General features: G+C 42.6%; 3 protein-coding genes across 9 annotated transcripts; 1 reads left to right on the forward strand and 2 right to left on the reverse strand.

Annotated features, from left to right (window-relative positions):
- Positions 1-38,085: 38,085 nt before the first annotated feature.
- On the reverse strand, positions 38,086-73,915 carry LOC110526785 (protein FAM193B). Of its 4 annotated transcripts, XM_036970041.1 has the most exons (11): positions 73,603-73,915; positions 71,774-72,052; positions 64,466-64,652; positions 63,753-63,965; positions 61,113-61,644; positions 58,276-58,465; positions 50,232-50,468; positions 47,037-47,273; positions 39,574-40,510; positions 39,205-39,280; positions 38,086-39,001 (listed from the first exon to the last, which is right to left on the reverse strand). In XM_036970041.1, the coding sequence occupies exons 1-11, from the start codon at positions 73,747-73,749 to the stop codon at positions 38,929-38,931; spliced, it is 3,108 nt and encodes a 1,035-aa protein (XP_036825936.1). In that variant the 5' UTR covers positions 73,750-73,915; the 3' UTR covers positions 38,086-38,928. The 4 variants fall into 4 exon arrangements, with proteins under 4 accessions (XP_036825936.1, XP_036825938.1, XP_036825937.1 ...); XM_036970043.1 differs by lacking the exons at positions 71,774-72,052; positions 73,603-73,915 and adding an exon at positions 71,416-71,691; XM_036970042.1 differs by lacking the exons at positions 71,774-72,052; positions 73,603-73,915 and adding an exon at positions 70,410-70,775.
- Positions 73,916-78,071: 4,156 nt separating this feature from the next.
- Positions 78,072-117,677, forward strand: mxd3 (MAX dimerization protein 3). 2 transcript variants are annotated; one of them, XM_036970496.1, is made up of 7 exons: positions 78,145-78,263; positions 82,259-82,361; positions 102,632-102,737; positions 109,075-109,104; positions 115,535-115,649; positions 116,133-116,364; positions 117,281-117,677. In XM_036970496.1, the coding sequence occupies exons 2-7, from the start codon at positions 82,319-82,321 to the stop codon at positions 117,403-117,405; spliced, it is 651 nt and encodes a 216-aa protein (XP_036826391.1). In that variant the 5' UTR covers positions 78,145-78,263; positions 82,259-82,318; the 3' UTR covers positions 117,406-117,677. The 2 variants fall into 2 exon arrangements, with proteins under 2 accessions (XP_036826390.1, XP_036826391.1); XM_036970495.1 differs by lacking the exon at positions 82,259-82,361 and having other exon boundaries at positions 78,072-78,263.
- Positions 117,678-123,526: 5,849 nt separating this feature from the next.
- LOC110504445 (PRELI domain-containing protein 1, mitochondrial) lies at positions 123,527-134,863 on the reverse strand. 3 transcript variants are annotated; one of them, XM_036970497.1, is made up of 7 exons: positions 134,708-134,863; positions 134,049-134,193; positions 132,885-133,110; positions 132,329-132,442; positions 130,922-131,000; positions 128,676-128,790; positions 123,527-125,457 (listed from the first exon to the last, which is right to left on the reverse strand). In XM_036970497.1, the coding sequence occupies exons 2-7, from the start codon at positions 134,138-134,140 to the stop codon at positions 125,445-125,447; spliced, it is 639 nt and encodes a 212-aa protein (XP_036826392.1). In that variant the 5' UTR covers positions 134,141-134,193; positions 134,708-134,863; the 3' UTR covers positions 123,527-125,444. The 3 variants fall into 3 exon arrangements, with proteins under 3 accessions (XP_036826392.1, XP_036826393.1, XP_036826394.1); XM_036970498.1 differs by having other exon boundaries at positions 134,049-134,190; positions 134,708-134,858; XM_036970499.1 differs by having other exon boundaries at positions 123,527-128,790.
- Positions 134,864-144,179: the final 9,316 nt, after the last annotated feature.

Genomic DNA, 144,179 nt, shown 5'->3' on the forward strand with positions numbered 1-144,179 from the left:
CTGTGTTGTTTGGCCGGGTATGGTTCTAAATCAGGGACAGCTGTCTGTTGTTGTCTCTGATTGAGAACCATACTTAGGCAGCCTGTTTTCCCACTATGGGTTGTGGGTAGTTATTTTCTGTTTAGTGTTTTTGTTCAGTATTCATCTTTATTAAAGTTATTATGAATACGTACCACGCTGCTCTTTGGTCCTCTTCTCCTTCTCCCAACGACGATCCTTACACGGTCAAATCATTCCATTTCTACCCGTAAAAATCATTATAATTCTATCATTCCAATTCTACCTGTCAAATCATTCCAATTCTACATGTCAAATCAATCCAATTCTACATGTCAAATCATTCCAATTCTACATGTCAAATCATTCCAATTCTACATGTCAAATCAATCCAAATCTACCTGTCAAATCATTCCAATTCTACCTGTCAAATCATTCCAATTCTACATGTCAAATCAATCCAAATCTACCTGTCAAATCATTCCAATTCTACCTGTCAAATCATTCCAATTCTACATGTCATATCATTCCAATTCTACATGTCAAATCAATCCAAATCTACCTGTCAAATTATTCCAATTCTACATGGCAAATCATTCCAATTCTACCTGTCAAATCATTCCAATTCTACCTGTCAAATCATTCCAAATCTACCTGTCAAATCATTCCAATTCTACATGTCAAATCATTCCAATTCTACATGTCAAATCATTCCAAATCTACCTGTCAAATCATTCCAATTCTACCTGTGAAATCATTCCAATTCTACATGTCAAATCATTCCAATTCTACCTGTGAAATCATTCCAATTCTACCTGTGAAATCATTCCAATTCTACCTGTAAAATCATTCCAATTCTACATGTCAAATCATTCCAATTCTACATGTCAAATCATTCCAAATCTACCTGTCAAATCATTCCAATTCTACCTGTGAAATCATTCCAATTCTACATGTCAAATCATTCCAATTCTACCTGTGAAATCATTCCAATTCTACCTGTGAAATCATTCCAATTCTACCTGTCAAATCATTCCAATTCTACCTGTGAAATCATTCCAATTCTACCTGTCAAATCATTCCAATTCTACATGTCAAATCATTCCAATTCTACCTGTGAAATCATTCCAATTCTACCTGTGAAATCATTCCAATTCTACCTGTCAAATCATTCCATGTCAGGTGCGTGAATGAGGACCCAAAAGCGAATTAACAAAACAGAGTTTCTTTAATGACGAAACACACGTAGGCTCAGATGGACAGGCAGATTCCGACAGGACAGGACAAGGTTAGCTGAACAGGCAGATTCCGACAGGACAGGACAAGGTTGCAGCAAACACGACGATAGTCTGGTTCAGGCATGAGTAACACAAACGAGAATCCGACAAAGACAGAAGCAGAAACAGAGAGAGATATAGAGACCTAATCAGAGGGAAAAAGGGAACAGGTGGGAAAAGGGGTGAACGAGGTAGTTAAAGAAGACAAGGAACAGCTGGGGGAAAGAGGGGAAGAAAAGGTAACCTAATACGACCAGCAGAGGGAGACAGGGTGAAGAGAAAGAACAGGAACAGGACACAACATGACAATACATGACATTCCAATTCTACCTGTCAAATCATTCCAATTCTACCTGTCAAATCATTCCAATTCTACCTGTCAAATCATTCCAATTCTACCTGTGAAATCATTCCAATTCTACCTGTCAAATCATTCCAATTCTACCTGTCACATCATTCCAATTCTACCTGTCAAATCATTCCAATTCTACCTGTCAAATCATTCCAATTCTACCTGTCAAATCATTCCAATACTACCTGTCAAATCATTCCAATACTACCTGTCAAATCATTCCAATACCTCCTGTCAAATCATTCCAATACCCCCTGTCAAATCATTGCAATACCTCCTGTCAAATCATTCCAATTCTACCTGTCAAATCATTCCAATACTACCTGTCAAATCATTCCAATTCTACCTGTCAAATCATTCCAATTCTACCTGTCAAATCATTCCAATTCTACCTGTCAAATCATTCCAATTCTACCTGTCAAATCATTCCAATACTACCTGTCAAATCATTCCAATACTACCTGTCAAATTATTCCAATTCTACCTGTCAAATCATTCCAATTCTACCTGTCAAATTATTCCAATTCTACCTGTCAAATCATTCCAATTGTACCTGTCAAATCATTCCAATTCTACCTGTCAAATCATTCCAATACTACCTGTCAAATCATTCCAATACTACCTGTCAAATTATTCCAATTCTACCTGTCAAATCATTCCAATACCTCCTGTCAAATCATTCCAATACCTCCTGTCAAATCATTGCAATTCTACCTGTCAAATCATTCCAATTCTACCTGTCAAATCATTCTAATACTACTTGTCAAATCATTCCAATTCTATCTTTCAAATCATTCCAATTCTCCCTTCCAAATCATTCCAAATCTACCTGTCAAATCATTCCAATTCTACCTGTCAAATCATTCCAATTCTACCTGTCAAATCATTCCAATTCTACCTGTCAAATCATTCTAATACTACTTGTCAAATCATTCCAATTCTACCTTTCAAATCATTCCAATTCTCCCTTCCAAATCTACTTGTCAAATCATTCCAATTCTACATGTCAAATCATTCCAATTCTACATGTCAAATCATTCCAAATCTACCTGTCAAATCATTCCAATTCTACCTGTGAAATCATTCCAATTCTACCTGTGAAATCATTCCAAATCTACCTGTCAAATCATTCCAATTCTACATGTCAAATCATTCCAATTCTACCTGTGAAATCATTCCAATTCTACCTGTGAAATCATTCCAATTCTACCTGTCAAATCATTCCAATTCTACCTGTCAAATCATTCCAATTCTACCTGTCAAATCATTCCAATTCTACCTGTCAAATCATTCCAATTCTACCTGTCAAATCATTCCAATTCTACCTGTCAAATCATTCCAATTCTACCTGTGAAATCATTCCAATTCTACCTGTCAAATCATTCCAATTCTACCTGTCAAATCATTCCAATTCTACCTGTCAAATCATTCCAATTCTACCTGTCAAATCATTCCAATTCTACCTGTCAAATCATTCCAATTCTACCTGTCAAATCATTCCAATTCTACCTGTCAAATCATTCCAACTCTACCTGTCAAATCATTCCAATACTACCTGTCAAATCATTCCAATTCTACCTGTCAAATCATTCCAATTCTACCTGTCAAATCATTCCAATTCTACCTGTCAAATCATTCCAACTCTACCTGTCTAATCATTCCAATACTACCTGTCAAATCATTCCAATTCTACCTGTCAAATCATTCCAATTCTACCTGTTAAATCATTCCAATACTACCTGTCAAATCATTCCAATACTACCTGTCAAATCATTTCAATACCTCCTGTCAAATCATTCCAATACCTCCTGTCAAATCATTCCAATACCTCCTGTCAAATCATTCCAATTCTACCTGTCAAATCATTCCAATACTACCTGTCAAATCATTCCAATTCTACCTGTCAAATCAAATCTCTCTCCCTCTTCTCCTCTGCCCTCCCAATAATACCCCTTCTCAGGTTGTAATAAGGAGACCCCTCTTCCAGCCTCACCCCAGCACTGTACCCAGCCCCAGTTTGTTCAGGTCGACAGTATCCAAAGAGTGACACCTCTCTTCTTCCTTCTTCCTCTTCTTCCTCCTCATAGAGATGCAGGCGGTGCTGCATGCTGAGTGGGGCTGGCGGGTGCTTCATTCTGGGGAGGAGGTGGTCCTCTATAGTGGCATACAGATCACAATCAGAGTCAGCCATTGGCTCAGGCCCCAGAACCAGTTCAGTAACAGGAGTTATGATTGGAGGGCTGGTTAAGAGGTTGTTTCTCATTGGTAGAGGAGGGGCAGTGGGTCTGTCTGATAGGTCGATCAGGAAGCGGGTGTGGACTCTGTGTTTGTTAGGAGGATGAGGAGAAGACGAGGAGGTGTGAGGAGGGTGAGGAATGAAGGAAGTTGATGTGAGGAGGAGTTATGTGGAAGCTGAGGAGAGGAGGAAGAATGAGGCAGTAGAGGTGAGGAGAGGAGGAAGAATGAGGGAGTAGAGGTGAGGAGAGGAAGAGTTGCTAGGAGGCTGGGTAGAGGTCTTGATGTCTTCAATGTCCATCTCGCCGTGCAGAGTAAGAGCATCTTCCATGACCTTACAGATCTGAGGAGCGTGCTCAGACAGGACAGTGAATTAACCCTCTCCTGAGATACAGCGGCGAAGCCCCCCTGTCAATCACACACAACACAAGGTTACTCAGTCCCTCCAGGATGGACCAATCACACATAACACAAGGTTACTCAGTCTCTCCAGGATGGACCAATCACACACAACACAAGGTTACTCAGTCCCTCCAGGATGGACCAATCACACACAAGGTTACTCAGTCCCTCCAGGATGGACCAATCACACACAAGGTTACTCAGTCCCTCCAGGATGGACCAATCAATGCATTATTACAACATAAAACAGTCAAATCGTCGCGATATTATTGCAGAAAACTGACCCATCACCACACTACAAAAAGAGGACTCACAATTTCAACCAATCACCACACATTTACCGTATAATATCGTTCAGCCACAAGGCATCAAACTCTTTTCCTCGGCAGCACGTTTTTTTGTGACAAATTGGACAAAACCATATTGCATATTGCCATGCAAAAAAAATAATCAGAATTGCTGCCACAAAATTCTGGAGGGATTGGTTATTCCGTTCTGATGATCAACACAACTAGCTGAAATCTACTGAACATTACCACTGAATAATCAGACTAATCTGAATCCTGACCTTTCACCTCTAACCTTTTACCTTGACCTGTCCAAAGCGTTATAGGAGCTGGTAGAGCCCAGCAGTAGAGGGTCTGACCTCTGACCTTTCACCCTGACCTCTAACCCTTTACCTTGACCCGTCCAAAGCGTTGTAGGAGCTGGTAGAGCACAGCAGTAGAGGGTCTGACCTCTGACCTGTCAAAGCATAGTAGCAGCCAGTAGGGCCAGCATTAAACGGTTTGACCTCAAACATATAACCTGTGACCTTTTATTCATCTTTTAATTTTTACATAAAAAATGGTAATCCTTAGTTGAAAAAATGATGATATGTCCTCAATTTGAGAATACCAGTGTTGGGCTAAAACATAATGCTGAGATATATGAATGAGAGGCCCAGACACACACAGTATTAAATTAATGCTAAAACATAATGCTGAGATATATGAATGAGAGGCCCAGACACACAGAGTATTTCTGCTCCCTTCACAGTGGTTTATTCCTGCTAACATACAACATTTTGATTTCACAGTAGTCTTTGTCAAGTGTCAGAGAATTGTAAACATCCGGTTACACGATGAGGGGTAACAATGCTGATCTAGGATCAGATTTGCTTCATAAATCACATTATTACATGGGGAAGCTGATCCTAGATCAGTACTCCTATTCCAAGACACTATGTATACGAACCCTGAGCATTGTGAACATTAAGGTTACACTCTGAGTTTCTCTCTCTTATCTCAGTTAGTTTTATGACTGTGACAGGGTTGGAGATGTGGCTAGGGGGAGGAGAGATGAGGCTAGGGGGAGGAGAGATGTAGCTAGGGGGAGGAGAGATGAGGCTAGGGGGAGGAGAGATTAGGTTAAGGGGAGGAGAGATGAGGCTAGGGGGAGGAGAGATGAGGCTAGGGGGAGGGAGAGATGAGGCTAGGGAGAGGAGAGATGAGAATAGGGGGAGGAGAGATGAGGCTAGGGGGAGGAGAGATGAGGCTAGGGGAGGAGAGATGATGCTAGGGGGAGGGAGAGATGGGGTTTGAGATGTGGCTAGGGGGAGGGAGATGGGGTTTGAGATGTGTCTAGGGGGAGGGAGATGGGGTTTGAGATGTGGCTAGGGGGAGGAGAGATGAAGTTTGAGATGTGGCTAGGGGGAGGGAGATAGGGGTTGAGATGTGGCTAGAGGGAGGGAGATAGGGGTTGAGATGTGGCTAGGGGGAGGAGAGATGAGGTTTGAGATGTGGCTAGGGGGAGGGAGATGGGGTTTCAGGTGTGGCTATGGGGAGGGAGATGGGGTTTGAGATGTGGCTAGGGGGAGGGAGATGGGGTTTGAGATGTGGCTAGGGGGAGGGAGATGGTGTTTGAGATGTGGCTAGGGGAGGGAGATGGGGTTTGAGATGTGGCTAGGGGGAGGAGAGATGAGGTTCGAGATGTGGCTAGGGGGAGGGAGATAGGGGTTGAGATGTGGCTAGGGGGAGGGAGATAGGGGTTGAGATGTGGCTAGGGGGAGGAGAGATGAGGTTTGAGATGTGGCTAGGGGAGGGAGATGGGGTTTGAGGTGTGGCTAGGGGGAGGGAGATGGGGTTTGAGATGTGGCTAGGGGGAGGGAGATGGGGTTTGAGATGTGGCTAGAGGGAGGGAGATGGGGTTTGAGATGTGGCTAGGGGGAGGGAGATGAGGTTTGAGATGTGGCTAGGGGGAGGGAGATGGGGTTTGAGATGTGGCTAGGGGAAGGGAGATAGGGGTTGAGATGTGGATAGAGGGAGGGAGATGGGGTTTGAGATGTGGCAATTGGGAGGGAGATAGGGGTTGAGATGTGGCTAGAGGGATGGAGATGGGGTTTGAGATGTGGCTAGAGGGAGGGAGATGGGGTTTGAGATGTGGCTAGGGGGAGGGAGATGAGGTTTGAGATGTGGCTAGGGGGAGGGAGATGGGGTTTGAGATGTGGCTAGGGGGAGGGAGATGAGGTTTGAGATGTGGCTAGGGGGAGGGAGATATGGGTTGAGATGTGGCTAGGTGGAGGTAGATGGGGTTTGAGATGTGGCTAGGGGAGGGAGATGGGGTTGAGATGTGGCTAGGGGAGGGAGATGGGGTTTAAGATGTGGCTAGGGGGAGGGAGATGGGGTTTGAGATGTGGCTAGGGGGAGGGAGATGAGGTTTGAGATGTGGCTAGGGGGAGGGAGATATGGGTTGAGATGTGGCTAGGTGGAGGGAGATGGGGTTTGAGATGTGGCTAGGGGGAGGGGAAGAGGAGACAGGGTTTGAGAGGAGGCTCGGGGGAGGGGAAGAGGAGACAGGGTTTGAGATGTGGCTAGGGGGAGGGGAAGAGGAGACAGGGTTTGAGAGGAGGCTAGGGGGACGGGAAGAGGAGACAGGGTTTGAGATGTGGCTAGGGGGAGGGGAAGAGGAGACAGGGTTTGAGAGGAGGCTAAGGGGAGGGAAGGGGAGACAGGGGTTGTGTAAACAGCAGTAAGGAGAAGGAGAAGAGAGATGGTGACCAACTGTTGTTATCAGGACTACTCCTCATTGTTGCCAGTGGCTTTGATTGTATCCCAAATGGAACCCTATGGTCAAAATGAGTGCACTACATAGGGAATGAGGAATAGGGAATATCGTGCCTTATAGAACATACCCTATAGGGAATATTGTGCCTTATAGAATATACCCTATAGGGAATATCATGCCTTATAGAATATACCCAATAGGGAATATTGTGCCTTATAGAATATACACAATAGGGAATATCGTGCCTTATAGAATATACACAATAGGGAATATCATGCCTTATAGAATATACACCATATTGTGAATATCATGCCTTGTAGAATATACCCTATAGGGAATATCATGCCTTATAGAATATACCCTATAGGGAATATCATGCCTTATAGAATATACCCTATAGGGAATATCATGCCTTATAGAATATACCCTATAGGGAATATCATGTCTTATAGAATGTACCCTATAGGGAATATCATGCCTTATAGAATATACCCTATAGGGAATATCATGCCTTATAGAATATACCCTATAGGGAATATCATGCCTTATAGAATATACCCTATAGGGAATATCATGCCTTATAGAATATACCCTATAGGGAATATCATGCCTTATAGAATATACCCTATAGGGAATATCATGTCTTATAGAATGTACCCTATAGGGAATATCATGCTTTATAGAGATTATTATTCTTTACCTTCAGTCTCATTCCAAACGTTGCAAAATTCTTGCTTATCTGCACGAACCCTAGCATAACTTATGCGATATACAAATTGGCTTCATTATTTATTTACTAACTAACTAATCAAATCACAGAAACACATGAAAACACATACAAGTAGTTCATACAGTGGGTTGCTACATGATACAAAGACAAAGTCCCTAGTGGACTAAGTCGATATGACAGCTTGGTAGACAAAAGGAAGGCGGTGGAACTGAGAAAGAGCGGGAAAGACAAATGGATTCACTACACACAGTCTACAATTATATCCATTGAAATGCTAATCCTTTGCACATGAACGGCCGCTCATTTGGATAATAATTGCAGTGTATATATATATATATTTACGCCGGTATGCCGTCGTTGTCTTCTCTGTTGGAATCCTGGAATGTCCTGTAGGGTTCATCAGAGTCTCTGATGAACTTTCACAGTCTTTCTCGGTTAGAATAGATACTTCAGACTACCATTCAGAAATGTTCTCATAGAATAGCTGCTCCGGAGGTTGTCGGTATTCTCGTTGTAGATTTACGTCATTTTTATCTGCAGACTATTAATTGTGCGTCTAAGATTTGCCCTTACTCTGTAGTGATCGATCGTCTCAGGCTTTAAACATTTCCATCCGTGTAGCCAATGCTCCACGTGGAATAGTCTTGTCCTTTGGTCGAGTTGTAGTTTAAACCACTTCCCACACCAGCGATGTTCCAATTCTGCCTGTCAAATAATTCCAATTCTAACTGTCAAATCATTCCAATTCTGCCTGTCAAATAATTCCAATTCTAACTGTTAAATCATTCCAATTCTACCTGTCAAATCATTCCAATTCTAACTGTTAAATCATTCCAATTCTACATGTGAAATCATTCCAATTCTAACTGTCAAATAATTCCAAATCTAACTGTTAAATCATTCCAATTCTGCCCGTCAAATAATTCAAATTCTAACTGTTAAATCATTCCAATTGTGCCTGTCAAATAATTCCAATTCTAACTGTTAAATCATTCCAATTCTAACTGTCAAATAATTCAAATTCTAACTGTTAAATCATTCCAATTCTACCTGTCAAATCATTCCAATACTACCTGTCAAATCATTCCAAGGTGGAGGTAGATGGGGTTTGAGATGTGGCTAGGGGAGGGAGATGGGGTTGAGATGTGGCTAGGGGAGGGAGATGGGGTTTAAGATGTGGCTAGGGGGAGGGAGATGGGGTTTGAGATGTGGCTAGGGGGAGGGAGATGAGGTTTGAGATGTGGCTAGGGGGAGGGAGATATGGGTTGAGATGTGGCTAGGTGGAGGGAGATGGGGTTTGAGATGTGGCTAGGGGGAGGGGAAGAGGAGACAGGGTTTGAGAGGAGGCTCGGGGGAGGGGAAGAGGAGACAGGGTTTGAGATGTGGCTAGGGGGAGGGGAAGAGGAGACAGGGTTTGAGAGGAGGCTAGGGGGACGGGAAGAGGAGACAGGGTTTGAGATGTGGCTAGGGGGAGGGGAAGAGGAGACAGGGTTTGAGAGGAGGCTAAGGGGAGGGAAGGGGAGACAGGGGTTGTGTAAACAGCAGTAAGGAGAAGGAGAAGAGAGATGGTGACCAACTGTTGTTATCAGGACTACTCCTCATTGTTGCCAGTGGCTTTGATTGTATCCCAAATGGAACCCTATGGTCAAAATGAGTGCACTACATAGGGAATGAGGAATAGGGAATATCGTGCCTTATAGAACATACCCTATAGGGAATATTGTGCCTTATAGAATATACCCTATAGGGAATATCATGCCTTATAGAATATACCCAATAGGGAATATTGTGCCTTATAGAATATACACAATAGGGAATATCGTGCCTTATAGAATATACACAATAGGGAATATCATGCCTTATAGAATATACACCATATTGTGAATATCATGCCTTGTAGAATATACCCTATAGGGAATATCATGCCTTATAGAATATACCCTATAGGGAATATCATGCCTTATAGAATATACCCTATAGGGAATATCATGCCTTATAGAATATACCCTATAGGGAATATCATGCCTTATAGAATATACCCTATAGGGAATATCATGTCTTATAGAATGTACCCTATAGGGAATATCATGCTTTATAGAGATTATTATTCTTTACCTTCAGTCTCATTCCAAACGTTGCAAAATTCTTGCTTATCTGCACGAACCCTAGCATAACTTATGCGATATACAAATTGGCTTCATTATTTATTTACTAACTAACTAATCAAATCACAGAAACACATGAAAACACATACAAGTAGTTCATACAGTGGGTTGCTACATGATACAAAGACAAAGTCCCTAGTGGACTAAGTCGATATGACAGCTTGGTAGACAAAAGGAAGGCGGTGGAACTGAGAAAGAGCGGGAAAGACAAATGGATTCACTACACACAGTCTACAATTATATCCATTGAAATGCTAATCCTTTGCACATGAACGGCCGCTCATTTGGATAATAATTGCAGTGTATATATATATATATTTACGCCGGTATGCCGTCGTTGTCTTCTCTGTTGGAATCCTGGAATGTCCTGTAGGGTTCATCAGAGTCTCTGATGAACTTTCACAGTCTTTCTCGGTTAGAATAGATACTTCAGACTACCATTCAGAAATGTTCTCATAGAATAGCTGCTCCGGAGGTTGTCGGTATTCTCGTTGTAGATTTACGTCATTTTTATCTGCAGACTATTAATTGTGCGTCTAAGATTTGCCCTTACTCTGTAGTGATCGATCGTCTCAGGCTTTAAACATTTCCATCCGTGTAGCCAATGCTCCACGTGGAATAGTCTTGTCCTTTGGTCGAGTTGTAGTTTAAACCACTTCCCACACCAGCGATGTTCCAATTCTGCCTGTCAAATAATTCCAATTCTAACTGTCAAATCATTCCAATTCTGCCTGTCAAATAATTCCAATTCTAACTGTTAAATCATTCCAATTCTACCTGTCAAATCATTCCAATTCTAACTGTTAAATCATTCCAATTCTACATGTGAAATCATTCCAATTCTAACTGTCAAATAATTCCAAATCTAACTGTTAAATCATTCCAATTCTGCCCGTCAAATAATTCAAATTCTAACTGTTAAATCATTCCAATTGTGCCTGTCAAATAATTCCAATTCTAACTGTTAAATCATTCCAATTCTAACTGTCAAATAATTCAAATTCTAACTGTTAAATCATTCCAATTCTGCCTGTCAAATAATTCCAATTCTAACTGTTAAATCATTCCAATTCTGCCTGTCAAATAATTCCAATTCTAACTGTTAAATCATTCCAATTCTGCCTGTCAAATAATTCCAATTCTAACTGTTAAATCATTCCAATTCTGCCTGTCAAATAATTCCAATTCTAACTGTTAAATCATTCCAATTCTGCCTGTCAAATAATTCCAAATCTAACTGTTAAATCATTCCAATTCTGCCTGTCAAATAATTCCAAATCTAACTGTTAAATCATTCCAATTCTGCCTGTCAAATAATTCCAAATCTAACTGTTAAATCATTCCAATTCTGCCTGTCAAATAATTCCAATTCTAACTGTTAAATCATTCCAATTCTGCCTGTCAAACAATTCCAATTCTAACTGTTAAATCATTCCAATTCTGCCTGTCAAATAATTCCAATTCTAACTGTTAAATCATTCCAATTCTGCCTGTCAAATAATTCCAATTCTAACTGTTAAATCATTCCAATTCTGCCTGTCATATCATTCCAATTCTACTGGTAATGTCATTCCATTTCCAACGCCCTGGCCATAGAGAGGCTTTTTATTCTCTATTTTGGTTAGGCCAGGGTTTGACTACGTTGGGCGTTCTGTGTTCTTTTTTTCTGTTTCTTTGTTTTTGGCCGGGTATGGTTCTCAATCAGGGACAGCTGTCTGTTGTTGTCTCTGATTGAGAACCATACTTAGGCAGCCTGTTTTCCCACTATGGGTTGTGGGTAGTTATTTTCTGTTTAGTGTTTTTGTTCAGTATTCATCTTTATTAAAGTTATTATGAATACGTACCACGCTGCTCTTTGGTCCTCTTCTCCTTCTCCCAACGACGATCCTTACACGGTCAAATAATTCCATTTCTACCCGTAAAAATCATTATAATTCTATCATTCCAATTCTACCTGTCAAATCATTCCAATTCTACATGTCAAATCAATCCAATTCTACATGTCAAATCATTGCAATTCTACATGTCAAATCAATCCAAATCTACCTGTCAAATCATTCCAATTCTACCTGTCAAATCATTCCAATTCTACATGTCAAATCAATCCAAATCTACCTGTCAAATCATTCCAATTCTACCTGTCAAATCATTCCAATTCTACATGTCAAATCATTCCAATTCTACATGTCAAATCAATCCAAATCTACCTGTCAAATTATTCCAATTCTACATGGCAAATCATTCCAATTCTACCTGTCAAATCATTCCAATTCTACATGTCAAATCAATCCAAATCTACCTGTCAAATCATTCCAATTCTACATGTCAAATCATTCCAATTCTACATGTCAAATCATTCCAAATCTACCTGTCAAATCATTCCAATTCTACCTGTGAAATCATTCCAATTCTACATGTCAAATCATTCCAATTCTACATGTGAAATCATTCCAATTCTACCTGTGAAATCATTCCAATTCTACCTGTCAAATCATTCCAATTCTACCTGTCAAATCATTCCAAATCTACCTGTCAAATCATTCCAATTCTACCTGTGAAATCATTCCAATTCTACCTGTCAAATCATTCCAATTCTACATGTCAAATCATTCCAATTCTACCTGTGAAATCATTCCAATTCTACCTGTGAAATCATTCCAATTCTACCTGTCAAATCATTCCAATTCTACCTGTCAAATCATTCCAATTCTACCTGTCAAATCGTTCCAATTCTACCTGTCAAATCATTCCAATTCTACCTGTCAAATCATTCCAACTCTACTTGTCAAATCATTCCAATTCTACCTGTCAAATCATTCCAATTCTACCTGTCAAATCATTCCAATTCTACCTGTCAAATCATTCCAATTCTACTAGTCAAATCATTCCAATTCTACCTGAAAAATCATTCCAATTCTACCTGTCAAATCATTCCAACTCTACCTGTCAAATCATTCCAATACTACCTGTCAAATCATTCCAATTCTACCTGTCAAATCATTCCAATTCTACCTGTCAAATCATTCCAATTCTACCTGTCAAATCATTCCAACTCTACCTGTCAAATCATTCCAATACTACCTGTCAAATCATTCCAATTCTACCTATCAAATCATTCCAATACTACCTGTCAAATCATTCCAATACTACCTGTCAAATCATTCCAATTCTACCTGTCAAATCATTCCAATTCTACCTGTCAAATCATTCCAATTCTACCTGTCAAATCATTCCAATACTACCTGTCACATCATTCCAATACTACCTGTCAAATCATTCCAATTCTACCTGTCAAATCATTCCAATTCTACCTGTCAAATCATTCCAATACTACCTGTCAAATCATTCCAATACTACCTGTCAAATCATTCCAATACCTCCTGTCAAATCATTCCAATACCTCCTGTCAAATCATTCCAATACCTCCTGTCAAATCATTCCAATTCTACCTGTCAAATCATTCCAATACTACCTGTCAAATCATTCCAATTCTACCTGGCAAATCATTCCAATTCTACCTGTCAAATCATTCCAATTCTACCTGTCAAATCATTCCAATTCTACCTGTCAAATCATTCCAATACTACCTGTCAAATCATTCCAATAGTACCTGTCAAATTATTCCAATTCTACCTGTCAAATCATTCCAATTCTACCTGTCAAATCATTCCAATTTTACCTGTCAAATCATTCCAATTCTACCTGTCAAATCATTCCAATTCTACCTGTCAAATCATTCCAATACTACCTGTCAAATCATTCCAATTCTACCTGTCAAATCATTCTAATACTACCTGTCAAATCATTCCAATACCTCCTGTCAAATCATTCCAATACCTCCTGTCAAATCATTCCAATTCTACCTGTCAAATCATTCCAATTCTACATGTCAAATCATTCTAATACTACTTGTCAAATCATTCCAATTCTATCTTTCAAATCATTCCAATTCTCCCTTCCAAATCATTCCAAATCTACCTGTCAAATCATTCCAATTCTACCTGTCAAATCATTCCAATTCTACCTGTCAAATCATTCCAATTCTACCTGTCAAATCATTCTAATACTACTTGTCAAATCATTCCAATTCTATCTTTCAAATCATTCCAATTCTCCCTTCCAAATCTACTTGTCAAATCATTCCAATTCTACATGTCAAATCATTCCAATTCTACATGTCAAATCATTCCAAATCTACCTGTCAAATCATTCCAATTCTACCTGTGAAATCATTCCAATTCTACATGTCAAATCATTCCAATTCTACATGTGAAATCATTCCAATTCTACCTGTGAAATCATTCCAATTCTACCTGTCAAATCATTCCAATTCTACCTGTGAAATCATTCCAAATCTACCTGTCAAATCATTCCAATTCTACATGTCAAATCATTCCAATTCTACCTGTGAAATCATTCCAATTCTACCTGTGAAATCATTCCAATTCTACCTGTCAAATCATTCCAATACTACCTGTCAAATCATTCCAATACTACCTGTCAAATTATTCCAATTCTACCTGTCAAATCATTCCAATTCTACCTGTCAAATCATTCCAATTTTACCTGTCAAATCATTCCAATTCTACCTGTCAAATCATTCCAATTCTACCTGTCAAATCATTCCAATACTACCTGTCAAATCATTCCAATTCTACCTGTCAAATCATTCTAATACTACCTGTCAAATCATTCCAATACCTCCTGTCAAATCATTCCAATACCTCCTGTCAAATCATTCCAATTCTACCTGTCAAATCATTCCAATTCTACATGTCAAATCATTCTAATACTACTTGTCAAATCATTCCAATTCTATCTTTCAAATCATTCCAATTCTCCCTTCCAAATCATTCCAAATCTACCTGTCAAATCATTCCAATTCTACCTGTCAAATCATTCCAATTCTACCTGTCAAATCATTCTAATACTACTTGTCAAATCATTCCAATTCTATCTTTCAAATCATTCCAATTCTCCCTTCCAAATCTACTTGTCAAATCATTCCAATTCTACATGTCAAATCATTCCAATTCTACATGTCAAATCATTCCAAATCTACCTGTCAAATCATTCCAATTCTACCTGTGAAATCATTCCAATTCTACATGTCAAATCATTCCAATTCTACATGTGAAATCATTCCAATTCTACCTGTGAAATCATTCCAATTCTACCTGTCAAATCATTCCAATTCTACCTGTGAAATCATTCCAAATCTACCTGTCAAATCATTCCAATTCTACATGTCAAATCATTCCAATTCTACCTGTGAAATCATTCCAATTCTACCTGTGAAATCATTCCAATTCTACCTGTCAAATCATTCCAATTCTACCTGTCAAATCATTCCAATTCTACCTGTCAAATCATTCCAATTCTACCTGTCAAATCATTCCAATTCTACCTGTCAAATCATTCCAATTCTACCTGTCAAATCATTCCAATTCTACCTGTCAAATCATTCCAATTCTACCTGTGAAATCATTCCAATTCTACCTGTCAAATCATTCCAATTCTACCTGTCAAATCATTCCAATTCTACCTGTCAAATCATTCCAATTCTACCTGTCAAATCATTCCAATTCTACCTGTCAAATCATTCCAATTCTACCTGTCAAATCATTCCAATACCTCCTGTCAAATCATTCCAATACCTCCTGTCAAATCATTCCAATTCTACCTGTCAAATCATTCCAATACTACCTGTCAAATCATTCCAATTCTACCTGTCAAATCATTCCAATTCTACCTGTCAAATTATTCCAATTCTACCTGTCAAATCATTCCAATTCTACCTGTCAAATCATTCCAATACTACCTGTCAAATCATTCCAATACTACCTGTCAAATCATTCCAATACTACCTGTCAAATCATTCCAATTCTACCTGTCAAATCATTCCAATTTTACCTGTCAAATCATTCCAATTCTACCTGTCAAATCATTCCAATTCTACCTGTCAAATCATTCCAACTCTACCTGTCAAATCATTCCAATACTACCTGTCAAATCATTCCAATTCTACCTGTCAAATCATTCCAATTCTACCTGTCAAATCATTCCAATACTACCTGTCAAATTATTCCAATTCTACCTGTCAAATCATTCCAATTCTACCTGTCAAATCATTCCAATTTTACCTGTCAAATCATTCCAATTCTACCTGTCAAATCATTCCAATTCTACCTGTCAAATCATTCCAATACTACCTGTCAAATCATTCCAATTCTACCTGTCAAATCATTCTAATACTACCTGTCAAATCATTCCAATACCTCCTGTCAAATCATTCCAATACCTCCTGTCAAATCATTCCAATTCTACCTGTCAAATCATTCCAATTCTACATGTCAAATCATTCTAATACTACTTGTCAAATCATTCCAATTCTATCTTTCAAATCATTCCAATTCTCCCTTCCAAATCATTCCAAATCTACCTGTCAAATCATTCCAATTCTACCTGTCAAATCATTCCAATTCTACCTGTCAAATCATTCCAATTCTACCTGTCAAATCATTCTAATACTACTTGTCAAATCATTCCAATTCTATCTTTCAAATCATTCCAATTCTCCCTTCCAATTCTACATGTCAAATCATTCCAATTCTACCTGTGAAATCATTCCAATTCTACCTGTGAAATCATTCCAATTCTACCTGTCAAATCATTCCAATTCTACCTGTCAAATCATTCCAATTCTACCTGTCAAATCATTCTAATACTACTTGTCAAATCATTCCAATTCTATCTTTCAAATCATTCCAATTCTCCCTTCCAAATCTACTTGTCAAATCATTCCAATTCTACATGTCAAATCATTCCAATTCTACATGTCAAATCATTCCAAATCTACCTGTCAAATCATTCCAATTCTACCTGTGAAATCATTCCAATTCTACATGTCAAATCATTCCAATTCTACATGTGAAATCATTCCAATTCTACCTGTGAAATCATTCCAATTCTACCTGTCAAATCATTCCAATTCTACCTGTGAAATCATTCCAAATCTACCTGTCAAATCATTCCAATTCTACATGTCAAATCATTCCAATTCTACCTGTGAAATCATTCCAATTCTACCTGTGAAATCATTCCAATTCTACCTGTCAAATCATTCCAATTCTACCTGTCAAATCATTCCAATTCTACCTGTCAAATCATTCCAATTCTACCTGTCAAATCATTCCAATTCTACCTGTCAAATCATTCCAATTCTACCTGTCAAATCATTCCAATTCTACCTGTCAAATCATTCCAATTCTACCTGTCAAATCATTCCAATTCTACCTGTCAAATCATTCCAATTCTACCTGTCAAATCATTCCAATTCTACCTGTCAAATCATTCCAATTCTACCTGTCAAATCATTCCAATTCTACCTGTCAAATCATTCCAATTCTACCTGTCAAATCGTTCCAATTCTACCTGTCAAATCATTCCAATTCTACCTGTCAAATCATTCCAACTCTACCTGTCAAATCATTCCAATACTACCTGTCAAATCATTCCAATTCTACCTCTCAAATCATTCCAATTTTACCTGTCAAATCATTCCAATTATACCTGTCAAATCATTCCAACTCTACCTGTCAAATCATTCCAACTCTACCTGTCAAATCATTCCAATACTACCTGTCAAATCATTCCAATTCTACCTGTCAAATCATTCCAATACTACCTGTCAAATCATTCCAATATTACCTGTCAAATCATTCCAATACCTCCTGTCAAATCATTCCAATACCTCCTGTCAAATCATTCCAATACCTCCTGTCAAATCATTCCAATTCTACCTGTCAAATCATTCCAATACTACCTGTCAAATCATTCCAATTCTACCTGTCAAATCATTCCAATTCTACCTGTCAAATTATTCCAATTCTACCTGTCAAATCATTCCAATTCTACCTGTCAAATCATTCCAATACTACCTGTCAAATCATTCCAATACTACCTGTCAAATCATTCCAATTCTACCTGTCAAATCATTCCAATTTTACCTGTCAAATCATTCCAATTCTACCTGTCAAATCATTCCAACTCTACCTGTCAAATCATTCCAATACTACCTGTCAAATCATTCCAATTCTACCTGTCAAATCATTCCAATTCTACCTGTCAAATCATTCCAATACTACCTGTCAAATCATTCCAATACTACCTGTCAAATCATTCCAATAACTCCTGTCAAATCATTCCAATACCTCCTGTCAAATCATTCCAATACCTCCTGTCAAATCATTCCAATTCTACCTGTCAAATCATTCCAATACTACCTGTCAAATCATTCCAATTCTACCTGTCAAATCATTCCAATTCTACCTGTCAAATTATTCCAATTCTACCTGTCAAATCATTCCAATTCTACCTGTCAAATCATTCCAATACTACCTATCAAATCATTCCAATACTACCTGTCAAATCATTCCAATTCTACCTGTCAAATCATTCCAATTCTACCTGTCAAATCATTCCAATTCTACCTGTCAAATCATTCCAATTCTACCTGTCAAATCATTCCAATTCTACCTGTCAAATCATTCCAATTCTACCTGTCAAATCATTCCATTACTACCTGTCACATCATTCCAATACTACCTGTCAAATCATTCCAATTCTACCTGTCAAATCATTCCAATTCTACCTGTCAAATCATTCCAATACTACCTGTCAAATCATTCCAATACTACCTGTCAAATCATTCCAATACCTCCTGTCAAATCATTCCAATACCTCCTGTCAAATCATTCCAATACCTCCTGTAAAATCATTCCAATACCTCCTGTCAAATCATTCCAATTCTACCTGTCAAATCATTCCAATTCTACCTGTCAAATCATTCTAATACTACTTGTCAAATCATTCCAATTCTATCTTTCAAATCATTCCAATTCTCCCTTCCAAATCATTCCAAATCTACCTGTCAAATCATTCCAATTCTACCTGTGAAATCATTCCAATTCTACCTGTCAAATCATTCCAATTTTACATGTGAAATCATTCCAATTCTACCTGTGAAATCATTCCAATTCTACCTGTCAAATCATTCCAATTCTACCTGTCAAATCATTCCAATTCTACATGTCAAATCATTCCAATTCTACCTGTGAAATCATTCCAATTCTACCTGTGAAATCATTCCAATTCTACCTGTCAAATCATTCCAATTCTACCTGTCAAATCATTCCAATTCTACCTGTCAAATCATTCCAATTCTACCTGTCAAATCGTTCCAATTCTACCTGTCAAATCATTCCAATTCTACCTGTCAAATCATTCCAACTCTACCTGTCAAATCATTCCAACACTACCTGTCAAATCATTCCAATTCTACCTGTCAATCATTCCAATTCTACCTGTCAAATCATTCCAATTCTACCTGTCAAATCATTCCAACTCTACCTGTCAAATCATTCCAACACTACCTGTCAAATCATTCCAATTCTACCTGTCAAATCATTCCAATTCTACCTGTCAAATCATTCCAATACTACCTGTCAAATCATTGCAATACTACCTGTCAAATCATTCCAATACCTCCTGTCAAATCATTCCAATACCTCCTGTCAAATCATTCCAATACCTCCTGTCAAATCATTCCAATTCTACCTGTCAAATCATTCCAATTCTACCTGTCAAATCATTCCAATTCTACCTGTCAAATCATTCCAATTCTACCTGTCAAATCATTCCAATACTACCTGTCAAATCATTCCAATACTACATGTCAAATCATTCCAATTCTACATGTGAAATCATTCCAATTCTACCTGTGAAATCATTCCAATTCTACCTGTCAAATCATTCCAATTCTACCTGTGAAATCATTCCAAATCTACCTGTCAAATCATTCAAATTCTACATGTCAAATCATTCCAATTCTACCTGTGAAATCATTCCAATTCTACCTGTGAAATCATTCCAATTCTACCTGTCAAATCATTCCAATTCTACCTGTGAAGTCATTCCAATTCTACCTGTAAAATCATTCCAATTCTACCTGTCAAATCATTCCAATTCTACCTGTCAAATCATTCCAATTCTACCTGTCAAATCATTCCAATTCTACCTGTCAAATCATTCCAATTCTACTTGTCAAATCATTCCAATTCTACCTGTCAAATCATTCCAATTCTACCTGTCAAATCATTCCAAGTCTACCTGTCAAATCATTCCAATTCTACCTGTCAAATCATTCCAACTCTACCTGTCAAATCATTCCAACACTACCTGTCAAATCATTCCAATTCTACCTGTCAATCATTCCAATTCTACCTGTCAAATCATTCCAATTCTACCTGTCAAATCATTCCAACTCTACCTGTCAAATCATTCCAATACTACCTGTCAAATCATTCCAATTCTACCTGTCAAATCATTCCAATTCTACCTGTCAAATCATTCCAATACTACCTGTCAAATCATTGCAATACTACCTGTCAAATCATTCCAATACCTCCTGTCAAATCATTCCAATACCTCCTGTCAAATCATTCCAATACCTCCTGTCAAATCATTCCAATTCTACCTGTCAAATCATTCCAATTCTACCTGTCAAATCATTCCAATTCTACCTGTCAAATCATTCCAATTCTACCTGTCAAATCATTCCAATACTACCTGTCAAATCATTCCAATACTACCTGTCAAATCATTCCAATTCTACCTGTCAAATCATTCCAATTCTACCTGTCAAATCATTCCAATACTACCTGTCAAATCATTGCAATACTACCTGTCAAATCATTCCAATACCTCCTGTCAAATCATTCCAATACCTCCTGTCAAATCATTCCAATACCTCTTGTCAAATCATTCCAATTCTACCTGTCAAATCATTCCAATTCTACCTGTCAAATCATTCCAATTCTACCTGTCAAATCATTCCAATTCTACCTGTCAAATCATTCCAATACTACCTGTCAAATCATTCCAATACTACCTGTCAAATCATTCCAATTCTACCTGTCAAATCATTCCAATTCTACCTGTCAAATCATTCCAATACTACCCGTCAAATCATTCCAATACTACCTGTCAAATCATTCCAATTCTACCTGTCAAATCATTCCAATTCTACCTGTCAAATCATTCCAATACTACCTGTCAAATCATTCCAATACTACCTGTCAAATCATTCCAATTCTACCTGTCAAATCATTCCAATTCTACCTGTCAAATCATTCCAATACTACCTGTCAAATCATTGCAATACTACCTGTCAAATCATTCCAATACCTCCTGTCAAATCATTCCAATACCTCCTGTCAAATCATTCCAATACCTCCTGTCAAATCATTCCAATTCTACCTGTCAAATCATTCCAATTCTACCTGTCAAATCATTCCAATTCTACCTGTCAAATCATTCCAATTCTACCTGTCAAATCATTCCAATACTACCTGTCAAATCATTCCAATACTACCTGTCAAATCATTCCAATTCTACCTGTCAAATCATTCCAATTCTACCTGTCAAATCATTCCAATACTACCTGTCAAATCATTGCAATACTACCTGTCAAATCATTCCAATACCTCCTGTCAAATCATTCCAATACCTCCTGTCAAATGAATCCAATACTACCTGTCAAATCATTGCAATACTACCTGTCAAATCATTCCAATACCTCCTGTCAAATCATTCCAATACCTCCTGTCAAATCATTCCAATACCTCCTGTCAAATCATTCCAATTCTACCTGTCAAATCATTCCAATTCTACCTGTCAAATCATTCCAATTCTACCTGTCAAATCATTCCAATTCTACCTGTCAAATCATTCCAATACTACCTGTCAAATCATTCCAATACTACCTGTCAAATCATTCCAATTCTACCTGTCAAATCATTCCAATTCTACCTGTCAAATCATTTCAATACCTCCTGTCAAATCATTCCAATTCTACCTGTCAAATCATTCCAATTCTACCGGTCAAAACATTCCAATTCTTTCGGTCAAAACATTGCAATTCTTCCGGTCAAATGAATCCAATACTACCTGTCAAATCATTCCAAATCTACCTGTCAAATCATTCCAATTCTACCTGTGAAATCATTCCAATTCTACATGTCAAATCATTCCAATTCTACATGTCAAATCATTCCAATTCTACCTGTGAAATCATTCCAATTCTACCTGTCAAATCATTCCAATTCTACCTGTGAAATCATTCCAAATCTACCTGTCAATGCATTCCAATTCTACATGTCAAATCATTCCAATTCTACCTGTGAAATCATTCCAATTCTACCTGTGAAATCATTCCAATTCTACCTGTCAAATCATTCCAATTCTACCTGTCAAATCATTCCAATTCTACCTGTCAAATCATTCCAATTCTACCTGTCAAATCATTCCAATTCTACCTGTCAAATCATTCCAATTCTACCTGTCAAATCATTCCAATTCTACCTGTGAAATCATTCCAATTCTACCTGTCAAATCATTCCAATTCTACCTGTCAAATCATTCCAATTCTACCTGTCAAATCATTCCAATTCTACCTGTCAAATCATTCCAATTCTACCTGTCAAATCATTCCAATTCTACCTGTCAAATCATTCCAATTCTACCTGTCAAATCATTCCAATTCTACCTGTCAAATCATTCCAATTCTACCTGTCAAATCATTCCAACTCTACCTTTCAAATCATTCCAATACTACCTGTCAAATCATTCCAATTCTACCTGTCAAATCATTCCAATTTTACCTGTCAAATCATTCCAATTCTACCTGTCAAATCATTCCAATTCTACCTGTCAAATCATTCCAATACTACCTGTCAAATCATTCCAATACTACCTGTCAAATCATTCCAATTCTACCTGTCAAATCATTCCAATTTTACCTGTCAAATCATTCCAATTCTACCTGTCAAATCATTCCAACTCTACCTGTCAAATCATTCCAATACTACCTGTCAAATCATTCCAATACTACCTGTCAAATCATTCCAATACCTCCTGTCAAATCATTCCAATACCTCCTGTCAAATCATTCCAATACCTCCTGTCAAATCATTCCAATTCTACCTGTCAAATCATTCCAATACTACCTGTCAAATCATTCCAATTCTACCTGTCAAATCATTCCAATTCTACCTGTCAAATTATTCCAATTCTACCTGTCAAATCATTCCAATTCTACCTGTCAAATCATTCCAATACTACCTGTCAAATCATTCCAATACTACCTGTCAAATCATTCCAATTCTACCTGTCAAATCATTCCAACTCTACCTTTCAAATCATTCCAATACTACCTGTCAAATCATTCCAATTCTACCTGTCAAATCATTCCAATTTTACCTGTCAAATCATTCCAATTCTACCTGTCAAATCATTCCAATTCTACCTGTCAAATCATTCCAATACTACCTGTCAAATCATTCCAATACTACCTGTCAAATCATTCCAATTCTACCTGTCAAATCATTCCAATTTTACCTGTCAAATCATTCCAATTCTACCTGTCAAATCATTCCAACTCTACCTGTCAAATCATTCCAATACTACCTGTCAAATCATTCCAATACTACCTGTCAAATCATTCCAATACCTCCTGTCAAATCATTCCAATACCTCCTGTCAAATCATTCCAATACCTCCTGTCAAATCATTCCAATTCTACCTGTCAAATCATTCCAATACTACCTGTCAAATCATTCCAATTCTACCTGTCAAATCATTCCAATTCTACCTGTCAAATTATTCCAATTCTACCTGTCAAATCATTCCAATTCTACCTGTCAAATCATTCCAATACTACCTGTCAAATCATTCCAATACTACCTGTCAAATCATTCCAATTCTACCTGTCAAATCATTCCAATTCTACCTGTCAAATCATTCCAATTCTACCTGTCAAATCATTCCAATACTACCTGTCACATCATTCCAATGCTACCTGTCAAATCATTCCAATTCTACCTGTCAAATCATTCCAATTCTACCTGTCAAATCATTCCAATACTACCTGTCAAATCATTCCAATACTACCTGTCAAATCATTCCAATACCTCCTGTCAAATCATTCCAATACCTCCTGTCAAATCATTCCAATACCTCCTGTCAAATCATTCCAATACCTCCTGTCAAATCATTCCAATTCTACCTGTCAAATCATTCCAATTCTACCTGTCAAATCATTCTAATACTACTTGTCAAATCATTCCAATTCTATCTTTCAAATCATTCCAATTCTCCCTTCCAAATCATTCCAAATCTACCTGTCAAATCATTCCAATTCTACCTGTCAAATCATTCCAATTCTACCTGTCAAATCATTCCAATACTACCTGTCAAATCATTCTAATAGTACTTGTCAAATCATTCCAATTCTATCTTTCAAATCATTCCAATTCTCCCTTCCAAATCTACTTGTCAAATCATTCCAATTCTACCTGTCAAATCATTCCAATTCTATCTTTCAAATCATTCCAATTCTCCCTTCCAAATCATTCCAATTCTATCTTTCAAATCATTCCAATTCTACCTGTCAAATCATTCCAATTCTACATGTCAAATCATTCCAATTCTAACTGTCAAATCATTCCAATTCTACCTGTCAAATCAATTCCAATTCTACATGTCAAATCATTCCAATTCTACCTGTCAAATCATTCCAATTCTACCTGTCAAATCATTCCAATTCTACCTGTCAAATCATTCCAATTCTACCTGTCAAATCATTCCAATTCTACATGTCAAATCATTCCAATTCTACATGTCAAATCATTCCAATTCTACATGTCAAATCATTCCAATTCTACCTGTCAAATCATTCCAATTCTACATGTGAAATCATTCCAATTCTACCTGTGAAATCATTCCAATTCTACCTGTCAAATCATTCCAATTCTACCTGTGAAATCATTCCAATTCTACCTGTCAAATCATTCCAATTCTACCTGTCAAATCATTCCAATTCTACCTGTCAAATCATTCCAATTCTACCTGTGAAGTCATTCCAATTCTACCTGTGAAATCATTCCAATACTACCTGTCAAATCATTCCAATTCTACCTGTCAAATCATTCCAATTCTACCTGTCAAATCATTCCAATTCTACCTGTCAAATCATTCCAATTCTACCTGTCAAATCATTCCAATTCTACCTGTCAAATCATTCCAATTCTACCTGTCAAATCATTCCAAGTCTACCTGTCAAATCATTCCAATTCTACCTGTCAAATCATTCCAACTCTACCTGTCAAATCATTCCAACACTACCTGTCAAATCATTCCAACTCTACCTGTCAATCATTCCAATTCTACCTGTCAAATCATTCCAATTCTACCTGTCAAATCATTCCAACTCTACCTGTCAAATCATTCCAATACTACCTGTCAAATCATTCCAATTCTACCTGTCAAATCATTCCAATTCTACCTGTCAAATCATTCCAATACTACCTGTCAAATCATTGCAATACTACCTGTCAAATCATTCCAATACCTCCTGTCAAATCATTCCAATACCTCCTGTCAAATCATTCCAATACCTCCTGTCAAATCATTCCAATTCTACTTGTCAAATCATTCCAATTCTACCTGTCAAATCATTCCAATTATACCTGTCAAATCATTCCAATTCTACCTGTCAAATCATTCCAATACTACCTGTCAAATCATTCCAATACTACCTGTCAAATCATTCCAATTCTACATGTGAAATCATTCCAATTCTACCTGTGAAATCATTCCAATTCTACCTGTCAAATCATTCCAATTCTACCTGTGAAATCATTCCAAATCTACCTGTCAAATCATTCCAATTCTACATGTCAAATCATTCCAATTCTACCTGTGAAATCATTCCAATTCTACCTGTGAAATCATTCCAATTCTACCTGTCAAATCATTCCAATTCTACCTGTCAAATCATTCCAATTCTACCTGTGAAGTCATTCCAATTCTACCTGTGAAATCATTCCAATACTACCTGTCAAATCATTCCAATTCTACCTGTCAAATCATTCCAATTCTACCTGTCAAATCATTCCAATTCTACCTGTCAAATCATTCCAATTCTACCTGTCAAATCATTCCAATTCTACCTGTCAAATCATTCCAATACCTCCTGTCAAATCATTCCAATTCTACCTGTCAAATCATTCCAATTCTACCTGTCAAATCATTCCAATTCTACCTGTCAAATCATTCCAATACTACCTGTCAAATCATTCCAATACTACCTGTCAAATCATTCCAATTCTACCTGTCAAATCATTCCAATTCTACCTGTCAAATCATTCCAATACTACCTGTCAAATCATTGCAATACTACCTGTCAAATCATTCCAATACCTCCTGTCAAATCATTCCAATACCTCCTGTCAAATCATTCCAATACCTCCTGTCAAATCATTCCAATTCTACCTGTCAAATCATTCCAATTCTACCTGTCAAATCATTCCAATTCTACCTGTCAAATCATTCCAATACTACCTGTCAAATCATTCCAATACTACCTGTCAAATCATTCCAATTCTACCTGTCAAATAATTCAAATTCTACCTGTCAAATCATTCCAATACTACCTGTCAAATCATTCCAATACTACCTGTCAAATCATTCCAATTCTACCTGTCAAATCATTCCAATTCTACCTGTCAAATCATTCCAATACTACCTGTCAAATCATTCCAATACTACCTGTCAAATCATTCCAATTCTACCTGTCAAATCATTCCAATTCTACCTGTCAAATCATTCCAATACTACCTGTCAAATCATTGCAATACTACCTGTCAAATCATTCCAATACCTCCTGTCAAATCATTCCAATACCTCCTGTCAAATCATTCCAATACCTCCTGTCAAATCATTCCAATTCTACCTGTCAAATCATTCCAATTCTACCTGTCAAATCATTCCAATTCTACCTGTCAAATCATTCCAATTCTACCTGTCAAATCATTCCAATACTACCTGTCAAATCATTCCAATACTACCTGTCAAATCATTCCAATTCTACCTGTCAAATCATTCCAATTCTACCTGTCAAATCATTCCAATACTACCTGTCAAATCATTGCAATACTACCTGTCAAATCATTCCAATACCTCCTGTCAAATCATTCCAATACCTCCTGTCAAATCATTCCAATTCTACCTGTCAAATCATTCCAATTCTACCTGTCAAATCATTCCAATTCTACCTGTCAAATCATTCCAATTCTACCTGTCAAATCATTCCAATTCTACCTGTCAAATCATTCCAATACTACCTGTCAAATCATTCCAATACTACCTGTCAAATCATTCCAATTCTACCTGTCAAATCATTCCAATTCTACCTGTCAAATCATTCCAATTCTACCTGTCAAATCATTCCAATACTACCTGTCAAATCATTGCAATACTACCTGTCAAATCATTCCAATACCTCCTGTCAAATCATTCCAATACCTCCTGTCAAATCATTCCAATACCTCCTGTCAAATCATTCCAATTCTACTTGTCAAATCATTCCAATTCTACCTGTCAAATCATTCCAATTATACCTGTCAAATCATTCCAATTCTACCTGTCAAATCATTCCAATACTACCTGTCAAATCATTCCAATACTACCTGTCAAATCATTCCAATTCTACATGTGAAATCATTCCAATTCTACCTGTGAAATCATTCCAATTCTACCTGTCAAATCATTCCAATTCTACCTGTGAAATCATTCCAAATCTACCTGTCAAATCATTCCAATTCTACATGTCAAATCATTCCAATTCTACCTGTGAAATCATTCCAATTCTACCTGTGAAATCATTCCAATTCTACCTGTCAAATCATTCCAATTCTACCTGTCAAATCATTCCAATTCTACCTGTGAAGTCATTCCAATTCTACCTGTGAAATCATTCCAATACTACCTGTCAAATCATTCCAATTCTACCTGTCAAATCATTCCAATTCTACCTGTCAAATCATTCCAATTCTACCTGTCAAATCATTCCAATTCTACCTGTCAAATCATTCCAATTCTACCTGTCAAATCATTCCAATACCTCCTGTCAAATCATTCCAATTCTACCTGTCAAATCATTCCAATTCTACCTGTCAAATCATTCCAATTCTACCTGTCAAATCATTCCAATACTACCTGTCAAATCATTCCAATACTACCTGTCAAATCATTCCAATTCTACCTGTCAAATCATTCCAATTCTACCTGTCAAATCATTCCAATACTACCTGTCAAATCATTGCAATACTACCTGTCAAATCATTCCAATACCTCCTGTCAAATCATTCCAATACCTCCTGTCAAATCATTCCAATACCTCCTGTCAAATCATTCCAATTCTACCTGTCAAATCATTCCAATTCTACCTGTCAAATCATTCCAATTCTACCTGTCAAATCATTCCAATACTACCTGTCAAATCATTCCAATACTACCTGTCAAATCATTCCAATTCTACCTGTCAAATAATTCAAATTCTACCTGTCAAATCATTCCAATACTACCTGTCAAATCATTCCAATACTACCTGTCAAATCATTCCAATTCTACCTGTCAAATCATTCCAATTCTACCTGTCAAATCATTCCAATACTACCTGTCAAATCATTCCAATACTACCTGTCAAATCATTCCAATTCTACCTGTCAAATCATTCCAATTCTACCTGTCAAATCATTCCAATACTACCTGTCAAATCATTGCAATACTACCTGTCAAATCATTCCAATACCTCCTGTCAAATCATTCCAATACCTCCTGTCAAATCATTCCAATACCTCCTGTCAAATCATTCCAATTCTACCTGTCAAATCATTCCAATTCTACCTGTCAAATCATTCCAATTCTACCTGTCAAATCATTCCAATTCTACCTGTCAAATCATTCCAATACTACCTGTCAAATCATTCCAATACTACCTGTCAAATATTCCAATTCTACCTGTCAAATCATTCCAATTCTACCTGTCAAATCATTCCAATACTACCTGTCAAATCATTGCAATACTACCTGTCAAATCATTCCAATACCTCCTGTCAAATCATTCCAATACCTCCTGTCAAATCATTCCAATTCTACCTGTCAAATCATTCCAATTCTACCTGTCAAATCATTCCAATTCTACCTGTCAAATCATTCCAATTCTACCTGTCAAATCATTCCAATTCTACCTGTCAAATCATTCCAATACTACCTGTCAAATCATTCCAATACTACCTGTCAAATCATTCCAATTCTACCTGTCAAATCATTCCAATTCTACCTGTCAAATCATTCCAATACTACCTGTCAAATCATTCCAATACTACCTGTCAAATCATTCCAATACCTCCTGTCAAATCATTCCAATACCTCCTGTCAAATCATTCCAATACCTCCTGTCAAATCATTTCAATACCTCCTGTCAAATCATTCCAATTCTACCGGTCAAAACATTCCAATTCTTTCGGTCAAAACATTGCAATTCTTCCGGTCAAATGAATCCAATACTACCTGTCAAATCATTCCAATTCAAAAAGTCAAACATTCCATTTCCAACGGTCAAATCATTCCAATACTACCTGTCAAATCATTCCAATTCTACCTGTCAAATCATTCCAATTCTACCTGTCAAATCATTCCAATTCTACCTGTCAAATCATTCCAATTCTACCTGTCAAATCATTCCAATTCTATCTTTCAAATCATTCCAATTCTCCCTTCCAAATCATTCCAAATCTACCTGTCAAATCATTCCAATTCTACCTGTCAAATCACTCCAAATCTACCTGTCAAATCATTCCAAAACCTTGGATCATTGTTACTCTAACTTCCGCGACGCATATAAGGCCCTGCCCCGCCCTCCTTTCGGAAAAGGTGACCACGACTCCATTTTGTTGATCCCTGCCTACAGACAGAAACTAAAACAAGAGGCTCCCACGCTGAGGTCTGTCCAACGCTGGTCCGACCAAGCTGACTCCACACTCCAAGACTGTTTCCATCACGTGGACTGGGACATGTTTCGTATTGCGTCAGATAACAATATTGACGAATACGCTGATTCGGTGTGCGAGTTCATTAGAACGTGCGTTGAAGATGTTGTTCCCATAGCAACGATTAAAACATTCCCTAACCAGAAACCGTGGATTGATGGCAGCATTCGCGTGAAACTGAAAGCGCGAACCACTGCTTTTAATCAGGGCAAGGTGACTGGTAACATGACCGAATACAAACAGTGCAGCTATTCCCTCCGCAAGGCTATCAAACAAGCTAAGCGTCAGTACAGAGACAAAGTAGAATCTCAATTCAACGGCTCAGACACAAGAGGCATGTGGCAGGGTCTACAGTCAATCACGGACTACAGGAAGAAATCCAGCCCAGTCACGGACCAGGATGTCCTGCTCCCAGGCAGACTAAATAACTTTTTTGCCCGCTTTGAGGACAATACAGTGCCACTGACACGGCCTGCAACGAAAACATGCGGACTCTCCTTCACTGCAGCCGAGGTTAGTAAGACATTTAAACGTGTTAACCCTCGCAAGGCTGCAGGCCCAGATGGCATCCCCAGCCGCGCCCTCAGAGCATGCGCAGACCAGCTGGCCGGTGTGTTTACGGACATATTCAATCAATCCCTATACCAGTCTGCTGTTCCCACATGCTTCAAGAGGGCCACCATTGTTCCTGTTCCCAAGAAAGCTAAGGTAACTGAGCTAAACGACTACCGCCCCGTAGCACTCACTTCCGTCATCATGAAGTGCTTTGAGAGACTAGTCAAGGACCATATCACCTCCACCCTACCCGACACCCTAGACCCACTCCAATTTGCTTACCGCCCAAATAGGTCCACAGACGATGCAATCTCAACCACACTGCACACTGCCCTAACCCATCTGGACAAGAGGAATACCTATGTGAGAATGCTGTTCATCGACTACAGCTCGGCATTCAACACCATAGTACCCTCCAAGCTCGCCATCAAGCTCGAGACCCTGGGTCTCGACCGCGCCCTGTGCAACTGGGTACTGGACTTCCTGACGGGCCGCCCCCAGGTGGTGATGGTAGGCAACAACATCTCCACCCCGCTGATCCTTAACACTGGGGCCCCACAAGGGTGCGTTCTGAGCCCTCTCTTGTACTCCCTGTTCACCCACGACTGCGTGGCCACGCACGCCTCCAACTCAATCATCAAGTTTGCGGACGACACAACAGTGGTAGGCTTGATTACCAACAACGACGAGACGGCCTACAGGGAGGAGGTGAGGGCCCTCGGAGTGTGGTGTCAGGAAAATAACCTCACACTCAACGTCAACAAAACTAAGGAGATGATTGTGGACTTCAGGAAACAGCAGAGGGAACACCCCCCTATCCACATCGATGGAACAGTAGTGGAGAGGGTAGCAAGTTTTAAGTTCCTCGGCATACACATCACAGACAAACTGAATTGGTCCACTCACACAGACAGCATCGTGAAGAAGGCGCAGCAGCGCCTCTTCAACCTCAGGAGGCTGAAGAAATTCGGTTTGTCACCAAAAGCACTCACAAACTTCTACAGATGCACAATCGAGAGCATCCTGGCGGGCTGCATCACCGCCTGGTACGGCAACTGCTCCGCCCTCAACCGTAAGGCTCTCCAGAGGGTAGTGAGGTCTGCACAACGCATCACCGGGGGCAAACTACCTGCCCTCCAGGACACCTACACCACCCGATGTTACAGGAAGGCCATAAAGATCATCAAGGACATCAACCACCCGAGCCACTGCCTGTTCACCCCGCTATCATCCAGAAGGCGAGGTCAGTACAGGTGCATCAAAGCTGGGACCGAGAGACTGAAAAACAGCTTCTATCTCAAGGCCATCAGACTGTTAAACATATGTATGAAGTAGTTCAAAAATCCAAGATGTAAATATGAATAGGGAAGAAAAAAAAATGATTGGAACCATCAGGGTTTTGCATTAAAAATAAAACTGTGCCATGGTTCGTCGGACAAAGGCAATGAGGAAAATGAATGATAAACGCAGAAATTATGTAAGAAATACAAAGGCTTCATAATTCATAAAGGTTATGTTAACCAACTGCTAATATCTCATAGAACAAAACATGTGATCTCCCCAGCCCGTGTTTACCTCAGATCAGATCTTCTCAGCCTGTGTTTACCTCAGATCAGATCTTCTCAGCCTGTGTTTACCTCAGATCAGATCTCGTCAGCCTGTTTACCTCAGATCAGATCTCCTTAGATCAGATCCCCTCAGCCTGTGTTTACCTCAGATCAGATCTCCTTAGATCAGATCCCCTCAGCCTGTGTTTACCTCAGATCAGATCTTCTCAGCCTGTTTACCTCAGATCAGATCTTCTCAGCCTGTTTACCTCAGATCAGATCTCCTCAGCCTGTTTACCCCAGATCAGATCTCCTTAGATCAGATCCCCTCAGCCTGTGTTTACCTCAGATCAGATCCCCCTCAGCCTGTGTTACCTCAGATCAGATCCCCTCAGCCCGTGTCTACCTCAGATCAGATCCCCTCAGCCTGTGTTTACCTCAGATCAGATCCCCTCAGCCTGTGTTTACCTCAGATCAGATCTCCTCAGCCTGTGTTTACCTCAGATCAGATCCCCTCAGCCTGTGTTTACCTCAGATCAGATCCCCTCAGCCTGTGTTTACCTCAGATCAGATCCCCTCAGCCTGTGTTTACCTCAGATCAGATCCCCTCAGCCTGTGTTTACCTCAGATCAGATCCCCTCAGCCTGTGTTTACCTCAGATCAGATCCCCTCAGCCTGTGTTTACCTCAGATCAGATCCCCTCAGCCTGTGTTTACCTCAGATCAGATCTCCTCAGCCTGTGTTTACCTCAGATCAGATCCCCTCAGCCTGTGTTTACCTCAGATCAGATCCCCTCAGCCTGTGTTTACCTCAGATCAGATCCCCTCAGCCTGTGTTTACTTCAGACCTCCTTTTCTGCATTTCTTCCAAAACCCCATTCATTTTCCCCAATCACGATGCATCCTTAAAACCACTCAGAAATAAAACACGACACTTAATTTTGTCAAAACTGTAATGTTTTAATCTTTCTGAACGAAAGATTTTCACAGTATCAAAAGTGAATAATAATAAAACCAGAAACTGAAAGGCCAACTTGTCTTAGGCCGACATTAACGGTATAGTAGACATCTACATTCCACACATTTCAGATCATGTCTTCTAGTTGAATATAAACTGGGATACAAAATTTCAGAAACAGATTTTCTGGAAGGAAAAAATAAAATAAAACATAAAAAAAATCACAGAAACTTGAGACATGTTTTTTTGATGACTAACTTGGAATCATCGAAGCACCACTTCTATCAGAAACATCACTTAAACTATTGGTCGTTTTCTGATCAGAAAAGGGAACTCAGAAGATACTGAGTGACAGCAGAGGTTCTTATTGAGATGTATGACCCCAGAAGGGTAAGAGAGTATTGTGAATTTTTGTACCATGGTTGAAATCCTCACCAAACCTCAGTGAGACCAGGTTATCATTGTGGACTTGTTTAAAATGCCCTAAAATCACTTATGTACAAACATTTTTCAACTGAAAAAAAAAAAATAAGTTGTTAAAATGGACAAGTACAAGTCGTCCCTTCCTGTTTGTCTGTTTTCTTCCGTTGGATACCTAATGAATACAATCCTGTATGTGAAGGAGTTGAGAGATCAAGACAACAGTATGAGGCAGCCATGGTGTAGCATCCCAAATAGCACCCTATTCCCTATATAGTACACTACCCTATGGGCCCTGGTCACAAGTAGTGCACTACCCTATGGACCCTGGTCACAGGTAGTGCACTACCCTATGGGCCCTGGTCACAGGTAGTGCACTACCCTATGGACCCTGGTCACAGGTAGTGCACTACCCTATGGACCCTGGTCACAGGTAGTGCACTATATAGGGAATAGGGTGCCGTTTGAGAAGCAAGACTGTTGAGAACATGGCCACAGTATAGAACCATAATCACAGACCACCATAGGGGAAGATATCAGCTCTGATTAGCAGTTACTTCAACAACCAATGGGAGATATCAGCTCTGATTAGCAGTTCCATCAACAACCAATGGGAGATATCAGCTCTGATTAGCAGTTACATCAACAACCAATGGGAGATATCAGCTCTGATTAGCAGTTACATCAACCACCAATGGGAGATATCAGCTCTGATTAGCAGTTCCATCAACAACCAATGGGAGATATCAGCTCTGATTAGCAGTTACATCAACCACCAATGGGAGATATCAGCTCTGATTAGCAGTTACATCAACCACCAATGGGAGATATCAGCTCTGATTAGCAGTTACATCAACCACCAATGGGAGATATCAGCTCTGATTAGCAGTTCCATCAACAACCAATGGGAGATATCAGCTCTGATTAGCAGTTACATCAACAACCAATGGGAGATATCAGCTCTGAAGCATAAAGAGAAGTATGGAGCATGGCTCGATATCAGAACATGGGGAGGCTGACCACTGAAGATAACCATGACTTATATAGAATATACAGGGGAGAAATCAATCTGGTTTCATTTAACCACATCTTGTGAAGATGTGATTCCAAGTGTTAAACACAGTAACCAGATAAATCTTATGTTTATTTATTTATTTAAAAAAAAAGATCGAGTTTATATTAGTGTCGTTGATTACTTTCCAAACGTTCATTTTTGTTTAAAACACAACCATTTGTCACAATTTCATACAAAATAATAGCATTGTACAAGGGGGTAATGAATCTATCGTTCTGTGTCATCCACTGTCGTTGACTCCTACAGTTTGAGGAACATTGATAAACTACACCATAATGACTTACTCAATGAGGACTCTATGGTTGCACCCTATTCCCTATATAGTGCACTACCTTTCACTATAGCCCTACGGGGTCCTGGTCTAAAGGAGTGCACTACATAGCGAATAGGGCACAATCTTGAACTCAGACTTGATGTTGAAGCTACAAACCATTAAATTAATGAACAGCGTTGGTTCAGCCTGTGATGTCATAATGAGGGGTCACACGTTGGCACAATCAGAGCAGTACGATTTGGGGTCATGAGAGCACATTACCAGGATAGATAACCAACCCACACATGGTGTCCATGACAGTATAGATAACCAACCCACACATGGTGGAGGGGTGTCCATGACAGTATAGATAACCAACCCACACATGGTGTCCATGACAGTATAGATAACCAACCCACACATGGTGTCCATGACAGTATAGATAACCAACCCACACATGGTGTCCATGACAGTATAGATAACCAACCCACACATGGTGTCCATGACAGTATAGATAACCAACCCACACATGGTGGAGGGGTGTCCATGACAGTATAGATAACCAACCCACACATGGTGGGGGGGTGTCCATGACAGTATAGATAACCAACCCACACATGGTGTCCATGACAGTATAGATAACCAACCCACACATGGTGGAGGGGTGTCCATGACAGTATAGATAACCAACCCACACATGGTGGAGGGGTGTCCATGACAGTATAGATAACCAACCCACACATGGTGGAGGGGTGTCCATGACAGTATAGATAACTAACCCACACATGGTGGGGGGTGTCCATGACAGTATAGATAACCAACCCACACATGGTGGGGGGGGTGTCCATGACAGTATAGATAACCAACCCACACATGGTGTCCATGACAGTATAGATAACCAACCCACACATGGTGGAGGGGTGTCCATGACAGTATAGATAACCAACCCACACATGGTGGAGGGGTGTCCATGACAGTATAGATAACCAACCCACACATGGTGGAGGGGTGTCCATGACATTATAGATAACCAACCCACACATGGTGGGGGGTGTCCATGACAGTATAGATAACCAACCCACACATGGTGGGGGGGGTGTCCATGACAGTATAGATAACCAACCCACACATGGTGTCCATTACAGTATAGATAACCAACCCACACATGGTGGGGGGTGTCCATGACAGTATAGATAACCAACCCACACATGGTGGGGGGTGTCCATGACAGTATAGATAACCAACCCACACATGGTGGGGGGGGGGGGGTGTCCATGACAGTATAGATAACCAACCCACACATGGTGTCCATGACAGTATAGATAACCAACCCACACATGGTGTCCATTACAGTATAGATAACCAACCCACACATGGTGGGGGGTGTCCATGACAGTATAGATAACCAACCCACACATGGTGGGGGGTGTCCATGACAGTATAAATAACCAACCCACACATGGTGTCCATGACAGTATAGATAACCAACCCACACATGGTGGAGGGGGTGTCCATGACAGTATAGATAACCAACCCACACATGGTGTCCATGACAGTATAGATAACCAACCCACACATGGTGTCCATGACAGTATAGATAACCAACCCACACATGGTGTCCATGACAGTATAGATAACCAACCCACACATGGTGGGGGGGGTGTCCATGACAGTATAGATAACCAACCCACACATGGTGTCCATGACAGTATAGATAACCAACCCACACATGGTGGGGGGGTGTCCATGACAGTATAGATAACCAACCCACACATGGTGTCCATGACAGTATAGATAACCAACCCACACATGGTGGGGGGTGTCCATGACAGTATAGATAACCAACCCACACATGGTGGAGGGGTGTCCATGACAGTATAGATAACCAACCCACACATGGTGGAGGGGTGTCCATGACAGTATAGATAACCAACCCACACATGGTGGGGGGGTGTCCATGACAGTATAGATAACCAACCCACACATGGTGTCCATGACAGTATAGATAACCAACCCACACATGGTGGAGGGGTGTCCATGACAGTATAGATAACCAACCCACACATGGTGGGGGGGTGTCCATGACAGTATAGATAACCAACCCACACATGGTGTCCATGACAGTATAGATAACCAACCCACACATGGTGGAGGGGTGTCCATGACAGTATAGATAACCAACCCACACATGGTGGGGGGGCTGTCCATGACAGTATAGATAACCAACCCACACATGGTGTCCATGACAGTATAGATAACCAACCCACACATGGTGGAGGTGTGTCCATGACAGTATAGATAACCAACCCACACATGGTGGAGGGGTGTCCATGACAGTATAGATAACCAACCCACACATGGTGGGGGGGGGGGTGTCCATGACAGTATAGATAACCAACCCACACATGGTGGGGGGTGTCCATGACAGTATAGATAACCAACCCACACATGGTGTCCATGACAGTATAGATAACCAACCCACACATGGTGGGGGGTGTCCATGACAGTATAGATAACCAACCCACACATGGTGGAGGGGTGTCCATGACAGTATAGATAACCAACCCACACATGGTGGAGGGGTGTCCATGACAGTATAGATAACCAACCCACACATGGTGGGGGGGTGTCCATGACAGTATAGATAACCAACCCACACATGGTGTCCATGACAGTATAGATAACCAACCCACACATGGTGGAGGGGTGTCCATGACAGTATAGATAACCAACCCACACATGGTGGGGGGGTGTCCATGACAGTATAGATAACCAACCCACACATGGTGTCCATGACAGTATAGATAACCAACCCACACATGGTGGAGGGGTGTCCATGACAGTATAGATAACCAACCCACACATGGTGGGGGGGGCTGTCCATGACAGTATAGATAACCAACCCACACATGGTGTCCATGACAGTATAGATAACCAACCCACACATGGTGGAGGTGTGTCCATGACAGTATAGATAACCAACCCACACATGGTGGAGGGGTGTCCATGACAGTATAGATAACCAACCCACACATGGTGGAGGGGTGTCCATGACAGTATAGATAACCAACCCACACATGGTGGGGGGGGTGTCCATGACAGTATAGATAACCAACCCACACATGGTGGGGGGTGTCCATGACAGTATAAATAACCAACCCACACATGGTGTCCATGACAGTATAGATAACCAACCCACACATGGTGGGGGGTGTCCATGACAGTATAGATAACCAACCCACACATGGTGGGGGGTGTCCATGACAGTATAATGTGCGCTAACATGACATCCTCCAAACCATAAGACCTATTCTGATCTTAAAATCAACGTAAGATCAACAGTGAACTTAAAATCAACGTAAAATCCTTTAGAGACAATTGATTATCTAAAAGAGTGCCCATAAACAGAGCGCTGTGTGTTGAGGGAGAGATGGGGGAGATTACCCTAAACTAAAGACAGTCAAAGTTCATCGTGGGTCAGTACCTTTAGAGAACAGAAGCACCAAATAGAACCAACCAATAACAATCCAAGAAGGTTTCTACAATGTTAAAATGTCCCACAATTACAATAAAAACACATTTTTATTGTAAAACGGTAACTGTTTTCCATACTACATAGTGAAGTACACAGTAGATCAGATCTGATAGACGGAGAACCAACACCCCCGTCTTGTGTCTCAACCTGGATCTCTCATCTCCCTCGTTGTGAAACAGCAAAGAGGCGGGTCCTCAGTCAGGCCCGTGTGTGTGTGTGAATGATCCCTGGCTGTCAGCCAATAGCATCGCAGTCCTGACCAATGGAAAATGGTGTTGCACCAGGGTTCCTTGGCTTGGTGAGGAAGAAGAGGAAGAGTGGGAATGAGAGAAGGCCTCAGGCCGTCGGGGTTGTATGGACATAGTCACGTTGGGGGGGGGGGGGTTCTGCATTCTAGAACCCGTCAGTTACTGGGCTGCGTTGGAAGGAACCTATTTGAGGGTAAAGTTGGACCAGTTTACTGCAACCTTCTGGCGGGTCTGTTTAGCAGAGTCAAGGCAAAACCTACAGAGAGACGAGAGAAATATCACAACATGGTTTTATTACCAGGAGGCTGGTGGCGCACCCCCCCCCCCGGCCTCCCCCTCACCAAAAAAAGTCCAGTTTCCCCAGACAAAGACTAAGTCTAGAATCACTTTTAATGGAGAATGTCTGTTTGGTAAAGCGGCCCCTAAATGTTTCGGATCGTCACCGAGGCCGAGCGTTACCTTTTGAAGTATTCCACCTCACGATCAATCTCATCCATTTCTTTTGGGTCCACGTCTTTAGGGAGAAACACATCGTCTAGGGGAGAAGGAAACAGGACAGAAACATCACAACCAACGAACGGTCACGCTGTCAGATCGCTTTATCATTCACACTGACGTCTCCCTTCCTACATGTATTACACAAGAGACAGTCAACTAGAGGGTTGTCTAAACTAACGTACCTGACATGTCTCCTCTCCTACAACATGTATTACACAAGAGACAGTCAACTAGAGGGGTGTCTAAACTAACGTACCTGACATGTCTCCTCTCCTACAACATGTATTACACAAGAGACAGTCAACTAGAGGGTTGTCTAAACTAACGTACCGATGTTGCGGCTGGTTTTCTCTCCCTTGTTCTTGTTCTTCTTATTCTTCCCCTTGGGTTGCTGCTGCTGCTGGGCTTGGTTGTGATTGGCTGAGGTGACAGAGTGACCTTTGGCCTCTTGCTCCTCCCCCTTCCCTCTTTGGGTGCTGGGGGCACCGGTGCTACTCACTGTCCCGTTGGTGGCCTGCTGCCGGGTGGGTCTGGTCTCCTCCGCCCTCCTTGCCCCGGTTCTCTGGCTCTCAGCCGAGTGAGGTGGTGGTTTGGAACCAGAACCAGCCTTAGAACCCACAGCATCAGAACTGTTGGGACCAGTTTTCTGCAACTCCGCAGCTGCTTTGGATCCGGGTCTGGTCTGGTTCTGTTCTGGAGGCAGCTGGTCCTGACGTTGCTGCTTCTTGCCCTTCTTCAGCTTGCCAGCCCCAGCATTAACCCCAGGAGTAGGAGTAGTAATGTTCTTGGGCTCAGCTGGGGTCTCCTCTTTAGGCTTAGCTACCTTAATAGAGGCCTGGGTCTGGATCGACGCAGGGGCCTGGTGTTTATTCTCAGGCCTAGCAGAGAGGCACCTCTCTGGGGAGCGCACCCGGATCAGCTTGGAGAGGCTGGGGGTGGTGTGGAGCCTGTGAACATCCTTCCCCCCAGTACCAACCCCTGGTCCCCCTACCCCAGGTACAGTAGTACTAGCAGGGGTTGAGATGGGGCCGATGGGGGAGTTGTCCCGGGGATGGGCCTCCTCCCAGCCGCTGACCAGGTCCAGATGGCTCTTGAAGGTACCCAGGGAGAGAGGGGCCAGGTCGAGGTCTATCTGCTGCAGATCAGAGCAGGAGGAGCCGTTGAGGTGGGAGAGAAGATGGTTGCCCTCCAGAGTAGCAGCCTTCTTCGGGAAGTCATTCACATCCAGGTTGAGGTCGTACATGGAGAACGACGCACGGATAGAGTCCTGCAAGGTCGAAGGTCAACGTTGTTATTTTAGAAAAGAGAAGAAAAGCAGCAATAAGTTTAATGAACCAAAACTGCCAGTTTAATAAACCAACATTTAAACTGCCAGTTTAATAAACCAACGATTAAAACTGCTAAACTGCCAGTTTAATAAACCAACGATTAAAACTGCTAAACTGCCAGTTTAATGAACCAACGATTAAAACGGCTAAACTGCCAGTTTAATAAACCAACGATTAAAACTGCTAAACTGCCAGTTTAATGAACCAACGATTAAAACAGCTAAACTGCCAGTTTAAGAAAACAACATTTAAACTGCCAGTTTAATAAACCAACATTTAAACTGCCAGTTTAATAAACCAACATTTAAACTGCCAGTTTAATAAACCAACATTTAAACTGCTAAACTGCCAGTTTAATAAACCAACAATTAAACTGCCAGTTTAATAAATCAACATTTAAAACAGCTAAACTGCCAGTTTAATAAACCAACATTTAAACTGCCAGTTTAATAAACCAACAATTAAACTGCTAGTTTAATAAACCAACATTTAAACTGCCAGTTTAATAAACCAACATTTAAACTGCTAAACTGCCAGTTTAATGAACCAACGATTAAAACAGCTAAACTGCCAGTTTAATAAACCAACATTTAAACTGCCAGTTTAATAAACCAACATTTAAAACAGCTAAACTGCCAGTTTAATAAACCAACATTTAAACTGCCAGTTTAATGAACCAGCGATTAAAACAGCTAAACTGCCAGTTTAATAAACCAACATTTAAACTGGCAGTTTAATAAACCAACATTTAAAACAGCCAGTTTAATAAACCAACATTTAAACTGCCAGTTTAATAAACCAACAATTAAACTGCTAGTTTAATAAACCAACATTTAAACTGCCAGTTTAATAAACCAACAATTAAACTGCCAGTTTAATAAACCAACATTTAAACTGCTAAACTGCCAGTTTAATGAACCAACATTTTAAAACTGCCAGTTTAATAAACCAACATTTAAAACTGCTAAACTGCCAGTTTAATAAACCAACATTTAAACTGCCAGTTTAATAAACCAACATTTAAAACAGCTAAACTGCCAGTTTAATAAACCAACATTTAAACTGCCAGTTTAATAAACAAACATTTAAACTGCCAGTTTAATAAACCAACGATTAAACTGCTAGTTTAATAAACCAACATTTAAACTGCCAGTTTAATAAACCAACATTTAAAACAGATAAACTGCCAGTTTAATAAACCAACAATTAAACTGCCAGTTTAATAAACCAACATTTAAACTGCCAGTTTAATAAACCAACATTTAAACTGCCAGTTTAATAAACCAACATTTAAAACAGCTAAACTGCCAGTTTAATAAACCAACATTTAAACTGCCAGTTTAATAAACCAACATTTAAACTGCCAGTTTAATGAACCAACATTTAAAACTGCTAAACTGCCAGTTTAAGAAACCAACATTTAAACTGCCAGTTTAATGAACCAACATTTAAAACTGCTAAACTGCCAGTTTAATAAACCAACATTTAAACTGCCAGTTTAATAAACCAACATTTAAACTGCCAGTTTAATAAACCAACATTTAAACTGCCAGTTTAATAAACCAACATTTAAACTGCCAGTTTAGTAAACCAACATTTAAACTGCCAGTTTAATAAACCAACATTTAAAACTGCTAAACTGCCAGTTTAATAAACCAACATTTAAACTGGCAGTTTAATAAACCAACATTTAAACTGCTAAACTGCCAGTTTAATAAACCAACATTTAAACTGCCAGTTTAATAAACCAACATTTAAAACTGCTAAACTGCCAGTTTAATAAACCAACATTTAAACTGCCAGTTTAATGAACCAACATTTAAAACTGCTAAACTGCCAGTTTAAGAAACCAACATTTAAACTGCCAGTTTAATGAACCAACATTTAAAACTGCTAAACTGCCAGTTTAATAAACCAACATTTAAACTGCCAGTTTAATAAACCAACATTTAAACTGCCAGTTTAATAAACCAACATTTAAACTGCCAGTTTAATAAACCAACATTTAAACTGCCAGTTTAATAAACCAACATTTAAACTGCCAGTTTAATAAACCAACATTTAAAACTGCTAAACTGCCAGTTTAATAAACCAACATTTAAACTGGCAGTTTAATAAACCAACATTTAAACTGCTAAACTGCCAGTTTAATAAACCAACATTTAAACTGCCAGTTTAATAAACCAACATTTAAAACTGCTAAACTGCCAGTTTAATAAACCAACATTTAAACTGGCAGTTTAATAAACCAACATTTAAACTGCTAAACTGCCAGTTTAATAAACCAACATTTAAAACTGGCAGTTTAATAAACCAACATTTAAACTGGCAGTTTAATAAACCAACATTTAAACTGCCAGTTTAATAAACCAACATTTAAACTGGCAGTTTAATAAACCAACATTTAAACTACTAGTTTAATAAACCAACATTTAAACTGCCAGTTTAATAAACCAACATTTAAACTGCCAGTTTAATAAACCAACATTTAAACTGCCAGTTTAATAAACCAACATTTAAACTGGCAGTTTAATAAACCAACATTTAAACTGCCAGTTTAATAAACCAACATTTAAACTGCCAGTTTAATAAACCAACATTTAAAACTGCTAAACTGCCAGTTTAATGAACCAACGATTAAAACTGCCAGTTTAATAAACCAACATTTAAACTGCCAGTTTAATAAACCAACATTTAAACTGCCAGTTTAATAAACCAACATTTAAAACTGCTAAACTGCCAGTTTAATAAACCAACATTTAAACTGCCAGTTTAATAAACCAACAGGCAGAAATAATGCAGTGGGACTTGAGGTTACACCATCAGCTGGAACGGTGTAACCCTTTCCTCAGCGGAGGGATGGTGTCCCCTTTCCTCAGCAGAGGGACGGTGTCCCCTTTCCTTAGCAGAGGGACGGTGTCCCCTTTCCTCAGCAGAGGGACGGTGTCCCCTTTCCTCAGTGGAGGGACAGTGTCCCCTTTCCCCAGAGGAGGGACGGTGTCCCCTTTCCTCAGCGGAGGGACAGGGATAATGTAATGTACTGGGTCTATGGCCTACTGAGCATAGCCAATATGCAGGGATAATGTACTGGGCCTATAGTCTACTGAGCATAGCCAATATGCAGAGATAATGTACTGGGCCTATAGCCTATTGAGCATAGCCAATATGCAGGGATAATGTACTGGGCCTATAGTCTACTGAGCATAGCCTATATGCAGTGATAATGTAATGTACTGGGTCTATGGCCTACTGAGCATAGCCAATATGCAGTGATAATGTACTGGGCCTATTGCCTACTGAGCATAGCCAATATACAGTGATAATGTATTGGTCTATAGCCTACTGAGCATAGCCAATATGCAGTGATAATGTACTGGGCCTATAGCCTACTGAGCATAGCCAATATGCAGTGATAATGTACTGGGCCTATAGCCTACTGAGCATAGCCAATATGCAGTGATAATGTACTGGGCCTATAGCCTACTGAGCATAGCCAATATGCAGTGATAATGTACTGGGCCTATAGCCTACTGAGCATAGCCAATATGCAGGGATAATGTAATGTATTGGGCCTATAGCCTTCTGAGCATAGCCAATATGCAGTGATAATGTACTGGGCCTATAGCCTACTGAGCATAGCCAATATGCAGTGATAATGTACTGGGTCTATGGCCTACTGAGCATAGCCAATATGCAGTGATAATGTACTGGGTCTATGGCCTACTGAGCATAGCCAATATGCAGTGATAATGTACTGGGCCTATAGCCTACTGAGCATAGCCAATATGCAGGGATAATATAATTATTGGGCCTATAGCCTACTGAGCATAGCCAATATGCAGTGATAATGTAATATACTGGGTCTATAGCCTACTGAGCATAGCCAATATGCAGTGATAATGTAATGTACTGGGTCTATAGCCTACTGAGTATAGCCAATATGCAGGGATAATGTATTGGGCCTATAGCCTACTGAGCATAGCCAATATGCAGTGATAATGTACTGAGCCTATAGCCTACTGAGCATAGCCAATATGCAGTGATAATGTACCGAGCCTATAGCCTACTGAGCATAGCCAATATGCAGTGATAATGTACTGAGCCTAAAGCCTGCTGAGCATAGCCAATATGCAGGGATAATGTACTGAGCCTATAGCCTACTGAGCATAGCCAATATGCAGGGATAATGTACTGAGCCTAAAGCCTACTGAGCATAGCCAATATGCAGGGATAATGTACTGAGCCTATAGCCTACTGAGCATAGCCAATATGCAGTGATAATGTACTGGGCCTATAACCTACTGAGCATAGCCAATATGCAGGGATAATGTACTGAGCCTATAGCCTACTGAGAATAGCCAATATGCAGTGATAATGTACTGAGCCTATAGCCTACTGAGCATAGCCAATATGCAGTGATAATGTACTGGGCCTATAGCCTACTGAGCATAGCCAATATGCAGGGATAATGTACGGAGCCTACAGCCTACTGAGCATAGCCAATATGCAGGGATAATGTACTGAGCCTACAGCCTACTGAGCATAGCCAATATGAAGGGATAATGTACTGAGCCTATAGCCTACTGAGCATAGCCAATATGCAGGGATAATGTACTGAGCCTATAGCCTACTGAGCATAGCCAATATGCAGGGATAATGTACTGAGCATAGCCAATATGCAGGGATAATGTACTGAGCCTATAGCCTACTGAGCATAGCCAATATGCAGGGATAATGTACTGAGCCTATAGCCTACTGAGCATAGCCAATATGCAGGGATAATGTACTGAGCATAGCCAATATGCAGGGATAATGTACTGAGCATAGCCAATATGCAGGGATAATGTACGGAGCTTAGCCAATATGCAGGGATAATGTACTGAGCATAGCCAATATGCAGGGATAATGTACTGAGCATAGCCAATATGCAGGGATAATGTACTGAGCATAGCCAATATGCAGGGATAATGTACTGACCCTACTGCACAAAACTCACTACAGAACTGTTTTTAAATAGGTTAATGATGCATAGGTTTCCGTTGATTTAAAAAACAGTAGATCTAGGTAGTATGAGAGGCTACATACAGACAGACACCTGTTAGTCCGGCTGATTGAGGTAGTGTGTACATGTAGATATGGTTAAAGTGACTATATACAGTAGAGGCTATATAGAGTAGAGAGGCTATATACAGTAGAGAGGCTATATACAGTAGAGAGGCTATATACAGTAGAGGCTACATACAGTAGAGAGGCTATATACAGTAGAGGCTACATACAGTAGAGAGGCTACATACAGTAGAGAGGCTATATACAGTAGAGAGGCTATATACAGTAGAGAGGCTATATACAGTAGAGAGGCTATATACAGTAGAGAGGCTATATACAGTAGAGGCTACATACAGTAGAGAGGCTATATACAGTAGAGGCTACATACAGTAGAGAGGCTACATACAGTAGAGAGGCTATATACAGTAGAGAGGCTATATACAGTAGAGAGGCTATATACAGTAGAGAGGCTATATACAGTAGAGAGGCTATATACAGTAGAGGCTACATACAGTAGAGAGGCTATATACAGTAGAGAGGCTATATACAGTAGAGAGGCTATAACAGTACTTCACAACCCCCTACGCCTATTTCACAGTGCCCTACGCCTATTTCACAGAGCCCTACGCCTATTTCACAGTGCCCTATTTCACAGTGCCCTACGCCTATTTCACAGTGCCCTACGCCTATTTCACAGTGCCCTACGCCTATTTCACAGTGCCCTACGCCTATTTCACAGTGCCCTATTTCACAGCGCCCTACGCCTATTTCACAGTGCCCTACGCCTATTTCACAGTGCCCTACGCCTATTTCACAGCGCCCTATTTCACAGCGCCCTACGCCTATTTCACAGTGCCCTACGCCTATTTCACAGTGCCCTACGCCTATTTCACAGCGCCCTATTTCACAGCGCCCTATTTCAGTGCCCTACGCCTATTTCACAGCGCCCTATTTCACAGCGCCCTATTTCACAGTGCCCTACGCCTATTTCACAGCGCCCTATTTCACAGCACCCTACGCCTATTTCACAGTGCCCTACGCCTATTTCACAGTGCCCTACGCCTATTTCACAGCGCCCTATTTCACAGTGCCCTACGCCTATTTCACAGCGCCCTATTTCACAGCGCCCTACGCCTATTTCACAGTGCCCTACGCCTATTTCACAGTGCCCTACGCCTATTTCACAGCGCCCTATTTCACAGTGCCCTATTTCACAGTGCCCTACGCCTATTTCACAGCGCCCTATGCCTATTTCACAGCGCCCTATTTCACAGTGCCCTACATATGGACAGTGATCATGCGACTCCCAAATTGCACCCTATTTCCTATATAGTGCACTACCATGGGCCCTGGTCAACGGTCAACAGTGCATAATTTAGGGAATAGGGTGCCTACCCTTAGGGACTCAGATATCCTTACCTTGATGGTGTTCTTGATCTCCTCTAGCCGAGAAGTCAGGAAGGAGTTGACCCTCTCTAGTTCCAGCTGGGGCCACTCCAGCAGCCGACTAGCCTCCGGGCCCTCACCGTACTCCACATCCTCCTCCTCCTCCTCCAGGCTAAGGTGGTCTGGGTCCTCACTGGGCTCTGGAGGGGTGGAGGGGGGGTCGCTACCAGCTCCCTCACCATCACCACTACCCGCCTGGGTCTGCTTCTCCTGAGGTGGGGAGAGGCAGACGGTCAGACGGACACGGTCAGACAGTCAGACATACAGTTAGACAGTCAGACATACGGTTAGACAGTCAGACAGACGGTTAGAAAGTCAGACAGACGGTTAGACAGTCAGACAGACGGTTAGACAGTCAGACAGACGGTCAGACAGTCAGACAGACGGTTAGACAGTCAGACAGACGGTTAGACAGGCGGTTAGACAGAGAGTTCGACAGTCAGATAGACGGTCAGACAGACAGTCAGACAGACGGTTAGACAATCAGACAGAGACAGACAGACGGTTAGACAGTCAGACAGACATACAGAGATAGACAGACGGTTAGACAGTCAGACAGAAGGTTAGACAGTCAGACAGACATACAGAGATAGACAGACGGTTAGACAATCAGACAGACATACAGAGATAGACAGACGGTTAGACAGTCAGACAGACATACAGAGATAGACAGACGGTTAGACAATCAGACAGACATACAGAGATAGACAGACGGTTAGACAGTCAGACAGAAGGTTAGACAGTCAGACAGACGGTTAGACAGTCAGACAGACGGTTAGACAGTCAGACAGACGGTGTGACGGTCAGACAGACGGTGTGACGGTCAGACAGACGGTGTGACGGTCAGACAGACGGTCAGACAGTCAGACAGACGGTCAGACAGTCAGACAGACGGTCAGACAGTCAGACAGTCAGACAGACGGTCAGACAGTCAGACAGACGGTCAGACAGTCAGACAGACGGTTAGACAGTCAGACAGACGGTTAGACAGTCAGACAGACGGTCAGACAGTCAGACAGACGGTTAGACAGGCGGTTAGACAGAGAGTTCGACAGTCAGATAGACGGTCAGACAGACAGTCAGATAGACGGTCAGACAGACAGTCAGACAGACGGTTAGACAATCAGACAGAGACAGACAGACGGTTAGACAGTCAGACAGACATACAGAGATAGACAGACGGTTAGACAGTCAGACAGAAGGTTAGACAGTCAGACAGACATACAGAGATAGACAGACGGTTAGACAATCAGACAGACATACAGAGATAGACAGACGGTTAGACAGTCAGACAGAAGGTTAGACAGTCAGACAGACGGTTAGACAGTCAGACAGACGGTTAGACAGTCAGACAGACGGTTAGACAGTCAGACAGACGGTCAGACAGTCAGACAGCCGGTCAGACAGTCAGACAGCCGGTCAGACAGTCAGACAGACGGTCAGACAGACGGTCAGACAGTCAGACAGACGGTCAGACAGTCAGACAGACGGTTAGACAGTCAGACAGACGGTTAGACAGTCAGACAGACGGTTAGACAGTCAGACAGACGGTTAGACAGTCAGACAGACGGTTAGACAGTCAGACAGACGGTTAGACAGTCAGACAGACAGACAGATGGTTAAACGGTCAGACAGACGGTCAGACAGACAGATGGTTAGACCGTCAGACAGATGAGTAGTGAATAGTGACGCCTCTAGCACTGCTGAGATGCCTTAGACCTCTGAACCAGGGTCTGTAGTGACGCCTCTAACACTGAGATGCAGTGCCTTAGACCTCTGAACCAGGGTCTGTAGTGACGCCTCTAGCACTGAGATAGATGCCTTAGACCTCTGAACCAGGGTCTGTAGTGACACCTCTAGCACTGAGATGCCTTAGACCTCTGAACCAGGGTCTGTAGTGACGCCTCTAGCACTGAGGTGCCTTAGACCTCTGAACCAGGGTCTGTAGTGACGCCTCTAACACTGAGATGCAGTGCCTTAGACCTCTGAACCAGGGTCTGTAGTGACGCCTCTAGCACTGAGATGCCTTAGACCTCTGAACCAGGGTCTGTAGTGACGCCTCTAGCACTGAGATGCCTTAGACCTCTGAACCAGGGTCTGTAGTGACGCCTCTAGCACTGAGATGCCTTAGACCTCTGAACCAGGGTCTGTAGTGACGCCTCTAGCACTGAGATGCAGTGCCTTAGACCTCTGAACCAGGGTCTGTAGTGACGCCTCTAGCACTGAGATGCCTTAGACCTCTGAACCAGGGTCTGTAGTGACGCCTCTAGCACTGAGATGCCTTAGACCTCTGAACCAGGGTCTGTAGTGACGCCTCTAGCACTGAGATGCCTTAGACCTCTGAACCAGGGTCTGTAGTGACGCCTCTAGCACTGAGATGCCTTAGACCTCTGAACCAGGGTCTGTAGTGACGCCTCTAGCACTGAGATGCCTTAGACCTCTGAACCAGGGTCTGTAGTGACGCCTCTAGCACTGAGATGCCTTAGACCTCTGAACCAGGGTCTGTAGTGACGCCTCTAGCACTGAGATGCCTTAGACCTCTGAACCAGGGTCTGTAGTGACGCCTCTAGCACTGAGATGCAGTGCCTTAGACCTCTGAACCAGGGTCTGTAGTGACGCCTCTAGCACTGAGATGCCTTAGACCTCTGAACCAGGGTCTGTAGTGACGCCTCTAGCACTGAGATGCAGTGCCTTAGACCTCTGAACCAGGGTCTGTAGTGACGCCTCTAGCACTGAGATGCCTTAGACCTCTGAACCAGGGTCTGTAGTGACGCCTCTAGCACTGAGATGCCTTAGACCTCTGAACCAGGGTCTGTAGTGACGCCTCTAGCACTGAGATGCCTTAGACCTCTGAACCAGGGTCTGTAGTGACGCCTCTAGCACTGAGATGCAGTGCCTTAGACCTCTGAACCAGGGTCTGTAGTGACGCCTCTAGCACTGAGATGCCTTAGACCGCTGAACCAGGGTCTGTAGTGACGCCTCTAACACTGAGATGCCTTAGACCTCTGAGCCACTCGGGAGACCAAGCTGCCTCACGTAACAGAAACAGGCGATTACTACAAATATGAAGTACATCCACATGTAGACGTCCCAAACAAACACCAATACTTTAAGATGTATTAACTGATCTGTATTGGTGACTATTCCCACCACGTCATGTGACATCACCTTCTTCTTCTGTTTATGGCGTGCCCGCTTGGCAGCCTTAGCGCTGTTGGCTGGTTTGTGCTCTGAGGAGTTGATGAAGTCCAGCAGCTCGTCCACGTCTCGGTGGTCGATGGAGGTGGACACGGCCGGGTCAGAGTCCCGTCTCTGGGGAAGACACTCCTCCTTACGACGCGTCAGCCGGGACCGGAGCTTCTCTCGGATCTCTGTGTAGTTACGGCTGGTCGGAGCCGCCGGGGGCTAGAGGGAGGACAGGATATGATCAGAGGAGAGATAACCCTTATTTAATAGGATGCGTTTCATTTCAATATCTTTCTGTCTTCCTTTGCCCTTGTTCACTCCCCTTTAGACATCTGTAAAGGTTGGATAGGTGACAGTAACATGGCAGAAACTAGTTGGAGAGTACACCTATCCAGCCATCTCAGATGTAGAGGAAGGATGGCAGAAGGGAGGAGAGCATCTTTGTGGATTGAAACCCGAGCCATAATCTTTTTGTTGTTGTATGTTTATTGGCTAGAGAGAGAGACCAAGATGAAAAGGTAGGAGAGAGAGAGTGTTGAACGAGCAGAGGGTTGGATTCCGACCCATGCTGGCAGTGGTACATCGTACACGTGCAACACAGGCAGCGGGTTAAGACTGTTGGACCGCCCGAAGGTCACCGGATGGCACATTTAACAAGTGCTCCATACATTCAATCACAATCCATTACTAAAGAGACGGACCGCTCTGTGTCCAAAGAACTTACTTTTGTCACTCACTGTTTATACTGTTCATGCTTTTAATGCTATTTCAATAAATGACTAAGTGTGCCATACTATAAATTAGGAATGAGAATTGCCAGGGACCTCACAATTCTATATGTATTGCGATTTGAGACCGTGATTTAATTGTGATTCGAGACTGTGATTTTATTGTGATTCGAGACCGTGATTTAATTGTGATTCGAGACTGTGATTTTATTGTGATTCGAGACCGTGATTTTATTGTGATTCGAGACTGTGGTTTTATTGTGATTCGAGACCCTGATTTTATTGTGATTCGAGACTGTGATTTTATTGTGATTCGAGACCCTGATTTTATTGTGATTCGAGACTGTGATTTTATTGTGATTAGAGACTGTGATTTTATTGTGATTCGAGACCCTGATTTTATTGTGATTCGAGACTGTGATTTTATTGTGATTAGAGACTGTGATTTTATTGTGATTCGAGACTGTGATTTTATTGTGATTCGAGACTGTGATTTTATTGTGATTCGAGACCCTGATTTTATTGTGATTCGAGACTGTGATTTTATTGCGATTCGAGACTGTGATTTTATTGTGATTCGAGACCGTGATTTAATTGTGATTCGAGACTGTGATTTTATTGTGATTCGAGACTGTGATTTTATTGTGATTCGAGACCGTGATTTTATTGTGATTCGAGACTGTGGTTTTATTGTGATTCGAGACCCTGATTTTATTGTGATTCGAGACTGTGATTTTATTGCGATTAGAGACTGTGATTTTATTGTGATTCGAGACTGTGATTTTATTGCGATTAGAGACTGTGATTTTATTGTGATTCGAGACTGTGATTTTATTGCGATTAGAGACTGTGATTTTATTGTGATTCGAGACCCTGATTTTATTGCAATTCGATGTCCCAAACATATTGGCCGTGAGGCTGTCTACGAGAGCCCGTCAGACGACTGACTCATTGTTGGAGGTAAAAGCAATAATATTTTTGTGGAAATTGTGATTTTGGTTGTTTTGGATACTTTAAAACCATTTTCATTATAGTAATTATTTAGCATGCTCATGGTGAAAACGCAAGCTCAAACTTCCCTGAGAGAGTGTCGCAGCCGACACTCAAGATAACATGCTACAAATCAATGACGTTTGGCTGGTTTAGACACAGAATAATTAGCTAGCTAGTAATGTAGTAAGATAAAGTTGTCATTCACAATCAACTATTTTTATTTTGTCTACAGGTAGGCCTATTGATCGGTGTGTAGGCCCATTGATCGGTGTGTAGGCCCATTGATCGGTGTGTAGGCCCATTGATCAGTGTGTAGGCCCATTGATCATGGCTCACCTTCCTCCCATTGATCAGTGTGTAGGCCCATTGATCGGTGTGTAGGCCCATTGATCGGTGTGTAGGCCCATTGATCGGTGTGCAGGCCCATTGATCGGTGTGCAGGCCCATTGATCCGTGGGTAGGCCTATTGATCCGTGGGTAGGCCTATTGATCAGTGGGTAGGCCTATTGATCAGTGGGTAGGCCTATTGATCAGTAGGTAGGCCTATTGATCAGTGGGTAGGCCTATTGATCAGTAGGTAGGCCTATCAGCTGGTCATAATGACATGAAAAGTGAACACAATATATGAACAGTATTGCAGTAATTTCAGCAGTTCAGAATGATCTAGATTTTAGGTAGCAACGCAACTGATATCCTATTCTAAAAACTTGCTCATAATGTCATTTTGAGCCCTGGCCACTCCCCTCACAGATGGAAAAGCATTGGATAGGTGTATATGAATTACCTACCAACACAGTTACACCAATCCACTGCTTTTCATCTTTGAGGGGGTGTGACCGAGTGCTCAGGGGATTGGGCTCCTGTCATCTTAACCCACCCAGTCTTTTTCTAGTTGAAGCTGACTTCTCAGATAAATAGCCATGTTGCTTGTTGTCTGATTTAGCTAGCTAGTTGTCATTACGTTGAACTGACAGTATTCTCTGGGATTACCACTAATCAAGGATTATTTTACAATCGTCTTGTCACCTCATCACGGATGGAGAGATCAAATTTCAAATGAGAGTGTCTTCAATGAGGAGCCAGAAAGGTATGTTAAGCTAATTAGCTAGCTAAGTACACCACAAATGGCATGTACATGCACAACTGCATATGCGGGGCTGCTTCTATTGGTCGAAACTCCGCATCGCAGAACACAAGGCTGCTTCTATTGGTCGAAACTCCGCATCGCAGAACACAAGGCTGCTTCTATTGGTCGAAACTCCGCATCGCAGAACACAAGGCTGCTTCTATTGGTCGAAACTCCACATCGCAGAACACTAATAGGCTGCTATTAGAAATCAAAACATAGACCATCGAAGCCAACCATGGCTCACCTTCCTCCCTGCGCTTCGTAAACCATAGAACACGCTTCACCAAGAGGAGGGGACATCGCACGTAAACTAATTCCTTTGACCCCATGGCTTGGTTTTTGCTCTGACATACACTGTCAACTGTGAGAGATTATATAGACAGGCCAAGTTGTAGAAACATCTCCAATCAAGTTGTACAAACACCTCAAGGATGATCAATGGAAACAGGATGCACCTGAGCTCAATTTCAAGTCTCATAGCAAAGGGTCTGAATTTTTTTATATATTTTTTTACCTTTATCTAACTAGGCAAGTTAGTTAAGAACAAATTCTTATTTAAAAAACCCGTTTACACTTTGTCATTATGGGGTATTGCGTGCAGATTGATGAGGATATATATTTATTTAATCCCGTTTAGAATAAGGCTGTAACAAAACAAAAAAAGTTGTAAGTCAAGGAGGTCTGAATACTTCCCATTGTATATCTTGACATGGCCTATTGATTAACCAGACACTCTTATTATTAGCATTATTGTTGTGTGCTAGAATTTGCCGTTCTTCTTCTCTTCCATTGTTGTGTCATAATGGGGCCACTGGGCCAGACAGACCTTGGTGAGAGTGAAACCTCTGACTTCTTCTCTTTCTCCAAAGCCCCACCTCACAACAACAACAACAACAACAAAGATGATCACTTCTTTCCTCTCTGACAAAACGGGTTCAACTCGCTATTTCTATTTGGGGTTTGGTCCGACATTAAGGGTCATAAGGAGACTAACACATGGATACATACTGTAATAGAGAAGTTAAAACAAGGTGGTTGGAAAGGTTGTTGTTTCACCTCAGATTTCGGGCAGAGCAGACTACTAAAACGGATGTACGATTGAACTTTCATTCAGGAAAATGAAATGCTCCGTTTGTCCAGTGAGCATTACGGTACCCTGTCTCTAATTGAGTACTGATGGAAAGGTTAACTTCCCTGTTTATGTTTCACCTCCTCAGATTAGCAGACTACTAAAACGGATGTACGGATGAACTTTCATTCTGGAAAATTAAATGCTCCGTTTATCGCGCGCGCATTACGGGGACCACGTACCGCTGTCAGCATTTTAATCAAATAAAAGGTTATACTAGCTGTTTATTCGGTTTTAAAACATATTTTTTTCAATAAGCATAAAACTATTATATAAAGAATTGGCGTCTCGTTCTCATTCATTCTCTCATTCAATACTTTGATTTCAACACGTGAACAACGTGGACAGGCTAGCATGCTGTTCCAACAGTTGGAGACGGACAGGAGGTCGTGTTCCTAATTCAACTCTTTTGCCTTTTTAGCTGTATTCCAGAGCTTATCAAATTATACCTTGATCCAAGTTGGCTGAACTTGAAGGCTAAATATTAGCTGGCTACTCACTGGCACGTGGGCTTGTTCCTGAGCGATTGTTTATGAGACCGGTGTTCATTTACTATAATGGCTGCTACATTAGTTAATGTGTATTATGCATGGTTCAGGTTAAATTTCTAACCAAAAGATCATTTTTTATAGAAGACCTGAAAGCCAGATCAGGGAATATTGCAAACAATAAAGGCAGGTACAACTATTTTGATAAAATAATGAAATTATTAGAGGTTCTTATGATTATGGAAGGCATATATTCAGCCTCAGGTAAAATCTACCAAGACCTGAATTCATTAGATAAACGCAGTGTATTTGACCGCTAATTGTACAAAGCTTATTTCGAGAAAATATTTTGTTAAAAGTTTGAAAAAAATGAAGCTATGAGTTCTAGTCCATTTTTTATTTGAGTTAACCTTTATTTAACTAGGCAAGTCAGTTAAGAACAAATTCTTATTTTCAATGACGGCCTAGGAACAGTGGGTTAACTGCCTTGTTCAGGGGCAGAACGACAGATTTGTACCTTGTCAGCTCGGGGATTCGATCTTGCAACCTTACGGTTAACTAGTCCAACGCTCTATCCACTAGGCTACCCTGCTGGTTACTAGTCCAACGCTCTATCCACTAGGCTACCCTGCTGGTTACTAGTCCAACGCTCTATCCACTAGGCTACCCTGCTGGTTACTGGTCCAACGCTCTAACCACTAGGCTACCTGCTGGTTACTAGTCCAACGCTCTAACCACTAGGCTACCTGCTGGTTACTAGTCCAACGCTCTAACCACTAGACTACCTGCTGGTTACTAGTCCAACACTCTAACCACTAGGCTACCTCTTGTTTACTGGCCCAATGCTCTCACCACAAGGCTACCTGCTGGTTACTAGTCCAACACTCTAACCACTAGGCTACCTGCTGGTTACTAGTCCAACACTCTAACCACTAGACTACCTGCTGGTTACTGGTCCAATGCTCTAACCACTAGGCTACCTGCTGGTTACTGGTCCAACGCTCTAACCACTAGACTACCTGCTGGTTACTAGTCCAACGCTCTAACCACTAGACTACCTGCTGGTTACTAGTCCAACACTCTAACCACTAGACTACCTGCTGGTTACTAGTCCAACACTCTAACCACTAGACTACCTGCTGGTTACTAGTCCAACACTCTAACCACTAGACTACCTGCTGGTTACTGGTCCAACGCTCTAACCACTAGGCTACCTGCTGGTTACTGGTCCAACGCTCTAACCACTAGACTACCTGCTGGTTACTAGTCCAACACTATAACCACTAGGCTACCTGCTGGTTACTGACCCAAAGCTCTAACCACTAGGTTACCTGCTGGTTACTAGTCCAACACTCTAACCACTAGGCTACCTGCTGGTTACTGGTCCAACGCTCTAACCACTAGACTACCTGCTGGTTACTAGTCCAACGCTCTAACCACTAGGCTACCTGCTGGTTACTGACCCAAAGCTCTAACCACTAGGTTACCTGCTGGTTACTAGTCCAACACTCTAACCACTAGGCTACCTGCTGGTTACTGGCCCAATGCTCTCACCACTAGGCTACCTGCTGGTTACTAGTCCAACATGACATCACAACACCCCATAATGACATCACAACACCCCATAATGACAAAGAAATGTTAAATGTTTTATTACACAAGACTTGTCTGTGTGCTTAGTGTCGTTGTCCTGTTGGAAGGTGAACCTTCACCCCAGTCTGAGATCCTGAGCGCTCTGGAGCAGGTTTTCATCAAGGATCTCTGTAATTTGCTCCGCTCATCTTTCCCTTGATCCTGACTAGTCTCCTAGTCCCTGCCACTGAAAAACATCCCCACAACATGATGCTGCCACCACCATGCTTCACCGTAGTGGTGCCAGGTTTCCTCCAGCTGTGAGGCTTTGCATTCAGGCCAAAAAGTTAAATATTGGTTTCATCAGACCAGATAATCTGGTTTCTCATGGTCAGAGAGTCCTTTAGGTGCCTTTTGGCAAACTCCAAGTGGGCTGTCATGTGCCTTTTACTGAAGAGTGGATTCTGTCTGGCCACTCTACCATAAAGGCCTAGATGATGGAGTGCTGCAGAGATGGTTGTCCTTCTGGAAGGTTCTCCCATCTCCACAGAGGAACTCTGGAACTCTGTCAGAGTGACCATCTGGTTCTTTGTCACCTCCCTGACCAAGGCCCTTCTCCCCCGATTGCGCAGTTTGGCCGGGCGACCAGCTCTAGGAAGAGTCGGTGGTGTTTCCAAACTTCTTCCATTTAAGAATGATGGAGGACACTGTGTTCTTGGGGACCTTCAATGATGCAGAAATGTTTTGGCACGCTTCCCCAGATCTGTGCCTCGACACAATCCTGTCTCGGAGCTCAGATGGTAGGCAATTAAGGTCACAGTTATGACAACATAGGACACTAAAGAGGCCTTTCTACTGACTCTGAAAAACACCAAAAGAAACATGCCCAAGGTCCCTGCTCATCTGTGTGAACGTGCCTTAGGCATGCTGCAAGGAGGCATGAGGACTGCAGATGTGGCCAGGGCAACAACGTCACCTATGGGCACAAACCCACCGTCGCTGGACCAGACAGGACTGGCATAAAGTGCTCTTCACTGACGAGTCGCGGTTGTATCTCACCAGGGGTGGTCAAATTTGCATTTATCGTCAAAGGAATGAGCGTTATACTGTGGCCTGTACTCTGGAGCGGGATCAATTTGGAGGTGGAGGGTCCATCATGGTCTGGGGCGGTGTGTCACAGCATCATCGGACTGAGCTTGTTGTCATTGCAGGCAATCTCAACGCTGTGCGTTACAGGGAAGACATCCTCTTCCCTCATGTGGTATCCTGCAGGCTCATCCTGACATGACCCTCCAGCATGACAATGCCACCAACCATACTGCTCGTTCTGTGCGTGATTTCCTGCCATGGCCAGTGAAGAGTCCGGATCTCAATCCCATTGAGCACGTCTGGGACCTGTTGGATCGGAGGGTGAGGGCTAGGGACATTCCCCCCCAGAAATGTCTGGGAACTTGCAGGTGCCTTGGTGGAAGAGTGGGGTAACATCTCACAGCAAGAACTGGCAAATCTGGAGATACACTGCAGTACTTAATGCAGCTGGTGGCCACACCAGATACTGACTGTTACTTTTGACCGACCCTTTGTTCAGGGACAAATGATTCAATTTCTGTCAGTCACATGGAACAGTCTGTGGAACTTGTTCAGTTTATGTCTCAGTTGAGGAGACACATTTGTTCATTCAAATATTTACACGTTAAGTTTGCTGAAAATAAACGCAGTTGACAGTGAGGGGACGTTTCTTTTTTTTATTTTTGTTTTCTGAGTTTATTTGATAAATTTGCTAAACTTACTAAAAGCCTGTTTTCGAATTTGTCATTATTGGTATTGTGATGTCATTATGGGGTATTGTGATGTCATTAGGGGTTATTGTGATGTCATTAGGGGGTATTGTGATGTCATTAGGGGGTATTGTGATGTCATTAGGGGTTATTGTGATGTCATTAGGGGGTAGCTGTATGCATTTTTCCTCCATCACTACTATACATACCGCGTTGTGTCCGAAGAACTCACAGTAGCAGCAGTCACAGTACTTCCCATCCTTCTGGTTGTTTGAGGAGGAAGCACAGGAGCTCCTCTCAGAACTAGAGTCCTCGTCCTCTCCCTCCTCCAGCTCCGAAGGGGGGTGACACAACCCCCCCGCCCCGTTAGACAGCTTATGTCCTTTACACGCCTGGTCCCTGGAGCATGGACATGGGATACAGAGAACAGATAGATGTAGAGACAGATAAAGACAGAAACCATGCTTAGTGAGGTGACTTTTAGAAGAATTCAGCAGTGATGACAGGTAGAACCACAACCATGTCTCATCACTAGATTCTAGAGCAGTGATGACAGGTAGAACCACGACCATGTCTCGTCACTAGATTCTAGAGCAGTGATGACAGGTAGAACCACAACCCTGTCTCATCACTAGATTCTAGAGCAGTGATGACAGGTAGAACCACGACCATGTCTCGTCACTAGATTCTAGAGCAGTGATGACAGGTAGAACCACAACCATGTCTCATCACTAGATTCTAGAGCAGTGATGACAGGTAGAACCACGACCATGTCTCATCACTAGATTCTAGAGCAGTGATGACAGGTAGAACCACGACCATGTCTCGTCACTAGATTCTAGAGCAGTGATGACAGGTAGAACCACGACCATGTCTCGTCACTAGATTCTAGAGCAGTGATGACAGGTAGAACCACGACCATGTCTCATCACTAGATTCTAGAGCAGCAGACAGTGATGACAGGTAGAACCACGACCATGTCTCATCACTAGATTCTAGAGCAGTGATGACAGGTAGAACCACGACCATGTCTCGTCACTAGATTCTAGAGCAGTGATGACAGGTAGAACCACGACCATGTCTCATCACTAGATTCTAGAGCAGCAGACAGGTAGAACCATGTCTCATCACTAGATTCCAGGGGAGGCCGTCTGAAATAATGTCTGTGTTCCAGTATCTCATGCAAATCATTTAGTGTCCTCGCATGTTAGCGTGAAATGTACGACTTCACTTAATAAAATGTCACTGCATTAGGGCAACACTCCCCAAACAAACACATCTTAGAGTTTGACATTTAGTCAGTGGTTATCAATTTGACCAGCTAAATAGTATCAGCAATCTGTTTGCAATCGAGCAAAATACATTTGATGAACCTACAGTGGCAAGAAACAGTATGTGAACCCTTTGGAATGACCTGGACTTCAGCATAACTTGGTCATAGATGAAGATCAGATCAAATTTTAAGTCACAGCAATAGACAAACCCAGTCTGCTTAAACTAATAACACAAACAATTATATGTTTTCATGTCTTTATTGAACACACCGTGTAAACATTCACAGTGCAGGGTGGGAAAAGTATGTGAACCCTTGGATTTAATAACTGGTTGACCCTCCTTTGGCAGCAATAACCTCAACCAAACGTTTTCTGAAGTTGAGGATCAGACCTGCACAACAGTCAGGAGGAATTTAGGACCATTCCTCTTTACAAAACTGTTTCAGATCAGCAATATTCTTGGGATGTCTGGTGTGAACTGCTCTCTTGAGGTCATGCCACAGCATCTCAATCAGGTTGAGGTCAGGACTCTGACAGGGCCACTGCAGAAGGCGTATTTTCTTCTGTCGAAGCTGTTCTGTTGTTGATTTACTTCTGTGTTTTGGGCCGTTGTCCTGTTGCATCACCCAACTTCTGTTGAGCTTCAATTGGCGGACAGATAGCCTAACGTTCTCCTGCAAAATGTCTTGATAAACTTGGGAATTCATTTTTCCGTCGATGATCACAAGGTGTCCAGGCCCTGAGGCAGCAAAGCAGATCCAAACCATGACGCTCTCTCCACCATACTTTACAGTTGGGTTTGGTGTTGGTCTTCTGTGCTGTGCCTTTTTTTTCTCCATACATAATGTTGTGTGTACCTTCCCAACAACTCAACTGTAGTTTCACCTGTCCACAGAATATCTTTGCCAGTAACGCTGTGGAACATCCAGATGCTCTTTTGCAGATTTTAGAAGTGCAGCAATGTTTTTCTGGACAGCAGTGTCTTCTTCCGTGGTGTCCTCCCATGAACACCATTCTTGTTTAGTGTTTTACGTATCGTAGACTCGTCAACAGAGATGTTAGCATGTTCCAGAGATTTCTGTAAGTCTTTAGCTGACACTCTAGGATTCTTCTTAACCTCATTGAGCATTCTGCGCTGTGCTCTTGCTGTCATCTTTGCAGGACGACCACTCCTAGGGAGAGTAGCAACAGTGAACTTTCTCCATTTATAGACAATTTGTCTTACCGTGGACTGATGAACGTCAAGGCTTTTAGAGATACTTTTGTAACCCTTTCCAGCTTTATGCATGTCAACAATTCTTATTCTTAGGTCTTCTGAGATCTCTTTTGTTCGAGGCCTGGTTCACATCAGGCAATACTTCTTGTGAATAGCAAACTCCAATTTTGTGAGTGTTTTTTATAGGACAAGGCAGCTCTAACCAACATCTCCAATCTCGTCTCATTGATTGGACTCCAGGTTAGCTGACTCCTGACTCCAATTATCTTTTGGAGAAGTCATTAGCCTAGGGGGGTTCACATACTTTTCCCAACCTACACTGTGAATGTTTAAATGACACATTCAATATAGACAAGAAAATTACAATAATTTGTGTGTTATTAGTTTAAGCAGACTGGGTTTGTCTGGTGTTGTGACTTAGATGAAGATCAGATCAGATTTTAAGACCAATTTATGCAGAAGTCCAGATCATTCCAAAGGGTTCACATACGGTTTCTTGCCATTGTACATCGTTCTCCCATCTAATTCCTGTGAAACTATCTACAAAACTACCAACCTGCAGGCACCAGCGGTCAGGTGTTGCCCAGCGGTCAGGTGTTGCCCAGCGGTCAGGTGTTGCCCAGCGGTCAGGTGTCCCACGTTGGAAGAGGGCAGCGCCCCCCCACTGTGGCCATTACAGGGGTGGTTACAGCCCATCTGGGAGGGGCCCAGTTTGCTGTGCTGGCCGTTCACAGGAGGAATGTGTGAGTTCTTACATGCCAAGGGCTTATGGAGGGACGCTGCTGAGCAGTCAGGGCCACTCAGGGCCCCCAGCTTGGCCCCTGTTGGGCAGTCAGGGCCACCCAGGGCCCCCAGCTTGGCCCCTGCTGCAGGGACGTGGAGGTTTGGTACCAGCGGGGAGAAGGGGGCGTGAGCAGCTAGACCGGGAGAGGAGGAGGATGTGACATGGCCGTGCTGCTGCCCTCCGGAGCTCTGCTTGAGGGGCAGGAGAGAGGAATGCTGAGAGGAGGAGGAGAGGCCAGTGGGGCTGTTGGGGGGGACAGACAGGTCTGAGTGTTGGTGGTGGTCGCTGGGGTGGAATGCTTCCCCTGGAGGACAGAGGAGAGACAAGTGTTGAGTGGAATATTGGACAAACATAGTTGTGATTCCCAGTGGTTACAGATGTCTGCTTGTCTCTAGAAGTGTAATCCATGGGCCATATCTCTGCTTCTCTCTAGATTAATAATCTATGGGCCATATCTCTGCTTCTCTCTAGATTAATAATCTATGGGCCATATCTCTGCTTGTCTCTAGAAGTGTAATCCATGGGCCATATCTCTGCTTCTCTCTAGATTAATAATCTATGGGCCATATCTCTGCTTCTCTCTAGATTAATAATCCATGGGCCATATCTCTGCTTCTCTCTAGATTAATAATCTATGGGCCATATCTCTGCTTCTCTCTAGATTAATAATCTATGGGCCATATCTCTGCTTCTCTCTAGATTAATAATCCATGGGCCATATCTCTGCTTCTCTCTAGATTAATAATCTATGGGCCAGATCTCTGCTTCTCTCTAGATTAATAATCTATGGGCCATATCTCTGCTTCTCTCTAGATTAATAATCTATGGGCCATATCTCTGCTTCTCTCTAGATTAATAATCTATGGGCCATATCTCTGCTTCTCTCTAGATTAATAATCCATGGGCCATATCTCTGCTTCTCTCTAGATTAATAATCTATGGGCCAGATCTCTGCTTCTCTCTAGATTAATAATCTATGGGCCATATCTCTGCTTCTCTCTAGATGAATAATCTATGGGCCATATCTCTGCTTCTCTCTAGATTAATAATCTATGGGCCATATCTCTGCTTCTCTCTAGATTAATAATCTATGGGCCATATCTCTGCTTCTCTCTAGATTAATAATCTATGGGGCATATCTCTGCTTCTCTCTAGATTAATAATCTATGGGCCATATCTCTGCTTCTCTCTAGATTAATAATCTATGGGCCATATCTCTGCTTCTCTCTAGATTAATAATCTATGGGCCATATCTCTGCTTCTCTCTAGATTAATAATCTATGGGCCATATCTCTGCTTCTCTCTAGATTAATAATCCATGGGCCATATCTCTGCTTCTCTCTAGATTAATAATCTATGGGCCAGATCTCTGCTTCTCTCTAGATTAATAATCTATGGGCCATATCTCTGCTTCTCTCTAGATTAATAATCTATGGGCCATATCTCTGCTTCTCTCTAGATTAATAATCTATGGGCCATATCTCTGCTTCTCTCTAGATTAATAATCCATGGGCCATATCTCTGCTTCTCTCTAGATTAATAATCTATGGGCCAGATCTCTGCTTCTCTCTAGATTAATAATCTATGGGCCATATCTCTGCTTCTCTCTAGATGAATAATCTATGGGCCATATCTCTGCTTCTCTCTAGATTAATAATCTATGGGCCATATCTCTGCTTCTCTCTAGATTAATAATCTATGGGCCATATCTCTGCTTCTCTCTAGATTAATAATCTATGGGGCATATCTCTGCTTCTCTCTAGATTAATAATCTATGGGCCATATCTCTGCTTCTCTCTAGATTAATAATCTATGGGCCATATCTCTGCTTCTCTCTAGATTAATAATCTATGGGCCATATCTCTGCTTCTCTCTAGATTAATAATCTATGGGCCATATCTCTGCTTCTCTCTAGATTAATAATCTATGGGCCATATCTCTGCTTCTCTCTAGATTAATAATCTATGGGGCATATCTCTGCTTCTCTCTAGATTAATAATCTATGGGCCATATCTCTGCTTCTCTCTAGATTAATAATCTATGGGCCATATCTCTGCTTCTCTCTAGATTAATAATCTATGGGCCATATCTCTGCTTCTCTCTAGATTTATAATCTATGGGCCATATCTCTGCTTCTCTCTAGATTAATAATCCATGGGCCAGATCTCTGCTTCTCTCTAGATTAATAATCTATGGGCCATATCTCTGCTTCTCTCTAGATTAATAATCTATGGGCCATATCTCTGCTTCTCTCTAGATTAATAATCTATGGGCCATATCTCTGCTTCTCTCTCTAGAGCTGTAATCTATGCGCTATTGTCAACAGGACGTGAACAGTAATTTGGGTTAGATGCCGGTATGTCTTGAATTTCTGTGTCCTAAAAAGGGTGGAGAGAAAAAGAGAGATCTCACCAGGCGGTGTTGGTCGTCGGCACATGGTCTTGAAGTGCTTTGGGGTGGTCTTACAGAGGTCCCCGGAGGTAGAGAGCGGGTTCCCGGGGGAAGAACCACTGGAATTCTGGGAAGGGTGGCTGTAGGGGCACACTTTGGCCCCAGGCGTTTTAGCAGATTTCCCAGGAGCCTCGTGAGAGACTCGCTTCTCGTGACACGCTGGTCCCCCTGTTCCTATTGGACCAGAGGAGGAGGAGGGATAATGAAGAGGAGAGAAGGAAGAAGGTTTTACTCAGAGTAGTAACAGGTTGTGTTTCTGTAGTCAGTAGCTAGCTACACACTGAAGCCGTTCCCTCCATTTTGTCAGTGTAAATGTCAGCAAATGTTACAATTTTGTTAAAGTAAATTAATTGAAAACATGCCAAATAATGAAATGTCTAAATTAGTTTGCATCTGTTTACGACTTAACCTTGAGAGATCTGAGCACACACACACAGAGAGACAGAGACAGAGAGAAAGAGAGAAAGAGAGAGAGAGAAAGAGAGAAAGAGAGAAAGAGAGAGAGAGAGAGAGAGAGAGAGAGAGAGAGAGAAAGAGAGGAAGAGAGGAAGAGAGGAAGAGAGGAAGAGAGAAAGAGAGAAAGAGAGAAAGAGAGAAAGAGAGAGAGAGAGAGAAAGAGAGAGAAAGAGAGAAAGAGAGAGAGAGAGAGAGAGAGAGGTCAAGGTGTGTTTTACCTTGCTGTGCGTGCGAGGCAGTGCTGTGGTTGCAGTGGATCCCTCCGTTGCTGTGAGCCGAGTTCCAGAGACCAGAAAGCTTGTGGGCTGAGAGGAAGGAGGATGGGTCCCAGTCTACCGAGCTCTGCTCTGGGTAACCTTCACTACAGCTCTGAGCCCTACACGACGATGAGTGGGACAACGGAACCTGGCGGGGGAGAAGGTGCTAGTTCAGGACATGGTTGATGGGTACCTTTTAATAAATATTGGCCCTAGTTTCTACCTTCTTAACAACACTATCAACAGGGCAGGTCCTACAGGCCCTAGTTTCTACCTTCTTAACAACACTATCAACAAGGCAGGTCCTACAGGCCCTAGTTTCTACCTTCTTAACAGCCCTATCAACAAGACAGGTCCTACAGGCCCTAGTTTCTACCTTCTTAACAACACTATCGACAAGGCAGGTCCTACAGGCCCTAGTTTCTACCTTCTTAACAGCGCTATCAACAAGGCAGGTCCTACAGGCCCTAGTTTCTACCTTCTTAACAGCACTATCAACAAGGCAGGTCCTACAGGCCCTAGTTTCTACCTTCTAAACAAGGCAGGTCCTACAGGCCCTAGTTTCTACCTTCTTAACAACACTATCAACAAGGCAGGTCCTACAGGCCCTAGTTTCTACCTTCTTAACAACACTATCAACAAGGCAGGTCCAACATGCCCTAGTTTCTACCTTCTTAACAGCACTATCAACAAGGCAGGTCCTACAGGCCCTAGTTTCTACCTTCTAAACAAGGCAGGTCCTACAGGCCCTAGTTTCTACCTTCTTAACAACACTATCAACAAGGCAGGTCCTACAGGCCCTAGTTTCTACCTTCTTAACAGCGCTATCAACAAGGCAGGTCCTACAGGCCCTAGTTTCTACCTTCTTAACAGCACTATCAACAAGGCAGGTCCTACAGGCCCTAGTTTCTACCTTCTTAACAACACTATCAACAAGGCAGGTCCTACAGGCCCTAGTTTCTACCTTCTTAACAACACTATCAACAAGGCAGGTCCTACAGGCCCTAGTTTCTACCTTCTTAACAGCGCTATCAACAAGGCAGGTCCTACAGGCCCTAGTTTCTACCTTCTTAACAACACTATCAACAAGGCAGGTCCTACAGGCCCTAGTTTCTACCTTCTTAACAACACTATCAACAAGGCAGGTCCTACAGGCCCTAGTTTCTACCTTCTTAACAGCGCTATCAACAAGGCAGGTCCTACAGGCCCTAGTTTCTACCTTCTTAACAACACTATCAACAAGGCAGGTCCTACAGGCCCTAGTTTCTACCTTCTTAACAGCGCTATCAACAAGGCAGGTCCTACAGGCCCTAGTTTCTACCTTCTTAACAGCACTATCAACAAGGCAGGTCCTACAGGCCCTAGTTTCTACCTTCTTAACAGCACTATCAACAAGGCAGGTCCTACAGGCCCTAGTTTCTACCTTCTTAACAGCACTATCAACAAGGCAGGTCCTACAGGCCCTAGTTTCTACCTTCTTAACAACACTATCAACAAGGCAGGTCCTACAGGCCCTAGTTTCTACCTTCTTAACAACACTATCAACAAGGCAGGTCCTACAGGCCCTAGTTTCTACCTTCTTAACAACACTATCAACAAGGCAGGTCCTACAGGCCCTAGTTTCTACCTTCTTAACAACACTATCAACAAGGCAGGTCCTACAGGCCCTAGTTTCTACCTTCTTAACAACACTATCAACAAGGCAGGTCCTACAGGCCCTAGTTTCTATCTTCTTAACAACACTATCAACAAGGCAGGTCCTACAGGCCCTAGTTTCTACCTTCTTAACAACACTATCAACAAGGCAGGTCCTACAGGCCCTAGTTTCTACCTTCTTAACAACACTATCAACAAGGCAGGTCCTACAGGCCCTAGTTTCTACCTTCTTAACAACACTATCAACAAGGCAGGTCCTACAGGCCCTAGTTTCTACCTTCTTAACAACACTATCAACAAGGCAGGTCCTACAGGCCCTAGTTTCTACCTTCTTAACAGCACTATCAACAAGGCAGGTCCTACAGGCCCTAGTTTCTACCTTCTAAACAAGGCAGGTCCTACAGGCCCTAGTTTCTACCTTCTTAACAGCACTATCAACAAGGCAGGTCCTACAGGCCCTAGTTTCTACCTTCTTAACAACACTATCAACAAGGCAGGTCCTACAGGCCCTAGTTTCTACCTTCTTAACAACACTATCAACAAGGCAGGTCCTACAGGCCCTAGTTTCTACCTTCTTAACAACACTATCAACAAGGCAGGTCCTACAGGCCCTAGTTTCTACCTTCTTAACAACACTATCAACAAGGCAGGTCCTACAGGCCCTAGTTTCTACCTTCTTAACAACACTATCAACAAGGCAGGTCCTACAGGCCCTAGTTTCTACCTTCTTAACAACACTATCAACAAGGCAGGTCCTACAGGCCCTAGTTTCTACCTTCTTAACAACACTATCAACAAGGCAGGTCCTACAGGCCCTAGTTTCTACCTTCTTAACAACCCTATCAACAGGGCAGGTCCAACATGCCCTAGTTTCTGAATAATGTGCCCCCCCATTTAACATGAATAATGTGCTCCCCCGTTTAACATGAATAATGTGCTCCCCCGTTTAACATGAATGTGCTCCCCCGTTTAACATGAATAATGTGCTCCCCCGTTTAACATGAATAATGTGCTCCCCCGTTTAACATGAATGTGCTCCCCCGTTTAACATGAATAATGTCCTCCCCCGTTTAACATGAATAATGTCCTCCCCCGTTTAACATGAATAATGTGCTCCCCCGTTTAACATGAATAATGTGCTCCCCCATTGTTTCTATTCTCCTTTAAACTACTACTACTAGTTTGATGGTTGAAGCCATTAATTGTCCCATGAACAATCACACATATTATCATTCTTATTTCATTTCAAAACTTGACATTTCTCTAGTATAGAACTACTGATCGTAATGAACAAGATCAGCAAAATGCCTGTGATAAGTGACTGGTCGGTGTCGATCATTTTAGGTTCATCATCCCAGCTCTACTCCAACCTCATGGGTCTGTCTGGCTCTTACAAGACTAGTTACTCTACATGACCAAAAGTATGTGGACACCTGCTTGTTGAACATCTCATTACAAAATCATGGGCATTAATATGGAGTTGGTCCCCCCTTTGCTGCTTTACCAGCCTCCACTCTTCTGGGAAGGCTTTCCACTAGATGTTGGAACATTGCTGCTATAACAGCCTCCACTCTTCTGGGAAGGCTTTCCACTAGATGTTGGAACATTGCTGCTATAACAGCCTCCACTCTCCTGGGAAGGCTTTCCACTAGATGTTGGAACATTGCTGCTATAACAGCCTCCACTCTTCTGGGAAGGCTTTCCACTAGATGTTGGAACATTGCTGCTATAACAGTCTCCACTCTTCTGGGAAGGCTTTCCACTAGATGTTGGAACATTGCTGCTATAACAGCCTCCACTCTTCTGGGAAGGCTTTCCACTAGATGTTGGAACATTGCTGCTATAACAGCCTCCACTCTCCTGGGAAGGCTTTCCACTAGATGTTGGAACATTGCTGCTATAACAGCCTCCACTCTCCTGGGAAGGCTTTCCACTAGATGTTGGAACATTGCTGCTATAACAGCCTCCACTCTCCTGGGAAGGTTTTCCATTAGATGTTGGAACATTGCTGCTATAAAAGCCTCCACTCTCCTGGGAAGGTTTTCCATTAGATGTTGGAACATTGCTGCTATAACAGCCTCCACTCTTCTGGGAAGACTTTCCACTAGATGTAGGAACATTTCTGTGGGGACTTACTTCCATTCAGCCACAAGAGCATTAGTGAGGTTGGGCACTGATGTTAGGCGATTAGGCCTGGCTCTCAGTCGGCGCTCCAATTCATCCCAAAGCTTTTTGATGGGGTTGAGGTCAGGGTTCTGTGCAGGCCAGTCAAGTTCTTACACACCGATCTCGACAAACCATTACTGTATGGACCTCGCTTTGTGCACGGGGGCATTGTCATGCTGAAACAGGAAAGGGCCTGACCCCCAATTGGTGGAGGGATTCATCACTCCAGAGAACACCTTTCCACTGCTCCAGAGTCCAATGGCGGCAAGCTTTACACCACTCCAGCTGACGCTTGGCGTTGTGCATGGTGGTGATCTTTGTGTGCTGCCAACCAACAGTTCTTGTGCTGACGTTGCTTCCAGAGGCCGTTTGGAACTCGGTAGTGAGGGTTGCTTCCAGAGGCCGTTTGGAACTCGGTAGTGAGGGTTGCTTCCAGAGGCCGTTTGGAACTCGGTAGTGAGGGTTGCAACCCGAGAACAGATGATTTTTAATGCGCTACAGCACATTCAGCACATGTGCATTGCATTTACATACGTAAAGTGTTTATGTAAAAACGCCTCTAAGACAGAAAGTATATTTTCTCAAGAATCCACATGAATAACACTACCTCAGTGCCTCAGTGCTTGTGAAGAGAGAAGCACAAGTCTGACAGAGAACAAACAGCTTCCAAAGAGACAGGATTCTTAGATGTGGTATTCATTTAGCCATGCAGAATGGAGCACTGTAACACCACAAACAGCCACACGATAGCAGTACTGACACTGCCTGTATCCATCCACAGTACCGACACTTACCGGTGCAGGTGTCTCCTGGGCACTCAGTCTCTCCTCCTCCTCTCCCTCCCTCTCTTACCGGTGCAGGCGTCTCCTGGGCACTCAGTCTCTCCTCCTCCTCTCCCTCCCTCTCTTACCGGTGCAGGCGTCTCCTGGGCACTCAGTCTCTCCTCCTCCTCCTCCCTCTCTTACCGGTGCAGGCGTCTCCTGGGCACTCAGTCTCTCCTCCTCCTCTCCCTCCCTCCCTCTCTTACCGGTGCAGGCGTCTCCTGGGCACTCAGTCTCTCCTCCTCCTCTCCCTCCCTCCCTCTCTTACCGGTGCAGGCGTCTCCTGGGCACTCAGTCTCTCCTCCTCCTCTCCCTCCCTCCCTCTCTTACCGGTGCAGGCGTCTCCTGGGCACTCAGTCTCTCCTCCTCCTCCTCCTCCCTCTCTTACCGGTGCAGGCGTCTCCTGGGCACTCAGTCTCTCCTCCTCCCTCTCTTACCGGTGCAGGCGTCTCCTGGGCACTCAGTCTCTCCTCCTCCTCCTCTCCCTCCCTCCCTCTCTTACCGGTGCAGGCGTCTCCTGGGCACTCAGTCTCTCCTCCTCCCTCTCTTACCGGTGCAGGTGTCTCCTGGGCACTCAGTCTCTTCTTCTTCTCCTCCTCTCCCTCCCTCCCTCTCTCTCTCTCTTACCAGTGCAGGTGTCTCCTGGGCACTCCGTCTCTCCTCCTCCCTCTCCCTCCCTCTCTTACCGGTGCAGCCGTTTCCTCTGCACTCAGTCTCTCCTCCTCCTCTCCATCCCCCTCTTACCGGTGCAGCCGTGTCCTGTGCACTCAGTCTCTCCTCCTCCTCCCTTCCTCCTCCTCCTCTCCATCCCCCTCTTACCGGTGCAGCCGTGTCCTGTGCGCTCTGTCTCTCCTCCTCCTCCTCCCTACCTCCTCCTCCTCCTCTCCATCCCCCTCTTACCGGTGCAGCCGTTTCCTGGGCACTCAGTCTCTCCTCCTCCCTCTCTTACTGGTGCAGGTGTCTCCTGGGCACTCCCGTCTCTCCTTCTCCCTTCCTCCTCCTTCCTTCCTCCTCCTCCTCCTCCTCTCCATCCCTCTCTTACCGGTGCAGGTATCTCCTGGGCACTCCCGTCTCTCCTCCTCCTCCTCTCCCTCCCTCCCTCTCTTACTGGTGCAGGTGTCTCCTGGGCACTCAGTCTCTCCTCCTCCTCCTCTCCCTCCCTCTCTTACCGGTGCAGCCGTTTCCTGTGCACTCCCGTCTCTCCTTCTCCCTTCCTCCTCCTTCCTTCCTCCTCCTCCTCCTCCTCTCCACCCCCCTCTTACCGGTGCAGGTGTCTCCTGGGCACTCCCGTCTCTCCTCCCCCTCCCACCGGTGCAGGTGTCTCCTGGGCACTCCCGTCTCTCCTCCCCCTCCCACCGGTGCAGGTGTCTCCTGGGCACTTCCGTCTCTCCTCCTCCTCCCCCTCCCACCGGTGCAGGTGTCTCCTGGGCACTCCCGTCTCTCCTCCTCCTCTCCATCCCCCTCTTACCGGTGCAGGTGTCTCCTGGGCACTCCCGTCTCTCCTCCTCCTCCCACCGGTGCAGGTGTCTCCTGGGCACTCCCGTCTCTCCTTCTCCCTTCCTCCTCCTTCCTTCCTCCTCCTCTCCCTCCCTCTCTTACCGGTGCAGGTGTCTCCTGGGCACTCCCGTCTCTCCTCCTCCTCCCCCTGGTGCAGGTGTCTCCTGGGCACTCCCGTCTCTTCCCCTCCTCCTCTCCATCCCCCTCTTACCGGTGCAGGTGTCTCCTGGGCACTCCCGTCTCTCCTCCTCCTCTCCATCCCCCTCTTACCGGTGCAGGTGTCTCCTGGGCACTCCCGTCTTTCCTTCTCCCTTCCTCCTCCTTCCTTCCTCCTCCTCCTCCTCCTCTCCCTCCCTCTCTTACCGGTGCAGGTGTCTCCTGGGCACTCCCGTCTCTCCTCCTCCTCCCACCGGTGCAGGTGTCTCCTGGGCACTCCCGTCTCTCCCCCTCCTCCTCTCCATCCCCCTCTTACCGGTGCAGGTGTCTCCTGGGCACTCCCGTCTCTCCTCCTCCTCTCCATCCCCGTCTTACCGGTGCAGGTGTCTCCTGGGCACTCCCGTCTCTCCTTCTCCCTTCCTCCTCCTTCCTTCCTCCTCCTCCTCTCCATCCCCCTCTTACCGGTGCAGCCGTTTCCTGTGCGCTCCGTCTCTCCTCCTCCTCCTCCCTACCTCCTCCTCCTCCTCTCCATCCTCCTCTTACCGGTGCAGCCGTTTCCTGTGCGCTCCGTCTCTCCTCCCTACCTCTTCCTCCTCCTCTCCATCCCCCTCTTACCGGTGCAGCCGTGTCCTGTGCGCTCCGTCTCTCCTCCTCCTCCTCCCTACCTCTTCCTCCTCCTCTCAATCCCCCTATTACCGGTGCAGCCATTTCCTGTGCGCTCCGTCTCTCCTCCTCCTCTCCATCCCCCTCTTACCGGTGCAGCCGTTTCCTGTGCGCTCCGTCTCTCCTCCTCCTCCCTTCCTCCTCCTCCTCTCCATCTCCCTCTTACCGGTGCAGCCGTGTCCTGTGCGCTCCGTCTCTCCTCCTCCCTACCTCCTCCTCCTCTCCATCCCCCTCTTACCGGTGAAGCCGTTTCCTGTGCGCTCCGTCTCTCCTCCCTACCTCCTCCTCCTCCTCTCCATCCCCATCTTACCGGTGCAGCCGTGTCCTGTGCGCTCCGTCTCTCCTCCTCCTCAACGCTCTTCCGACAGCTCTGGCAGATCCAGAGCGGCACCTCTCCCAGTAGAGACTGACTCAGCGAAGGCACGGTGTCGGACAGCTTCTGGCCCGGCACCTCTCTGAGCAGGGCCTGGGACAGGGCTGGGACAGCGTCAGCTAGCTTCGCCCCGTGGCCCCCAGGCAGACCGTTGGCAGAGCTCGCCCCCCAGTCCTTAAACTCACGGTGACACAGGAGGCAGCAGGTGTGCATTGGCTGGGGGAGAGCGACAGAGAGGTGAGCCAGTGACATTAGGAATGCAGTGGTGAGGAGAGAGAGGTCAAGGTGAAGGTGAAGGACAGGTGGAAGATGGGAGGAGAAGAGAGGAGGATGGGGAGGAGAAGAGATGAGAAGAAGAGAGGAGGAGGATGGGGAGGAGAAGAGAGGAGGAGGAGAAAAACTAGGAGAATAGAGAAAAGGGGAGGATGGAAGAGGGTTGGAGGAGAGCAGAGAGGAGGATGTTTTAGGTCAAGATCAGGGGTGGAGGAGAAAATGGGGTCTGAGGAGAGGTGGATGTTAGTGAGATTGACATGGAGCATGATTGAAGTTGTCCTCTGGACACTGATCTAAGGTCAGGTTTTTAACACAGAGATTAGAATTTCACGAGTAAGATCTGACCATGTTGACAATGATCACAACAATATTTGTATTGCAAAGAGGAAGTAAAAGTTGCCCGTGGAGCCAGCTTGGCACATGTAGTGGTTTCTTAGAACAAACAGTGGCTAAAATGTAGTGATTTCATGTGTCCCATGTCCACACTAGCTAGTGGTCTGCTGGTACAGTGAGCTTCGTTTACTACCACAATACCCCATTCACCTACAAGGCCGTCCATGTAATGTTTCGGTAAAAACTTCGAGGCGTGCATATATGACACTTGAGATGTGCAGCGAAAATGCTAACTTAACTAAAGCAAAGCCATGCAATGGTGCTAGTCAAACGTTAACACTATTTACAGCTAAAGTTAGTCAGAAGACTACCCCCTCGGGGATGTGGTTTGTTAGTCAACGATCTAGCACGTGTAGTTACAGCACCGGCGCATAGTATATACGGTGTACTAGCTGCCATAGCATGTCAGTAAACTTTCCATATGGGGCGGCAGGGTAGCCTAGTGGATAGAGCGTTGGACTAGTAACCGGAAGGTTGCAAGTTCAAATCCCCGAGCTGACAAGGTACAAATCTGTCTTTCTGCCCCTGAACAGGCAGGCAGAAACTGTTCCTAGGCCATCATTGAAAATAAGAATTTGATCTTAACTGACTTGCCTAGTAAAATAAAGGTAAAAAAAATATCGCCGTGAGCCTAGGAGCTAACAAACTAGACAGAATTTTAACAGCAACATTTTACCTTGGCAGACGCCAATGTCAATGTCAATCTAACTAACGTTACTACCATTAAAATGCTGGTGGTATATCTTTAACTAACTAGCCTAGTTGACTAAAACTAATGTGAATGTGTGTATTTGATGGCTTGCACAATTTACAACGCTGGCTAAGTTGTAATGATTTATTAAAGCGAGTGGAGCGGACTATTACTCCGCCTCGACCAGATTTGTAAATGAACAACAACAACAAAAAATACACAAAAAATACAATCCCTGGAGCACTAGTTAGTTATGCAACTTAGCTAGAATCACCAATCAACCACCCAAACACAGAAGGAATTAACGTTAGCAGAAATACAAGGAATGACCCTAAATGATTAGTAGGTTAGTTACCCTCTTTAGTTAGCCCACTAATTATTTGTATTTATTGCGGTTAGCTAACGTTACCTGGTTCGCCCTGGCCGCCAGTCTATCCAGCCCTGCATCCCCGCCAGCTGCATCTCCGGGAGAGACGGGGCTCTTCGATATGCTCTGTTGTCCGGACACCAGCTCCTTGCTCCCGACTCCTTGTTGTTTGCTTTTCTTCCTCGCCATCACGCAGATCTCGGATATATCCTTTGGTCAAGGTAGCACTAGTTTAGAGGTGTTAAAAAGCACGGTTTCGATTTGTTCTAGGATCACAAATGGTCACCCTATCTTCTCCAGTCAAGACAACAGTCAATATGGCGGAGCGCTGCCACACTCTGGGGGTTCATAGGTCAAAGATAGTGCTGGCAAAATGGCTTCACCGTGATGAAGCTAAGCAGTCGCCATGTTGAGTGAGGGCAACCGTTCCAAGGTAAATCACACAGCATAACGTTTTGTAAAAAAGTAAATAAAATAAACATCTCTGATTTACAGGCTACAAATTGGTGCATTTCACATCTTGCATTTATTGGCATTATTAATATTATATATATTATATAATGATAATAGTCTATCTATGACTGGCTACCACACCATTCAACATCATGCTATTACACACAGCGTGGTGTTACTACACACAGCGTGGTGTTATTACACACAGCGTGGTGGTATTACACACAGCGTGGTGGTATTACACACTGCGTGGTGGTATTACACACAGCGTGGTGTTATTACACACAGCGTCGTGGTGGTGGTATTACACACATATTATATGACTTGCATTATATGTCTAAGAGCTCTAAATGGTGTCTAAGATCTAAATGTAAACGAACAAATAACATCATGTTGATTGATGCAGCCATTTCCACATGCTGTTCAATATTCCATATTACAGTGTAATCTTGTGAAATGTTCAAACCAGAGAGTTGGGACCATGTCTATGTTCCCTGGATCCTATGTTCCCTGGACCCTATGTTCCCTGGGCCCTATATTTCCTGGGACCTATGTTCCCTCAGCTCTATGTTTCCTGGGCCCTATGTTCCCTCAGCTCTATGTTTCCTGGCCCTATGTTCCCTCAGCTCTATGTTCCCTGGGCCCTATGTTCCCTGGACCCAATGTTTCCTGGGCCCTATGTTCCCTGGACCCTATGTTCCCTTGGCCCTATGTTCCCTGGGCCCTATGTTCCATGGGCCCTATGTTTCCTGGGCCCTATGTTTCCTGGGCCCTATGTTCCCTGGACCCTATGTTCCCTGGGCCCTATGTTCCCTGGGCCCTATGTTTCCTGGGCCCTATGTTCCCTGGAACATAGGCCTGAGGGAACATAGGGCCCAGGGAACGTAGAGCTGAGGGAACATTGATTGAGGGAACATAGGGCGGAGGGAAGATATTGCTGAGGGAACAGGGCTGAGGGAAGATAGGGCTGAGGGGAATATTTCAAGTTCCTTGGTGTCCACATCACCAACAAACTATCATGGTCCAAACATACCAAGACAGTTGTGAAGAGGGCACGACAACACCTTTTCTCCCTCAGGAGACTGAAAAGATTTGGCATGGGTCCTCAGATCCTCAAAATGTTCTACAGCTGCACCATCTAGAGCATTTCATCACCACCTGGTATGGCAACTGCTCGGCATCTGACCCTAAGGCGCGACAGAGGGTAGTGCGTACGGCCCAGTACATGACTGGGGACAAGCTTCCTGCCATCTAGGACCTATATACTAGGCGGTGTCAGAGGAAGGCCCAAACAATTGTCAAAGACTCTAGTTACCCAAGTCATAAACTGTTCTCTCTGCTTCTGCACGGTAAGCTGTACCGGAGCGCCAAGTCTAGGACCAAGAGGTTCCTTAACAGCTGCGGAACAATTTATCAAATGGCCACCCGGACTATTTACATTGATCCCCCCCCCCCCCACCCCCCCCCTTTGTTTTTACACTGCTGCTACTCGCTTATTATCTATGCGTAGTCACTTTACAAACTACCTCGACTAACCTGTACCCCCCCGCATGTTGACTCTGTACCGGTATATGTGTATATAGCCTCATTATTGTTATGTAGTTTTCTTGTGTTACTTTTGGATTTGATTAGATTTTTTTTTACTTTACCTTATTAAGTTAAGTAAATATTTTCTTAACTCTATTTCTTGAACTGCATTGTTCGTTAAGGGCTCGTAAATACGAACATAGAGTTGAGGGAACATAGGGCTGAGGGAACATACTGTAGGGCTGAGGGAACATAGGGCTGAGGGAACATAGGGCTGAGGGAACATACTGTAGGGCTGAGGGAACATAGGGCTGAGGGAACGTAGGGCTGAGAGAACATACTGTAGGGCTGAGGGAACATAGGGCTGAGGGAACATAGGGCTGAGGGAACATAGGGCTGGGGGAACATAGAGCTGAGGGAACATAGAGCTGAGGGAACATAGGGCTGAGGGAACATACTGTAGGGCTGAGGGAACATAGGGCTGAGGGAACATAGGGCTGAGGGAACATAGAGCTGAGGGAACATAGGGCTGAGGGAACATACTGTAGGGCTGAGGGAACATAGGGCTGAGGGAACATAGAGCTGAGGGAACATAGAGCTGAGGGAACATAGAGCTGAGGGAACATAGGGCTGAGGGAACATAGGGCTGAGGGAACATAGGGCTGAGGGAACATAGTGCTGAGGGAACATAGAGCTGGGGGAACATAGGGCTGAGGGAACATATAGCTGAGGGAACATAGGGCTGAGGGAACATAGGGCTGAGGGAACATAGGGCTGAGGGAACATACTGTAGAGCTGAGGGAACATAGGGCTGAGGGAACATAGGGCTGAGGGAACATAGGGCTGAGGGATCATAGAGCTGAGGGAACATACTGTAGGGCTGAGGGAACATAGGGCTGAGGGAACATATTGTAGGGCTGAGGGAACATAGGGCTGAGGGAACATAGGGCTGAGGGAACATACTGTAGGGCTGAGGGAACATAGGGCTGAGGGAACATAGGGCTGAGGGAACATAGGGCTGAGGGAACATACTGTAGGGCTGGATGAACATAGGGCTGAGGGAACATGAGGGAACATAGGGCTGAGGGATCATAGAGCTGAGGGAACATACTGTAGGGCTGAGGGAACATAGGGCTGAGGGAACATAGGGCCCAGGAAACATAGAGCTGAGGGAACATAGGGCTGAGGGAACATAGTGCTGAGGGAACATAGGGCTGAGGGAACATACTGTAGGGCTGAGGGAATATAGAGCTGAGGGAACATATAGCTCAGGGAACATAGAGCTGACGGAACATACTGTAGGGCTGAGGGAATATAGAGCTGAGGGAACATACTGTAGGGCTGAGGGAACATAGAGCTTAGGGAACATACTGTAGAGCTGAGGGAACATAGAGCTGAGGGAACATACTGTAGAGCTGAGGGAACATAGAGCTGAGAGAACATAGAGCTGAGGGAACTTAGGTCTGAGGGAACATACTGTAGGGCTGAGGGAACATAGGGCTGAGGGAACATAGAGCTGAGGGAACATACTGTAGGGCTGATGGAACATACTGTAGGGCTGAGGGAACATAGGGCTGAGGGAACATAGGGCTGAAGGAACATACTGTAGGGCTGAGGGAACATAGGGCTGAGGGAACATACTGTAGGGCTGAGGGAACATAGGGCTGAGGGAACATAGAGCTGAGGGAACATACTGTAGGGCTGAGGGAACATACTGTAGGGCTGAGGGAACATAGGGCTGAGGGAACATACTGTAGGGCTGAGGGAACATAGGGCTGAGGGAACATAGGGCTGAGGGAACATACTGTAGGGCTGAGGGAACATAGGGCTGAGGGAACATACTGTAGGGCTGAGGGAACATAGGGCTGAGGGAACATAGGGCTGAGGGAACATAGGGCTGAGGGAACATACTGTAGGGCTGAGGGAATATAGGGCTGAGGGAACATAGGGCTGAGGGAACATAGGGTGGACCTAAAGGTCATACAATTTTGCATTTTCAGAACATTTTGTAGCAGGCTATTGAATTCGGTGTACAATGAAATAGTTTGTATTGTCTTTGCAATAATGCACAGTTGTGTGTGTCCTTTTGGACGACCATGGAAGCCCCAGATGAGGGTTCCCCAACTGAAACGAGTTGACGATCCCTGCCCTAGACTATTGTGGAATGATTATAAATATACAGACACAATCCTCTTGAACACCAAAACAGAAGACAAAACGACTGACGGCATAATAACTTCTCAATTTAAGTTGTTTTCAGTTTCAACGTACTTGGAGGTACGTCTCAGTATAAAAAAATATATAAATAAAAACAGTGAAAACCTATTTTTTTAGATGTCAATACAACAGGTTCTGGATTTAAACAAAAATATAACCGTTTATTAAGGTCATATTTCGAGAAAATGTGTCGATCTGTTGTTCTGTTCTATTATTAGGCTGTTCATATTTCAAAGTGAAAATCGCGCGCTCTCGGACGGAGGCGGCTGGAAAACAAGGGAGCGGTAGTCTGGGAGGCGGCGGACTGACGTCAATCACGTCGTCAGAGAAGGTGATTCCTCACTGAAGTGCAGAAGACCAAGCACATACTACTGCAGCACTCTGTCGTTGAGATACATTTTGATTGCTATATTTACCTATATTTCAACTATTTACAATGGACGCGAACACTTGCAACATTCAGGTTCTTCTGCAAGCTGCTGAGTTCTTGGAGAGAAGAGAACGAGGTAACGTAAGGTTTCTGTTCTGTTCTGTCTGTCAACTTCACTTGTCAACCAGCTGGGGCACAATAACGAAATGTACACAAATAGCGAATATCTATTAATTAACTGCAAATATCTGACATAGATTGTGCATGTTACGGTTAAGACCGTTACTATTCAGTAATAACTCGATGCAGTAAGCAGTTAAGGGAGCCTGGGTTTAATGCGGCGCTTCATATCTGACTCTGTGACCTAGATACGGGACTCATCGTTGTACACAAAGGCGCCAAGTCTGGAGCGGTTTGAAAATAAAGCCAGAGCAGCGAATGTATGAATGACAATGAATGAACCAATACAGATTTTGCAATTCCAGCAGTTGTTCTTTGTAGCCAACTGGCACGAATAACCAAAATAGCCCATATTGATGTACTGTGATACAATTGGGTGATCGCGCCAAAACCCCCGAAAAAAACCAAACGTCAGCAGCATCTGTGTCTGACACTTGGATGGAAGAATAGAACAGACGACACCCGGCTTTCTTTCTTCTGCACAATAGCCAGCCGCATAAAATTGATCTCTGTGTTTGCAATCACAGCTATTTCCTCACTTTACCTCTTTAGTGAGTGTTGTTCAATATCCCATGTAGCGGTTAAGTTCTGGGGACTCGTGTATATTTGTCATCTGAAACATCCTACAGTTTGCAGTGCCTTCAGAAAGTATGCAATGCCCCTTGACCTATTCCACATTTTGTTGTGTTGCAGCCTTGAATTCTAAATGGCTAAAAACAATTATTTCACCCATCTACACACAATACCCCATAATGAAAAAGTCTAAACATTTAGAAATGTTAGCAAATTTATTGAAAATTAAATACGGAAATATCTATTAGCTGTAGACTAGTTGTCTAGTGATATTATTGGTGTCTAGCTGTAGACTAGTTGTCTAGTGATATTATTGGTGTCTAGCTGTAGACTAGTTGTCTAGAGATATTATTGGTGTCTAGCTGTAGACTAGTTGTCTAGTGATATTATTGGTGTCTAGCTGTAGACTAGTTGTCTAGAGATATTATTGGTGTCTAGCTGTAGGCTAGTTGTCTAGTGATATTATTGGTGTCTAGCTGTAGACTAGTTGTCTAGTGATATTGATGTCTAGCTGTAGGCTAGTTGTCTAGTGATATTGGTGTCTAGCTGTAGACTAGTTGTCTAGTGATATTGATGTCTAGCTGTAGGCTAGTTGTCTAGTGATATTGGTGTCTAGCTGTAGACTAGTTGTCTAGTGATATTGATGTCTAGCTGTAGGCTAGTTGTCTAGTGATATTGGTGTCTAGCTGTAGGCTAGTTGTCTAGTGATATTGGTGTCTAGCTGTAGGCTAATATCAGTGATGTTGTTGACCATCATCAGCTGATCCAGGAAATAAAACAAATACTAATAGTGTAACGGTTCTCTTGTTGTGGAGTAGAGGCGGACCAAAACGCAGCGTGGTGGTTGTTCATTGTAGTTTAATGAAGACACTATACATGAACAAACTAACGAAAACAAGAAACGTGAGAACTCAAAACAGCCCAATCTGGTGTAAACACAAAGACAGGAACAATCACCCACAAACACACAGTGAAACCCAGGCTACCTAAATATGGTTCCCAATCAGAGACAATGACGAACACCTGCCTCTGATTGAGAACCATATCAGGCCGAACATAGAACTAGACCAAAACATAGAAAAACAAACATAAACTGCCCACCCAACTCACGCCCTGACCATACTAAATAAATACAAAAACAAAGGAAATAGAGGTCAGAACGTGACAGTACCCCCCCCCAAAGGTGCGGACTCCGGCCGCAAAACCTTGACCTATAGGGGAGGGTCTGGGTGGGCGTCTGTCCGCGGTGGCGGCTCTGGCGCGGGACGCGGACCCCACTTTGCCATTGTCTCAGTCCGCCTTATTGTCCGCCTCCGTGGCTTACTCACCATGCCCACCCCTCTCAATGACCCCACTGGACAGAGGGGCTGCTTGGGACAGAGGGGCAGCTTCTCGGGACAGAGGGACAGCTGCTCGGGACAGAGGGACAGCTGCTCGGGACAGAGGGACAGCTGCTCGGGACAGAGGGACAGCTGCTCGGGACAGAGGGACAGCTGCTCGGGGCGGAGGGACAGCTGCTCCGGGCGGAGGGACAGCTGCTCGGGACAGAGAGACAGCTGCTCGGGACAGAGAGACAGCTGCTCGGGACAGAGAGACAGCTGCTCGGGACAGAGAGACAGCTGCTCTGGGCAGAGGGGCTCCGGCAGCGGCGCCGGACAGGCGGGAGGCTCCGGCAGCGGCGCCGGACAGGCGGGAGGCTCCGGCAGAGGCGCCGGACAGGCGGGAGGCTCCGGCAGAGGCGCCGGACAGGCGGGAGGCTCCGGCAGAGGCGCCGGACAGGCGGGAGGCTCCGGCAGAGGCGCCGGACAGGCGGGAGGCTCCGGCAGAGGCGCCGGACAGGCGGGAGGCTCCGGCAGAGGCGCCGGACAGGCGGGAGGCTCCGGCAGAGGCGCCGGACAGGCGGGAGGCTCCGGCAGAGGCGGCTCCGGCAGAGGCGCCGGACAGGCGGGAGGCTCCGGCAGAGGCGCCGGACAGGCGGGAGGCTCCGGCAGAGGCGCCGGACAGGCGGGAGGCTCCGGCAGAGCTGGAGAGGAGGAAGGCTCTGGACGGATGGGCCGGAGAGACAGCCTGGTACGGGGAGCTGCCACCGGAGGGCTGGGGTGTGGAGGTGGTGACGGATAGACCGGGCCGTGCAGGCGCACTGGAGCTCTTGAGCACCGAGCCTGCCCAACCTTACCCGGTTGAATGGTCCCGGTCGCCCTGCCAGTGCGGCGAGGTGGAATAGCCCGCATTGGGCTATGCAGGCGAACCGGGGACACCGTGCGCAAGGCTGGTGCCATGTAAGCCGGCCCAAGGAGACGCACTGGAGACCAGATGCGTAGAGCCGGCTTCATGGCACTTGGCTCGATGCCCACTCTAGCCCGGCCGATACGCGGAGCTGGAATGTACCGCACCGGGCTGTGCACCCGCACTGGGGACACCGTGCGCTCCACAGCATAACACGGTGCCTGCCCGGTCTCTCCAGCCCCCCGGTAACCACAGGAAGTTGGCTCAGGTCTCCTACCTGGCGTAGCCATACTCCCTGTTAGCCCCCCCCCAAGAAATTTTTGGGGCTGACTCCCGGGCCTCCATCCACGACGCCGCGCTGCCTCCTCATACCAGCGCCTCTCCGCTTTCGCCGCCTCCAGTTCTTCTTTGGGACGGCGATATTCTCCTGGCTGAGCCCAGGGTCCTCTTCCGTCTAATTCCTCCTCCCATGTCCATACCTCCTCGCGCTGCTCCTGCTGCTGCTTTTTCCGTTGCCCATTACCACACCGCTTGGTCCTGTTGTGGTGGGTGATTCTGTAACGGTTCTCTTGTTGTGGAGTAGAGGCGGACCAAAACGCAGCGTGGTGGTTGTTCATTGTAGTTTAATGAAGACACTATACATGAACAAACTAACGAAAACAAGAAACGTGAGAACTCAAAACAGCCCAATCTGGTGTAAACACAAAGACAGGAACAATCACCCACAAACACACAGTGAAACCCAGGCTACCTAAATATGGTTCCCAATCAGAGACAATGACGAACACCTGCCTCTGATTGAGAACCATATCAGGCCGAACATAGAACTAGACCAAAACATAGAAAAACAAACATAAACTGCCCACCCAACTCACGCCCTGACCATACTAAAGAAATACAAAAACAAAGGAAATAGAGGTCAGAACGTGACAAATAGAAAACAAAAAAAGTTAAATAAGTGAACTACTTCTTGTGGCCACGGATTTCACAGAGAACACCAATACCCACGGTGCACCTGTAAAAACAATCAGCGCTCTAAACGGCTGACTGACAAAAGCAGACAGTGATAAATCAATGTATAAATCTAATGGAATAAAGGCTAAGGACAAAAACAAAGGAAGAAGAAGTACAAAGGGATATCTGTTCTTATAGGAGCTCAGCTGAGGCTGAAATTCAGCACTACTGAGGGCTGGACCATTCGTCAACAAGGAGATGGAGCCACATAGAAACACGTGGTTTAAACCAAGACACAGAGGTGGGAGGTGTTGCTTTCATTTGGAAGCTTTTATTTTCATATTCACCACTGTATTTACCACTGTAAAACATATTCACCACTAAAACATATTCACCACTAAAACATATTTACCACTAAAACATATTCACCACTAAAACATATTCACCACTAAAACATATTTACCACTAAAACATATTCACCACTAAAACATATTTACCACTAAAACATATTCACCACTAAAACATATTCACCACTAAAACATATTCACCACTAAAACATATTCACCACTAAAACATATTTACCACTGTAAAACATATTCACCACTAAAACATATTCACCACTAAAACATATTCACCACTAAAACATATTCACCACTAAAACATATTTACCACTGTATTTACCACTGTAAAACATATTCACCACTAAAACATATTTACCACTGTATTTACCACTGTAAAACATATTCACCACTAAAACATATTCACCACTGTATTTACCACTGTAAAACATATTCACCACTAAAACATATTTACCACTAAAACATATTCACCACTAAAACATATTCACCACTAAAACATATTCACCACTGTAAAACATATTCACCACTAAAACATATTTACCACTAAAACATATTTACCACTGTATTTACCACTGTAAAACATATTCACCACTAAAACATATTTACCACTGTATTTACCACTGTAAAACATATTCACCACTGTATTTACCACTGTAAAACATATTCACCACTGTTAAACATATTCACCACTAAAACATATTCACCACTGTATTTACCACTGTAAAACATCTTCACCACTGTATTTACCACTGTAAAACATATTCACCACTAAAACATATTCACCACTGTATTTACCACTGTAAAACATATTCACCACTAAAACATATTCACCACTAAAACATATTCACCACTAAAACATATTCACCACTGTATTTACCACTGTAAAACATATTCACCACTAAAACATATTCACCACTAAAACATATTCACCACTAAAACATATTCACCACTAAAACATATTTACCACTGTAAAACATATTTACCACTAAAACATATTCACCACTAAAACATATTCACCACTAAAACATATTCACCACTAAAACATATTCACCACTAAAACATATTCACCACTAAAACATATTCACCACTGTAAAACATATTCACCACTAAAACATATTTACCACTAAAACATATTTACCACTGTATTTACCACTGTAAAACATATTCACCACTAAAACATATTTACCACTGTATTTACCACTGTAAAACATATTCACCACTAAAACATATTCACCACTGTATTTACCACTGTAAAACATATTCACCACTAAAACATATTTACCACTAAAACATATTCACCACTAAAACATATTCACCACTGTTAAACATATTCACCACTAAAACATATTCACCACTGTATTTACCACTGTAAAACATATTCACCACTGTATTTACCACTGTAAAACATATTCACCACTAAAACATATTCACCACTGTATTTACCACTGTAAAACATATTCACCACTAAAACATATTCACCACTAAAACATATTCACCACTAAAACATATTCACCACTGTATTTACCACTGTAAAACATATTCACCACTAAAACATATTCACCACTAAAACATATTCACCACTAAAACATATTCACCACTAAAACATATTCACCACTAAAACATATTCACCACTGTATTAACCACTGTAAAACATATTAACCACTAAAACATATTCACCACTGTAAAACATATTCACCACTGTATTTACCACTCTAAAACATATTCACCACTGTAAAACATATTCACCACTGTAAAACATATTCACCACTAAAACATATTCACCACTAAAACATATTCACCACTAAAACATATTCACCACTGTAAAACATATTCACCACTAAAACATATTCACCACTAAAACATATTCACCACTAAAACATATTCACCACTAAAACATATTCACCACTAAAACATATTCACCACTAAAACATATTTACCACTGTAAAACATATTAACCACTAAAACATATTCACCACTAAAACATATTCACCACTAAAACATATTCACCACTAAAACATATTTACCACTGTAAAACATATTAACCACTAAAACATATTCACCACTAAAACATATTCACCACTAAAACATATTCACCACTGTAAAACATATTCACCACTAAAACATATTCACCACTGTAAAACATATTCACCACTAAAACATATTCACCACTAAAACATATTCACCACTAAAACATATTCACCACTAAAACATATTCACCACTGTAAAACATATTCACCACTAAAACATATTCACCACTGTAAAACATATTCACCACTAAAACATATTCACCACTAAAACATATTCACCACTGGAAAACATATTCACCACTGTAAAACATATTCACCACTAAAACATATTCACCACTAAAACATATTCACCACTGTAAAACATATTCACCACTGGAAAACATATTCACCACTGTAAAACATATTCACCACTAAAACATATTCACCACTAAAACATATTCACCACTGTAAAACATATTCACCACTAAAACATATTCACCACTAAAACATATTCACCACTGTAAAACATATTCACCACTGGAAAACATATTTAACACTAAAACATATTCACCACTGTAAAACATATTCACCACTAAAACATATTCACCACTAAAACATATTCACCACTAAAACATATTCACCACTGTAAAACATATTCACCACTAAAACATATTCACCACTAAAACATATTCACCACTGTAAAACATATTCACCACTAAAACATATTCACCACTGTAAAACATATTCACCACTAAAACATATTCACCACTAAAACATATTCACCACTGGAAAACATATTCACCACTGTAAAACATATTCACCACTAAAACATATTCACCACTAAAACATATTCACCACTGTAAAACATATTCACCACTGGAAAACATATTCACCACTGTAAAACATATTCACCACTAAAACATATTCACCACTAAAACATATTCACCACTGTAAAACATATTCACCACTAAAACATATTCACCACTAAAACATATTCACCACTGTAAAACATATTCACCACTGGAAAACATATTTAACACTAAAACATATTCACCACTGTAAAACATATTCACCACTAAAACATATTCACCACTAAAACATATTCACCACTAAAACATATTCACCACTGTAAAACATATTCACCACTAAAACATATTCACCACTAAAACATATTCACCACTGTAAAACATATTCACCACTAAAACATATTCACCACTGTAAAACATATTCACCACTGTAAAACATATTCACCACTGGAAAACATATTTACCACTGTAAAACATATTCACCACTGTATTTACCACTGGAAAACATATTTACCACTGTATTTACCACTGGAAAACATATTTACCACTGTAAAACATGTTTACCCCTGTATTTACCACTGGAAAACATATTCACCACTGTATTTACCACTGTAAAACATATTCACCACTGTATTTACCACTGGAAAACATATTTACCACTGTATTTACCACTGGAAAACATATTTACCACTGGAAAACATATTTACCACTGGAAAACATATTCACCACTGTATTTACCACTGGAAAACATATTCACCACTGTATTTACCACTGTAAAACATATTCACCACTGTATTCACCACTGTAAAACATATTCACCACTGTAAAACATATTTACCACTGTATTTACCACTGGAAAACATATTTACCACTGTAAAACATATTTACCACTGTAAAACATATTTACCACTGTATTCACCACTGGAAAACATATTTACCACTGTAAAACATATTCACCACTGTAAAACATATTCACCACTGTATTTACCACTGTAAAACATATTCACCACTGTATTTACCACTGTAAAACATATTCACCACTGTATTTACCACTGTAAAACATATTTACCACTGTATTTACCACTGTAAAACATATTTACCACTGTATTCACCACTGTAAAACATATTTACCACTGTATTTACCACTGTAAAACATATTCACCACTGTAAAACATATTTACCACTGTATTTACCACTGGAAAACATATGTACCACTGTAAAACATATTTACCACTGTATTCACCACTGGTAAACATATTTACCACTGTAAAACACATTTACCACTGTAAAACATATTCACCACTGTATTTACCGCTGTAAAACATATTCACCACTGTATTTACCACTGTAAAACATATTTACCACTGTATTTACCACTGTAAAACATATTTATCACTGTATTCACCACTGTAAAACATATTTACCACTGTATACACCACTGTAAAACATATTTACCACTGTATTTACCACTGTAAAACATATTCACCACTAAAACATATTCACCACTGTAAAACATATTCACCACTGTATTTACCACTGTAAAACATATTCACCACTGTAAAACATATTCACCACTGTATTTACCACTGTAAAACATATTCACCACTGTATTTACCACTGTATTTACCACTAAAACATATTCACCACTAAAACATATTCACCACTAAAACATATTCACCACTAAAACATATTCACCACTAAAACATATTTACCACTAAAACATATTCACCACTAAAACATATTCACCACTGTTAAACATATTCACCACTAAAACATATTCACCACTGTATTTACCACTGTAAAACATATTCACCACTGTATTTACCACTGTAAAACATATTCACCACTAAAACATATTCACCACTGTATTTACCACTGTAAAACATATTCACCACTAAAACATATTCACCACTAAAACATATTCACCACTAAAACATATTCACCACTGTATTTACCACTGTAAAACATATTCACCACTAAAACATATTCACCACTAAAACATATTCACCACTAAAACATATTCACCACTAAAACATATTTACCACTGTAAAACATATTTACCACTAAAACATATTCACCACTAAAACATATTCACCACTAAAACATATTCACCACTAAAACATATTCACCACTAAAACATATTCACCACTAAAACATATTCACCACTGTAAAACATATTCACCACTAAAACATATTTACCACTAAAACATATTTACCACTGTATTTACCACTGTAAAACATATTCACCACTAAAACATATTTACCACTGTATTTACCACTGTAAAACATATTCACCACTAAAACATATTCACCACTGTATTTACCACTGTAAAACATATTCACCACTAAAACATATTTACCACTAAAACATATTCACCACTAAAACATATTCACCACTGTTAAACATATTCACCACTAAAACATATTCACCACTGTATTTACCACTGTAAAACATATTCACCACTGTATTTACCACTGTAAAACATATTCACCACTAAAACATATTCACCACTGTATTTACCACTGTAAAACATATTCACCACTAAAACATATTCACCACTAAAACATATTCACCACTAAAACATATTCACCACTGTATTTACCACTGTAAAACATATTCACCACTAAAACATATTCACCACTAAAACATATTCACCACTAAAACATATTCACCACTAAAACATATTCACCACTAAAACATATTCACCACTGTATTAACCACTGTAAAACATATTAACCACTAAAACATATTCACCACTGTAAAACATATTCACCACTGTATTTACCACTCTAAAACATATTCACCACTGTAAAACATATTCACCACTGTAAAACATATTCACCACTAAAACATATTCACCACTAAAACATATTCACCACTAAAACATATTCACCACTGTAAAACATATTCACCACTAAAACATATTCACCACTAAAACATATTCACCACTAAAACATATTCACCACTAAAACATATTCACCACTAAAACATATTTACCACTGTAAAACATATTAACCACTAAAACATATTCACCACTAAAACATATTCACCACTAAAACATATTCACCACTAAAACATATTTACCACTGTAAAACATATTAACCACTAAAACATATTCACCACTAAAACATATTCACCACTAAAACATATTCACCACTGTAAAACATATTCACCACTAAAACATATTCACCACTGTAAAACATATTCACCACTAAAACATATTCACCACTAAAACATATTCACAACTAAAACATATTCACCACTAAAACATATTCACCACTGTAAAACATATTCACCACTAAAACATATTCACCACTGTAAAACATATTCACCACTAAAACATATTCACCACTAAAACATATTCACCACTGGAAAACATATTCACCACTGTAAAACATATTCACCACTAAAACATATTCACCACTAAAACATATTCACCACTGTAAAACATATTCACCACTGGAAAACATATTCACCACTGTAAAACATATTCACCACTAAAACATATTCACCACTAAAACATATTCACCACTGTAAAACTTATTCACCACTAAAACATATTCACCACTAAAACATATTCACCACTGTAAAACATATTCACCACTGGAAAACATATTTAACACTAAAACATATTCACCACTGTAAAACATATTCACCACTAAAACATATTCACCACTAAAACATATTCACCACTAAAACATATTCACCACTGTAAAACATATTCACCACTAAAACATATTCACCACTAAAACATATTCACCACTGTAAAACATATTCACCACTAAAACATATTCACCACTGTAAAACATATTCACCACTAAAACATATTCACCACTAAAACATATTCACCACTGGAAAACATATTCACCACTGTAAAACATATTCACCACTAAAACATATTCACCACTAAAACATATTCACCACTGTAAAACATATTCACCACTGGAAAACATATTCACCACTGTAAAACATATTCACCACTAAAACATATTCACCACTAAAACATATTCACCACTGTAAAACATATTCACCACTAAAACATATTCACCACTAAAACATATTCACCACTGTAAAACATATTCACCACTGGAAAACATATTTAACACTAAAACATATTCACCACTGTAAAACATATTCACCACTAAAACATATTCACCACTAAAACATATTCACCACTAAAACATATTCACCACTAAAACATATTCACCACTAAAACATATTCACCACTGTAAAACATATTCACCACTAAAACATATTCACCACTGTAAAACATATTCACCACTGTAAAACATATTCACCACTGGAAAACATATTTACCACTGTAAAACATATTCACCACTGTAAAACATATTTAACACTGTAAAACATATTCACCACTGTAAAACATATTTACCACTGTAAAACATATTCACCACTGTATTTACCACTGGAAAACATATTTACCACTGTATTTACCACTGGAAAACATATTTACCACTGTAAAACATGTTTACCCCTGTATTTACCACTGGAAAACATATTCACCACTGTATTTACCACTGTAAAACATATTCACCACTGTATTTACCACTGGAAAACATATTTACCACTGTATTTACCACTGGAAAACATATTTACCACTGGAAAACATATTTACCACTGGAAAACATATTCACCACTGTATTTACCACTGGAAAACATATTCACCACTGTATTTACCACTGTAAAACATATTCACCACTGTATTCACCACTGTAAAACATATTCACCACTGTAAAACATATTTACCACTGTATTTACCACTGGAAAACATATTTACCACTGTAAAACATATTTACCACTGTAAAACATATTTACCACTGTATTCACCACTGGAAAACATATTTACCACTGTAAAACATATTCACCACTGTAAAACATATTCACCACTGTATTTACCACTGTAAAACATATTCACCACTGTATTTACCACTGTAAAACATATTCACCACTGTATTTACCACTGTAAAACATATTTACCACTGTATTTACCACTGTAAAACATATTTACCACTGTATTCACCACTGTAAAACATATTTACCACTGTATTTACCACTGTAAAACATATTCACCACTGTAAAACATATTTACCACTGTATTTACCACTGGAAAACATATGTACCACTGTAAAACATATTTACCACTGTATTCACCACTGGTAAACATATTTACCACTGTAAAACACATTTACCACTGTAAAACATATTCACCACTGTATTTACCGCTGTAAAACATATTCACCACTGTATTTACCACTGTAAAACATATTTACCACTGTATTTACCACTGTAAAACATATTTATCACTGTATTCACCACTGTAAAACATATTTACCACTGTATACACCACTGTAAAACATATTTACCACTGTATTTACCACTGTAAAACATATTCACCACTAAAACATATTCACCACTGTAAAACATATTCACCACTGTATTTACCACTGTAAAACATATTCACCACTGTAAAACATATTCACCACTGTATTTACCACTGTAAAACATATTCACCACTGTATTTACCACTGTATTTACCACTAAAACATATTCACCACTAAAACATATTCACCACTAAAACATATTCACCACTAAAACATATTCACCACTAAAACATATTCACCACTAAAACATATTTACCACTGTAAAACATATTCACCACTAAAACATATTCACCACTAAAACATATTCACCACTAAAACATATTCACCACTAAAACATATTTACCACTGTATTTACCACTGTAAAACATATTCACCACTAAAACATATTTACCACTGTATTTACCACTGTAAAACATATTCACCACTAAAACATATTCACCACTGTATTTACCACTGTAAAACATATTCGCCACCAAAACATATTTACCACTAAAACATATTCACCACTAAAACATATTCACCACTAAAACATATTCACCACTAAAACATATTTACCACTGTATTTACCACTGTAAAACATATTCACCACTAAAACATATTTACCACTGTATTTACCACTGTAAAACATATTCACCACTAAAACATATTCACCACTGTATTTACCACTGTAAAACATATTCACCACTAAAACATATTTACCACTAAAACATATTCACCACTGTAAAACATATTCACCACTGGAAAACATATTCACCACTGTAAAACATATTCACCACTAAAACATATTCACCACTAAAACATATTCACCACTGTAAAACATATTCACCACTAAAACATATTCACCACTAAAACATATTCACCACTGTAAAACATATTCACCACTGGAAAACATATTTAACACTAAAACATATTCACCACTGTAAAACATATTCACCACTAAAACATATTCACCACTAAAACATATTCACCACTAAAACATATTCACCACTGTAAAACATATTCACCACTAAAACATATTCACCACTAAAACATATTCACCACTGTAAAACATATTCACCACTAAAACATATTCACCACTGTAAAACATATTCACCACTAAAACATATTCACCACTAAAACATATTCACCACTGGAAAACATATTCACCACTGTAAAACATATTCACCACTAAAACATATTCACCACTAAAACATATTCACCACTGTAAAACATATTCACCACTGGAAAACATATTCACCACTGTAAAACATATTCACCACTAAAACATATTCACCACTAAAACATATTCACCACTGTAAAACATATTCACCACTAAAACATATTCACCACTGTAAAACATATTCACCACTGTATTTACCACTGTAAAACATATTCACCACTGTAAAACATATTCACCACTGTATTTACCACTGTAAAACATATTCACCACTGTATTTACCACTGTATTTACCACTAAAACATATTCACCACTAAAACATATTCACCACTAAAACATATTCACCACTAAAACATATTCACCACTAAAACATATTCACCACTAAAACATATTTACCACTGTAAAACATATTCACCACTAAAACATATTCACCACTAAAACATATTCACCACTAAAACATATTCACCACTAAAACATATTTACCACTGTATTTACCACTGTAAAACATATTCACCACTAAAACATATTTACCACTGTATTTACCACTGTAAAACATATTCACCACTAAAACATATTCACCACTGTATTTACCACTGTAAAACATATTCGCCACCAAAACATATTTACCACTAAAACATATTCACCACTAAAACATATTCACCACTGTTAAACATATTCACCACTAAAACATATTCACCACTGTATTTACCACTGTAAAACATATTCACCACTGTATTTACCACTGTTAAACATATTCACCACTAAAACATATTCACCACTGTATTTACCACTGTAAAACATATTCACCACTAAAACATATTCACCACTAAAACATATTCACCACTAAAACATATTCACCACTAAAACATATTCACCACTAAAACATATTTACCACTGTAAAACATATTTACCACTAAAACATATTCACCACTAAAACATATTCACCACTAAAACATATTCACCACTAAAACATATTCACCACTAAAACATATTCACCACTAAAACATATTCACCACTGTAAAACATATTCACCACTAAAACATATTTACCACTGTATTTACCACTGTAAAACATATTCACCACTAAAACATATTCACCACTGTATTTACCACTGTAAAACATATTCACCACTAAAACATATTTACCACTAAAACATATTCACCACTAAAACATATTCACCACTGTTAAACATATTCACCACTAAAACATATTCACCACTAAAACATATTCACCACTAAAACATATTCACCACTAAAACATATTTACCACTGTATTTACCACTGTAAAACATATTCACCACTAAAACATATTCACCACTGTATTTACCACTGTAAAACATATTCACCACTAAAACATATTTACCACTAAAACATATTCACCACTGTAAAACATATTCACCACTGGAAAACATATTCACCACTGTAAAACATATTCACCACTAAAACATATTCACCACTAAAACATATTCACCACTGTAAAACATATTCACCACTAAAACATATTCACCACTAAAACATATTCACCACTGTAAAACATATTCACCACTGGAAAACATATTTAACACTAAAACATATTCACCACTGTAAAACATATTTAACACTGTAAAACATATTCACCACTGTAAAACATATTTACCACTGTAAAACATATTCACCACTGTATTTACCACTGGAAAACATATTTACCACTGTATTTACCACTGGAAAACATATTTACCACTGTAAAACATGTTTACCCCTGTATTTACCACTGGAAAACATATTCACCACTGTATTTACCACTGTAAAACATATTCACCACTGTATTTACCACTGGAAAACATATTTACCACTGTATTTACCACTGGAAAACATATTTACCACTGGAAAACATATTTACCACTGGAAAACATATTCACCACTGTATTTACCACTGGAAAACATATTCACCACTGTATTTACCACTGTAAAACATATTCACCACTGTATTCACCACTGTAAAACATATTCACCACTGTAAAACATATTTACCACTGTATTTACCACTGGAAAACATATTTACCACTGTAAAACATATTTACCACTGTAAAACATATTTACCACTGTATTCACCACTGGAAAACATATTTACCACTGTAAAACATATTCACCACTGTAAAACATATTCACCACTGTATTTACCACTGTAAAACATATTCACCACTGTATTTACCACTGTAAAACATATTCACCACTGTATTTACCACTGTAAAACATATTTACCACTGTATTTACCACTGTAAAACATATTTACCACTGTATTCACCACTGTAAAACATATTTACCACTGTATTTACCACTGTAAAACATATTCACCACTGTAAAACATATTTACCACTGTATTTACCACTGGAAAACATATGTACCACTGTAAAAAATATTTACCACTGTATTCACCACTGGTAAACATATTTACCACTGTAAAACACATTTACCACTGTAAAACATATTCACCACTGTATTTACCGCTGTAAAACATATTCACCACTGTATTTACCACTGTAAAACATATTTACCACTGTATTTACCACTGTAAAACATATTTATCACTGTATTCACCACTGTAAAACATATTTACCACTGTATACACCACTGTAAAACATATTTACCACTGTATTTACCACTGTAAAACATATTCACCACTAAAACATATTCACCACTGTAAAACATATTCACCACTGTATTTACCACTGTAAAACATATTCACCACTGTAAAACATATTCACCACTGTATTTACCACTGTAAAACATATTCACCACTGTATTTACCACTGTATTTACCACTAAAACATATTCACCACTAAAACATATTCACCACTAAAACATATTCACCACTAAAACATATTCACCACTAAAACATATTCACCACTAAAACATATTTACCACTGTAAAACATATTCACCACTAAAACATATTCACCACTAAAACATATTCACCACTAAAACATATTCACCACTAAAACATATTTACCACTGTATTTACCACTGTAAAACATATTCACCACTAAAACATATTTACCACTGTATTTACCACTGTAAAACATATTCACCACTAAAACATATTCACCACTGTATTTACCACTGTAAAACATATTCGCCACCAAAACATATTTACCACTAAAACATATTCACCACTAAAACATATTCACCACTAAAACATATTCACCACTAAAACATATTTACCACTGTATTTACCACTGTAAAACATATTCACCACTAAAACATATTTACCACTGTATTTACCACTGTAAAACATATTCACCACTAAAACATATTCACCACTGTATTTACCACTGTAAAACATATTCACCACTAAAACATATTTACCACTAAAACATATTCACCACTGTAAAACATATTCACCACTGGAAAACATATTCACCACTGTAAAACATATTCACCACTAAAACATATTCACCACTAAAACATATTCACCACTGTAAAACATATTCACCACTAAAACATATTCACCACTAAAACATATTCACCACTGTAAAACATATTCACCACTGGAAAACATATTTAACACTAAAACATATTCACCACTGTAAAACATATTCACCACTAAAACATATTCACCACTAAAACATATTCACCACTAAAACATATTCACCACTGTAAAACATATTCACCACTAAAACATATTCACCACTAAAACATATTCACCACTGTAAAACATATTCACCACTAAAACATATTCACCACTGTAAAACATATTCACCACTAAAACATATTCACCACTAAAACATATTCACCACTGGAAAACATATTCACCACTGTAAAACATATTCACCACTAAAACATATTCACCACTAAAACATATTCACCACTGTAAAACATATTCACCACTGGAAAACATATTCACCACTGTAAAACATATTCACCACTAAAACATATTCACCACTAAAACATATTCACCACTGTAAAACATATTCACCACTAAAACATATTCACCACTGTAAAACATATTCACCACTGTATTTACCACTGTAAAACATATTCACCACTGTAAAACATATTCACCACTGTATTTACCACTGTAAAACATATTCACCACTGTATTTACCACTGTATTTACCACTAAAACATATTCACCACTAAAACATATTCACCACTAAAACATATTCACCACTAAAACATATTCACCACTAAAACATATTTACCACTGTAAAACATATTCACCACTAAAACATATTCACCACTAAAACATATTCACCACTAAAACATATTCACCACTAAAACATATTTACCACTGTATTTACCACTGTAAAACATATTCACCACTAAAACATATTTACCACTGTATTTACCACTGTAAAACATATTCACCACTAAAACATATTCACCACTGTATTTACCACTGTAAAACATATTCGCCACCAAAACATATTTACCACTAAAACATATTCACCACTAAAACATATTCACCACTGTTAAACATATTCACCACTAAAACATATTCACCACTGTATTTACCACTGTAAAACATATTCACCACTGTATTTACCACTGTAAAACATATTCACCACTAAAACATATTCACCACTGTATTTACCACTGTAAAACATATTCACCACTAAAACATATTCACCACTAAAACATATTCACCACTAAAACATATTCACCACTAAAACATATTCACCACTAAAACATATTTACCACTGTAAAACATATTTACCACTAAAACATATTCACCACTAAAACATATTCACCACTAAAACATATTCACCACTAAAACATATTCACCACTAAAACATATTCACCACTAAAACATATTCACCACTGTAAAACATATTCACCACTAAAACATATTTACCACTGTATTTACCACTGTAAAACATATTCACCACTAAAACATATTCACCACTGTATTTACCACTGTAAAACATATTCACCACTAAAACATATTTACCACTAAAACATATTCACCACTAAAACATATTCACCACTGTTAAACATATTCACCACTAAAACATATTCACCACTAAAACATATTCACCACTAAAACATATTCACCACTAAAACATATTTACCACTGTATTTACCACTGTAAAACATATTCACCACTAAAACATATTTACCACTGTATTTACCACTGTAAAACATATTCACCACTAAAACATATTCACCACTGTATTTACCACTGTAAAACATATTCACCACTAAAACATATTTACCACTAAAACATATTCACCACTGTAAAACATATTCACCACTGGAAAACATATTCACCACTGTAAAACATATTCACCACTAAAACATATTCACCACTAAAACATATTCACCACTGTAAAACATATTCACCACTAAAACATATTCACCACTAAAACATATTCACCACTGTAAAACATATTCACCACTGGAAAACATATTTAACACTAAAACATATTCACCACTGTAAAACATATTCACCACTAAAACATATTCACCACTAAAACATATTCACCACTAAAACATATTCACCACTGTAAAACATATTCACCACTAAAACATATTCACCACTAAAACATATTCACCACTGTAAAACATATTCACCACTAAAACATATTCACCACTAAAACATATTCACCACTGTTAAACATATTCACCACTAAAACATATTCACCACTGTATTTACCACTGTAAAACATATTCACCACTGTATTTACCACTGTAAAACATATTCACCACTAAAACATATTCACCACTGTATTTACCACTGTAAAACATATTCACCACTAAAACATATTCACCACTAAAACATATTCACCACTAAAACATATTCACCACTAAAACATATTCACCACTAAAACATATTTACCACTGTAAAACATATTTACCACTAAAACATATTCACCACTAAAACATATTCACCACTAAAACATATTCACCACTAAAACATATTCACCACTAAAACATATTCACCACTAAAACATATTCACCACTGTAAAACATATTCACCACTAAAACATATTTACCACTGTATTTACCACTGTAAAACATATTCACCACTAAAACATATTCACCACTGTATTTACCACTGTAAAACATATTCACCACTAAAACATATTTACCACTAAAACATATTCACCACTAAAACATATTCACCACTGTTAAACATATTCACCACTAAAACATATTCACCACTAAAACATATTCACCACTAAAACATATTCACCACTAAAACATATTTACCACTGTATTTACCACTGTAAAACATATTCACCACTAAAACATATTTACCACTGTATTTACCACTGTAAAACATATTCACCACTAAAACATATTCACCACTGTATTTACCACTGTAAAACATATTCACCACTAAAACATATTTACCACTAAAACATATTCACCACTGTAAAACATATTCACCACTGGAAAACATATTCACCACTGTAAAACATATTCACCACTAAAACATATTCACCACTAAAACATATTCACCACTGTAAAACATATTCACCACTAAAACATATTCACCACTAAAACATATTCACCACTGTAAAACATATTCACCACTGGAAAACATATTTAACACTAAAACATATTCACCACTGTAAAACATATTCACCACTAAAACATATTCACCACTAAAACATATTCACCACTAAAACATATTCACCACTGTAAAACATATTCACCACTAAAACATATTCACCACTAAAACATATTCACCACTGTAAAACATATTCACCACTAAAACATATTCACCACTGTAAAACATATTCACCACTAAAACATATTCACCACTAAAACATATTCACCACTGGAAAACATATTCACCACTGTAAAACATATTCACCACTAAAACATATTCACCACTAAAACATATTCACCACTGTAAAACATATTCACCACTGGAAAACATATTCACCACTGTAAAACATATTCACCACTAAAACATATTCACCACTAAAACATATTCACCACTGTAAAACATATTCACCACTAAAACATATTCACCACTAAAACATATTCACCACTGTAAAACATATTCACCACTGGAAAACATATTTAACACTAAAACATATTCACCACTGTAAAACATATTCACCACTAAAACATATTCACCACTAAAACATATTCACCACTAAAACATATTCACCACTGTAAAACATATTCACCACTAAAACATATTCACCACTAAAACATATTCACCACTGTAAAACATATTCACCACTAAAACATATTCACCACTGTAAAACATATTCACCACTGTAAAACATATTCACCACTGGAAAACATATTTACCACTGTAAAACATATTCACCACTGTAAAACATATTTAACACTGTAAAACATATTCACCACTGTAAAACATATTTACCACTGTAAAACATATTCACCACTGTATTTACCACTGGAAAACATATTTACCACTGTATTTACCACTGGAAAACATATTTACCACTGTAAAACATGTTTACCCCTGTATTTACCACTGGAAAACATATTCACCACTGTATTTACCACTGTAAAACATATTCACCACTGTATTTACCACTGGAAAACATATTTACCACTGTATTTACCACTGGAAAACATATTTACCACTGGAAAACATATTTACCACTGGAAAACATATTCACCACTGTATTTACCACTGGAAAACATATTCACCACTGTATTTACCACTGTAAAACATATTCACCACTGTATTCACCACTGTAAAACATATTCACCACTGTAAAACATATTTACCACTGTATTTACCACTGGAAAACATATTTACCACTGTAAAACATATTTACCACTGTAAAACATATTTACCACTGTATTCACCACTGGAAAACATATTTACCACTGTAAAACATATTCACCACTGTAAAACATATTCACCACTGTATTTACCACTGTAAAACATATTCACCACTGTATTTACCACTGTAAAACATATTTACCACTGTATTTACCACTGTAAAACATATTTACCACTGTATTCACCACTGTAAAACATATTTACCACTGTATTTACCACTGTAAAACATATTCACCACTGTAAAACATATTTACCACTGTATTTACCACTGGAAAACATATGTACCACTGTAAAACATATTTACCACTGTATTCACCACTGGTAAACATATTTACCACTGTAAAACACATTTACCACTGTAAAACATATTCACCACTGTATTTACCGCTGTAAAACATATTCACCACTGTATTTACCACTGTAAAACATATTTACCACTGTATTTACCACTGTAAAACATATTTATCACTGTATTCACCACTGTAAAACATATTTACCACTGTATACACCACTGTAAAACATATTTACCACTGTATTTACCACTGTAAAACATATTCACCACTAAAACATATTCACCACTGTAAAACATATTCACCACTGTATTTACCACTGTAAAACATATTCACCACTGTAAAACATATTCACCACTGTATTTACCACTGTAAAACATATTCACCACTGTATTTACCACTGTATTTACCACTAAAACATATTCACCACTAAAACATATTCACCACTAAAACATATTCACCACTAAAACATATTCACCACTAAAACATATTCACCACTAAAACATATTTACCACTGTAAAACATATTCACCACTAAAACATATTCACCACTAAAACATATTCACCACTAAAACATATTCACCACTAAAACATATTTACCACTGTATTTACCACTGTAAAACATATTCACCACTAAAACATATTTACCACTGTATTTACCACTGTAAAACATATTCACCACTAAAACATATTCACCACTGTATTTACCACTGTAAAACATATTCACCACCAAAACATATTTACCACTAAAACATATTCACCACTAAAACATATTCACCACTGTTAAACATATTCACCACTAAAACATATTCACCACTGTATTTACCACTGTAAAACATATTCACCACTGTATTTACCACTGTAAAACATATTCACCACTAAAACATATTCACCACTGTATTTACCACTGTAAAACATATTCACCACTAAAACATATTCACCACTAAAACATATTCACCACTGTATTTACCACTGTAAAACATATTCACCACTAAAACATATTCACCACTAAAACATATTCACCACTAAAACATATTTACCACTGTAAAACATATTTACCACTAAAACATATTCACCACTAAAACATATTCACCACTAAAACATATTCACCACTAAAACATATTCACCACTGTAAAACATATTCACCACTAAAACATATTTACCACTGTATTTACCACTGTAAAACATATTCACCACTAAAACATATTCACCACTGTATTTACCACTGTAAAACATATTCACCACTAAAACATATTTACCACTAAAACATATTCACCACTAAAACATATTCACCACTGTTAAACATATTCACCACTAAAACATATTCACCACTAAAACATATTCACCACTAAAACATATTCACCACTAAAACATATTTACCACTGTATTTACCACTGTAAAACATATTCACCACTAAAACATATTTACCACTGTATTTACCACTGTAAAACATATTCACCACTAAAACATATTCACCACTGTATTTACCACTGTAAAACATATTCACCACTAAAACATATTTACCACTAAAACATATTCACCACTAAAACATATTCACCACTGTTAAACATATTCACCACTAAAACATATTCACCACTGTATTTACCACTGTAAAACATATTCACCACTGTATTTACCACTGTAAAACATATTCACCACTAAAACATATTCACCACTGTATTTACCACTGTAAAACATATTCACCACTAAAACATATTCACCACTAAAACATATTCACCACTAAAACATATTCACCACTGTATTTACCACTGTAAAACATATTCACCACTAAAACATATTCACCACTAAAACATATTCACCACTAAAACATATTCACCACTAAAACATATTCACCACTAAAACATATTCACCACTGTATTTACCACTGGAAAACATATTCACCACTGTATTATAAATAATAGGAGAATGGTTAAATGTCTTTATTTAGAGACCATCCCCAAAGTTAGACTTTTGTTGGATTCAGGGGAGCTGAGGAATACCTCCCTTGTCTTTTTGGTTGAATCTGTGTTTGAAATTCACTGCTCAACTGAGGGACCTTACAATTATCTGTATGTGTGGGGTACAGAGATGAGGTAGTCATTCAAAAATCATGTTAAACACTATTATTGCACACAGAGTGAGTCCATGCTACTTATTATGTGACTTCTACACCTGCATTGCTTGCTGTTTGGGGTTTTAGGCTGGGTTTCTGTACAGCACTTTGAGATATCAGCTGATGTACGAAGGGCTATATAAAATACATTTGATTTGATTTGACTTGTTAAGCACATTTGTACTCCTGAACCAGTTTAGGCTTGCCATAACAAACGAGGCTGAATACTTATTGACTAAAGACATTTCAGATTTTCATTTATTTTTATTTTGTTGTTGTTGTAAACATTTCTAAAAACATAACTCCACTTTGACATTATGGCGTATTGTATGTAGTCCAGTGACACAAACATCTGCATTGAATCCATTTTAAATTCAGCCTGTAACAACAACACGATGTGCAAAAGTCTAGGGTATCAATACGTTCTGAAGGCTCTGTGGGTGTCAATTAAAAATGGTCCTTTCGCTCTTTTCTATCCAGAGGCAGAACATGGCTATGCATCAGTCAAAGGCCTAAAATTAAACTTTGTGTTTATAATCACATTGATTTGTTAATTTTGCCTGTCATTGATTTTCCCATTTACAATAGTCTATGAAAACATGAGTTTAGTTGCAACCCAAAGTAAGGACTTGATGTCACGACGTCCCATTGAAACGATCCTCTCCTTTCTCTCTCTCTCCAGAGGCAGAGCATGGCTATGCATCAGTGTTGCCCTTCTACTGTCCAGGGGACTCTGAGAAGAAGAGTAAACAGAAGAACAAGAAGCTGCAGGCTGCCGGTAGTAACAGGTGATTATATAACTCTCTAACTGACTAGTCTGTCTGACAGCTAGCTAGGGACGGGGTTCTGGCTCTCTGAAACTACTAGTCTGTCTGACAGCTAGCTAGGGACGGGGTTCTGGCTCTCTGAAACTACTAGTCTGTCTGACAGCTAGCTAGGGACGGGGTTCTGGCTCTCTGAAACTACTAGTCTGTCTGACAGCTAGCTAGGGACGGGGTTCTGGCTCTCTGAAACTACTAGTCTGTCTGACAGCTAGCTAGGGACGGGGTTCTGGCTCTCTGAAACTACTAGTCTGTCTGACAGCTAGCTAGGGACGGGGTTCTGGCTCTCTGAAACTACTAGTCTGTCTGACAGCTAGCTAGGGACGGGGTTCTGGCTCTCTGAAACTATTAGTCTGTCTGACAGCTAGCTATGGACGGGGTTCTGGCTCTCTGAAACTACTAGCTGTCTGACAGCTAGCTAGGGACGGGGTTCTGGCTCTCTGAAACTACTAGTCTGTCTGACAGCTAGCTAGGGACGGGGTTCTGGCTCTCTGAAACTACTAGTCTGTCTGACAGCTAGCTAGGGACGGGGTTCTGGCTCTCTGAAACTACTAGTCTGTCTGACAGCTAGCTAGAGACGGGGTTCTGGCTCTCTGAAACTACTAGTCTGTCTGACAGCTAGCTAGGGACGGGGTTCTGGCTCTCTGAAACTACTAGTCTGTCTGACAGCTAGCTAGGGACGGGGTTCTGGCTCTCTGAAACTACTAGTCTGTCTGACAGCTAGCTAGAGACGGGGTTCTGGCTCTCTGAAACTACTAGTCTGTCTGACAGCTAGCTAGGGACGGGGTTCTGGCTCTCTGAAACTACTAGTCTGTCTGACAGCTAGCTAGGGACGGGGTTCTGGCTCTCTGAAACTACTAGTCTGTCTGACAGCTAGCTAGGGACGGGGTTCTGGCTCTCTGAAACTACTAGTCTGTCTGACAGCTAGCTAGGGACGGGGTTCTGGCTCTCTGAAACTACTAGTCTGTCTGACAGCTAGCTAGGGACGGGGTTCTGGCTCTCTGAAACTACTAGTCTGTCTGACAGCTAGCTAGGGACGGGGTTCTGGCTCTCTGAAACTACTAGTCTGTCTGACAGCTAGCTAGGGACGGGGTTCTGGCTCTCTGAAACTACTAGTCTGTCTGACAGCTAGCTAGGGACGGGGTTCTGGCTCTCTGAAACTACTAGTCTGTCTGACAGCTAGCTAGGGACGGGGTTCTGGCTCTCTGAAACTACTAGTCTGTCTGACAGCTAGCTAGGGACGGGGTTCTGGCTCTCTGAAACTACTAGTCTGTCTGACAGCTAGCTAGGGACGGGGTTCTGGCTCTCTGAAACTACTAGTCTGTCTGACAGCTAGCTAGGGACGGGGTTCTGGCTCTCTGAAACTACTAGTCTGTCTGACAGCTAGCTAGGGACGGGGTTCTGGCTCTCTGAAACTACTAGTCTGTCTGACAGCTAGCTAGGGACGGGGTTCTGGCTCTCTGAAACTACTAGTCTGTCTGACCGCTAGCTAGGGACGGGGTTCTGGCTCTCTGAAACTACTAGTCTGTCTGACAGCTAGCTAGGGACGGGGTTCTGGCTCTCTGAAACTACTAGTCTGTCTGACCGCTAGCTAGGGACGGGGTTCTGGCTCTCTGAAACTACTAGTCTGTCTGACAGCTAGCTAGGGACAGGGTTCTGGCTCTCTGAAACTACTAGTCTGTCTGACAGCTAGCTAGGGACGGGGTTCTGGGTCTCTGAAACTACTAGTCTGTCTGACAGCTAGCTAGGGACGGGGTTCTGGCTCTCTGAAACTACTAGTCTGTCTGACAGCTAGCTAGGGACGGAGTTCTGGCTCTCTGAAACTACTAGTCTGTCTGACCGCTAGCTAGGGACGGAGTTCTGGCTCTCTGAAACTACTAGTCTGTCTGACAGCTAGCTAGGGACGGGGTTCTGGCTCTCTGAAACTACTAGTCTGTCTGACAGCTAGCTAGGGACGGAGTTCTGGCTCTCTGAAACTACTAGTCTGTCTGACCGCTAGCTAGGGACGGAGTTCTGGCTCTCTGAAACTACTAGTCTGTCTGACCGCTAGCTAGGGACGGGGTTCTGGCTCTCTGAAACTACTAGTCTGTCTGACAGCTAGCTAGGGACGGGGTTCTGGCTCTCTGAAACTACTAGTCTGTCTGACAGCTAGCTAGGGACGGGGTTCTGGCTCTCTGAAACTACTAGTCTGTCTGACCGCTAGCTAGGGACGGGGTTCTGGCTCTCTGAAACTACTAGTCTGTCTGACCGCTAGCTAGGGACGGGGTTCTGGGTCTCTGAAACTACTAGTCTGTCTGACAGCTAGCTAGGGACGGGGTTCTGGCTCTCTGAAACTACTAGTCTGTCTGACAGCTAGCTAGGGACGGAGTTCTGGCTCTCTGAAACTACTAGTCTGTCTGACAGCTAGCTAGGGACAGGGTTCTGGCTCTCTGAAACTACTAGTCTGTCTGACAGCTAGCTAGGGACGGAGTTCTGGCTCTCTGAAACTACTAGTCTGTCTGACCGCTAGCTAGGGACGGAGTTCTGGCTCTCTGAAACTACTAGTCTGTCTGACAGCTAGCTAGGGACGGAGTTCTGGCTCTCTGAAACTACTAGTCTGTCTGACAGCTAGCTAGGGACGGGGTTCTGGCTCTCTGAAACTACTAGTCTGTCTGACCGCTAGCTAGGGACGGAGTTCTGGCTCTCTGAAACTACTAGTCTGTCTGACCGCTAGCTAGGGACGGGGTTCTGGCTCTCTGAAACTACTAGTCTGTCTGACAGCTAGCTAGGGACGGGGTTCTGGCTCTCTGAAACTACTAGTCTGTCTGACCGCTAGCTAGGGACGGGGTTCTGGCTCTCTGAAACTACTAGTCTGTCTGACCGCTAGCTAGGGACGGGGTTCTGGGTCTCTGAAACTACTAGTCTGTCTGACAGCTAGCTAGGGACGGGGTTCTGGCTCTCTGAAACTACTAGTCTGTCTGACAGCTAGCTAGGGACGGAGTTCTGGCTCTCTGAAACTACTAGTCTGTCTGACAGCTAGCTAGGGACGGGGTTCTGGCTCTCTGAAACTACTAGTCTGTCTGACAGCTAGCTAGAGACGGGGTTCTGGGTCTCTGAAACTACTAGTCTGTCTGACAGCTAGCTAGGGACGGAGTTCTGGCTCTCTGAAACTACTAGTCTGTCTGACAGCTAGCTAGGGACGGGGTTCTGGCTCTCTGAAACTACTAGTCTGTCTGACAGCTAGCTAGGGACGGGGTTCTGGCTCTCTGAAACTACTAGTCTGTCTGACAGCTAGCTAGGGATGGGGTTCTGGCTCTCTGAAACTACTAGTCTGTCTGACCGCTAGCTAGGGACGGGGTTCTGGCTCTCTGAAACTACTAGTCTGTCTGACCGCTAGCTAGGGACGGAGTTCTGGCTCTCTGAAACTACTAGTCTGTCTGACAGCTAGCTAGGGACGGGGTTCTGGCTCTCTGAAACTACTAGTCTGTCTGACAGCTAGCTAGGGACGGGGTTCTGGCTCTCTGAAACTACTAGTCTGTCTGACAGCTAGCTAGAGACGGAGTTCTGGCTCTCTGAAACTACTAGTCTGTCTGACAGCTAGCTAGGGACGGGGTTCTGGCTCTCTGAAACTACTAGTCTGTCTGACAGCTAGCTAGGGACGGAGTTCTGGCTCTCTGAAACTACTAGTCTGTCTGACAGCTAGCTAGGGACGGGGTTCTGGCTCTCTGAAACTACTAGTCTGTCTGACCGCTAGCTAGGGACGGGGTTCTGGCTCTCTGAAACTACTAGTCTGTCTGACAGCTAGCTAGGGACAGGGTTCTGGCTCTCTGAAACTACTAGTCTGTCTGACAGCTAGCTAGAGACGGGGTTCTGGCTCTCTGAAACTACTAGTCTGTCTGACAGCTAGCTAGGGACGGGGTTCTGGCTCTCTGAAACTACTAGTCTGTCTGACAGCTAGCTAGGGACGGAGTTCTGGCTCTCTGAAACTACTAGTCTGTCTGACAGCTAGCTAGGGACGGGGTTCTGGCTCTCTGAAACTATTAGTCTGTCTGACAGCTAGCTAGGGACGGGGTTCTGGCTCTCTGAAACTACTAGTCTGTCTGACAGCTAGCTAGGGACGGGGTTCTGGCTCTCTGAAACTACTAGTCTGTCTGACAGCTAGCTAGGGACGGGGTTCTGGCTCTCTGAAACTACTAGTCTGTCTGACAGCTAGCTAGGGACGGGGTTCTGGCTCTCTGAAACTACTAGTCTGTCTGACAGCTAGCTAGAGACGGGGTTCTGGCTCTCTAAAACTACTAGTCTGTCTGACAGCTAGCTAGGGATGGGGTTCTGGCTCTCTGAAACTACTAGTCTGTCTGACCGCTAGCTAGGGACAGGGTTCTGGCTCTCTGAAACTACTAGTCTGTCTGACAGCTAGCTAGGGACAGGGTTCTGGCTCTCTAAAACTACTAGTCTGTCTGACAGCTAGCTAGGGATGGGGTTCTGGCTCTCTGAAACTACTAGTCTGTCTGACAGCTAGCTAGGGACGGGGTTCTGGGTCTCTGAAACTACTAGTCTGTCTGACAGCTAGCTAGAGACGGGGTTCTGGCTCTCTGAAACTACTAGTCTGTCTGACAGCTAGCTAGGGACGGGGTTCTGGCTCTCTGAAACTACTAGTCTGTCTGACAGCTAGCTAGGGACGGGGTTCTGGCTCTCTGAAACTACTAGTCTGTCTGACAGCTAGCTAGGGACGGGGTTCTGGCTCTCTGAAACTACTAGTCTGTCTGACAGCTAGCTAGGGACGGGGTTCTGGCTCTCTGAAACTACTAGTCTGTCTGACCGCTAGCTAGGGACGGAGTTCTGGCTCTCTGAAACTACTAGTCTGTCTGACAGCTAGCTAGGGACGGGGTTCTGGCTCTCTGAAACTACTAGTCTGTCTGACAGCTAGCTAGAGACGGAGTTCTGGCTCTCTGAAACTACTAGTCTGTCTGACAGCTAGCTAGGGACGGGGTTCTGGCTCTCTGAAACTACTAGTCTGTCTGACAGCTAGCTAGGGACGGGGTTCTGGCTCTCTGAAACTACTAGTCTGTCTGACCGCTAGCTAGGGACGGGGTTCTGGCTCTCTGAAACTACTAGTCTGTCTGACCGCTAGCTAGGGACGGGGTTCTGGCTCTCTGAAACTACTAGTCTGTCTGACCGCTAGCTAGGGACGGGGTTCTGGCTCTCTGAAACTACTAGTCTGTCTGACCGCTAGCTAGGGACGGGGTTCTGGCTCTCTGAAACTACTAGTCTGTCTGACAGCTAGCTAGAGACGGGGTTCTGGCTCTCTGAAACTACTAGTCTGTCTGACAGCTAGCTAGAGACGGAGTTCTGGCTCTCTGAAACTACTAGTCTGTCTGACAGCTAGCTAGGGACGGGGTTCTGGCTCTCTGAAACTACTAGTCTGTCTGACAGCTAGCTAGAGACGGGGTTCTGGCTCTCTGAAACTACTAGTCTGTCTGACAGCTAGCTAGGGACGGAGTTCTGGCTCTCTGAAACTACTAGTCTGTCTGACAGCTAGCTAGAGACGGAGTTCTGGCTCTCTGAAACTACTAGTCTGTCTGACAGCTAGCTAGGGACGGGGTTCTGGCTCTCTGAAACTACTAGTCTGTCTGACAGCTAGCTAGAGACGGGGTTCTGGCTCTCTGAAACTACTAGTCTGTCTGACAGCTAGCTAGAGACGGGGTTCTGGCTCTCTAAAACTACTAGTCTGTCTGACAGCTAGCTAGGGACGGCGTTCTGGCTCTCTGAAACTACTAGTCTGTCTGACAGCTAGCTAGGGACGGGGTTCTGGCTCTCTGAAACTACTAGTCTGTCTGACCGCTAGCTAGGGACGGGGTTCTGGCTCTCTGAAACTACTAGTCTGTCTGACAGCTAGCTAGGGACGGAGTTCTGGCTCTCTGAAACTACTAGTCTGTCTGACAGCTAGCTAGAGACGGGGTTCTGGCTCTCTAAAACTACTAGTCTGTCTGACCGCTAGCTAGGGACGGAGTTCTGGCTCTCTGAAACTACTAGTCTGTCTGACCGCTAGCTAGGGACGGAGTTCTGGCTCTCTGAAACTACTAGTCTGTCTGACAGCTAGCTAGGGACGGGGTTCTGGCTCTCTGAAACTACTAGTCTGTCTGACAGCTAGCTAGGGACGGAGTGTGGCCATATTCAGCATTTGGTTTCACTGAAGAATGTGTGTTGACGAGTCTACTTTTTATTGTTAAAACGATATATTATGAATCTGAAATACGTAATAATGACTTTATGCTTTAGTGTTTATAAACTCACTAATAATGAATTGTGCTTTCTTTGTCCACAGGACAGTCCATAACGAGTTGGAGAAGCACAGGTAAAGAGTCATTCTATCAGTCCTGTGACATTCTACCTTCGGCAACCACTGTGTAGATTTCCATTGGTACATGTCTAATTATAATAGTGACAACACAGGCATAAAACTAAAGATACCTCTTAAAGAGCCACTGAACACGCCGATTAACAAGCGTGTTTTTCTGTTGTTCATTAGAGAAAAAAAACTAATTTCAGCACTTGGAGGTGTGTTTCCTGACAGATTCTGCGTTTGGTTAATGAGGGTTGTCCCTCATCAGACAATGTAGACGCGGAAGCCTAATTCACTTCCTCAAAATCCCCAGGATTAATCTAAAACAACTCAAGAAGTCTGTGATTAATTTTGACGTTTTTTTTCCCAAGGATGTTTTAGTTAGGCAATTGAAATCTATCTAAGTTGTTTGGTGCAGTATTTCACAAGTTCAATTTTTTTTGTAATGTTTTGTCTTCTGTAAACAAAGTTGGAGCTGCTGGGCAGGTCTGTCTCACTGTCTGTGCTAGTGGATAGAGAGCGATCCCAGCAGCTGTTCATTTATATATATTTATTTAACTATTCAACTTTAACTAAAACAATATATAGATATAGGACAAAACACACATCACGACGAGCCTACACTACATAAAGAGAGACCTAAGACAACAACAGCGCAAGGCAGCACCACAACATGACAACAGCATGGTAGCAACACAACATGACAATAACATAGCAAGGCAGCAACACAGCATGACAACAACATAGCAAGGCAGCAACACAGCATGACAACAACATAGCAAGGCAGCAACACAACATGACAACAACATAGCAAGGCAGCAACACAACATGACAACAACATGGTAGCAGCACAACATGGCAGCAACACAATATGACAACAACATGGCAGCAACACAACATGGTAGCAGCACAACATGACAACAACATGGTACCAACACAACATGGCAGCAACACAACATGACAACAACATAGCAAGGCAGCAACACAACATGACAATAACATGGTAGCAACACAACATGGTAGCAGCACAACATGACAACAACATAGCAAGGCAGCAACACAACATGACAATAACATGGTAGCAACACAACATGACAACACAATATGGCAGCAACACAACATGACAACACAACATGGCAGCAACACAACATGACAATAACATGGTAGCAACACAACATGACAACAACATGATAGCAACACAACATGACAACAACATGGTAGCAACACAACATGGTAGCAACACAACATGACAACAACATAGCAAGGCAGCAACACAACATGACAACAACATAGCAAGGCAGCAACACAACATGACAATAACATGGTAGCAGCACAACATGGCAGCAACACAACATGACAACAACATGGCAGCAACACAACATGGTAGCAGCACAACATGACAACAACATGGTAGCAACACAACATGGCAGCAACACAACATGACAACAACATAGCAAGGCAGCAACACAACATGACAATAACATGGTAGCAACACAACATGGTAGCAGCACAACATGACAACAACATAGCAAGGCAGCAACACAACATGACAATAACATGGTAGCAACACAACATGACAACACAATATGGCAGCAACACAACATGACAACACAACATGGCAGCAACACAACATGACAACAACATGGTAGCAACACAACATGACAACAACATGGTAGCAACACAACATGGTAGCAACACAACATGACAACAACAAGGCAGCAACACAACATGACAACAACATGGTAGCAACACAACATGACAACAACATGGTAGCAACACAACATGACAACAACATGGTAGCAACACAACATGGTAGCAGCACAACATGACAACAACATGGTGGCAACACAACATGGCAGCAACACAACATGACAACAACATGGTACCAACACAACATGGCAGCAACACAACATGACAACAACATAGCAAGGCAGCAACACAACATGACAATAACATGGTAGCAACACAACATGGTAGCAGCACAACATGACAACAACATAGCAAGGCAGCAACACAACATGACAATAACATGGTAGCAACACAACATGACAACACAATATGGCAGCAACACAACATGACAACACAACATGGCAGCAACACAACATGACAATAACATGGTAGCAACACAACATGACAACAACATGATAGCAACACAACATGACAACAACATGGTAGCAACACAACATGGTAGCAACACAACATGACAACAACATAGCAAGGCAGCAACACAACATGACAACAACATAGCAAGGCAGCAACACAACATGACAATAACATGGTAGCAGCACAACATGGCAGCAACACAACATGACAACAACATGGCAGCAACACAACATGGTAGCAGCACAACATGACAACAACATGGTAGCAACACAACATGGCAGCAACACAACATGACAACAACATAGCAAGGCAGCAACACAACATGACAATAACATGGTAGCAACACAACATGGTAGCAGCACAACATGACAACAACATAGCAAGGCAGCAACACAACATGACAATAACATGGCAGCAACACAACATGACAACACAATATGGCAGCAACACAACATGACAACACAACATGGCAGCAACACAACATGACAACAACATGGTAGCAACACAACATGGTAGCAACACAACATGACAACAACAAGGCAGCAACACAACATGACAACAACATGGTAGCAACACAACATGACAACAACATGGTAGCAACACAACATGACAACAACATGGTAGCAACACAACATGACAACAACATGGTAGCAACACAACATGACAACAACATGGTAGCAACACAACATGACAACAACATCACAACAACATGGTAGCAGCACAACATGGTAGCAGCACAACATGACAACGACATGGTATTAACACAACGTGGTAGCAGCACAACGTGGTAGCAGCACAACATGGTAGCAACAAAATGTGGTAGCAGCACAACATGGTAGAAGCACAACATGGTAGCAACACAACATGGCAGCAGTACAACATGGTAGCAACACAACATGGCAGCAGTACAACATGGTAGCAACACAACATGGTAGCAACACAACATGGTAGCAGCACAACATGGTAGCAGTACAACATGGTAGCAACACAACATGGCAGCAGTACAACATGGTAGCAGCACAACATGGCAGCAGTACAACATGGTAGCAGCACAAAAACATGGTACAAACATTATTGGGCACAGACAACAGCACAAAGGGCAAGAAGGTAGAGACAACAATATATCACTCAGAGCAGCCACAACTGTTAGTAAGAGTGTCCATGATTGAGTCTTTGAATGAAGAGATGGAGATAAAACGGTCCAGTTTGAGTGTTTGTTGCAGCTCGTTCCAGGCGCTAGCTGCAGTGAACTGAATAGAGGTTCACCCCATGTTAGTGGGCAAATGGACATTAGTGGGCAAATGGACATTAGTGGGCAAATGGACATTAGTGGGCCTTCACTTACTTCTTGTGAAGCACAGATGTTCCAAACTTAGTTTTAGATGACTGACTTTATTTGTAAAATGTATTTAGTTCTTATTTATTATTTTTTTTAAATCGCCTTTTTCTCCCCAATTTTGTGGTATCTAGTTGGTAGTTACAATCTTGTCCCATCGCTGCAACTCCCGTATGGACTCGGGAGAGGCGAAGGTCGAGAGCCATGTGTCCTCCGAAACACAACCCAGCCAAGCCGCACTGCTTCTTGACACAACGCCCACTTAACCCGGAAGCCAGCCGCACCAATGTGTCGGAGGAAACATTGTGCACCTGGCGACAGTGTCAGCGTGCATTGCACCCGGCCCGCCACAGGAGTCGCTAGTGTGCGATGGGATAGGAACATCCCTGCCGGGCCAAACCCTCCCCTAACCCGGACGACGCTGGGCCAAACCCTCCCCTAACCCGGACGACGCTGGGCCAAACCCTCCCCTAACCCGGACGACGCTGGGCCAAACCCTCCCCTAACCCGGACAACGCTGGGCCAATTGTGCGCCGTCTCATGAATCTCCCGGTTGTGGCCGGCTGCGACAGAGTCTAGACTCGAACCAGGATCTCTAGTGGCACAGCTAGCACTGGAGAGGCAGATAAGGACTTTATTACCAAAATGATCCTATTTACACTAAGTAGTCAATTTGGACACAAGAATAACTGTGAAAACTGTATCTGCCGTTTTCAAAGGGATCTGTTGCTTTTTAAAGACAGCCACTCCTTTACATCTTATTTAATTTCATGTTTAAGTGCAACTGGGCTTGAGTTTTATTAAATAAAGTATGTAGCCTTGTCCGAACCAGAGCGGCCCATAGGGCAGGAGTCCATCTCCTGTTTCTGTAGAGTGGACCACAACGGCCCGTAGGGCAGGAGTCCATCTCCTGTTTCTGGAGAGTGAACCAGAACGGCCCATAGGGTAGGAGTCCATCTCCTGTTTCTGTAGAGTGAACCAGAACGGCCCATAGGGCAGGAGTCCATCTCCTGTTTCTGTAGAGTGAACCAGAACGGCCCATAGGGCAGGAGTCCATCTCCTGTTTCTGTACAGTGAACCAGAACGGCCCATAGGGCAGGAGTCCATCTCCTGTTTCTGTAGAGTGAACCAGAACGGCCCATAGGGCAGGAGTCCATCTCCTGTTTCTGTAGAGTGAACCAGAACGGCCCGTAGGGTAGGAGTCCATCTCCTGTTTCTGTAGAGTGAACCAGAACGGCCCATAGGGCAGGAGTCCATCTCCTGTTTCTGTAGAGTGAACCAGAACGGCCCATAGGGCAGGAGTCCATCTCCTGTTTCTGTACAGTGAACCAGAACGGCCCGTAGGGCAGGAGTCCATCTCCTGTTTCTGTAGAGTGAACCAGAATGGCCCGTAGGGCAGGAGTCCATCTCCTGTTTCTGTAGAGTGAACCAGAACGGCCCGTAGGGCAGGAGTCCATCTCCTGTTTCTGTAGAGTGAACCAGAACGGCCCGTAGGGCAGGAGTCCATCTCCTGTTTCTGTAGAGTGAACCAGAACGGCCCGTAGGGCAGGAGTCCATCTCCTGTTTCAGTAGAGTGAACCAGAACGGCCCGTAGGGCAGGAGTCCATCTCCTGTTTCTGTAGAGTGAACCAGAACGGCCCGTAGGGCAGGAGTCCATCTCCTGTTTCTGTAGAGTGAACCAGAACGGCCCGTAGGGCAGGAGTCCATCTCCTGTTTCTGTAGAGTGAACCAGAACGGCCCGTAGGGCAGGAGTCCATCTCCTGTTTCTGTAGAGTGAACCAGAACGGCCCGTAGGGCAGGAGTCCATCTCCTGTTTCAGTAGAGTGAACCAGAACGGCCCGTAGGGCAGGAGTCCATCTCCTGTTTCTGTAGAGTGAACCAGAACGGCCCGTAGGGCAGGAGTCCATCTCCTGTTTCTGTAGAGTGAACCAGAACGGCCCGTAGGGCAGGAGTCCATCTCCTGTTTCTGTAGAGTGAACCAGAACGGCCCATAGGGCAGGAGTCCATCTCCTGTTTCTGTAGAGTGATGCAGCTTAATGTACAGTACATCCCCTGGACAGGGCAGGGTCTAGTTTATGAATAGTTATATTATTGTAACAGACGTGCTCAGTTGTAACATTGTCTCATTGTGTTGTTGTAACAGACATGCTCAGTTGTAACATTGTCTCATTGTGTTGTTGTAACAGACGTGCTCAGTTGTAACATTGTCTCATTGTGTTGTTGTAACAGACGTGCTCAGTTGTAACATTGTCTCATTGTGTTGTTGTAACAGACGTGCTCAGTTGTAACATTGTCTCATTGTGTTGTTGTAACAGACGTGCTCAGTTGTAACATTGTCTCATTGTGTTGTTGTAACAGACATGCTCAGTTGTAACATTGTCTCATTGTGTTGTTGTAACAGACGTGCTCAGTTGTAACATTGTCTCATTGTGTTGTTGTAACAGACGTGCTAAGTTGTAACATTGTCTCATTGTGTTGTTGTAACAGACGTGCTCAGTTGTAACATTGTCTCATTGTGTTGTTGTAACAGACGTGCTCAGTTGTAACATTGTCTCATTGTGTTGTTGTAACAGACGTGCTCAGTTGTAACATTGTCTCATTGTGTTGTTGTAACAGACATGCTCAGTTGTAACATTGTCTCATTGTGTTGTTGTAACAGACGTGCTAAGTTGTAACATTGTCTCATTGTGTTGTTGTAACAGACATGCTCAGTTGTAACATTGTCTCATTGTGTTGTTGTAACAGACATGCTCAGTTGTAACATTGTCTCATTGTGTTGTTGTAACAGACGTGCTCAGTTGTAACATTGTCTCATTGTGTTGTTGTAACAGACATGCTCAGTTGTAACATTGTCTCATTGTGTTGTTGTAACAGACGTGCTAAGTTGTAACATTGTCTCATTGTGTTGTTGTAACAGACGTGCTCAGTTGTAACATTGTCTCATTGTGTTGTTGTAACAGACGTGCTCAGTTGTAACATTGTCTCATTGTGTTGTTGTAACAGACGTGCTCAGTTGAGACACCACCTGGAACAGTTGAAGCAGCAGGTTCCTCAGGTGTCTGACTCCATGAGAAACACCACTCTGAACCTGCTGAGACGGGCTCAGACACACATCAAGGTGAGATGAACACACAGCTAAACCCTAAACCCTGCCCACTACCCTAAGCCCTAAACACTACCCTAACCCAAACCACTACCCTAAACCCTAACCATTACCCTAAACCCTAACCACTACCCATTACCCTAACCACTACCCACTACCCTAAACCCTAACCATTACTAGCTTTACTCATGTGTCTCTCTCTCTCTCTGTATAACTGTCCATGTCTCTCTGTATAACTGTCCTCATGTCTCTCTGTATAACTGTCCTCATATCTCTCTGTATAACTGTCCTCGTGTCTCTCTCTCTCTGTATATCTGTCCTCACGTCTCTCTCTCTCTCTCTCTGTATAACTGTCCTCGTGTCTCTCTCTCTCTCTGTATAACTGTCCTCATGTCTCTCTCTCTCTGTATAACTGTCCTCATGTCTCTCTCTGTATAACTGTCCTCATGTCTCTCTCTGTATAACTGTCCTCATGTCTCTCTCCTTCGCCCCCATCAGAAGCTGCAGGATCAGGATGAACGTGCGGAGCAGTTGAAGGGTCGTCTGCGTTGGGAGCAGAGAGAGCTGAGGGTGAGGCTAGAGCAGCTCCAGGGACATGGAGGCCTGGGGGGTCTGACGGGTCTGGGCCCTGGGGGTCAGGGAGGAGCTGGAGCGGTCTCCGAGAGGATGAGGAACGACAGCCTGGGATCAGCAGCCATGTCCTCTTCAGAGAGATCTGACTCTGACAGAGGTGAGTCTCACAGTCGTCACAGCTCTCTTCTCCAATCACAGCTCTCTTCTCCAATCACAGCTATCTTACCCATGTTTAGTAACCAATCACAGCTCTCTTACCCATGTTTAGTAACCAATCACAGCTCTCTTACCCATGTTTAGTAACCAATCACAGCTCTCTTACCCATGTTTAGTATCTCTCTCAAAATGTAACCTGGGAATATCCATTTGTTAGGGAGTACATCTTCAGGTTTTGTTGACGGAAGTGTTTTCACACTGAGATGGTCTCGGTCCCAGCTCTTCTCAGTGTTCATCTCCACGTTAGGGATGTAGGTCTTCAACTTCAGGTTGATGGTCTCGGTCCCAGCTCTTCTCAGTGTTCATCTCCACGTTAGGGATGTAGGTCTTCAACTTCAGGTTGATGGTCTCGGTCCCAGCTCTTCTCAGTGTTCATCTCCACGTTAGGGATGTAGGTCTTCAACTTCAGGTTGATGGTCTCGGTCCCAGCTCTTCTCAGTGTTCATCTCCACGTTAGGGATGTAGGTCTTCAACTTCAGGTTGATGGTCTCGGTCCCAGCTCTTCTCAGTGTTCATCTCCACGTTAGGGATGTAGGTCTTCAACTTCAGGTTGATGGTCTCGGTCCCAGCTCTTCTCAGTGTTCATCTCCACGTTAGGGATGTAGGTCTTCAACTTCAGGTTTAGTTGACTGAAGTGTCCGGAGGTGTTCATGTTTAAAGTTATTCAGCTTAATGTTTCATATCAGAAATACGGTGTCTCAAGTACAACTAAAACACACATTGATTTTAGGAGGTTTTAGGAGAAATTTGAGTCTGCGATTGAACAGATTTGTATTTATTCCCCAGTCATATTTGACAGATTATAGATCGTCTTTGATAACCTGAGATGTGTTGGTTTTTGTTTTGTTTTTTTGCAGAAGACGTGGAGGTTGATGTGGAGAGTATAGTGTTTGACTGTCTGGACTCTGATGGACTGGGGACGGTCCCTCACACAGGCACAGATCACTGTTACTCCAGCAGCCCCGCCTGGGCCGGGCTATGACCTACCTACCACTGCATACTACACACACGCCTCTGGGAGGGACACACACGCCTCTGGGAGGGACACACACGCCTCTGGGAGGGACACACACGCCTCTGGGAGGGACACACACGCCTCTGGGAGGGACACACACGCCTCTGGGAGGGACACACACGCCTCTGGGAGGGACACACACGCCTCTGGAGGGACACACCGGCGTCTTACGTCGGGCTTTAAAGGGACGAGCGTCGGAGTGACGTCACCTGACGGAAGACGCCGGGGACACAAAGGAGGAAAAACATTCCAAATAAGACAAAGAAATAAGGAAAGAAGAGAATGAGGAACAACCTCAACATTACTGAACAGGACAGGAGGAACAACCTCAACATTACTGAACAGAACATGAGGAACAACCTCAACATTACTGAACAGGACAGGTGGAACAACCTCAACAACATTACTGAACAGGACAGGTGGAACAACCTCAACATTACTGAACAGGAGGAACAACCTCAACATTACTGAACAGGAGGAACAACAACATTACTGAACAGGAGGAACAACCTCAACAACATTACTGTACAGGAGGACTACACACAACAACAAACGGGGGAAAAGTGATCACTTTTTAAAACATTTCATTTGATCTAACTTCTCGTTCAGCTCTGACTTACTGTGAGCTGAATCTGTTTTTAAAATATATATTTTGCTCAAATCTCTGAGCAGGTTTTAAAAAAAAATAATCTTAGTCTGACCTCTTAAACAGCATCCACTCAAGGACAGTCCAACCATAATTTGGTGGATGGTTTTTTGTCTTCTTTTACACCCGTGTGTATTATCAGCATGTGTGAATTGGAAATGTGTTTTGTTTCCATGTCTCAACTCTGCCCTGAGACACCTTCAGAGTCACAGCCTGGAGGTTAGCCATTATCATTAAGTGCCTTGCTCAAGGGCACATCGACAGATTTTTCACCTCGTCTGCTTGCAGATTCAAACTTAGCAACCTTTCGGTGACTGGCCCAACACTCTAACCGCTAGGCTGGCTGCCGTCGTATGAATGGCGGTAGGAATCATTGAGCTCCATTATACTTTCTTACCACAGTATCATTGACTTCAAATAGACACAACAGGGTAGTATTCATTAGAAAACATACTGAAACAAGGAGAGACGACCTGTCCAATAAGAAGAGCTCTGGTTTGTTTTCCGTTGCAAAACGTTTTGCCACTGTGTGCTCTAATGAATACGATCCGTGTGATGAAGGCGATTCCACCGAGCGTCATGGATTGAATAGGTGCTCTGCTCACTGTCCACGACCGTGACACCGGGATTCTGTCCCAAATGGAACCCTGTTTCCTATATAGTGCACTACTTTAGACAGAGCCCAATAATGTAGTGCACTACTTTAGACAGGGCCCAATAATGTAGTGCACTATATAGGACAGGGTTTCCCGTAGCTGATTGTATTGATTTATTGTTGTACGTCAGACTACAAAAATACCAGCAAATCAATTTGGTTTAATCTACTAATTATCTGTAATTATAATCTGGCCCCAGTCTACTAATTATCTGTAATTATAATCTGGCCCCAGTCTACTAATTATAATCTGGCCCCAGTCTACTAATTATCTGTAATTATGATCAGGCCCCAGTCTACTAATTATCTGTAATTATAATCTGGCCCCAGTCTACTAAATATAATCTGGCCCCAGTCTACTAATTATAATCTGGCCCCAGTCTACTAATTATAATCTGGCCCCAGTCTACTAATTATCTGTAATTATGATCTGGCCCCAGTCTACTAATTATAATCTGGCCCCATTCTCCTAATTATCTGTAATTATGATCTGGCCCCAGTCTCCTAATTATAATCTGGCCCCATCTACTAATTATCTGTAATTATAATCTGGCCCCAGTCTACTAGTTATAATCTGGCCCCAGTCTACTAATTATCTGTAATTATGATCAGGCCCCAGTCTACTAATTATCTGTAATTATGATCAGGCCCCAGTCTACTAATTATCTGTAATTATAATCAGGCCCCAGTCTACTAATTATCTGTAATTATGATCTGGCCCCAGTCTACTAATTATAATCTGGCCCCAGTCTACTAATTATCTGTAATTATAATCTGGCCCCAGTCTACTAATTATCTGTAATTATGATCAGGCCCCAGTCTACTAATTATCTGTAATTATAGTCAGGCCCCAGTCTACTAATTATCTGTAATTATGATCTGGCCCCAGTCTACTAATTATCTGTAATTATGATCAGGCCCCAGTCTACTAATTATCTGTAATTATAATCTGGCCCCAGTCTACTAATTATCTGTAATTATGATCTTGCCCCAGTCTACTAATTATAATCTGGCCCCAGTCTACTAATTATCTGTAATTATGATCAGGCCCTAGTCTACTAATTATAATCTGGCCCCAGTCTCCTAATTATCTGTAATTATAATCTGAACCCAGTCTACTAATTATCTGTAATTATAATCTGGCACCAGTCTACTAATTATCTGTAATTATGATCTGGCCCCAGTCTACTAATTATCTGTAATTATAATCTGGCCCCAGTCTACTAATTATCTGTAATTATGATCTTGCCCCAGTCTACTAATTATAATCTGGCCCCAGTCTACTAATTATCTGTAATTATGATCAGGCCCTAGTCTACTAATTATAATCTGGCCCCAGTCTCCTAATTATCTGTAATTATAATCTGAACCCAGTCTACTAATTATCTGTAATTATAATCTGGCACCAGTCTACTAATTATCTGTAATTATGATCTGGCCCCAGTCTACTAATTATCTGTCATTATAATCTGGCCCCAGTCTACTAATTATCTGTAATTATGATCTGGCCCCAGTCTACTAATTATAATCTGGCCCCAGTCTACTAATTATCTGTAATTATGATCTGGCCCCAGTCTACTAATTATAATCTGGCCCCAGTCTACTAATTATCTGTAATTATGATCAGGCCCTAGTCTACTAATTATAATCTGGCCCCAGTCTACTAATTATCTGTAATTATAATCTGGCCCCAGTCTACTAATTATCTGTAATTATGATCTGGCCCCAGTCTACTAATTATAATCTGGCCCCAGTCTACTAATTATCTGTAATTATGATCAGGCCCTAGTCTACTAATTATAATCTGGCCCCAGTCTCCTAATTATCTGTAATTATGATCAGGCCCCAGTCTCCTAATTATCTGTAATTATAATCTGGCCCCAGTCTACTAAATATCTGGCCCCCTGACCATCCGCTCAAGAATAGTTTTTGTCCGCGTCTGAATCTCGTTGATGTTCTCTGACATAGGGAACAGGGAACCCTTAGGAACCCGTACCAGTTCACCGAGCGGTGCTACAATCTGTTGCTCTAAGGTCTTCTTCACAATAACGCTGCCTTAAACTCTCCAGCCTTTCGCTCCAGCTAACAAGCTTCAGGAATTTTATAACGTATTATCACCATGTACAGCACTTATTACGTCTGTTTGTCTGTTCTGTTATTGTGACCGAGTCTGTCTGTTCTGTTATTGTGACCGAGTCTGTCTGTTCTGTTATTGTGACCGAGTCTGTCTGTTCTGTTATTGTGACCGAGTCTGTCTGTTCTGTTATTGTGACCGAGTCTGTCTGTTCTGTTATTGTGACCGAGTCTGTCTGTTCTGTTATTGTGACCGAGTCTGTCTGTTCTGTTATTGTGACCGAGTCTGTCCTTCATTTGATTTCATTTATATTTGTTATTTTGTTTTGTTGCACAAAACTATCCACACAGCACTTCTTCTTTGCATCCCAAAAAAGCACAATAAATCCCTTTTCTAGTGCACTACTATTGACCAGGCTCCATAAGGCTTCAGTTAAAGTAGTGCACTATATATACGACAGGGGTTCTCAAACTTTCATCAGGGACCCCCCTCATAATCAGAACTAGAGTGTGATCAAAAACAGAAAAATATAATTCAAGTAACTATACTAGGACAAGGGCAGTGCATGGCTTCCCTCCACATGGAGCCTCCGACCACATTTTCAGATCCAGCATAAATTGTCGCTTAAGAACATGCATTGAATTACAATCTCAAAAATGATTCCACGGATCCCTTGGACAAAATGTGTTTAATCTGTTGTAAGTAATATTCATTCCAACAAAAAAAAAACATGTATATTTGAGAACCCCTGCAGTACAGACCACACTCTGAGAACACCTGGTTTGGCTGCTGAACCCCTGCAGTACAGACCCCACTCTGAGAACACCTGGTTTGGCTGCTGAACCCCTGCAGTACAGACCCCACTCTGAGAACACCTGGTTTGGCTGCTGAACCCCTGCAGTACAGACCCCACTCTGAGAACACCTGGTTTGGCTGCTGAACCCCTGCAGTACAGACCCCACTCTGAGAACACCTGGTTTGGCTGCTGAACCCCTGCAGTACAGACCCCACTCTGAGAACACCTGGTTTGGCTGCTGAACCCCTGCAGTACAGACCCCACTCTGAGAACACCTGGTTTGGCTGCTGAACCCCTGCAGTACAGACCCCACTCTGAGAACACCTGGTTTGGCTGCTGAACCCCTGCAGTACAGACCCCACTCTGAGAACCCCTGCAGTACAGACCCCACTCTGAGAACACCTGGTTTGGCTGCTGAACCCCTGCAGTACAGACCCCACTTGGAGAACACCTGGTTTGGCTGCTGAACCCCTGCAGTACAGACCCCACTTGGAGAACCCCTGGTTTGGCTGCTGACCCCCTGCAGTACAGACCCCACTCTCAGAACCCCTGCAGTACAGACCCCACTTTGTGAACCCCTGATATAGGGGATAGGGTGCTATTTGGTGATGTACCCCTTATATCTTGTAAAGGTTGTGGGTAATATGTCTCTGAGCGATGCTTCTACTGAACTGCGGTGAGTTTCTCCAGAAAACAAAGATTATCTTTAGCCTTCAGATCATTGTCTTGGACTTGAGATGATATTTTATGTTTTTAGGAAACGTACCCCTGAACTTTCCCAGACACAAATTAAGATTAGTAGTCCTGGACAAAACAGTATTTTTGATATAGATTTTCCTTTGACCTTGCTTTTTAATCCACGGCTGAGGCAGGGATTTAACCCGGTCACAGGTTACAAGGCATTGCAGTTTTTAAAGGCAATGTCCCCACGCCCGTGGAGAACCCCATTCACAGTAAACGCTACGTGTGGCAGCTCAATCGGAAATGACCTTTAAAAAACGCAATGCTTATAACCCGCGATCGGATTTAATCCGGTCTAAATCCTGTGCCCAGGAAACCACCATCTTTCAGTTACCTAGCCATATTGTAACAGACTTGTTTGTATTTAATTAGTTTCATGTTTCTGACGTGGACATTATGGAACTCATAGCAAAGACGCCTGAAATTTCCTAAGTGTCCCTAGGGGTGCTTTAATGATGCATATTCTGCAAACATTTGCTCGTATGAACTTAAAGCCATTGAATGTGCATTACTCAGTATATCTTGATTATACCTGCAATAGAGGCCACCATGTTAGGAAAGTAGTACATGTTTGGGCAGAAAGCATTATTTTGAAATGTAATACAGTACTTGCAATTTACATGTATGCAACACTGTAGCCGTGGATACCAGGCGTAGCCAACGAGACCAGATTTGGAAGGATGGCTCCGAGAGACTAATGTACCGGTCTACTAAAACAAAACTCACTGTGGATTTGATCCTCTGAGGTGACTGCCTGCCTGTTACCCACTGAGGTGACTGACTGACTGGATGTTACCCACTGAGGTGACTGACTGACTGGATGTTACCCACTGAGGTGACTGACTGACTGGATGTTACCCACTGAGGTGACTGACTGACTGGATGTTACCCACTGAGGTGTGCTGACCGACTGACTGCCTGTTACCCACCGAGGTGACTGACCGACTGCCTTCAGGATGTTTATACCCCAACAAGATGCCTTATGACCTTGTCATCGCAACAAGAAAATGTCTGTATATCTGTATGCACTTAGTCTTCCTCTGTCCCAGTACTATCATGTAGCATTTGTATAGGTATGTATGCCTTTTGTATGAATAAATATTTGTGATATTTAACACTAATCACTTCCTTGTTATTCAAAGGCAGTATGAGATGATTTGAGGAAGACAACGAAAAAATTATCCAGAAACAGAAAATATTTATTAGTATTCATCAATAAGTCCATACTGTTGCTCAAACATTACACATTCATAATTTGTATACATTAATTTTCTTAAAAAAAAAAGATTCTTAGGTACTTGTGTACTTTTATAGCCAGTAGTTATGAAAGTTAAGCGCTCATGAGCCAAAAGTGGTGTACTACATCATACATGTGTACTATGTCATTGCCCCGCCTCTCGCTCTGCTGTGTGTGCAACCTTACTAGCTGTCACTCAAATGGAGAGGGCCCGAAGCTCAGAACTCTAATTGCTTGGGGGCTGGCCCATGTCTTTCAAACGAGGGATTTCGTGGCTAATTGAGATAAAAATAGTAATTCTGCTCATAGATTATCTCATGTTTATAAACGGGATGGTCAGAGGCCTTGAATGCTGATTGGCTGACAGCCATGGTATATCAGACCATATACCACAGGTATGAGAAAACATACATTTTTACTTCTCTAATTACATTGGTAACCAGTTTATAATAGCAATGAGGTTTGTGATATATGACCAATATACCACGGCTAAGGGCTGTGTCCAGGCACTCCGCGTTGCGACGTGCCCTATGCCACACCCCCCCCTCGTGCCTTATTGCGTAAACTAACTACACATTGACACATCCAGCCCAAAACGGGGAGGTTTAAAAAACAAAACAGCCGTCAAAGTTCCTGAGCATGTCTTTAAGTGTAATTATACCAATTTTTTTGTGCAAATTTGGCTAATTTTATGAAGTTAATTTTTTCAAGCATACAGACAGACATTGATATCCACAGCAATCCTGTCTTTTCACAATGTCAAGAGAGAGCCAAGTAGCAGCTCTCCCTCTAGCCAAGGATGATCACTTCCAAGTAACGACTGCAAAATAACGTGGACCCCCCCCCTCATCACACTAGCAACAACTTCAATTTGAAGCAATGAATTTTCATTCTGAATTTAAAATATATATATATATATATATAATGTAGCGCCATAACTGAAATCAATTAACCTGTAGCGAAGAATCAAGATTCAGGGAGATTACTTTGAGATTGGCTTTTTTTTAGTAGTCTAGTTAACAGAAAACAAAAGATGATTTTGAAAAAGATTTAAATATTTCCAAATCGTAAGCCTAAATCTAAAGTAACTGAAGATACGTAGTCAGTCTCATCTACAGTGTGAGAAACACAACTATATGAAGGTCAAGGAATTACGACAGGAGAAATGCTTCCTGTAATGTTGTCGACTCTTGTAAATGGAATAGACAGAAGTGCACGAGGGGTTAAAAGAGTCCATAAGTCCCTGGTCTAAATTAGTACACTATATAGGGAATAGGGCTCTGGTCTAAAGTAGTACACTATATAGGGAATAGGGTTCTTATAGGGCTCTGGGCTAAAGTAGTACACTATATAGGGAATAGGGTGCCATTTGGGACTTAAACCACTGAGTTGGAGGGAAATGGTGGGTAGGCCTACAGATCTAGGATCAGCTTCCCCTCTAACCAATCCTAACCTTAGCCCTTATTGGGAAAATGCTCAAAACTGACCCAATATCAGCGTGGAACTCCCTCGTCCCCTACGGCTATGACAGTATTCAGTAGGTCACGAAAACAACTCGAGTCATTTCTGGAGACATGAACCAGTCTCTTGTACTAGCTAGCCACCAATAAAAGGACAGGACCGACCAACACCAACGTCAGCCGTGCCCAGTAGATCACCTGCTGGGTGGGACTGGTGTGGTCCTGTCCCCAATGCTGCCACATGCCTCCAACAAGATCAACCCAGTTACTCAGTTTACATTCTCTGCTGGTACAGTAACCACTTCTATAGCGTTTAGCCTCTTCCATTTGAACTGATAAGACCACGACAGGTTGGAGGGAGGAGAATGGAAACTAGCCCGGCGCGTTCACCTCCCTGTTAGAGTACTGTACTGAAGGAGACAAGGAAAGGAAGCTAGTGAGGACTATTGAGACTCAGCCCAGACACTTGTGTTAGAAGACACGAGTCTAAAAAAGGTGCCGCATGGTCAATCCGATGTCTGCGGCGGCAGCACAGCGCGTTACTGTGTCGCGGCAGCACAGAGTGTTACTGTGTCGCGGCAGAACAGCGAGTAACCGTGTCGCGGCAGTACAGCGAGTTACTGTGTCGCGGCAGAACAGCGAGTTACTGTGTCGCGGCAGAACAGCGAGTTACTGTGTCGCGGCAGAACAGCGAGTTACCGTGTCGCGGCAGCACAGCGCGTTACCGTGTCGCGGCAGTACAGCGTGTTACCGTATCGCGGCAGTACAGCGCGTTACCGTGTCGCGGCAGCACAGCGCGTTACTGTGTCGCGGCAGCACAGCGCGTTACTGTGTCGCGGCAGCACAGCGCGTTACTGTGTCGCGGCAGCACAGCGCGTTACTGTGTCGCGGCAGCACAGCGCGTTACTGTGTCGCGGCAGCACAGCGCGTTACCGTGTCGCGGCAGCACAGCGCGTTACCGTGTCGCGGCAGCACAGCGCGTTACCGTGTCGCGGCAGCACAGCGCGTTACCGTGTCGCGGCAGTACAGCGCGTTACCGTATCGCGGCAGTACAGCGTGTTACCGTGTCGCGGCAGTACAGCGTGTTACCGTGTCGCGGCACCGTGTCGCGGCAGAACAGCGTGTTACCGTGTCGCGGCAGTACAGCGTGTTACCGTGTCGCGGCAGCACAGCGCGTTACTGTGTCGCGGCAGTACAGCGCGTTACCGTGTCGCGGCAGCACAGCGCGTTACCGTGTCGCGGCAGTACAGCAAATTACTGTGTCGCGGCAGAACAGAACGTTACCGTGTCGCGGCAGTACAGCGAGTTACTGTGTTGCGGCAGAACAGCGAGTTACTGTGTCGCGGCAGCACAGCGCGTTACCGTGTCGAGGCAGTACAGCGTGTTACCGTATCGCGGCAGAACAGCGAGTTACCGTGTCGCGGCAGCACAGCGTGTTACCGTATCGCGGCAGTACAGCGCGTTACCGTGTCGCGGCAGCACAGCGCGTTACTGTGTCGCGGCAGCACAGCGCGTTACTGTGTCGCGGCAGCACAGCGCGTTACTGTGTCGCGGCAGCACAGCGCGTTACTGTGTCGCGGCAGCACAGCGCGTTACTGTGTCGCGGCAGCACAGCGCGTTACTGTGTCGCGGCAGCACAGCGCGTTACTGTGTCGCGGCAGCACAGCGCGTTACTGTGTCGCGGCAGCACAGCGCGTTACCGTGTCGCGGCAGCACAGCGCGTTACTGTGTCGCGGCAGCACAGCGCGTTACCGTGTCGCGGCAGTACAGCGCGTTACCGTATCGCGGCAGTACAGCGTGTTACCGTGTCGCGGCAGTACAGCGTGTTACCGTGTCGCGGCACCGTGTCGCGGCAGAACAGCGTGTTACCGTGTCGCGGCAGTACAGCGTGTTACCGTGTCGCGGCAGCACAGCGCGTTACTGTGTCGCGGCAGTACAGCGCGTTACCGTGTCGCGGCAGCACAGCGCGTTACCGTGTCGCGGCAGTACAGCAAATTACTGTGTCGCGGCAGAACAGAACGTTACCGTGTCGCGGCAGTACAGCGAGTTACTGTGTTGCGGCAGAACAGCGAGTTACTGTGTCGCGGCAGCACAGCACGTTACCGCGTCGCGGCAGTACAGCGCGTAACCGTGTCGCGGCAGCACAGCGCGTTACTGTGTCGCGGCAGTACAGCGAGTTACTGTGTCGCGGCAGCACAGCGCGTTACCGTGTCGCGGCAGTACAGCGTGTTACCGTATCGTGGCAGTACAGCGCGTTACCGTGTCGCGGCAGAACAGCGAGTTACCGTGTCGCGGCAGCACAGCGAGTTACCGTGTCGCGGCAGCACAGCACGTTACCGTGTCGCGGCAGTACAGCGCGTAACCGTGTCGCGGCAGCACAGCGCGTTACTGTGTCGCGGCAGTACAGCGAGTTACTGTGTCGCGGCAGCACAGCGCGTTACCGTGTCGCGGCAGCACAGCGCGTTACTGTGTCGCGGCAGCACAGCGCGTTACTGTGTCGCGGCAGCACAGCGCGTTACTGTGTTGCGGCAGCACAGCGCGTTACCGTGTCGCGGCAGTACAGCGTGTTACCGTATCGCGGCAGTACAGCGCGTTACTGTGTCGCGGCAGAACAGCGAGTTACCGTGTCGCGGCAGTACAGCGTGTTACCGTGTCGCGGCAGTACAGCGTGTTACCGTGTCGCGGCAGAACAGCGTGTTACCGTGTCGCGGCAGTACAGCGTGTTACCGTGTCGCGGCAGTACAGCGTGTTACCGTGTCGCGGCAGTACAGCGTGTTACCGTGTCGCGGCAGAACAGCGTGTTACCGTGTCGCGGCAGTACAGCGTGTTACCGCGTCGCGGCAGTACAGCGTGTTACCGTGTCGCGGCAGCACAGCGTGTTACTGTAATGCAGCCTCTGCAGAAGTCAGAGCAAACATACTTTTTGGAGCTTCCCAGAGCCGTTGTGAAGGAAGGTGTCGAGAGAGTGAGTTTGTGTTTATTCAGGACCTCCCACCCTCACCTACCGTCAACCAATCATGTCAATGCGGAGCTATACGGAGCCCCCCCACATTGTTACAACATTTGAGAGGTGCACAGCGATGCGGTATGGAGCTTGATTCGGACTCTGCACGCCTCCGGAGCCTCGTCGCACCCTCCATATGGTCTCCACCATTTGATCAGATTCAGTATAAAATTGTCTTTAACTGTAATGGTTCATCCCCTAGATCACTGTCACACCTAGAGTCACAAAATTACCAGGTTTTCCAGAAATCCTGGTTGGAGGATTCCGGGTTTTCCTTCTTAGGGTAATCTTTCAATTTCTGGAAAACCTGGTAATTTTAGTTAACGGATTTTGCACCCACAACCACAGATCTAGGATCAGATTCCCCTACCTCAATAAGATCTGATCCCAGATCTGAGTAGGGACAACCAGACCTGGGTTCAAATAGTGCCAGCCAGGCATGCTCAATCCATCCCAGATAAAGTCTTTGAATCAAGGCAGGACTGACAGGGGCCAACGTCTACTTCCTCCCACTGGCACCTCGCATTCTGTGTTTAAGTTTCTAGGATCAGCTTCGCCTGCGCCAATCCTAAACACATCAGCATCTAGGGGAAGCTTCACCCTACACTGGCAGCTCAGACATACTGTTGTTTCTTGTGAGCCTGTGAGGCCAGGCCTTTGGCTTTCTCCTTAGCCGCCAGAGCCGTCTCCCTGGCCCTCTCCGTAGCATGCTCAGCCAGGGTCCTGGAGGGGGTATCACCTGGAGGGGGGGGGAGAGAAAAAAACATGGTGGTTAGAGAAGGGACTGGTTTCAGCACCTGGTTTAGACCTGGGACACCAGCCATTGTTCCCCTGTAATGAGGGCCTGGTTTAGACCTGGGACACCAGCCATTGTTCCCCTGTAATGAGGGCCTGGTTTAGACCTGGGACACCAGACATTGTTCCCCTGTAATCAGGGCCTGGTTTAGACCTGGGACACCAGCCATTGTTCCCCTGTAATCAGGTCCTGGTTTAGACCTGGGACACCAGCCATTGTTCCCCTGTAATCAGGGCCTGGTTTAGACCTGGGACACCAGCCATTGTTCCCCTGTAATCAGGGCCTGGTTTAGACCTGGGACACCAGCCATTGTTCCCCTGTAATCAGGTCCTGGTTTAGACCTGGGACACCAGCCATTGTTCCCCTGTAATCAGGGCCTGGTTTAGACCTGGGACACCAGCCATTGTTCCCCTGTAATCAGGGCCTGGTTTAGACCTGGGACACCAGCCATTGTTCCCCTGTAATCAGGTCCTGGTTTAGACCTGGGACACCAGCCATTGTTCCCCTGTAATGAGGGTATGGTTTAGACCAGAAAAGCAGCAGTAGTCTGAACCTCGTAGGGTAAGAATTAAATGTAGTCGTTGAATATTATTGTAATCGATGAGAAAACTAGACTCCAGCATGTCTTGTTGCTATGAAAGATTATGGCGAATAGCCCGTCCCTTTAATAACACATTGAACTGTAAACTAGAGTAGTAATAGCCCGTCCCTTTAATAGCACATTGAACTGTAAAACTAGAGAGTAGTAATAGCCCGTCCCTTTAATAACACATTGAACTGTAAAACTAGAGAGTAGTAATAGCCCGTCCCTTTAATAACACATTGAACTGTAAAACTAGAGTAGTAATAGCCCGTCCCTTTAATAACACATTGAACTGTAAACTAGAGTAGTAATAGCCCGTCCCTTTAATAACACATTGAACTGTAAAACTAGAGTAGTAATAAGCCGTCCCTTTAATAACACATTGAACTGTAAAACTAGAGAGTAGTAATAGCCCGTCCCTTTAATAACACATTGAACTGTAAAACTAGAGTAGTAATAGCCCGTCCCTTTAATAACACATTGAACTGTAAAACTAGAGTAGTAATAGCCCGTCCCTTTAATAACACATTGAACTGTAAACTAGAGTAGTAATAGCCCGTCCCTTTAATAACACATTGAACTGTAAACTAGAGTAGTAATAGCCCGTCCCTTTAATAACACATTGAACTGTAAAACTAGAGTAGTAATAAGCCGTCCCTTTAATAACACATTGAACTGTAAACTAGAGAGTAGTAATAGCCCGTCCCTTTAATAACACATTGAACTGTAAAACTAGAGAGTAGTAATAAGCCGTCCCTTTAATAACACATTGAACTGTAAACTAGAGAGTAGTAATTGCCCTTCCCTTTAATAACACATTGAACTGTAAAACTAGAGTAGTAATAGCCCGTCCCTTTAATAACACATTGAACTGTAAACTAGAGAGTAGTAATAGCCCGTCCCTTTAATAACACATTGAACTGTAAAACTAGAGAGTAGTAATTGCCCTTCCCTTTAATAACACATTGAACTGTAAACTAGAGAGTAGTAATTGCCCGTCCCTTTAATAACACATTGAACTGTAAAACTAGAGTAGTAATAGCCCGTCCCTTTAATAACACATTGAACTGTAAAACTAGAGTAGTAATAGCCCGTCCCTTTAATAGCACATTGAACTGTAAACTAGAGTAGTAATAGCCCGTCCCTTTAATAGCACATTGAACTGTAAAACTAGAGAGTAGTAATAGCCCGTCCCTTTAATAGCACATTGAACTGTAAACTAGAGTAGTAATAGCCCGTCCCTTTAATAGCACATTGAACTGTAAAACTAGAGAGTAGTAATAGCCCGTCCCTTTAATAGCACATTGACCTGTAAAACTAGAGTAGTAATAGCCTGTCCCTCACCTACAGCAGTTCATACATCTGATTCAACGGTTTCCACCCCAACACAGTCCCGTTTCCACCCCAACACAGTCCCGCTAATAATAAGGAACTGAACTGATCGCCCCACCTTATTTTACAGCGTAATAAATCAACTGGCCTCCATCTTACCTTGCATTTTGGCCAGGACATATTCAAACCCTTTCATGGTCTTTGTAACACTGGTCTTGAACCGGGCAAGGCCGAATTCCTGTAAAATGAGGCCAGACATTAATTAAAGTTATCACTAACAGGAATCTGTTTAGACACAGAAGAAGCTTCCTCACTAACACATCAGTCATACCATCACGACAAGACCATCACTCCCCATCAGTCATGCCATCACAACAAGACCATCACTCCCCATCAGTCATGCCATCACAACAACACCATCACTCCCCATCAGTCATGCCATCACAACAAGACCATCACTCCCCATCAGTCATGCCATCACAACAAGACCATCACTCCCCATCAGTCATGCCATCACAACAAGACCATCACTCCCCATCAGTCATGCCATCACAACAACACCATCACTCCCCATCAGTCATACCATCACGACAAGACCATCACTCCCCATCAGTCATGCCATCACAACAAGACCATCACTCCCCATCAGTCATACCATCACGACAAGACCATCACTCCCCATCAGTCATGCCATCACAACAAGACCATCACTCCCCATCAGTCATACCATCACGACAACACCATCACTCCCCATCAGTCATACCATCACAACAAGACCATCACTCCCCATCAGTCATGCCATCACAACAAGACCATCACTCCCCATCAGTCATGCCATCACAACAACACCATCACTCCCCATCAGTCATACCATCACGACAAGACCATCACTCCACCATCAGTCATACCATCATGACAAGACCATCACTCCACCATCAGTCATACCATCACGACAAGACCATCACTCCACCATCAGTCATGCCATCACGACAAGACCATCACTCCCCATCAGTCATGCCATCACGACAAGACCATCATTCCCCATCAGTCATACCATCACAACAAGACCATCACTCCCCATCAGTCATACCATCACAACAAGACCATCACTCCCCATCAGTCATACCATCACAACAAGACCATCACTCCATCAGTCATACCATCACAACAAGACCATCACTCCCCATCAGTCATACCATCACAAGACCACTCCCCATCAGTTATGCCATCACAACAAGACCATCACTCCCCATCAGCCATCAGATGGCTGGCTACACACTATAGATGGCTGGCTACACACTATAGATGGCTACACATCTACATAGACAGTTACACACTATAGACGGCTACACACTATAGATGGCTACACACTATAGATGGCTACACACTATAGATGGCTACACACTATAGATGGCTACACACTATAGATGGCTACACACTATAGATGGGTAGATAGATGGTGGTGGAAAGATTGTCAAGTCAGGGGCTTTCTAGGGACCCCACCCTTCCAGTACCAGGGTGTGGATATGGTTTCCACTGGCCTGGATAACACACACACACACACACCTGTATAGCTCTGGAGAGCCCGTAGAGGTTAGACGAGATCCAGGCCTCTCTGTTAATCTCCGTCCAGCTGGTGTTGTCAGGGTTAATTCTGTACTCACAACGCTCCTCCACAGACTGACAGGGGAATCAAAACATAGCAAGACCTTATTATGATAGTATATGCAGCCCATGGAGTCTTATAATGTGATTTAACAACTGGTGTAGGAGATGTAGAGTAGTATTACGAGCTGGTCTTCATTGTGACTTCAGGGTACCTTCCCACCAGAGAAATACGGCTCAAATTCAAATAGATTCAGATTGAAAGATGAAGACTTGCGTTGGCTCCCTAAGCGAATGCCTAGGCTTTAGCTCAGCGGGCTAACACAGTCACAGACCAACAGGAGACCGACGTTCAATTCCCGGTCGGTCACACATACCATGGCTAATACGGTCACGGTTCAATTTCCAGTCGGTCACACATACCATGGCTAATACGGTCACGGTTCGAATCCCCAGTCGGTCACCCGTACCATGGCTAATATGGTGACGGTTCGAATCCCCAGTCGGTCACACGTACCATCATGCGTGCGTGGCTGATGTTCCAAGTCAGCGTTGTCATGGTTCTGTTCTGGGGGTCCACAATGGAATCCTCGATAATGTAGGCGTGCCTGGCCATGGTAACCGGCAGGTACTTCTCCATCCAGCGAGGGGTGCGGTTAGTTTTGGTCAGCAGTCGCCTAGAGACCAGACGGTTACCGGGAGTTACTTCCCTGAAGATGATGTCCTCCGTTAGGACATGGTTACTGTGGTGAGAGAAGAGATGACGATTGTAAAAACAGTATCAGAGACTTTCGGGAGAGAGAGGAGATGAGAGTTTATTGTATTACTGTTAGAGACATGCTGGGGAGAGAGGAGATGAGATGGGTGAATTAGATTGGATTCAGAGAGACTTTCCAGCTTAAAGGGATACTGCAAGATTATAGGTCACAACGATGTCTATACGTCTCTATGCTACAACATTGCGATGTCTACGAGTCTCTCTTTCTTACCTGTAGGGGTTGGGGGGGTAATCTTTCTTACCTGTAGGGGTTAGGGGGGTAATCTTTCTTAGCTGTAGGGGTTGGGGAGGGGTAATCTTTCTTACCTGTAGGGGTTGGGGGGGGTAATCTTTCTTACCTGTAGGGGTTGGGGTAATCTTTCTTACCTGTAGGGGTTGGGGGGGTAATCTTTCTTACCTGTAGGGGTTGGGGTAATCTTTCTTACCTGTAGGGGTTGGGGGGGTAATCTTTCTTACCTGTAGGGGTTGGGGGGGGCGTAATCTTTCTTACCTGTAGGGGTTGGGGGGGGGGCGTAATCTTTCTTACCTGTAGGGGTTGGGGGGGGGTAATCTTTCTTACCTGTAGGGGTTGGGGGGGGGGGTAATCTTTCTTACCTGTAGGGGTTGGGGGGGGGGTAATCTTTCTTACCTGTAGGGGTTGGGTGGGTAATCTTTCTTACCTGTAGGGGTTGGGGGGGTAATCTTTCTTACCTGTAGGGGTTGGGGGGGTAATCTTTCTTACCTGTAGGGGTTGGGGGGGTAATCTTTCTTACCTGTAGGGGTTGGGGGGTAATCTTTCTTACCTGTAGGGGTTGGGGGGTAATCTTTCTTACCTGTAGGGGTTGGGGGGTAATCTTTCTTACCTTTAGGGGTTGGGGGGGTAATCTTTCTTACCTGTAGGGGTTGGGGGGTAATCTTTCTTACCTGTATGGGTTGGGGTATCGCTCCCAGAAAGCGATGCAGACTTGGTCCCAGGAACTTTTCAGATGACCCACGCAGGCAAAGTACTTCACCATTGTTCCCGAAAAATGATGACTTCATATGTAACTTACACTTTGGCAAATACCTGCTAGAAGAACAGGACACGTGAGAATTCAAATTAGCTCGTACGTTATCAATTGCATGCACGTTCGCCCAATCAATCGTGAAATTAGAAGGCTGCACTAAAAAATAAACGAAACTCCTAGATAAAGCATAGGAAGTGGAATGGTGTGTTTTAAATGACAGCTGTCAATCAAATGTAGTGAAATTAAATCAGTAACGTGCGCACTAGTCACAGCTAACGTTTACCTATTCATAATATAGTTATATTTATGTCCATATATACCGCTCGATATGCAACGTATTTCTTCTAAGAACATCGTTAGTGACAGTTTGACAGGTAATGGAATACAAACTGAAATCTACAAACTGAAATGGTCACGTCCGCACGCAGTCCCTCGAGTCTTCCTAGAATGCTAAGATAAAGACCTAGCTAGCTAGCTTAGCATAGCGTGGGAGTCAACGCCATGAATGAATTAACTACATAATTTGACCGATTTTCATGAAGAAGAAGAAATAAAAAAAATAATAATAATGATTACCTCGTTGGCAACACCATTTACAGCGGAGATAAGTGCGTTTTCTACTACTTTTAGAAGAATGTAGCTTGCAGCTACATGACAAACTGACTTGGGCGGAAGGTCAGCAACAACGACATATCCGGTGCGAGGAGGGTAAGGAAGGAAGAGGCGTCGCGAGAGAAAAATAAAAAAGGAAGAGGCGTCGCGAGAGGTATAACTGACTCCAAAAATCTGTCTTTCTCCAGCAGGCGGCGTTGTTTCTGGGGAGGGACGATGGTGCAAGCGAAGAAGAAGCTTGAATCTGATGGTGGAGGAAATAAGGATGAATTGACTTTTGTCCCCAAAAGGATGGAAAAATAAGTACAATTATTTTGTTTTGAGCTACGGAACAGGACACCTGTCAAAATAGTAATTTTTGGAGTGTCAGATGATGTTGACATTTTAATGCAAAATAAATCGTGTGGTTAATGGAAGGGAGGATAATAATTATTCTGTTCTGTTGTGGAGTCCCTCCCGAACCGGGTGCAATTGGGATATGTGTAGGCTACTACCCTGTCGGAGCTTTTGTATCCAGGCCCTTGCAGTGTAAGATGTTAAATGTTTTGTCATGTAGTGTCTGCAGACGGAAGGTATGGAGCCAGAAAGCTGCCAAAAGGTTGAACGTATCGTAAGAAAAGCCATGCGCATCTGTGAACATACAAACACCATGTTACGATTACAAACTAACATTGTAGGGTTGAACAAATCTTGTGTTGCAATTCTGACATACAATAATACCTTTGAGTTTCGGCAGTTTCATCTCACCTACAAAAATAAAAGGTACTCCAAACGGCCTGCATGTTCGCGTAGCACACCTCACAGGCCGTTTGGAGTACCTTCCTTCCATTAACCACACGATTTAAATCAAATCAAATCAAATGTATTTATATAGCCCTTCGTACATCAGCTGATATCTCAAAGTGCTGTACATAAACCCAGCCTAAAACCCCAAACAGCAAGCAATGCAGGTGTAGAAGCACGGTGGCTGGGAAAAACTCCCTAGAAAGGCCAAAACCTAGGAAGAAACCTAGAGAGGAACCAGGCTGTCTGGGGTGGCCAGTCCTCTTCTGGCTGTGCCGGGTGGAGATTATAACAGAACATGGCCAAGATGTTCAAATGTTCATAAATGACCAGCATGGTCGAATAATAATAAGGCAGAACAGTTGAAACTGGAGCAGCAGCACAGTCAGGTGGACTGGGGACAGCAAGGAGTCATGTCAGGTAGTCCTGAGGCATGGTCCTAGGGCTCAGGTCCTCCGAGAGAGAGAAAGAGAGAATTAGAGAGAGCACACTTACATTCACACAGGACACCAAATAGGACAGGAGAAGTACTCCAGATATAACAAACTGACCCTAGCCCCCCGACACATAAACTACTGCAGCATAAATACTGGAGGCTGAGACAGGAGGGGTCAGGAGACACTGTGGCCCCATCCGAGGACACCCCCGGACAGGGCCAAACAGGAAGGATATAACCCCACCCACTTTGCCAAAGCACAGCCCCCACACCACTAGAGGGATATCTTCAACCACCAACTTACCATCCTGAGGCAAGGCTGAGTATAGCCCACAAAGATCTCTGCCACGGCACAACCCAAGGGGTTGACAGACAGGATGACCACATCAGTGAATCAACCCACTCAGGTGACGCACCCCCTCCAGGGACAGTATGAGAGAGCCCCAGTAAGCCAGTGACTCAGCCCCTGTAATAGGGTTAGAGGCAGAGAATCCCAGTGGAAAGAGGGGAACCGGCCAGGCACAGAGAGCAAGGGCGGTTCGTTGCTCCAGAGCCTTTCCGTTCACCTTCTCACTCAATCATATGACCCACTGAAGAGATGAGTCTTCAGTAAGGACTTAAAGGTTGAGACCGAGTTTGCGTCTCTGACATGGGTAGGCAGACCGTTCCATAAAAATGGAGCTCTATAGGAGAAAGCCCTGCCTCCAGCTGTTTGCTTAGAAATTCTAGGGACAATTAGGAGGCCTGCGTCTTGAGACCATAGCGTACGTGTAGGTATGTACGGCAGGACCAAATCAGAGAGATAGGTAGGAGCAAGCCCATGTAATGCTTTGTAGGTCAGCAGTAAAACCTTGAAATCAGCCCTTGCCTTGACAGGAAGCCAGTGTAGAGAGGCTAGCACTGGAGTAATATGTTCAAATCTTTTGGTTCTAGTCAGGATTCTAGCAGCCGTATTTAGCACTAACTGAAGTTTATTTAGTGCTTTATCCGGGTAGCCAGAAAGTAGAGCATTGCAGTAGTCTAACCTAGAAGTGACAAAAGCATGGATTAATTTTTCTGCATCATTTTTGGACAGAAAGTTTCTGATTTTTGCAATGTTACGTAGATGGAAAAAAGTGGTCCTTGAAATGGTCTTGATATGTTCTTCAAAAGAGAGATCAGGGTCCAGAGTAACGCCGAGGTCCTTCACAGTTTTATTTGAGACGACTGTACAACCATTAAGATGAATTGTCAGATTCAACAGAAGATCTCTTTGTTTCTTGGAACCTAGAACAAGCATCTCTGTTTTGTCCGAGTTTAAAAGTAGAAAGTTTGCAGCCATCCACTTCCTTATGTCTGAAACACATGCTTCTAGCGAGGGCAATTTTGGGGCTTCACCATGTTTCATTGAAATGTACAGCTGTGTGTCATCCGCATAGCAGTGAAAGTTAACATTATGTTTTCGAATGACATCCCCAAGAGGTAAAATATATAGTGAAAACAATAGTGGTCCTAAAACGGAACCTTGAGGAACACCGGAATTTACAGTTGATTTGTCAGAGGACAAACCATTCACAGAGACAAACTGATATCTTTCCGACAGATAAGATCTAAACCAGGCCAGAACTTGTCCGTGTAGACCAATTTGGGTTTCCAATCTCTCCAAAAGAATGTGGTGATCAATGGTATCAAAAGCAGCACTAAGGTCTAGGAGCACGAGGACAGATGCAGAGCCTCGGTCTGATGCCATTAAAATGTAATTTACCACCTTCACAAGTCTCAGTGCTATGATGGGGTCTAAAACCAGACTGAAGCATTTCGTATTCATTGTTTGTCTTCAGGAAGGCAGTGAGTTGCTGCACAACAGCCTTTTCTAAAATATTTGAGAGGAATGGGAGATTCGATATAGGCCGATAGTTTTTTATATTTTCTGGGTCAAGGTTTGGCATTTTCAAGAGAGGCTTCATTACTGCCACTTTTAGTGAGTTTGGTACACATCCGGTGGATAGAGAGCCGTTTATTATGTTCAACATAGGAGGGCCAAGCACAGGAAGCAGCTCTTTCAGTAGATTAGTTGGAATAGGGTCCAGTATGCAGCTTGAAGGTTTAGAGGCCATGATTATTTTCATCATTGTGTCAAGAGATATAGTACTAAAACACTTGAGCGTCTCTCTTGATCCTAGGTCCTGGCAGAGTTGTGCAGACTCAGGACAACTGAGCTTTGAAGGAATACGCAGATTTAAAGAGGAGTCCGTAATTTGCTTTCTAATAATCATGATCTTTTCCTCAAAGAAGTTCATGAATTTATCACTGCTAAAGTGAAAGCCATCCTCTCTTGGGGAATGCTGCTTTTTAGTTAGCTTTGCGACAGTATCAAAAAGGAATTTCGGATTGTTCTTATTTTCCTCAATTAAGTTAGAAAAAAAGGATGATCGAGCAGCAGTAAGGGCTCTTCGGTACTGCACGGTACTGTCTTTCCAAGCTAGTCGGAAGACTTCCAGTTTGGTGTGGCGCCATTTCCGTTCCAATTTTCTGGAAGCTTGCTTCAGAGCTCGGGTATTTTCTGTATACCAGGGAGCTAGTTTCTTATGAGAAATGTTTTTAGTTTTTAGGGGTGCAACTGCATCTAGGGTATTGCGCAAGGTTAAATTGAGTTCCTCAGTTAGGTGGTTAACTGATTTTTGTCCTCTGGCGTCCTTGGGTAGACTGGAAGGATATCAAGGAATCTTTGTGTTGTCTGTGAATTTATAGCAGAAACACACGGAACCAATACAAGCGCCCTCGAATTTAACAGAAGAGGAGGTGGAAGAGGAAGAGGCGCCCTCGTATTTAACAGAAGAGGAGGTGGAAGAGGAAGAGGCGCCCTCGTATTTAACAGAAGAGGAGGTGGAAGAGGAAGAGGCGCCCTCGTATTTAACAGAAGAGGAGGTGGAAGAGGAAGAGGCGCCCTCGTATTTAACAGAAGAGGAGGTGGAAGAGGAAGAGGCGCCCTCGTATTTAACAGAAGAGGAGGTGGAAGAGGAAGAAGCGCCCTCGTATTTAACAGAAGAGGAGGTGGAAGAGGAAGAGGCGCCCTCGTATTTAACAGAAGAGGAGGTGGAAGAGGAAGAGGCGCCCTCGTATTTAACAGAAGAGGAGGTGGAAGAGGAAGAGGCGCCCTCGTATTTAACAGAAGAGGAGGTGGAAGAGGAAGAAGCGCCCTTGTATTTAACAGACTACTTTACACAATGTTTTTTTCACCCATATATATATATAACGGAAGTCAGCGAAACCAGAAACAGGTATCCTGCACGTTTTCAAGTTAAACATCTCCATTCTCTATTACTCTTCAGTTGAGTTTACTTCACATTTAGGTAGCTAATGTAATGGATCTGTTTGCCAGCTCAAGTCGAGATGGCACCAGCTGTATTCTGTCTTCAACGGTGAAGTTTCAGTCCGCTAGGTGTCTCTCTACAGCATGGTCATATCTCTGGGTGATGTGGACATCCCCATGCACCTTATCAACTAATGACTAATTCAATATTGCGCCATCCCATTCTATGGGCTCTGTCTGCAATCATAACCAGTAGTATCTACCAGGAATAATGAATCATAACCAGTAGTATCTACCAGGAATAATGAATCATAACCAGTAGTATCTACCAGGAATAATGAATCATAACCAGTAGTATCTACCAGGAATAATGAATCATAACCAGTAGTATCTACCAGGAATAATGAATCATAACCAGTAGTATCTACCAGGAATAATGAATCATAACCAGTAGTATCTACCAGGAATAATGAATCATAACCAGTAGTATCTACCAGGAATAATGAATCATAACCAGTAGTATCTACCAGGAATAATGAATCATAACCAGTAGTATCTACCAGGAATAATGAATCATAACCAGTAGTATCTACCAGGAATAATGAATCATAACCAGTAGTATCTACCAGGAATAATGAATCATAACCAGTAGTATCTACCAGGAATAATGAATCATAACCAGTAGTATCTACCAGGAATAATGAATCATAACCAGTAGTATCTACCAGGAATAATGAATCATAACCAGTAGTATCTACCAGGAATAATGAATCATAACCAGTAGTATCTACCAGGAATAATGAATCATAACCAGTAGTATCTACCAGGAATAATGAATCATAACCAGTAGTATCTACCAGGAATAATGAATCATAACCAGTAGTATCTACCAGGAATAATGAATCATAACCAGTAGTATCTACCAGGAATAATGAATCATAACCAGTAGTATCTACCAGGAATAATGAATCATAACCAGTAGTATCTACCAGGAATAATGAATCATAACCAGTAGTATCTACCAGGAATAATGAATCATAACCAGTAGTATCTACCAGGAATAATGAATCATAACCAGTAGTATCTACCAGGAATAATGAATCATAACCAGTAGTATCTACCAGGAATAATGAATCATAACCAGTAGTATCTACCAGGAATAATGAATCATAACCAGTAGTATCTACCAGGAATAATGAATCATAACCAGTAGTATATATGCAACGTATTTCTTCTAAGAACATCGTTAGTGACAGTTTGACAGGTAATGGAATACAAACTGAAATGGTCACGTCCGCACGCAGTCCCTCGAGTCTTCCTAGAATGCTAAGATAAAGATCTAGCTAGCTAGCTTAGCATGGCGTGGGAGTCAACGCCATGAATTAATTAACTACATTAGGGCAGGAGTATGACCCCTTGTTATAGGGCAGGAATATGACCCTTGTTATAGGGCAGGAATATAACCCTTGTTATAGGGCCGGAATAGGACCCTTGTTATAGGGCAGGAATACGACCCTTGTTATAGGGCAGGAATACAACCCTTTTTATAGGGCCGGAATACGACCCTTGTTATAGGGCCGGAATACGACCCTTGTTATAGGGCAGGAATATGACCCTTGTTGTAGGGCAGGAATATAACCCTTGTTATAGGGCAGGCATATGACCCTTGTTATAGGGCAGGAATACAACCCTTGTTATAGGGCAGGAATATGATCCTTGTTATAGGGCCTGAATATGACCCTTGTTATAGGGTCGGAATATGACCCTTGTTATTGGGCAGGAATATGACCCTTGTTATAGGGCAGGAATATGACCCTTGTTATTGGGCAGGAATATTACCCTTTTGTTATAGGGCCGGAAGTCCAGCCGCACCTTAAAAAATCTATTTGGCATAATACTAACTTCCCCATCAAAATATGTCTGTTCTAGCTAGAGATATCAGTTGTAGAGATATCAGTTGTAGAGATATCAATTGTAGAGATATCAGTTGTAGCGATATCAGTTGTAGCGATATCAGTTATCAGTTGATGTCGGCCTTCCGCATCTGCGGTGAAAGGTGTCAGAGCTACGGAGGTGTCAGAGCCAACTCTAGGGGCCCTGGGCCCCGTTAGCAGCCCTGGGCCCCTTTAGCAGCCCTGGGCCCCTTTAGTAGCTCTGGGCCCAACTCTAGCAGCCCTGGGCCCCTTTAGCAGCCCTGGGCCCCTTTAGCAGCCCTAGGCCCCTTTAGCAGCTCTGGGCCCAACTCTAGCAGCCTTGGGCCCCTTTAGCAGCTCTGGGCCCAACTCTAGCAGCCCTGGGCCCCGTTAGCAGCCCTGGGCCCCTTTAGCAGCCCTGGAGCCCGTTAGCAGCCCTGGGCCCCTTTAGCAGCCCTGGGCCCTTTTAGCAGCCCTGGGCCCCTTTAGCAGCCCTGGAGCCCGTTAGCATCCCTGGGCCCCTTTAGCAGCCCTGGAGCCCGTTAGCATCCCTGGGCCCCTTTAGCAGCCCTGGACCCCTTTAGCAGCCCTGGAGCCCGTTAGCAGCCCTGGGCCCCTTTAGTAGCCCTGGGCCCCTTTAGCAGCCCTGGGCCCCGTTAGCAGCCCTGGGCCCCTTCAGCAGCTCTGGGCCCCGTTAGTCTGGATATGAGCCTAGTTATGTTGGGCAGGGGAGAAATTAGCAGTTGTTTTGATATTATTGCGAATGAAAGTTATTGCGAACAACATGTTATCCTCATATTGACCAGCAGGTGGCAGTGTATGACCTGTTAACATCTCTTATCCTCATATTGACCAGCAGGTGGCAGTGCATGACCTGTTAACATCTCTTAACCTCATATTGACCAGCAGGTGGCAGTGCATGACCTGTTAACATCTCTTAACCTCATATTGACCAGCAGGGGACAGTGTATGACCATGTTATCCTCATATTGACCAGCAGGGGGCAGTGTATGACCTGTTTCCTCATATCGACCAGCAGGTGGCAGTGTATGACCTGTTAACATCTATTATCCTCATATTGACCAGCAGGGGGCAGTGTATGACCTGTTTCCTCATATCGACCAGCAGGTGGCAGTGTATGACCTGTTAACATCTATTATCCTCATATTGACCAGCAGGGGGCAGTGTATGACCATGTTATCCTCATATTGACCAGCAGGTGGCAGTGTATGACTGTGTTATCCTCATATTGACCAGCAGGTGGCAGTGTATGACCTGTTAACATCTATTGTCCTCATATTGACCAGCAGGGGGCAGTGTATGACCTGTTTCCTCATATCGACCAGCAGGTGGCAGTGTATGACCTGTTAACATCTATTATCCTCATATTGACCAGCAGGGGGCAGTGTATGACCATGTTATCCTCATATTGACCAGCAGGTGGCAGTGTATGACTGTGTTATCCTCATATTGACCAGCAGGTGGCAGTGTATGACCTGTTAACATCTATTGTCCTCATATTGACCAGCAGGTGGCAGTGTATGACCTGTTTCCTCATATCGACCAGCAGGTGGCAGTGTATGACCTGTTAACATCTATTATCCTCATATTGACCAGCAGGGGGCAGTGTATGACCATGTTATCCTCATATTGACCAGCAGGTGGCAGTGTATGACTGTGTTATCCTCATATTGACCAGCAGGTGGCAGTATATGACCTGTTAACATCTATTATCCTCATATTGACCAGCAGGTGGCAGTACATGACCTGTTAACATCTATTGTCCTCACATTGACCAGCAGGGGGCAGTGTATGACCATGTTAACATATTATCCTCATATTGACCAGCAGGTGGCAGTGCATGACCTGTTAACATCTCTTAACCTCATATTGACCAGCAGGTGGCTTTTAACATCTATTGTCCTCATATTGACCAGCAGGGGGCAGTGTATGACTGTGTTATCCTCATATCGACCAGCAGGTGGCAGTATATGACCTGTTAACATCTATTGTCCTCATACTGACCAGCAGGGGGCAGTGTATAACCATGTTATCCTCATATTGACCAGCAGGGGACAGTATATGACTGTGTTATCCTCATATTGACCAGCAGGTGACAGTGTATGACCATGTTATCCTCATATTGACCAGCAGGGGACAGTGTATGACCATGTTATCCTCATATTGACCAGCAGGTGGCAGTGTATGACCATGTTATCCTCATATTGACCAGCAGGGGACAGTGTATGACCACCTAAAAGGCCACACTTTTATTGAGCGACTGAGTTGTCAATCCAAACATAGAGCAATTTCTGTTTATTTGGGGTTTATACCTAATAAGGAAATATATTTAATTTCACAGACTATGAGAAAATGTCACAGTTATGGTTTTGTTTTAAAAGGTACCATAACAAGCATTTTTATTAGAGAAGAATAGATGAGACTTGACCTACAGTACCTGGGTGTGTACAAGATCAATCATTCAAGGTGTTTTGGAAGATCCAGCTCTATAGTTCAGTGACCTCGCTGTCTTACCTGTCTAATTAAAGATATGATATGACTGTGCAATAAAGTTATGAGTCAGGATCTTCCTCCCAACCTTATTAAATCCAGGATCATCCTCCCAACCGTAGTAAACCCAGGATCTTCCTCCCAACCTTATTAAATCCAGGATCATCCTCCCAACCGTAGTAAACCCAGGATCATCCTCCCAACCGTAGTAAACCCAGGATCATCCTCCCAACCTTATTAAATCCAGGATCATCCTCCCAACCTTATTAAATCCAGGATCATCCTCCCAACCGTAGTAAACCCAGGATCATCCTCCCAACCGTAGTAAACCCAGGATCCTCCTCCCAACCGTAGTAAACCCAGGATCCTCCTCCCAACCGTAGTAAACCCAGGATCATCCTCCCAACCTTATTAAATCCAGGATCATCCTCCCAACCTTATTAAATCCAGGATCATCCTCCCAACCGTAGTAAACCCAGGATCATCCTCCCAACCGTAGTA

This window comes from Oncorhynchus mykiss, chromosome 31 (assembly GCF_013265735.2).
Source record: "Oncorhynchus mykiss isolate Arlee chromosome 31, USDA_OmykA_1.1, whole genome shotgun sequence".
Taxonomy (NCBI): Eukaryota; Metazoa; Chordata; class Actinopteri; order Salmoniformes; family Salmonidae; genus Oncorhynchus; species Oncorhynchus mykiss.

Excerpts from the sequence above, each read along its gene's own strand:
- LOC110526785 (XM_036970041.1), bottom strand. The coding sequence starts at position 73,749 with ATGGCGAGGAAGAAAAGCAAACAACAAGGAGTCGGGAGCAAGGAGCTG. Across the intron at positions 64,653-71,773 it reads CACAGGACACGGCTGCACCG|GTTCCGTTGTCCCACTCATC; the intron begins GTAAGATGGGGA and ends CTCCCCCGCCAG. Across the intron at positions 61,645-63,752 it reads CCGACGACCAACACCGCCTG|GGGAAGCATTCCACCCCAGC; the intron begins GTGAGATCTCTC and ends TCTGTCCTCCAG.
- mxd3 (XM_036970495.1), top strand. The coding sequence starts at position 78,194 with ATGGACGCGAACACTTGCAACATTCAGGTTCTTCTGCAAGCTGCTGAG. Across the intron at positions 115,650-116,132 it reads GGGCTCAGACACACATCAAG|AAGCTGCAGGATCAGGATGA; the intron begins GTGAGATGAACA and ends CGCCCCCATCAG. Across the intron at positions 116,365-117,280 it reads GAGATCTGACTCTGACAGAG|AAGACGTGGAGGTTGATGTG; the intron begins GTGAGTCTCACA and ends GTTTTTTTGCAG.
- LOC110504445 (XM_036970497.1), bottom strand. The coding sequence starts at position 134,140 with ATGGTGAAGTACTTTGCCTGCGTGGGTCATCTGAAAAGTTCCTGGGAC. Across the intron at positions 132,443-132,884 it reads TCAGCCACGCACGCATGATG|TCTGTGGAGGAGCGTTGTGA; the intron begins GTACGTGTGACC and ends TTCCCCTGTCAG. Across the intron at positions 131,001-132,328 it reads GGCTCTCCAGAGCTATACAG|GAATTCGGCCTTGCCCGGTT; the intron begins GTGTGTGTGTGT and ends CTCATTTTACAG.